A 144,179-nucleotide genomic window follows, 5' to 3' on the forward strand; every position below is an offset into this window, starting at 1 on the left:
CCAGCTAAGCATTTTGCGGTGCGTTTTTAAATCCCTCCCTCCCTCGCCCTCTCCCCCTCTGTCAACCTGTCACCTGTTGGCAGCATGACGCTCAGCCTGGTCATGACCACAAAACACATTGATTGATGTCTTTATTGATGGTGAAATATATGTCGCATACATACCTCTGTTACAAACATCTGATCCTTTATTTATTATTATTTTTTATTACAGATCGTATCGACTGAGAGATGGGCCTACTTTGTTATATTAATTAACTAATAGTTTGCCAAAAATAGGATATATATCATGATTTATTGGGAGAAACCAAGCCAGTATATGTTAATTCAGACATTAAGCACCCCCACAGCCCAAATGGAATGATCCTCTATTGCATAACATATATATATATATATATACTTTTTGCATGATTCAACAGAGATTGGCAGTCGAATCAGACAGATTTGATTGATTGATTGATTGATTGATGTGCTTTATTTAGTTAGACATGAGAACAGTACATGGAAGTACAAATTCACAATACAAGGTCTACTAAACTGGAAGACTCATTAAGCACTGAGCTTGTTTAAGATGAGATCCCCATGCACACAAATCATGATGACATATAAGAGACAGACAGATATACACACTACTATACAGAATGTCATACAATCAGTTTACAGGTTACTGGTATGAAAAATAAAGAATATGTACAAGAGGAAAAAAATGTAATTGCAGTCTCCTGAAGGTGTATCTTTAGGGCAGTTTTGAAAGTGAGTAGGGTTTTACACTCCTTTGACTGCCAATCTCTCAGTCGAATCGTGCACATTTTTTTTTGTTGTTGCATGATTCGACTACAGGCAACATTTGGCCAATCAGATTTGACTATACAAATTCTTAGTTAGGGACAGGCCTAGTATGATGACATGTAGTGCGTTGCTGTTAGGTGCTGACACGCTTATAGTTCATAATGTGATAAAGTCTCTGAGTGAATGCATGGGTGAACCTGCCACTCAAGTGTGTGTGTGTGTGTGTGTGTGTGTGTGTGTGTGTGTGTGTGTGTGTGTGTGTGTGTGTGTGTGTGTGTGTGTGTGTGTGTGTGTGTGTGTGTGTGTGTGTGTGTGTGTGTGTGTGTGTGTGCGTGCGTGCGTGCGTGCGTGCGTGCGTGCGTGCGTGCGTGCGTGCGTGTGTGGCTTGCTGTTGCTCAGACACCTTCCTTCCTTCCATACATGCCGATCTACAAGCTAATAGACCCTTGTAGATTTTTTATTAACCTAAATGATACAGAATCTTACTTCCTGGGTTTTATTATTACAAATTGCCAGCTTTTAGTATTGGGGTGAACCCTGCCAACCTGTGGTGTCCACCTAGGATTGTAGAATTATACACCAAGGTTGATGTATTCATCAAGCTACTGACTACCTACTTTTCAAAGCTTTCAGCACTGTCTCTCTGAATGCAAACCCTGTGGCCTATAAGAGCACACACAACAGAAGTGCTTTAATTAATGATAGTTTCTACCATTCTACCATAGCTCTTTCCACCATGGACACGGATATCTTGGGAACGCCTGGAGGGAATCTCATTACATCTGACACAAATGTAATAGTTTTATCGTAGTTACCCTACTGTACCGTACCGTCTTCAACCTTGTTAGTAAAGTATTCAATCTAATCAATCACTCAGAACAAATGGATGTTTGATATTCTCCATTCTACCGGAGAATAAAAAACGGGCTGTCATCATTACTTTGGACTGATTGGTTGCAGCTGGGCTCAACCAATGTGTGCAGCCTGTTTGCTTGAGTTGTTCGCTAAACATTTAATCTGCAAGCTAGGAAGAATAAGAGATAATTTGTCAAAGAGCCAACATGAAAATACTGTCTTTGTAGGCACATTTGTTTTTTTTGTTTTTTCAAACTAAAACTGACAGCAAGATCCCTGATTGAGTGCAGTTGCATTCTCTTTTGGTTGTGATTCTGTTTCAGCACACAAACGTACACTAAGATTATATCATTTATTATCATTAATGTTTAGTGCATTGGTTCTCAAAGTGGGGTACGGGGACCCCCAGGGGTACTTGAGGCGGTTCCAGGGGGTCCCCAGCTAAATGATCGATAGGAACCAAATGGACCCTTATGGTTCTGTAACTCTGAGAGTGTACAAATGGAACCAAATGGACCCTAACGGGTCCATTTGGTTCCATTTTTACACTCTCAGAGTTAAATTAACATTGATTTTATAATATAAATTCGGGTCCCAGAGGTATAAATGCCATTAAATGGGGATCCGTAGCCCTAATGCATGTCAAACTGGGTGTCCTTGAAATTAAAATGTTTGCGAATCACTGCTAGAAAGCTGTATAAACCTTCTTTTATTGGGGTCCCTGGCATATCTTTTCAAATGGGGGTCCGCGGGCTAATAAGTGTCAATTTGGGGGTCCTTGACATGAAAAAGTTTGAGAACCACTGGTTTAGTGGGTGTCACACTTTTTAACCAGAACTTGTTGTGTTGTCAAATCTCATTTTAATTTCTCTAAGTTCCCTGTGGGGCTACACAAGCCTAGCCTGTCAAACCACTCAAACCATTTATAGACCTATTTTATACTTCCACAGCACTGCAGAAAATAGCCAATTTTACAAGGTTACGACGCATCGCTCCACAACATGTCGTGAGCTTGTAGATATTCTATGTTTCCTGCAATGAAATACTGGAAATAGGGGATACCAAGGTTATATAATGTAGTAAAGATACCTTGGCTTTTATTTAAAAAAAAAGGCCTCAGTCCTGTTACTGGCCACACTTTATTTTTGTGCCTCCCGTCCACTGTTGATTTAGTCGACTAAAACTATGATGAAAAATGTTTGTCGACTATCTTTTTACACTGACGAAAACTAAATCAAAATTTGCTGTCTCAAACATCAACACTGCTCCCGTCCGTCCGAAGCCCCCAGAACCAATGCTCACCAAAAAAGGAGCGCGAGGCACCAAGGGCTCGTGTTTTTCAATCTCCCTCTCACACCCCTCAGGCAGGGCAGGCAGACAGACAGACAGGGGAGCACGGGGAGGGAGGGTCTCTTTGCTGCTTGGCTTTCTGTAGTCAGTCAGTCAGTGGTGGAAAGAGTACTAAAAGTCTTTACTTTAGTAAAAGTACAAATACTGCAATAGAAGATCTACAAGCTCACAACTCGTCGCGATGCGACGCGTTGTGAGCTTGTAGATCGGCTACTTTCAAATAGCCTGGGTATAAAATAGGGCTAAAGTGGTTAATGTGTGTTTCATTATATCATAGTTTATATCTGAAAAGTAACTAATAACTAAAGTTTTCAAGTATATGTAGTGGAATAAAAGTACAATATTTGCCTCTAAGATGTATAGTGGAGTAGAAGTAAAAGTATTGGAAATCGGAAATCCTCAAATAAAGTACGAATACCTCAAAATGGTACTTAAGTAAATGTACTTAGTTACTTTTTTTCCACCACTGCAGTGGGAGGGGGGGTGTGGGGGGTGTGGGAGCCCCTGGGCATGGACGGACGGACGGGATGGATGGATTGGATGAAGGAAGGGATGGATGGCCTAGGACGCTCCCAGCTCATGAGGGTTGTGTTCTGCATGTCTCAGAATAAGCTCCACTAGGGCTCACATTACACTGACAGCTCCCATGCATTGCACTGCGGTGTCAGCTGTCACCTGCTGCTGGAGGGATATGATGATTCTGCTCTTTGGGTGTAAAAGGATCCCCCCCCCTCCCTCATATCGGTACTCCCTCAACCCAACGTCCCCCCCCCCCATTCAACCCACCCCCACCCCCTCTACCGCCCTAATCCCAGTTACAGCTGCAAAAAACGCGCTCTATGGACTCTCTCTCTCTCTCTCTCTCTGTCCCTCTCTCCCCGTGTGGGACTACTGTAAATGACCGTCATAAAACATATTTAAATCCCTTTTGAGGTTTCGGTGGTTGCCCGCCTGCACGGGCCACAGGGGGGGGGGGGGGGGTGGCTTTGTAGGTATGGTACAGCGGGTGTGAACGAACGAACGCCGTCCCGGCCCACCACCACCACCACCTCGTTGTGGGGGCATTGTGGGATGCCGCCCAAAGTCCCACCCTCTCTCTCTTTCTCTTTCGCTCTCTCTTTCTCTTTCGCCCTCTCTTTCTCTCTTTCTCTCTCTCTCTCTCTCTCGCTATGTCTCAGTGATGGTGGTCATCCCAAAGAGCACAAACCTGAGGGGGAGGACACACACACAAAAAAAGTATGAATGGTGAAGAAGAGGAAAGCTTAAGGAGCATGAATCCCATTAGGCCAGGGATCTAGGCCAGGGGAGAGAGAGATGAAGCAAGGACCCCCACTACATATTGTATAAAATTGTGTTTTAGATTCAACTTTTTTTTGTTTATTTGCTCTGCCCTTTTTTTCCCTCTACACCTATACCTCTTTGCCAAAAAATAGCCGATCTACAAGCACACAACGCCTCGCAGTCCCTGGAACAAAATATTTTGATGGGGGTCCGCGGCCAAATACATATAATAATAATTTTGGGGGTCCTTGACATGAAAAAGATTGAGCACCACTGATATAGAAACATGTTTTTCAGAAAACATGTTGGGATTTAGAAGACATTTGTAGAATCGGCTTCAGGTCTTAATGGGTTAAACATAATACATGTGAACATGTAGCAGACATCTATAAAAGAAGGGGAATGAGGAGCGCTAGGCGGGGGGGGGGGGGGGGGGGGTGAGGTAGTGTCTGAATACCTGTGAGTTTTAAGACGTTTGGAGAGAGGGTCTGCGGTCCTGACTGAGAATGAGAGGTCGGAGGTCATTCCACCAGCTTGGTGGGAGCCAGAAGAAGAGTTTAGGACGCTTTGAGCGATGGGCCAGGGTGTCACACTGTAGGGGCAGTGGTTCCCAAATTATTTTGGGGGGTGGGGGGGTCCCCAGATGATTAGCTTAATGTGCAACATTGTTTGCTCTCTCAACAGTAAACAAACCAACACATAGTATGTGTGTTTACAGAGTATCTGCACATTTATGAAGTGACAATTTAATTACCAAATTGGCCACCATTGTGAAATGTTACTTGACGATTACGTTTCATTCACATCATTGCGATTAATGATTTAATTGTGTTTTTGCCATTGAAAAGCCCTTTTTTTCTTGGTGATTATGTATTCGTCTGTCGGGTGAAAACCTCATTATGTCCAAAACAGTTTTTAGGATTCAAATTCAAAAATAGCAAAAGTAGCAGATCGACAAGTAGCCGATCAACTTGCAGATCTGCTGCTGATTATGGAGATATGAGGTTTCGTAATGATTGTGACGGCGCCTACTGGAGGTGGTAAAGGGTAGTGCACTTTGATAGCTCTCGCATGTCTAATTAGATTGACCTTGTAGGGCCAAAAAGATCCTTTGGAACCCATCATCATCATCATCATCATCACCACCGGCCGTGTACTGTAACTGCCTCAGTCGCTGCCAATGAGCTGATATGATATGAGGTTATGGTACAACATGGTCGTTTAAAATATCTCTCCATTTATCTTGCGTAGGTTTCAGTTAGGGGGAGAGGAGGGGGGGGCAGCCTGACACCACTAGTGTCAGCGATGTCCGTGGGGGGTGGGGGGGGGCGGGGGTGTTGGTGGCGGTCGGGGACACACACGCACTCTTGGAACGCGTGCATATGGAATGCCACTGGGGAAACCCGAGTATAACCCCCCCCCCCCACCCCCCCTCCAGCAGTGTCTCTGAATGAGCTACCATATGTCTCTGGTCGGCCAGTGCTGGGAAGTAATTATAGTATTATTACTCAAGTACTGTACTTAAAGCGGCACTATGAAACAATATTTTAATCCATTCAAAATCCATTGTGTGTTTTTGGTCTCCCCTACCTCTCTTCTATCCCAAAAAATACCCCAGTTTGAGCACTTTCACAGCATATCTGGGGTTTTATGTAAATTGGTCTCAAAACAGGCCAAACTTATTTGCCCCCGAAAGTGACGTCACTAGCGGTACAATCAAGCCCCCAGAACCCAGTGCTTGCATTGAAGCGAAATGGACATGCTGGCCATTCGTAGGTACTGCAGCTTAAAACGGATGGGGCCACTGCAAATGTACGAGCAAAAACGGTTTCGACCAATGGGCTTGACTCACGAGCTTGCGCACACGCTTGCGCACAGGGACGCGCACCTCTGTGACGTAAAACGCGTCACTTCTGTGACGCAGAACGTATCACAGTGGCCCCAAATAGGCTACGCCCATCACACTTTACAACCCGGAAGAAGGGGTGAATTCGCTTCATGCGCTGTGTGAGCAACTCAATGCAAGTGGACGGGAGGCGATATCCGGTGCCCTCTCTATTATTTTTAACTCTATGGGTACAATCCCTCCTGTTTTTCAATTCCAACATTAAAAAAAATAATTAAAAAAACATTTTTTTCTGGGCTTTTTTTTTTTTTTTTTTTTTTTACTTTTTCCACACAGAACCAGGAGATAACATGCATACAAACTGGCTCAATAGCGCCACGTGCCAAATCAGGACAATGTGGTATTGCAGGTGAAAGTGCTTTATAAGCCAGAGAGAAGTTAGTTGGAATGAGTATCTGAGGCTTGATTTAGGCTCAAACCTTTTGAAAAACGTTGAGGGACATAAACAATATGATATTAAATGTATATATATTTTTTTAATTCATGGTGTAGATCCTTTAAACAATTGTATTTTGTCTCCCTGCTCTTCTGTTGAGACATGAAGATGGTGTCAAGGGTCATGTCTCACCTAGACACAGGATCTGACACAAATTTTTACCTGATGGTCAAGAGTCAATGTATCCCCTGAGCAAGCAGGCAGGCTCTATTAGCTCAATGGTAAAAAAAATGTTGGGTTCTAATTCACTCCTAAGAGAGTCCAATTTTGAGGTACTTTTACTTTGCTTGAGTACCATATGTTCCGTTTTACTATATAAGTACTTGATGCTTATGCTATGTCTCAGAGGCAAATTGTACTTTCTTACTACGCTGCAATTATTTGAAAACTTTAGTTACAAGTCACTTTGTAGATTTCAATTATTATTACAAAGCATACATTAACCAATTAAACCTATAAGGCTGGGAAGGGAACGCATGTGTCATTTTAATGTTTCTTTGGCTATTCAAAAATAGCAGATATACAAGCTCATAGCGCGGCACCGAGTGCCGCGCTATGAGCTTGTAGATCTGCTATTTTCAGAAAAATCGTGAAAATGTGTGCACATCTTTTGTATACATTTTTAACTCAAATCTTTGCTTCTGGGGGGGCCCTGGAACAAAATTAAAAAAAAAATCAAAAAAATAGCAGATCTACAAGCTCATAGTGCGGCACTCGGTGCCGCGCTATGAGCTTGTATATCTGCTATTTTTATATAGCCAAAGAAATCTTAAAATGACACACATGCGTTCCCAGTCTTAAAGGCTTAAGGAAATTTGAAAATAGCTGGTCTACAAGCTCACGTTGTGTCGCGTTGTGAGCTTGTAGATAGGAAATTTGTATTTTTTTTTTTAAGATTTTGACAAATTTGGAAAATTCATGAAATGGACCATTCTGCATCAGTACTTTTACTTTTGAATACAGGACTTTTATGTAGTATTGCTACTTTTACTTCAGTAAGAAATCGTGGTAGTTCTTCCACCACTGCTGGTCGTTCAAGGGAGTCTCAGATTGTCCCTGCTGGGGCAGCGCCCTCTCCTGGCCAACAGCAGCAACTGCACACACCAGCAGTCAGTCAATTAGGCCTGTCACAATCTGGCTGAACTGAAGACCGACCCGCTGGGCCACAAGTCCCCTCACACAACCACTCCTGTAGGGCTGCAGTACCACATGAACTGCCACATGAGGGCAGCAGATTCAATAGGAGCTGGTCCATTGGTGGCCCTGTCTTTTGAACCCTCCTCATTCTAAAGTGTAAGAACTAGTGAAAATGGCACAAGAAAATCTACAAGCTAAGAAGCGTCGCGTTGTGAACTTGTAGATCTGCTATTTTCACTACTTTCCACACAGCTTAAAGTCAGCAGTTCACCCTGTCTAGTGTCTACTAGTCCTGTGTGGGGATCCATTTATATTCCGTTGGGTATTGTGTTCACTTCAACGTAATAAAGGCAATAATACTCTAATTTTCTTTTGTATTTGTAGAGGCATACAGATATTTTTCCTCAGTGTAAGATGTATTCACCTGCAACACCTCGGCATGAATATCGGAGCGACAAGTTCACAATGCATTTCATCAGCGTGTAGATGGGCTAATCTTTGCTGGAGAGATTTGGTGTAGAGGGAACCTAGAATAGAGCCCTGGAGGACACCATTTGGCTAAGTACAAAGGGTTTAAGTGTTCTCTGGTGAAAGCAGAATGAGTCTTACAATTTAGGCCAAGGGTCTTCAACGTTTTCAGGCCAAGGACCCCCTAGCTGAGAGACGGATGGAGCAGGGACCCCCTCTATATTGCATAAAATTGTGTTTCAGATTATACTTTTTTTGTTTACTTGGCTTGTAGATCTGGTATTTTTGGCTAAAGTTCTACTCAGAAAAGGGATGCTAGGGTTATAAGTGGTTATGGTAAAATAAAAAAATCATATCGCACAAAGATTTGGCAGACCCCCTGTAGTAACTCTGAGGACCCCCTAGGCGTCCCGGACCCCCTGTTGAAGACCCCTGATTTAGGCATTTAGCAGACGTAATTAACAGACTTAATGCAGTCCGATTTACAGCAGTAAGCAAGGAAAACACAAGGTAATACATCAAATGCATTAAAAACGCTAATAATGGCTGTTGTTTTCATCCCTGTCCCACAGTGACCTGGCCCTGAGGAACTGTTACCTGACAGCAGACCTGACTGTCAAAGTGGGAGACTATGGCATCGGACCCTACAGATACAAAGTAAGATATAGAGACTTTGTGCTATTTTTATATTTTGTTTAACTACTTAAAACAACACTTAAACCCTTATTCTGGGGAAAACTTCTGCAGAAAATAGCCGATCTAGATCGATGATGATGATTTCCAACAGGATGTCTGGAAAGCCTATACGTTCTTATACGCTTCAATCCGGGAAAGTGTCTGTGTCATCTTAGATGTTGCTATGTCTATAGCAACATGCAATTTATTTTAACCCATTAAGACCCGAGGCCGATTATACGAATGTCTTCTAAATCCCAACAGTATTCTGAAAAAAACATATGTTTCTATATCAGCGGTGCTCAAACCTTTCCATGTCAAGGACCCCCAAAATGATATGTATTTGGCCGATATGTATATCTCAAAATATGTTGTTCCAGGGACCCCCCAGAAGCAAATATTTGAGTTAAAAAATGTTCGCTTTAAAACAATATATATTCAAAGATTTTCACACATTTTCATAATGTTTCAAAAATAGCAGATTTACAAGCTCGTAGCACGGCAACGAGCTTGTATGTCTGCTATTTTTGAATAGCCAAAAGTGTAAAAAATAATGCTTTTTAGCTCAAATCAAAAAGTGACAGTCTCGGGGTCTAAATGAGTTAAAAGCTGACTTTGGGATAAAAGTGTTTCAAGTTTTTTTTTTGCAAGTCATTCCAGTCTCTGACTGCGGCAGATAGAAACGAGGGGGAGATGAGACCGTGGTGGATGTCATTTCAAACGACGCCTCTTCTCCCTTGAGACTTCACCCGCTATAGTCTTTGGAATCTGTACAGCATATTGTCCTGGAGTCGAGGGGAACGTAACGTAATACAACCTTTCAAATCAAATGACTTAGCAGAAAATAAGACAAATGGTATCCAGTGTGGGGCGGGGAGGGGCACATACAGGTGTTGGACCTTTGAACCCCCCGGCCCACATTTCACTGTAGAATTAAGACCTTACCAACGTGTAATTTGACACGTCATACTGTATACGCCCCAAGGCCAAGTGCACTGCTGTCTGTCTGTCTGCTGCATTCCTCATATTAGTGCTGAGCACGGATTGTGGCCGTGCCAATGTACTGCTCACGCGATATAAGGTCACCAAAGGCTGCTATTTGTGGCACACGTTAGAATATACTGTATGTGTGTGTGTATCTGACAAATGGTGTGTGTGTGTGTGTGTGTGTGTGTGTGTGTGTGTGTGTGTGTGTGTGTGTGTTTGTCTGTGACTTGAGTGTCTTGATATGCATTTTTTAATTTCTTCATGTTGTTCCAATGTTAAAGTGTCAGTCTAATGCCGTGGTTCCCAAACATTTTAGCTCAAGACCCAAAAGAGAAATTAAATGTTTGCCCCCGGGAACCCAAACTAGTTAAAATAGCAGATCTGCTATTTTCACTACTTCTTAATAAAGAAAAAATCTAATTTGGGGATTTATTTTTTCCATTATTTTTATTTTATTCATGACATTCTTTTTGGAAGATGTTTGCATTTGTTTTCAACTCATGAACATGTGTGTTTTTTTTGTTGTTGAAGAAAATGTTTTAAAATTATAATAATTAATGACAAAATCTAGATAACGAAAAAATAAATGGATATTCACAAAATTGCAGATCTACAAACTTGTATATCTGCTATTTTTGAATAGCCAAAGTATAAAATCTGGTTTAAGTGGTTAAAATGATTGTGACGCTATATTAACACATTTTGCTGTTGGGACCCCCCCCCCCCACCAAGGACCCCTGGGGGGTCCCCGTACCCCACTTTGCGAACCACTGCTGTAGTCCGCAAAAGCAGAGCAAACGCCATCCATCACCTGACTGTAATTATTGTCTCTCCTTTACCTGACTTTTAGGAGGATTACGTCATCACAGAGGACGACGTCTCCGCCCCCTTGCGCTGGTTGGCTCCCGAGCTGGTGGGGGAGCGGCACGGGGGCGTGGTCACCCTGGAGCAGACCAAGCCTGCCAACGTGTGGTGAGTAGAGAAGGGGATTCACCTTTACTTTAGAAGAGACGATATCAGTCACCAGAACCAAAGGATGTGTTTTTTTATTAACCCATTCAATCCGGGAATGCATCTGTGTCATTTTAATATTTCTTTGGCTATTCAAAAATAGCTATTTCTAGAATAGCCAAAGAAATCTAAACATGACACAGATGCGTTCCCGGATTGAATGGGTTAAAAACTGTCTGGGGTGAAACGCAAAAGCCAGAGTAGGCGTAATAATGACCCCAAACATATTTGAAAGTGAAATATCCCTTTAAAGTCTGCAAAGCTGCTAACATCTAACGCTAGAGGGGAGGTCAAGCTCATAATGCATCACATCGCGACGCATTATGAGCTTGAGCTTGTAGATCTTCTTTTTTCTGTATTTTTGAAAATCGATGAAATATAATAGTTCGATTAACTGTTGCACCTCTAGTTTGTACAAGAATTTTGGTGGTGAGAGAATTCTGCAGATTAGTTGTTCTCAAACCTTTTCATGTCACGGACCCCCAAATTAATTTGTATTTGGCCGCGGACCCCCATCTGAAAATATGGTGGATCCCCATACAGTATTTGTGTTGTTACAATCTTTCAAAAATACAGAAAAATAAATGAACGTTTGATGCTGACTCATTTTGCTGGGGACCCCCTGGAACCCACTGTAGTACCCCTGTGGGGGGGGGTCTCCGGACCACACTTTGTGAGAAGCACTGCAAGTAGATGGTGACTGTGATTTGTTGTGCCTGTGTTTGCTCCGCAGGGCTCTGGGCGTGACCCTGTGGGAACTGTTTGAGAACGCAGCCCAGCCGTACACCCACCTGTCTGACCGCGAGGTGCTCAACCATGTGATCAGAGAGCAGCAGATCAAGCCCTTCAAACCGCAGCTGGAGCTGCCCTACTCCGACCGATGGTGAGGAGAAAGAACTGCACTACCCAGAATGCACTGCAAATTAAACGTCCGATTGAATTGCATCCCCGAATTTAGAGTGACAAGCGGTTGGAATTTTTAGGCATTACATTTAGTTTGACTCGGTTCCACAGATAGATTTTGTGGAAAATAGACGATCTACAAGCTCACAACGCCTCGTGCGAGGCGTTGTGAGCTTGTAGATCGGCTATTTTCCCAATGTTTGCATCTTTCTAATCTCTCAAGAACAGATTCTGCACTGCGTTGGAATTTGTCCTGAAGGTTCGTCAGAACGTGTACACACTGTGTGGGAGTGGGCGTGCCTTCAGATCAGGAAGCAGGCCGCGCTTTACCCAATCAAATGTAGTGGGCGGGATTCACGTGTCCGTCGATCCTTCCCTACTGGAAACTAACAGAAACTAATTTAACAATAGCGTCCGCGGAGCAGACAAAACCACGGAAAGATATTCACATTTGAACTTACTCTTTCATCATAGAAACAAGTGGGCTTATAACCAAAACCATCCATGTTCTCTGGGAGAAGTGGTGTTAGTGTTCCGTGTAGAAATATTGTTAGTGGGAATGAAAACGTAGTCGCACCACCCGGAAGTGGAGCGGTGAATGACTTAAACCCCGGTTTCCTTGCGCACTTGTGCTATGTCCGCATTGTCCCAGAGTATAACTGAGGAGGAACGAACAGCAGAGGTCGCTGTTTTTCCTTTTCAGTTGTCTCTGGGTTCCGAGATTGGCATCTTTCTTACGTAATTGTTTTTAACGCAGGTACGTTGTTTTAAACGCACGTCCATTGTTTTAAACGCAGGTACGAGGTGCTGCAGTTCTGCTGGCTGTCCGCGGACAAGCGGGCCACGGCCGAGGAGGTCCACCGCCTGCTCACCTACCTGCGCATGCAGGGCCAGAAGGACATCGAGGAGGACTTCGAGCAGCGCTGGGACGCCCTCAAGCCCAACCCGGCCGCCCGCACGACCACCGTCAGCCACTCCTCCTACCCCATCCTGGAGCAGTTCGCCGAGGACGCCCTGAGGCAGGAGATCGACGAGGTTCGATTGAAATTTTTATCAGGCAAAAGAATGTAAAACAACACAGTTACATTTATAATACTTTTGTCTAAAAGGTCCGACCAAAAACGTCCTTGCGGACGCAACCAAACAGTTCAATAATCAACATAAAAATACAGAGAAAAAATATCACTATATACGAAAAAAAAGCATGAAAAATAAAAAAAATATGTATACAAAAAAAGGGGAGGGGGGTCGTCTGTCTACAGGGCAACTGGTACTAGCTCCTCTTTTGGCCTCCTGAAAGATGAGTTTTTAGGGCTGTTTTGAATGGGCCCAGCGCATTTTTTGAGGGATGGGGTTAGACTATTCCATACCTTGGTGGCTGTGCTGTAGAAGGAGAATTTGCCCATGTTTGTTTTATGGGTGGGTGGTACCAGATAGTTGTTTACGCTAGTTTTGTGACTGTGGGTGTCACTAACTTTTTCGAGGTATTTATACAGATACGCGGGTATAGGGGGCATTTCGGGCAAATCTGCATTTACAATTTTGAAGACAGTCCCATTTTTAGTTGTTTAACCCTGTCTTCCACCCAGGTGCTGACCGTCACCGAGACCAGCCGCGGCCTGAGCTTCGAGTACGTGTGGGAGGCGGCCAAGCATGACCACTACGATGGCAGCCACCACCACGGCGGAGGAGGAGGAGGCGGCGGCGGCGGGCGCCCGGGCATGGACACCACGTTGAACTACCACAGCATGTTCTTCCCGGCGTCCAGCGAGGACATCCAGGCCCATTTCCCGGACCCCGCTACCGGCGCGGCCAGGATAGAAACCGGCGGCGGCGGCGGCGGCGTGCCTTCGGGGATGATACCCGGGATCTTGCCCGTGTTCGACGCGCAAAAGCCCGGCGGCGGGAGCGAGTATTACATCCGGCTGGAGGAACAAGGGGAGAGCGTGGCCGGCGGCGGGGCGAACGGTAACAGAAGGCTGCCCGACGTGGACACGTTGTCGGGCAGGCAGGAGTTCGTCGTCCTCCAAGACGTCCGCCTGGACGAGTCGAGCACCGACGCGGACTTCTTCCACCAGAGCATCGACTCCAAGGATTCGTACCTGCCGGACAGCCACGTCTGGTCCTCCCTGGAGAACGACAGTCCCTACCACACCAACATCTTCACCGAGGGCGAGTCCAAGCCGGAGGAGGAGTCTCCCTCCTGGAGAAGAGGATTCATGGAGCTTCCGGAGCGCAACGGAAACCCCTTTCACAAAGGCACCTCCTCCTCCTCCTCCTTAGCCCCTTTGGCCCAGGAGGTCAACACGGATGACATTTTGGGGGATTCTTTTTTAGGGGTACGTCCGGGTGCGCCTCGTCTGCAGGATTATCCGGAGAAGGAGGCGGCGGAGAACGCAGACGCGACGGGGCTTCTGAGTAGCGATAAGTTAACGGGGAACTTTGTGTTCCTCACGGAGCAGAGCCTGATGAAAGAGCACTCTAGTTTATCAGGGAAAAGCCCGAGTCCACAACAGAATTTCCTTTCGCCGGGGATGGCTCACATGCCCGAGGAAAGCTTCAGAATGAGCTCTTGGGACAATCTGGAGTCCTTGAACAGCTTAGGCGCACCGGAATCCCATCTAAAACCCGTAGCAATTAGCACGTCCCCGACACAAGACTCGTTAGACTTGCCAAGTCCCAGTTCGGGGGATTTCTATCAGCCCCTCGTAGAAAACCAAACACTGGTGCCTTCCATCACGGTCGTCACAGAAGACGTCTCGAGCAACCAGCTGCCAGATAAGAATAGTTCTTACGCCGATGACTTTGCGCCGTTGCACTCCTCCGATACGGGGATCGACTCCGCGTTCGACTCGATCTCGGAGAGAACCGAGGTTCCCGTTGTCCTCCTGACCGACGGTCACCCGTCGTCCCCTGTGCTCTCTGAAAGTGCCATGACAGACTCTTTGTGCACGGATGCCAAAATCCCCAGCCTTGAAGACGACCTCGGAGCCTCGCGGGACGGCGTTCTTCCGCCCGTGGGAATCAAGGATGCGGGCGATTTAAAAGTCCCCGCGTCGCCTCCCGACAACGGCCACAGCGAAGGCCTGACGAGCGACGATCTGCTGAGCGACTTCATCGACGACGCGGAGGACGACGACGCGACGATGCGGCTCGAACCCGCTCTGTCCGATCACGAGGAGGAGGAGACCTTCGGGGAGGAGGAGGAGGACGACGACGATGACGGCGAACTTCCTCCCGTCGGGTCTTCCTCTCTGCTGGTCTCGGGGCCGTCCATGGACCAGATCAGCCAGGACAGCCTCCTGGAGGACAGCAACTCCACCACCATGCCCACCGCCGACGACTCGGCCGAGACGCCGGACTCCATGGACTCCCTGGACATCCACAGGCTGGGGGGGGTACAAGCGGGCGACGAGGTGACCACGACCCCCGTAGCTCCTCACAAACTCCAGCCTCCGGGCAAGACAGCGGACAGCGGCTACGAGACGGAGAACCTGGAGTCTCCCGAGTGGAACTCCCAACAACAACCCGCCGGCGTCGCTAGAGACCATTCCCCGGAAGAGAACGGCGTGAGCGTCGCGGAGGAGGAGGAAGCGGAGGAGCCGAAAGAACCCGGCGACGACGACGTCGCCGCGGCGGCGGCGCTGGTTCCGCCGGAAATCGTGATCTCCGAGGTAGAGAGCGGGCTCGTAATCTCTGAGGTGGAAAACGTAGCGGAGAATGTAATGGAGGCTGAATTAGAGAACGTACCGGAGGCTGAGGACGACGAGGAGAACGGTGAAGAAGACCAGCCAGTGGCTCCGGCGGCGGCGGGCGAGGAACCTTTCATGGGCGGAAACTACAGAGACTCTGCGTACTTCTCGGACAACGAGTCCGAACCCGAGAAGAAGCCCGACGAGACGAACGCAAACGCCTCGGGTTCCTTCGAGGGTTCGTGGTCGGGCAACTCGACCGACGAGGTCGTCGGCGGGTCCGGTGGCGGTCCAGCGGTTCAGGTAGCGTCGTCGTCGTCGTCGTCGTCGTCTTCCAGCACTCTGGACGTAGATCTAGATCCCTCGGGCGCCGCTGAGCGGGAACCTCGGATAGCGGCCGAACCTCTGGCTGACGTAGCGGAGACGGACGTTCCTCACAACGGGAGCGTTTTGCCACAGCTGGTTTCGACCGCCGACCACAACGGCGAGAAGGAGCAGCCGGACGCGTGTGACGAAGAAGCAGACAAACTGGACTTCTACCCAGACTTCAGGTAGGGATGTAACTACTGACTATTAACTGGTGTTTACTATTAACCACAATTTAAAACCTTACTGATAATTAACTGTAGAGGCTCAGTATAATCGGGGGGGGGGGGGGGACAAAAGAAAACTAATCTACTCTGGTCAACAAGAGATGTAGAACTGAAAATACTATTTTGTAATAGAGTTAAAGACTCTGTTAGTCCTGCAGCCTACACAATGTTTAAAGGTGTAGCTTTCATTCACCTCCAAAGAGATTTACTTTTAGTTTATTTTTGAGCCGTGTAGCCGCTCCTATAAGTGGGTTTGGAAAGTATTGGGACTAGGGTTGTCCGATATTGGCTTTTTTACCGCTAACCGATATACCGATATTGTCCAACTCTTAATTACCGATACCGATATCAACCGATACCGATATATGCGGGGATTATTGTGATTAGGGTAAGCTCAAATTTCATATCACACACACCATATACAGTAAGAACTCCTGTAACTTATTTATAAAGCGGAAAAAAAAACAAAAAAAAAACGATACCGATATTTTCCCCGATATCAATTTTTATGCTAATATCGGCCGATAATATCGGGAGGCCGATAATATCGGACATCCCTAATTGGGACCCATCCATGAAAACTTGTCTTTCGCTGTACTGTGATTGGCTGATTGGTATTCAGACAATACTGTGATTGGCTAGCGAGACGCATGACGAAATTAATAAACTATAAATATCACCACTCACTTAAAAATTACCTTTTTTTTTTGACGTGACCACTGTTGTTTTTAAATAGCACCGCTCACTTCACACTGGGTGTGATTTTTTTGTTTGTTTATTTTATGTATTATTTGGCTCCCACATTATTTGGCTAGCACTGTATTATTTGTGTTCTCAAAGGCAGCAAAAAAAATCCAACAAATAAATAAAATTTAAAACCTCTAATTTACAAATAGTCTATGTCGGGTGGAAACCTAATAATGCCCAAAATTGTTACTTTTCAGGATTCAAATTCAAAAATAGTAAAAGTAGCAGATCTACAAGCTCGAAACGCGCCGCTTCGAGCCGCGTTTCGAGCTTGCGGATCTGCAACTTTTGATGCTTTTTGTGTGACGCTGTAGCATGATCTAGCACAAAAAAAAAAACACAAAAAGTTAAAATATGGAGAGGTGAAGAGGTTTCTGCCCGGCGACAGCAACAAAATGCTCATGTGATGTTATACGAGCGTAATGCATTTACACGTAATAACCGTGAAACTGTGATAAATCCATAACGGTCCCATCCTCTAAACTAGGCATGTCACATTTATTACATAATAGTCTAATCGCAATTATTTGAGATAATCGCACTTATTTCTTGCATAATCGTCATAATCGTTTCCATGTTGAAAGATTTTCACACATTTTCAAATATTAAAAAAAGCAGTAATACCAGATCGTCACTTTGTCACATGTTGTAAGCTTGTAGATCAGCTATTTCTGCTTTTTTTTTTTACATGTTTAATTATAATAAATATGTCAATAATTTATTTGCATATTTCAGTTATTTGTCATATCTACCATGTGCAATTTTTGATTACAAAGCCTAAAAGGCTCAACACATTCACTGCCAGGTATTAATTAGTTAATTCATCCGGTAATTCATTTCCGGTTCTATCGTTCTCTCGCGGTCGAGGCATCGTTCATAGGTTGGCGAAGAAGAGCGCCCTCTAGTGTTAATCGATAAAAACATTGATTTTTTCGTGACACAGCCCTACCTCCAACTCCAGGTCCTACTCGGAGCAGTCAGAGCCTGGCGCACCATCGTCATCATCTTCAGAGGACATCGTGGTGGAAACGACCTCCTCACCTCCTCCAGCACCTCCTCCTCCACCTCCTCCTACTACCTCAGCAGCACAGCTAACGTCGCCGGCAGAGAGCGGCGTCGGCAACACGCTTCACGCCAAGCTAACCAGGACCTACGCTAACAGCAGCGACGGGCCCAAGATCAAGGAGCCCGACGTGGAAGGACGCTACCTGGGGAGGCGGGACGCAGCCTCCTCATCCTCCGGCCTGGACGCACAGGTATAGGCCTGTCCACGATCACTATATAATTGCCTAATTGCAATTATTTGAGTTACTGTAATCGCAATTATTTTTGCTGTTGAAAAATGTTCATACATTTTCAAGTATTTTCCAAAAATAGCAGAAATGGCAAAGCCACAAGCTTGTAGATCAGCTAGTTCTGTTATTTATTTTTACATTTTAGTATAAAAAGTATAACATTTTAGATCTGGAACACCTATACGTTGTTATACCTTTCAAGCCGGGAACACCTCTGTGTGTAGTTGTTGCTATTTACAGTATATAGCAACATTAAGTAGAAAAAAAGAAGAAAACGTTTTTCAGAAAACTTGAAGGAGTAGTTCACCCCAACTTACTTCCTTATTTTTTTTACTTACCGGTACTTATTCTCTATCCATTACACCCCATAAAGCATTGAATTCATGGAGGTTCTTTAGTTTTTGTCGCATTCCTAAGCCAATAATTTGATGACCGGCGGTCTCTCCGGTAGGAGGAAGAGTCTCCTTTGAGAATCCTACCGGATACATTAGCATCTTTCCGCCGGTAATCAAATTATTGGCTTAGGAATGAGACAAAAAAAAAAAAGATCTTCATCAATTCAATGCTTCATGGGGTGTGTAATGGATAGAAAACAAGTAATGTTTTGGCTGAACTACTCCTTTAAGACTCCGGTCTCAGGTCTTTGTATACTTAAGTTATGTGTCACTAGACCATACCCGGTCGACGCATCCGTGGGGGGATATGCGCACATGATCTGGCAACCCGGGAGGCGACATTGTTTGACACATAAACGCTAATAAGAAGCTGAGATTTGATGAAATTGAAAAACGGCCTTCACAGTTAAGTTCAGATGGTGATGGTCAATGGCTGTGTGCAAAATCAGAGCAATTGCTCCAGCCACTGAGGAGAACCGGGTAGTGACACCACTACAGACAAACCGACAGACAGACAGAGGTTACTAGAATTATAGTAGGATATCTGAGCACCATTTTTCATTATGAAGCCTTAAAAGTCAAACAGAAATGACATTTCTATTCATGTGTTCCAATGTTCCAGGACAGTTGATCCTGGATTGGATTATATTATGAGCGTTTTTTTAATCACGATAAACATTAATAACGATTATCGTCCCATCCCTTACGCGACACACTACAGCCCTACGGACAGGAGGACGGCATGGACGCGGACGAAGAGGACGAGAACAGCGACGACTCAGACGACGACATGCGTCACTACCGCGTCCACAGCTCCAGCTCGGAGAGCGAGGACGACGACACCGTCCACCCCGTGCCCCTCATCGTGTCCGACGACACGGCCGCCAGGAACCTGAAGAGCCTGCTGAAGACCCCCCCCACCAACGCCGGCCTGCTGGACGTCACCGAGGAGACCCCCGCTGCTCTGTCGTCGTCGTCGTCCCCTCCAGCGGCGGGATGCAACGACAGCAACGCTGCTGCTGCCGTGGACAACAACTCTAGGAGAGCTGTGTCCTTCTTTGATGATGTCACCGTCTACCTGTTTGACCAGGTACAAACAACTGTATTTTTTTTAAGCCATCGACTAAAACTATGATGTAAAATGTTCGTCGACTACCTTTTTTCACTGACGAAAACTAGATAAAAAAAAAAAAAAACTAAGCTGTGATGACTAAATATATTGACAATTTTTTCAACAAATTAAAACTAGACTAAAATGTTAGTGAGGGACGAATTTTATGTTTGGTTGTGCTCGGGTGTTGCGCTCTGAAAATAGCAGATCTACAAGCTCACAACGCGTCGCAGCGCGACTTGTTGTGAGCTTGTAGATCGGCTATTTTCAGCATGCAACCAAGTGTAAAATCAGCCATTACGACGCCATCAAGGCACCGCCAACATACATTTTAGTCGACTAAATCAACTGCAGATTTAGTCGACTATGATCTTCATTACATTTTCACATCACACGCCATTTGCACTCCTGTAACTTTCACCAGCAAAAAGGCAAAACAAAAAGGAAAGCCAGTAAAGCCGAGCTAACTTGGCGACATGTTGTGATGATTTTCAGGAGACCCCCACCAAGGAGCTGGGAGAAGAGCACAGCAGCGCCTCCAACAGCCAGGTGTCAGAGTTCAGCCCCGTGCCCACTGCCGGCTACCTGAGCAGGTTCCACAACTCTGAGAGCTCCACCGACGAAGAAGGTAGTTACCTCTACGCATAATGTATCTGCAGCCCCACCAGCCTAACGTGGCTGTACTAGAGACACATTAGACCATTATTTGACATTTTTGATGACATACTGTATGTATCAAAAACACCACTGTGTCCTGATTTTAAAACGTTTAATTCTTTTTTCAAAAATGAAAGAAAAAAATAATAAAGTTCAACCTATTTGTATTTTATATATATTTGTTTTGCTATATATTGAAGTTAATATATTATACTTAATTGAAATGTATTTGTATTTTTACTAGGGATGTCAACATTAGTGCATTAACTTGGTTTGATTAATTTGTGAAATGACTGCATTATAAAAAATGGTTTCATCTATTTTAACCGACTTCTCATATCAGGTACGGTTCTTCAAGCAGGTGAGTTTGTTTGTGACAGAGCCACTCCGTTTCTGATTCCATTCCCACAACAACGTATATTAAAAGAATGGGCATGTTTGGGGCACAATTATAAATACTGAGCTGCGATGAATCTGATTAAAAGCTGTAATCTTTTGACAGCCTTAATTTTCATTTAATTGTTTGCTTTTATAAGTCAAATGTTTTCAAATAGAACCTGTTAATCAAATCTAATCTCGGGGCGGCGCCGATAACCAAGTGGTACCACATAGGCTCTGATGAGAGTGACAGCGAGTCCCCGGTTCGATTCCCGGGCCGGGCGGACCTTTGCTGCATGTCATCACTCCCCGACTCTCTCTCTCCCTGCTCACTGTCTCTGTTTCTCAAATTCATTTTAAGATTTTGCACGTTTCTTTACAAAAACGGTCAAGATGTCAGTAATCGGTGGTCTAGGACTCTCCAAAACCAAGCAACCTATTTTAAAAGGAGGAGACGCCGATGTAATTTTCTCTATCCTGCAATTCCAGCCGGCAGATTAGTCACACTGGGTGGCAGAATCACACCGAAAGTTCAGGGAAATAACTTTGGGGAATATGAGAGCCGGCTGGACAGCTTATGAACAAACACTATTTCTGAGCGATTGAGACCTTTATATAATACTCTGCTCAGGAAAATAAAAGAAGACGTATCACACATTGTTTTCTGCTGTGTTGCTTTTCGATGTGTACACCATATCATTTTATAGAGGTGTCTAAAGAGCACAAAGTGTGTTTCTGAAAGGCCAAAGTATCGCGAGACTATCCCTCATTTCCTGTCTGGCAGCCCAAATCTCGCGATACCTCCGAGACAGAAACAATACCTGCCGCTGTTTAGATGCCTCAACAAAATGCTGTGCTCTGCACATCGAAAAGCAAGTGATTTGAAAAAAAAACAACCTGTGATATGTCTTCTTTCATATTCCTGAACCGATTTATATGACAAAAGGTCGTAATCGGTTTGCCACCCATGAGTGTCATGGCACAATCCCAGGCGTCCAGCACGACTTTTTCCTTTCAAAAGGTTCCTTGTCCAAAATCGGGATCGGACCAAAAACAATCCGTCTTGGGCGTTCAGGTCTTCTAGTCTGTAGTGTGTTTTTTTTCTCATCGGACATCATTGCTTTTGAAACCCCTCCCACAGGCGGCGGTTTCGAGTGGGACGACGACTTCTCCTCGCCCGACCCCTCCTTCCTGTCCAAGGCCGCCGACCTGCCGGCGGGGTCCAAGGGGGTCATGATGGGGTCATTGTCGTCGCCCGCCTCCTCGCGCTTCTTCTCCCCTCCCCCCTCCTCCTCCTCCGCTAGCGGCGGCGGCGGCCGCGTCCCGGAGCCCAGCTGGTCCAGCGCCTCCTCCAACTACTCCCGGTTCTCCATCTCTCCTGCCAACCTCGCCTCCTTCTCCATGACTCACCTCACTGACTCTGACATCGAACAAGGTGGTAAGTGGAGGAGACGCTTCGCACGCCGATTTAAGGTCACTTTATTATTTTTGGGTGTGAATTTATTTTGGGGAGGGGGGTTTGATTTCCATTCTTTGGGTCACGATTCGATTCAAAATCGATTCGCGATACAGTGTTGATTTCGTCGACTAAAACTATGACGAAAAATGTTGGTTCGACTACCTTTTTTTCACTGACTAAAACTAAATAAAAACTAAGCTTTGATGACTAAGACTAAATATATTGACAGTTTCAACATACAAACAAACATACAAACAAACACATATACAACAAATAAAAACTCAACTAAAATGTTAGGGAGGGACTAGTGGAGTAGAGATCCAGCAGAGCTAAAAAGTCAAGTGATTTTAAACGTCAGTCACTCTGTATACTTGCACCTAAATAACAAAAGGCTTAAAATGTCTGTGTTGCTCCAGCGTTGATCTCTTCTGCATCTGTTGTCCCTGCCCCCTGTGACGCACCGGACTGGCCGTTTAAGGCTGAGGCGCAACCGGTAGAATCCCTTTGTTCTCAAGTAATTTTATGTTTGGGTGCGCTCGGGTGTTGCACTCTGAAAATAGCAGATCTACAAGCTCGCAACGCGTCGCGCTGCGACGCGTTGTGAGCTTGCAGATCTGCTATTTTCAGCATGCTACCAAGTGTAAAATCAGCCATTACGACGCCATCAAGGCAGAGTCCTGCAACGGGCGGGGTACCCGCGGATACCCGACGGGTACCCGCGTTTGACGTGTGAAAACGGGTGAAAAATATACTTTTATAAGTCCACGGGGACGGGCGGTTCTGAACTAAACGCGCGTGGGTAACATTTTATTGTGAAAATCAGAGAGCACTGTTTCCGCCCAAACAACGTCACTTGTGTAGCTTAACACAGCACAACGGCATGGAGCCATAGCATGGAGCACGCCGGTCCGTTATCTTAACTCACAAAAACACATTGAACATCCTGTTAAACCTTCAAATTAAAACCATCTGACAATGTCAACGACGACACATGCTTACTGCGTATGTGCGCGCGCGGCTAAAGCTCGCTCCTCCGTCTTCACTTGATTTCTGAACGAACCTGACCACTGAATGTAGCACTATTGTTGAAGGTTGCCATCTTTTTCAACACGTTTCAACACACTTTTAAATCGAGTGACTGTCTGTAGGCTATTTACATTTTACTTATTTGACGGGCGGTTCTGGTTCGTATTTTGAAATAATCACGGGTAAACGGGCGGACAACGGATCTGATTATTGACGGGCGGGGCGGGCACGGGATCTCAAAATTGGACCCGTGCAGGACTCTGCATCAAGGCACCGCCAAAACACAATATAGTCTACTAAATCAACTGTAGATTTAGTCGGCTATAATCTTATGATAAACACTAAAACATTTCAGATGACTAAAATGTGACTAAAACTGAATAAAAATTTGCTGTCCAAATCAACACTGGATGTACGGCATTCGTTCTAACCGTCTTGTTTCTTTCTCCTGTGTCTACTTTCAGGAAGCAGCGAGGACGGAGAGAAGGACTAAGTCCCTTAATTCAATAAATAAACCAATAGAGGAAACTGTTTCTCTATTTAACGGACACACACCCCTCCTCCCCCCCCCCCCCCCCCCCGCGCTGCGCTGGCACTTTTTTTATCAGGACGTGGTGTGGTGGTGGGAGAGAGCTGTGAACAAAAAGGCAGAATATGACACGATGACGGTCATTATGGATGCTTCTTCCTCTCAGGCACAACTGCTGTTTTCTTTTCACTCGCGGAAGCAAGCGGCCGTGAGGTCGAAGATTCTCCCCTCCTCCTCCTCCTCCTCCTCCTCAAAAACTCCTCATTCTGGAGTGGTTTTCCAACCCAGTGCAATTCTACAGGAGGAACGACTTCAAAAACGGACCCTGGCTTCTTAACCCATTAAAACCTGAGGCCGCTTCTAAACATTTTTTAAATCCCAACAGTTTTTCGGAAAAAAATATTTAAAAAAAACATTTTCACGATTTTTCAAAAATAGCAGATCTACAAGCTCATAGCGCGGCACTCGGTGCCGCGCTATGAGCTTGTAGATCTGCTATTTTTGAACAGCCAAAGAAATCTAAAGTGACACAGATGCGTTCCAGGTCTGAATGGGTTAAGATTCGCTTTAACCACTAAAAAACCCTTCATACTTATATGCTATACAGTGGTGGGAAAAAGTACTCGATTGCTTTACTTAAGTAAAAAAGTATCAGTACTGCAATGTAGAAATGCTCCGTTAAGTAAAAAGTCCCGGAATTCAAAATGTACTTGAGTGAAAGTACAAAAGTATTGGCATCAAAATGTACTTCAAAGTACCAAACGTAAAAGTACTCGTTGTGCAGAATGTCCCATTTCAAGTTTTCAAATGTATACAGACCTTTTGAAAATAGCAGATCTACAAGCTCACAATACGTCGCATTGTGAGCTTGTAGATCGGCTATTTTCAAATGGCCGAAATGTATGCAGAGCTGAAGTGGTCAATGTATGTTTTGTAATACTAATCAAAATCTACAAAGTAACTAGTAACTAAAGTTTTCAAATAAATGTAGTGGAGTAAAAGTACAATAGTTGGATCCGAGATGTAGTGGAGTAGAAGTAGAAGTATTGGAAATTGGAAACTCACTCACGTAAAGTACAAATACCTCAAAATTGTACTTAAGCCCAGTACTTAAGTAAATGTACTTAGTTACTTGCCACTACTGTATACTATATAGTTGACCGCTAGTCTCGAGACAGGCTGACACACAATTTCCACCACACCATATTTCTTATTTTCAGCGCTGAAAATGAGAAAGAAAAACTACAGTGAATGACCCCCCTCTCTCCATTTCTGTTTCATCTTTGCAGTCGTTGCAAATGTCGTTCTACTGTAAATCAAATTAGTCAAAAAGAAGCATAATGTACGTGTAGTTTGCTGCTTGGCAGAAATGGAAATTAAAAGTATATATATTTTAGAGGTATTTTGAAATAATATTTTCGTGAACAGAAATGAAACAAACGATGACATCATCTTTCTGCGCCGCTTGCTTTTTAGCATTCGAAAAGATTGCTGGGATTGTCGTCTGGCCTGAGAGACTAGTCGACCGGGGTTCCCCCAGGGCTGTATACTAGATCCTCTAGTATTTCCCTCTACTCACAAAAAAAATGATCGCTTTTTTTTGGCGGAAACATTTCCTGCCAGATGTTCTTCAGACGCTAGGGGTTCACGTGGTTAAACGTTCATGGAAACTCATTCCGAGTGTCAGGCTGCTTTTTAATCCTTTTCTTCTTTTTATTTTGTGGTTATTGATCAATGCACTCCTTCCTCTCCTCATCACCAAAACAGATTTAAAGAGAAAAGAAGCTAAGAGAACCCTGGGAACTGGGGACAGAAGTTTAAAAACAGCGGAGCCTCGTTAGTGGGGTGTCCGCAGCCAAATAGGAACGATAAGCTCTTTGAATTCAGCCGACCTTAAAAAAAAAAAAAAACATCTCCTCAGATTCAAGGTCGTAACACTAAAACTCTCTGCATTGTTGTCGTTTCTTTTTTGTTTTGCTCCTCCTTTGTGACATTGTGTGATTTTATTACAGTTGTTGCCTTTTTTTTTTTGTTCTTTTTTTTTGATCGTTGATTTGTTCTTTGATTTACCTCCTCGTTAAGGTTGTAAAATTCACGATCTCCTCGTCGGAGAGAAGCTTTGGGTTATAAAGTTTGTACGTTTGAAACCAGACGGGTAATGGTGTCTTTAAAGGAAGCGCCCGGGGATCGGACAAGTCCATCACTGGATAATTAGGAAGCATCCTGTTTTATGGAGATAACAAACAAATCCTTTATGTTTCTATGTAAACAGTTAAGAAAGTGGTGTTGTGTTTCGAGACACATCTCTTAAGGGTGCCACAGTCCAATGAATGGATTTCATCCGTTAATAAAGCCGTTATAAATAATATGCGATTTTAATAAAATGATCGATCTTTCCGGAATAGTTGAAAATAGCCGGACTACAAACTCACAAGGCGCTGGAATGCGGCTGTTTTGTGAACGTGTAGATTTCGTAATTGTTTTGCTGTTTCATTTGAATGTTTTTTTGCGTTGATTCGTTCGATATATGAAATGTTTTTCAAAAAATTTACCCCAAAGAAAACTGTTATTATTTGGTTAATTGGAAAAGTAATCATCAATGGAATAATGAGCTTAAGAAGATGATGGAATGTTGAAGCTCTCTACTGTTGGTGATTGGAGACACACCCTAACCTAGAGGACATTCAGAGGAAAACACCCCTTCAAGCATAGCTTTTAACCCATTCAGTCCAGGAACGCATCTGTGTCATTTTAGATTTTTAGTCATAACCATTATTTTATATTTTGAGCTAAAAAAATTAGCAGATCTATAAGCTCGTAGCTGCTATAAAACATATTAATTTTGGGTGGTCCTTGGACATGAAAAGGTTTGAGAACCACTGATATGGAAACTGATATAGTTCTGTAGACATTTGTAGAATCCCCAGAAGCAAAGATTTGAGTTACAAATGTTTGCTTAAAAAAAAAAAAAAATCCAAAATTTTCCAAAAAAATAGCAGATCTACAAGCTCATAGCCCGGCACTCGGTGCCGCACTATGAGCTTGTATATCTGCTATTTTTTAATAGCCTAAGAAATCTTAAAATGGCACAGTTGTGTTCCCGGTGTTAACACATTGATTGCCAAGATCGCATTGATGCGTTCTTTCAAATGCATCACTTGATGGCCAAGATCGCATTGATGCGTTCTTTCATTTTTGGGGGGAAAATTCCACAAGAGGCGACCTACAGTAACACAGCTTTGGAATGATCGGTCGTCACTCAGAGAAGTAGAATGTGGATGTGACGTCCTTCCAAAAAAAAAACGGGAAGCCACCCGCTCCCTGTTTTTGGATTTTCATAAAAACAGCTGTAACTCAGTTTCTTTCTTTTTTTTGCATTGAAAACCACTAGTTTTCAGCGTAAGCCGAAGAAGCCTCAAAATAGCAGATCGCGGTTTGAAACGTTGTCGTTCCCATGGATACACACAGATCCCTCCGCTAACCCCCACGGGGGGGGACTATTTTGTTTGTGTTTTTTTTGGGACACAATGTCCCACGTTCCACAGCGTTTCAAATATCATCGGATTGAGGTGATTAATTATACGCTGGCAAGGGGATAGAAAACTATGTTTAATATCTTGGCAATCAATGTGTTCAATGGGTTAATCGGCATCTGATATAGGGGTGCGTTCGGATATATATATAGAGCACGGAGCGCACTGGCCAACACAAACTTAACACGTTGAGTGCGCTCCCGGTTGCGCATTTCCCCCGAACGCACCCTATATGACGCAGTTCTGTCTCTCATCGTCGTCAGCACACAGGTGCGTGTTCTACTGTAAAACTTCCCCCCGCTGCACCTCCATCATCAACCACTAGGGGGCGGGGCACGTCATTATTACAGGCTAAATGAATTCCCCCAGATTTTCCAAAATGGTGGGATAATTGCAGATCTACAAGCTGACAACGCTAGTTTAAGGACGTATATGGAAGTTGACACTAAGTGTTGCAACGGTTAGTCAAACTAATAGCTTATTTAAAAATATATATATACATTTTAATTAAAATTGATTGATCATTTTATTGTAATTGCGACGTTTTGTGAAAAAACAAGTGCAGTTTGACCACAAGCCCTGTGACCCGGGTTGCCAGATCTGCTTATTATAATTTCCCCGCAAGATTTTATTTGAAAACAGCCGATCTACAAGCTCACAAGGCGTCGCGATGCGACGCCTTGTGAGCTTGTAGATCTGCTATTTTCAAATAGCTGATGTATTATGTTAAAGTTGCTCATGTTGGCCCATAGTCGCTTCTTTTGGGCTGGTTTTCCTAAACCTGGTTGCTTGTTTCTCTCACAGAATCTGGCAACACTGCGTGTGACGTCATTTGTGATGGGTGTTGGGGGGGGGGGGGGGGGGGGGGGCGGGGAAAAGATCACCGTGTTGTGAGCTTGTAGATCGGCTGGTATATATAGGGCTCAAATTGTTAATAAGTGAGATTGTGTTTTAAAGAGGGTGAAAGGTGTTCAGAATGTATAAATGAATTGAACTGTTTTTGTAAAACAGATGTGCAATGAATGAACTCTCATGAAATGAATTGGTTTAAACTGTGAGTTTTTTCAGATAAACCGGTGAATATGGCGGCGTTTTTTTTTTGTTTTTTTAATCCTTGGGCAAAGTGCAGGGACTCTGGAACACTCTAAACCAGAGGTTCTCAACCCGTGGGTCGGGACCTCCCAGCGGGGTCCCCACATGATTTTAGGGGGGTCCCCAGATGACAGTGAAGTGAAAAAAAGAAAGAAAGTTTAAGCAAAAAGAAAAGAAAAAATACCATTACTGCATCAAAAGTAATCGATAAACTATACTGTAAAAACCGGTCAAACATTGGCCAAATTGTCAAATAATATAAGAAAGGAAACATTTTGAGAATCGCTGAATAGCTTGTAGATCGGCCATTTTTTTCGAGTCAAACTAAATGTTATGCCTCAACTCCTACAATTCCAAGTGCTTATCAGGGGGGTCCCCAGTTCAGATATGATTATTTTGGGGGGGGGTCCCCAGTTCAGATATGATTATTTGGGGGGGGGTCCCCAGTTCAGATATGATTATTTTGGTGCGGGGTCCCCAGTTCGGATATGATTATTTTGGGTGGTCCCCAGTTCAAATATGATTATTTTGGGGGGGACGCCCAGTTCAAATACTGTATGACTTATTTTGATTTTGTTTCGGCCTAAATCAGTGGAACTAACGTATTATATTGAAAATTCCTAGTTATCGGCATCGCAATGAAAACTCACTTAACAAGATTTTAAAGAAAAAAATACCGTGATTGTATTTTTATTATCATTAAAATCTCAGTGTTTTTGACAATTATTTGGGAGCCCACTTGCAATATCCTCACGGCCCACAGGTTGAGAACCACTGCTCTCTAAAACAAAACATTTTGCTCAGCTACTGTTATTATCATGTCTGTCTCTCTCTCTCTCTCTCTCTCTCTCTCTCTCTCTCTCTCTCTCTCTCTCTCTCTCTCTCTCTCTCTCTCTCTCTCTCTCTCTCTCTCTCTCTCTCTCTCTCTCTCTCTCTCTCTCACTATCGGAGTTCTCTGTTTGCCTTTTTCTTTATTTCGTTCTTTTTTTTTGGTTTACTGTGTCAAACCAATTTGACTCCCGGGAGATTTTCCTGCAATGGCGATTAATTGTACCATTGTTATAATGTTGCTGTCGGGCAGAAACCTTGAAGCTCCGTATTTCAACTGTTTTTAACCCATTAAGACCTGAGGCGATTCTTTAAAAAAATCTAAATCCTAACAGTTTTCGGAAAAAATAGCAGATCTACGAGCTCATAGCGCGGCACTCGGTGCCGCGCTATGAGCTCGTATATCTGCTATTTTTGAATAGCCTAAAGAAATCTAAAGTGACACAGATGCGTTCCAGGTCTTAATGGGTTTAAAGTTTCACCGTGAATTAAAACGCTCTACTTTGTCGTACACAAGAGTATCGTGGGAAAAGTAGCGCTTCCCGAAATGTACAAAAATCTGTTGGTCTCATGAATATTGAACCAGTGAAAAGTATTAACGAGCGCTTATATGACTACAAAATAACTACATTTGGAACGCAGATTTTCTTCTTTGATCTCCGTTTTCTGAAAAGTAACCGTTTTGGACGAACAAGGTTTCCACCCGACCGCGACGTTAACTTAATTGTACAGTGTGTGTGTGTGTGTGTGTGTATGTGTGTGTGTGTGTGTGTGTGGGGGGGGGGGGATTTGTGTATCATTTATGATGATTAATTAATGTATAAAAAACACGACTCAAATGGTAACATCAGGATCTAGCAGATGGACTTTTTTTCAGTGTCTTTTTGTTTATGTACAGAAATCAAAATACAGTTCTTCCAAACTGGCGGGCGTATGATATGATACACAAACAATGTATTTGTATTAGCTCTCCTGTTAATCTTATATCCTTCAAAGGAGTCGGCGATCAACAGTGGTGGATACCAAGTACTCAATCATCCCCAGTACTCTGGTCAAAAAGTATATCATACTCAAAGTATATATTCTTGGTCGAATATTACTTCGACCACCATCAAGTGAAGGTTTCTCTTGTCAAATTTGTACTTGAGTTACGTGTGCTGAAGTACTTGATTTAAATAAAAGCAAAAATACTTAAAAGTATTCCAAAGTACAAAAAAAACAAAAGAAGACTTGAGTATTTAAAGTACAGAGTACATTTTCCGGCTATTATCACTATTTTTTTAAAATATGGTTTTAAGTGGTAAATTCATGTATTTACCACCGTAATGCTGGTATTTCTCTCTTAGGATTAAGAACCACTATGTTATACCTTTGGCTATTCAATAAATAGCAGATCTACAAGCTCGTCGATCTGATATTTTTTGAAAAATCCTAAACATTTTTTGCAAATCTTTAAAATATTTATCTGCGTAAACAAAGGAAAGCAAAGTACAGGTACTCACAAAAGCATTGTACCGTCAGTACTCGACTAAATGTATTTGGTTGCTGTCCACCACTGTTGATCGGCTATTCTTCACCTGTAGTGGATCCATACAGTACGCACTGTATCTTAGAAAAGGTTAGGTAATTGATTTATTGATTAATTAACCCATTAAGACCTGAGGCGATTCTTAAAAATGTTTTCTAAATCCTAACAGTTTTTTGAAAAAAAATCAAAAAAAAAAAGTTTTCAAGATTTTTCAAAAATAGCAGATCTACAAGCGCATAGCGCGGCACTCGGTGCCACGCTATGCGCTTGTATATCTGCTATTTTTGAATAGCCAAAGAAATCTAAAGTGACACAGATGCGTTCCAGGTCTTAGTGGATTAATTGATTTATTGATTAATTAATTAAAGGATCACCTCGGTTTAAAAAAAAAAAAAGACAACAACCAGCAGCCTGTGCTTCAGTTAAACTTGAATTTTATTTAAGGAAATCTTTGTTTTATTCAACGACAGTATACATTATTATCTTTATTTTTATTTTTATTTTGCTTAATCTTGCACATTTGAAAAGTGTAACTTAATGTTGAACTGTACTGATGTATATAAATGTTAATTTTTTTCGTCTGTAAATGGGAAATTTATGTCGTTTTAGTTGAATAGGTATGAGGTTTCATTTTTTGTAATTTAAAGTTGAGTTGATTTAAAAAAAAGGAAAAAAAAGAGCAACATATCATGGTCATTCGCATAAGAACGGTTAAATTAAGACACAGCAGATGTGAAAATTGCATTCTGTCCTTTAAACTTGTAGATTTTAAAGAATTGTAATATTTTTACTTCATACTGATGATCATGCTTAGTGTAATTGAATGAAAATGTTTATAATTACACTGTTTAATATGGAAATAAATGCAAATTTACTTCTAATTGTGGTTTGTACATCCTTATTTGTTAGGGTAAGGTTTTCTATGGGAGCTGTAGGGAGACTGAACTGGTGAGTGCTTCTAACTTTGAGTATTACACGGTCAATGGTGGAAGAAGTAGTACTTTTCATTATCTGCCAAAAACGTTTATAAACGTTTTTGAGAATTTAGCTATTGCCTGCCGGCAAAAAAAAACAAATTACAAAAAACTATCTAAGATTATTATTTTTTGGGGGTGTTTTTCCGTTTTTCCGTTCGTCTTTTTTCTAAGTACTAGCTTAGAAAACACTGGCAGAGGCTACAGACTGTTTTAGAGAAACTCTGGCAGTCTAAGAGTTAACATTGGAGCGGCCGACCGGAAGAATTTTTGACACAGATCGACATCCGGCCTCTCCTTCTCAGAGACTCCTTGGATGATCCCAAAGTGTCGTTAGAGCGCTGACCTGCGAGGCGTTGTGAGCTTGTAGATCGGCTATTTTTGGCAAAGAGGTAAAGGTATAGAGGGGGAAAAAAGAGCAGACCAAGTAAACAAAAAAAGTATAATCTGAAACACAATTTTATGCAATATAGAGGGTGTCCCTGCTTCATCCGTCTCTCAGCTAGGGGGTCCTTGGCCTGAAAACGTTGAAGACCCTTGCTCTAAATGGTCAATAATCATGATACGATTGTGAATCATGAACTTTCCATGGAAAAAAAAAACAAGTTGTCAACAATGCTCTGAACCCGTGACATCAGGAAGCGTTATTAATGACTTGATGAATGAAGGGATCATTGTAAACAATGATCATTTTGTTTATGGTAAGCTTTACTTATTTAATTATGTATTCATTCATTCATTCATTTCATGGTGTTTTCTTTTGGTTCCTGTTGTCATGGCTGCCAGTTCCCACCTGATGTTGTGTGGGAGTCCCGACTGCTGCAGACGATACTGAATAACTGCTAGCTTGCATATCATCTTCAGACTAGGACTTAAGTCTAAGATCTGTAAGATGGGCTGTGCATGGTCTCTGTATCCTCCAAAGAGTATGATACGATCTCCTACCATGCAACAGCACTCACCAGAACTCCAATCATGGCCTTTCCCCTTGAGCTCAACCTTCTGCCAAGAGAAGGTGTTGGAATTTAACTTCCACAGATCATTGTACTGCCATGCTGCCTCTGTCACGCTGCGGACGTAACCACCAAATATGTACAGCTCTCCATTGTACGCAAAAGCTGAATGATCACAACGTCCTTCTGGAAGAAGCTTTGCAGAAGATGTGTTCATCCAACAGTTGGTCTCTGTGTCAAACACACTGATGTTGTTGTAGTATTTCCCCTGTCACCCGTAGCCCCCAAATACAAACATCTTTGTCCCGATGATGGTGGCAGAGTGAAGTTCTGAAGCAGGTGGCCGGGTGCCTCTGGTGTTAATTAAAGACCAGACCATTACACAGGTGTCCAACTTGTAGATGTTATTAGTTAATCCAGTCAGCTTGTTGTATCCTCCATACACGTACATGACCTTCGCCAAGACGCAGGCTGAGTGGCCGACCCTCGTTGCAGGAACAAACCCAGAAATCTTGGGCTTTAACCATCTGTGGGTGTTGACATCAAATGCATAAAGAACATTGTCCCAGAAGTCCCCTGTGACGGTAGTCGTGGAATCTCCGGCATAACGTATTATCTTACAATTCACTACACCCCCCCAGATGTAGATGATAGATTCTACCAGCACAGCTGTGTGGCCAAAGCGCACGGAGGGAACCTCAAGCGGACGTCTTCCTCCTCCTATAGGTGTCACTGGGGGAAACTTCATCCAGCGTAAAGTCACTGTGTTGAACACGCTCACATCAATCTGATCCATGGTGTAGGACTTGTTATAGTATCGTCCGAAGTAGTACACCTTGTCCCCTGCCGGTTCAGCAGCACAAGAAGGTGGCTCAAGGCCTCTTTTCGGACTCACAGGACCTCTTTTCATTGGCAACGTCCAGCACAACATTCTCTCTCTGTCTCCCTCTCACTCTCTCTGTCTCTGTCTCTGTGTCTCCGAGCTCCTCGCTGTATTCGTATATGTCTCTCTCAGCCACTCTTCATATACCTCCCAATTCTCTAGATCCCTGTTCCTGGATGTGTGCATGTTCTTATATAAGTTGACCAGAGCTCTATTCTGATGTCACACACAACACAAACCATTGTGGAACAACACCTATTCACGCAGGCGTTAATATCTACATGCATGTATTAGAGAATCATAGCATATTTGTTTGTCAGTGTGTCCTGGACATACTTTTGCATCAACACTGGTAGTTAAAAAGTTACCATTCAAGTTCAATGGAAGCCAGCGATATGAAGATGCAAAGCGACACCCGCCATTTGTAGCTGCTACAAAATCTACAAAGCTACCATTAAAAAGAGTTGATTTCTTAATAACGAGACAAAATGAATCAAGTCCGCAATTAACCTTACAGCTGTGACCAATTAAAGCCATGCCTGGTGCATTGCAAAGCTGCGGTAAAAAGTTAAACTTCTCACTAGCAAGCCGCGTGTGTGTGTGTGTGTGTGTGTGTGTGTGTGTGTGTGTGTGTGTGTGTGTGTGTCTGTGTGTCTGTGTGTCTCGTGTGTGTGTGTGTGTGTGTGTCTGTCTGTCTCTCTGTCTCTGTAAGAGTTAAAGTGAAAAGACATCAATCACCTCAAAACACCTCTGATGTGTGCATATTTATTGATTTTATTTTTGCCGTGACTGACTATTGTCATGGCGGACCCCTGAACAGTGTTTGTGCCACGTTTAATGCAGATTTGATTTGATTATTGGATCCCCATGAGCTTACAGTGCTGTTTTAACAGCTACTCTTCCTGGGGCCAGATTGAAGCAACAGTGCCCCTTGTGGCCCCAGAGGGCCCATAACGTGGCCCCTTGATGTGATTGTCCTCAAGGCAGGCCCCTGAACAATGTTTGTGCCTAGTTTGGAGTAACGGTGCACCTCGCCAATTCCGTAAATTTGTGACGTAACGTCCCTAAGGCAATTTTAAACCATTAAGAACGGGAATGCATTTGTGTAGTTTGCAGAACGTCTTTAGACTAGCACTTAAAGGTAGGATAAGTGATTTTCTTTGGTTAAAATAAGTGTTAAATAGCTCTATACTCTGATAGTACTCATTGCTATAGTGTTTGTTCAGTAACAGGATTCTCCATGTCTCTCCAGCTCTTTATTAACTCATTCACTGCCAGGAATTAATTCATTCATTCATCCGTCTACCATCCCCTTGCCAGGGAAAACGGCGATTTTACTGAACCTTTCAAAAATCATGGGATATTCTCCGTGACCTCCTTCCTCACGGAGATCAGCTCATTAAACGCACGGGGGTCAGGTAGAATCGGGAGGAAAAAATTGGCCTGCCGCGATCCTCCGTTCCAGAGCTATATGGCCGCTTGAATGTGGCTTTTTTTGTTTTTTAAAACAGCAGAAAAATGTGGGCTTTAACCATCTGTGATTTCTGGGTAAACTCTTCTTCAGTGGTGCTTTGATCATTCACAAGGAATTCATACTGTATTCTCTTACAATTCAGTAACTGGCAAAAATGTCTTAAAAACTCTAAATGGTCAATAATCATGATACGATTGTGAATCATGATCCTGCCTGGAAAAAAAATAAAGTTGTCAACAGTGCTCTGAACCTGTGACACCAGTACCGTTATTAATGACTTGATGAATGAAGGGATCATTGTAAACAATGATCATTTTGTTTATGGTAAGCTTTATTTATTTAATTATTTATTCCTTAATTTCATGGTGCTTTCTTTTGGTTCCTGTTGTCATGGCTGCCAGTTCCCACCTGATGTTGTGTGGGAGTCCCGACTGCTGCAGACGATACTGAATAACTGCTAGCTTGCATATCATCTTAAGACTAGGACTTAAGTCTAAGATCTGTAAGATGGGCTGTGCATGGTCTCTGTATCCTTCAAAGAGTATGATACGATCTCCTACCATGCAACAGCACTCACCAGAACTCCAATCATGGCCTTTCCCCTTGAGCTCAACCTTCTGACAAGAGAAGGTGTTGGAATTTAATTTCCACAGATCATTGTACTGCCATACTGCCTCTCTCATGCTGCGGACGTAACCACCAAATATGTACGGCTCTCCATTGTACGCAAAAGCTGAATGATCCAGACGTCCTTCTGGAAGAAGCTTTGCAGAAGATGTGTTCATCCCACAGTTGGTGTCTGTGTCAAACACACTGATGTTGTTGCAGTATTTCCCTTGTCCATAGCCCCCAAATACAAACATCTTTGTCCCGATGATGGTGGCAGAGTGACGCTCTGAAGCAGGTGGCCGGGTGCCTCTGGTGTTAATTAAAGACCAGACCATTACACAGGTGTCCAACTTGTAGATGTTATTAGTTAATTCAGTCAGCTTGTTGTATCCTCCATACACGTACATGACCTTCGCCAAGACACAGGCTGAGTGGCCGGCCCTCGTTGCAGGAACAAACCCAGAAATCTTGGGCATTAACCATCTGTGGGTGTCAACATCAAATGCATAAAGAACGTTGTCCCAATAGTCCCCTGTGATGGCAGTCAAGGGATCTCCGGATGATCCCACATAATCTATGCTCTTACAATTCACTATACCCCCCCAGATGTAGATGATAGATTCTATCAGCACAGCTGTGTGGCCAAAGCGCACGGAGGGAACCTCAAGAGGACGTCTTCCTCCTCTTCTAGGTGTCACTGGGGGAAACTTCATCCAGCGTAAAGTCACTGTGTTGAAGACGCTCACATCAATCTGATCCATGGTGTAGGATTTGTTGTTATAGTATCCTCCGAAGTAGTACACCTTGTCCCCTGCCGGTTCAGCAGCACAAGAAGGTGGCTCAAGAAGGCCTGTTTTCGGACGCACAGGACCTCTTTTCATTGGCAACGTCCAGCACAACATTCTCTCTCTGTCTCCCTCTCACTCTCTCTGTCTCTGTCTCTGTCTCTGTGTCTCCGAGCTCCTCGCTGTATTCGTATATGTCTCTCTCAGCCACTCTTCATATACCTCCCAATAGATGTCTAGGTCCCTGTTCCTGGATGTGTGCATCTTCTTATATAAGTTGACCAGAGCTATATTCTGATGTCACACACAACACAAACCATTGTGGAACAGCACCTATTCACGCAGGCGTTAATATCTACATGTATGTATTAGAGAATCATAGCATATTTGTTTGTCAGTGTGTCCTGGACATACTTTTGCATCAACACTGGTAGTTACAAAGTTACCATTCAAGTTCAATGGAAGCCAACGATATGAAGATGCAAAGCAACACCCGCCATTTGTAGCTGCTACAAAATCTACAAAGCTACCATTAAAAAGAGTTGATTTCTTAATAACGAGACAAAATGAATCAAGTCCGCAATTAACCTTACAGCTGTGACCAATTAAAGCCATGCCTGGCGCATTGCAAAGCTGCGGTAAAAAGTTTAACTTCTCACTAGCAAGCCGTGTGTGTGTCTCTCGTGTGTGTGTGTGTGTGTGTGTGTGTGTGTGTGTGTGTGTGTGTGTGTGTGTGTGTGTGTGTGTCTGTCTGTCTCTGTCTCTGTAAGAGTTAAAGTGATAGTTTTATTGATACCATTTTGTACAGCATGACTTTGGCTGACAACTTTGAAAAATATATTATTCATATTATTGTCTCCGCCAGGAGACTATGTTTTCGTTCTCGTCCTTCCGTGTGTCCACCAAGCTAACATTGGTCAAGCTTCACGTGACACGTGACAATATGTTGAAAGGGTGTGCTTTGATTGGCTAGCGAGACGCATGATGAAATAGAAACCTATAAATAGGTGTGTCACTTCAAAAGATCATTTATATCTTTTGAAGTGAGGTAAGACAGGATTAATCAGGAACAGTACTGGCGGAGACCTGTGCTCCGAGGAGCACATTTTCTAGTTATATATTAAATGATATTGTGCATACATAGCTGAATAGGATGGGATAGGGTGGGTGTACGCTACTGCATCAGTCATAATGGTGGTACTTGGAGGGCCACATATTGTCTGAGGTGGTACTTGGGTTAAGGGTTTAGGCCGTAACACTTGCCCTAGCCTTGACGACCTTGCAAGCTTACGTAAAGGCGAACATTTGCCGCGCTATTCTGCTGTTTTTGAATCGCCAAAGTATAACATAATGGTTTATTTAAGTGGTTACACAATATGTGTTCCCGGTTTTAGTGGATTAAAGACCCTATGACGTCAAGATTATTGTTTCTTGTTTCTTTCTATCACGTTTTTATTGTGTCTCACTTGTCATATATACAGGATCTACCCCTTTTGTCTAATTAATTTTGGTAGTTGTCATGCTATTTCACGTTAACCCCCCTTTTTTGACGATGCACTTGAGGTGTACATTTTAATTTGGGGTCAAATTCCCGTCCCCATTCATATAAACTGTGAAAAGACACCAATCACCTCAAAACACCTCTGATGTGTGCATATTTATTGGTTTTCTTTTTGCCATTACTGACTATTGTCATGGCGGACCCCTGAACAGTGTTTGTGCCACGTTTAATGCAGATTTGATTTGATTGTTGGATCCCCATGAGCTTACAGTGCTGTTTTAGCAGCTACTCTTCCTGGGGCCAGATTGAAGCAACAGTGCCCCTTGTGGCCCCAGAGGGCCCATACCGTGGCCCCTTGATGTGATTGTCCTCAAGGCCGGCCCCTGAACAATGTTTGTGCCTAGTTTGGAGTAACGGTGCACCTCGTTGTTTGTTCAGTAACAGGATTCTCCATGTCTCTCCAGCTCTTTATTAACTCATTCACTGCCAGGAATGAATTCATTCATTCATCCGTCTACCATCCCCTTGCCAGCGATTTTACTGAACCTTTCAAAAACCGTGGAATATTCTCCGTGACCTCCTTCCTCACGGAGATCAGCTCATTAAACGCACGGGGGTCAGGTAGAATCGGGAGAAAAAAATGGGCTGGCCGCGATCCTCCGTTCCAGAGCTATATGGCCGCTTGAATGTGTCTTTTTTTTTGGGGGGGGGGGAACATTTGGGCATTAGCCATCTGTGATTTCTGGGTGTACTCTTCTTCGGTGGTGCTTGGATCATTCGCAAGGAATTCATACTGTATTCTCTTACAATTCAGTAACTGGCGAAAACGTCTTAAAAACTCTAAATGGTCAATAATCATGATACGATTGTGAATCATGATCCTGCCTGAAAAAAAAAGAAAGTTGTCAACTAGAACCTGTGACACCAGTACCGTTATTAATGACTTGATGAATGAAGGGATCATTGTAAACAATGATCATTTTGTTTATGGTAAGCTTTATTTATTTAATTATTTATTCTTTCATTTCATGGTGTTTTCTTTTGGTTCCTGTTGTCATGGCTGCCAGTTCCCACCTGATCTCGTGTGGTAGTCCCGACTGCTGCAGACCATACTGAATAACTGCTAGCTTGCATATCATCTTAAGACTAGGACTTAAGTCTAAGATCTGTAAGATGGGCTGTGCATTGTCTCTGTATCCTCCAAAGAGTATGATACGATCTCCTACCATGCAACAGCACTCACCAGAACTCCAATCCTGGCCTTTCCCCTTGGGCTCAACCTTCTGCCAAGAGAAGGTGTTGGAATTTAATTTCCACAGATCATTGTACTGCCATACTGCCTCTCTCATGCTGAGGACGGAACCACCAAATATGTACAGCTCTCCATTGTACGCAAAAGCTGAATGACTCAGACGTCCTTCTGGAAGAAGCTGTGCAGAAGATGTGTTCATCCAACAGTTGGTCTCTGTGTCATACACACTGATGTTGTTGTAGTATTCCGCCTCTTCCCCAAAGCCCCCAAATACAAACATCTTTGTCCCGATGATGGTGGCAGAGTGAAGTTCTGAAGCAGGTGGCCGGGTGCCTCTGGTGTTAATTAAAGACCAGACCATTGCACAGGTGTCCAACTTGTAGATGTTATTAGTTAATCCAGTCGGCTTGTTGTATCCTCCATACACGTACATGACCTTTGCCAAGACACAGGCTGAGTGGCCGGCCCTCGTTGCAGGAACAAACCCAGAAATCTTTGGCATTAACCATCTGTGGGTGTCGACATCAAATGCATAAAGAACGTTGTCCCAGAAGTCCCCTGTGACGGTAGTCGTGGAATCTCCGGCATAGCGTATTCTCTTACAATTCACTAGACCCCCCCAGATGTAGATGATAGATTCTACCAGCACAGCTGTGTGGCCAAAGCGCACGGAGGGAACCTCAAGAGGACGTCTTCCTCCTCCTATAGGTGTCACTGGGGGAAACGTCATCCAGCGTAAATTCACTGTGTTGAAGACGCTCACATCAATCTGATCCATGGTGTAGGATTTGTTGTTATAGTATCCTCCGAAGTAGTACACCTTGTCCCCTGCCGGTTCAGCAGCACAAGAAAGTGGCTCAAGGCCTCTTTTCGGACGCACAGGACCTCTTTTCATGGGCAACGTCCAGCACAACATTCTCTCTCTGTCTCCCTCTCACTCTCTCTGTCTCTGTCTCTGTCTCTGTCTCTGTGTCTCCGAGCTCCTCGCTGTATTCGTATATGTCTCTCCCAGCCACTCTTCATATACCTCCCAATAGATGTCTAGATCCCTGTTCCTGGATGTGTGCATCTTCTTATATAAGTTGACCAGAGCTCTATTCTGATGTCACACATAACACAAACCATTGTGGAACAACACCTATTCACGCAGGCGTTAATATCTACATGCATTTATTAGAGAATCATAGCATATTTGTTTGTCAGTGTGTCCTGGACATACTTTTGCATCAACACTGGTAGTTACAAAGTTACCATTCAATTTCAATGGAAGCCAGCGATATGAAGATGCAAAGCGACACCCGGCATTTGTAGCTGCTACAAAATCTACAAAGCTACCATTAAAAAGAGTTGATTTCTTAATAACGAGACAAAATGAATCAAGTCCGCAATTAACCTTACAGCTGTGACCAATTAAAGCCATGCCTGGCGCATTGCAAAGCTGCGGTAAAAAGTTAAACTTCTCACTAGCAAGCCGTGTGTGTGTGTGTGTGTGTGTGTGTGTGTGTGTGTGTGTGTGTGTGTGTGTGTGTGTGTGTGTGTGTGTCTGTCTCTCTGTCTCTGTAAGAGTTAAAGTGATAGTTTTATTGATACCATTTTGTACAGCATGACTTTGGCTGACAACTTTGAAAAATATCTTATTCATATTATTGTCTCCGCCAGGAGACTATGTTTTCGTTCTCGTCCTTCCGTGTGTCCACCAAGCTAACATTGGTCAAGCTTCACTTGACACGTGACAATATGTTGAAAGGGTGTGCTTTGATTGGCTAGCGAGACGCATGACGAAATAGAGCCCTATAAATAGGTGTGTCACTTCAAAAGATCATTTATATCTTTTGAAGTGAGGTAAGACAGGATTAATCAGGAACAGTACTGGCGGAGACCTGTGCTCCGAGGAGCACATTTTCTAGTTATATATTAAATGATATTGTGCATACATAGCTGAATAGGATGGGATAGGGTGGGTGTACGCTACTGCATCAGTCATAATGGTGGTACTTGGAGGGCCACATATTGTCTGAGGTGGTACTTGGGTTAAGGGTTTAGGCCGTAACACTTGCCCTAGCCTTGACGACCTTGCAAGCTTACGTAAAGGCGAACATTTGGCGCGCTATTCTGCTGTTTTTGAATCGCCAAAGTATAACATAATGGTTTATTTAAGTGGTTACACAATATGTGTTCCCGGTTTTAGTGGATTAAAGACCCTATGACGTCAAGATTATTATTTCTTGTTTCTTTCTATCACGTTTTTATTGTGTCTCACTTGTCATATATACAGGATCTACCCCTTTTGTCTAATTAATTTTGGTAGTTGTCATGCTATTTCACGTTAACCCCCCTTTTTTGACGATGCACTTGAGGTGTACATTTTAATTTGGGGTCAAATTCCCGTCCCCATTCATATAAACTGTGAAAAGACACCAATCACCTCAAAACACCTCTGATGTGTGCATATTTATTGGTTTTCTTTTTGCCATTACTGACTATTGTCATGGCGGACCCCTGAACAGTGTTTGTGCCACGTTTAATGCAGATTTGATTTGATTGTTGGATCCCCATGAGCTTACAGTGCTGTTTTAGCAGCTACTCTTCCTGGGGCCAGATTGAAGCAACAGTGCCCCTTGTGGCCCCAGAGGGCCCATACCGTGGCCCCTTGATGTGATTGTCCTCAAGGCCGGCCCCTGAACAATGTTTGTGCCTAGTTTGGAGTAACGGTGCACCTCGTTGTTTGTTCAGTAACAGGATTCTCCATGTCTCTCCAGCTCTTTATTAACTCATTCACTGCCAGGAATGAATTCATTCATTCATCCGTCTACCATCCCCTTGCCAGCGATTTTACTGAACCTTTCAAAAACCGTGGAATATTCTCCGTGACCTCCTTCCTCACGGAGATCAGCTCATTAAACGCACGGGGGTCAGGTAGAATCGGGAGAAAAAAATGGGCTGGCCGCGATCTTCCGTTCCAGAGCTACCGTATATGGCCGCTTGAATGTGTCTTTTTTTTTGGGGGGGGGGAACATTTGGGCATTAGCCATCTGTGATTTCTGGGTGTACTCTTCTTCGGTGGTGCTTGGATCATTCGCAAGGAATTCATACTGTATTCTCTTACAATTCAGTAACTGGCGAAAACGTCTTAAAAACTCTAAATGGTCAATAATCATGATACGATTGTGAATCATGATCCTGCCTGAAAAAAAAAGAAAGTTGTCAACTAGAACCTGTGACACCAGTACCGTTATTAATGACTTGATGAATGAAGGGATCATTGTAAACAATGATCATTTTGTTTATGGTAAGCTTTATTTATTTAATTATTTATTCTTTCATTTCATGGTGTTTTCTTTTGGTTCCTGTTGTCATGGCTGCCAGTTCCCACCTGATCTCGTGTGGTAGTCCCGACTGCTGCAGACCATACTGAATAACTGCTAGCTTGCATATCATCTTAAGACTAGGACTTAAGTCTAAGATCTGTAAGATGGGCTGTGCATGGTCTCTGTATCCTCCAAAGAGTATGATACGATCTCCTACCATGCAACAGCACTCACCAGAACTCCAATCATGGCCTTTCCCCTTGAGCTCAACCTTCTGGCAAGAGAAGGTGTTGGAATTTAATTTCCACAGATCATTGTACTGCCATACTGCCTCTCTCATGCTGCGGACGTAACCACCAAATATGTACAGCTCTCCATTGTACGCAAAAGCTGAATGATCCAGACGTCCTTCTGGAAGAAGCTTTGCAGAAGATGTGTTCATCCAACAGTTGGTGTCTGTGTCAAACACACTGATGTTGTTGTAGTATTTCCCTTGTCCAAAGCCCCCAAATACAAACATCTTTGTCCCGATGATGGTGGCAGAGTGACGTTCTGAAGCAGGTGGCCGGGTGCCTCTGGTGTTAATTAAAGACCAGACCATTACACAGGTGTCCAACTTGTAGATGTTATTAGTTAATCCAGTTAGCTTGTTGTATCCTCCATACACGTACATGACCTTCGCCAAGACGCAGGCTGAGTGGCCGGCCCTCGTTGCAGGAACAAACCCAGAAATCTTGGGCATTAACCATCTGTGGGTGTCAACATCAAATGCATAAAGAACATTGTCCCAATAGTCCCCTGTGATGGCAGTCAAGGGATCTCCGGATGATCCCACATAATCTATGCTCTTACAATTCACTATACCCCCCCAGATGTAGATGATAGATTCTACCAGCACAGCTGTGTGGCCAAAGCGCACGGAGGGACCTCAAGCGGACGTCTTCCTCCTCTTCTAGGTGTCACTGGGGGAAACTTCATCCAGCGTAAAGTCACTGTGTTGAAGACGCTCACATCAATCTGATCCATGGTGTAGGATTTGTTGTTATAGTATCCTCCGAAGTAGTACACCTTGTCCCCTGCCGGTTCAGCAGCACAAGAAGGTGGCTCAAGAAGGCCTGTTTTCGGACGCACAGGACCTCTTTTCATTGGCAACGTCCAGCACAACATTCTCTCTCTGTCTCCCTCTCACTCTCTCTGTCTCTGTCTCTGTGTCTCCGAGCTCCTCGCTGTATTCGTATATGTCTCTCTCAGCCACTCTTCATATACCTCCCAATAGATGTCTAGATCCCTGTTCCTGGATGTGTGCATCTTCTTATATAAGTTGACCAGAGCTCTATTCTGATGTCACACACAACACAAACCATTGTGGAACAACACCTATTCACGCAGGCGTTAATATCTACATGTATGTATTATAGAATCATAGCATATTTGTTTGTCAGTGTGTCCTGGACATACTTTTGCATCAACACTGGTAGTTACAAAGTTACCATTCAAGTTCAATGGAAGCCAACGATATGAAGATGCAAAGCAACACCCGGCATTTGTAGCTGCTACAAAATCTACAAAGCTACCATTAAAAAGAGTTGATTTCTTAATAACGAGACAAAATGAATCAAGTCCGCAATTAACCTTACAGCTGTGACCAATTAAAGCCATGCCTGGCGCATTGCAAAGCTGCGGTAAAAAGTTTAACTTCTCACTAGCAAGCCGTGTGTGTGTGTGTGTGTGTGTGTGTGTGTGTGTGTGTGTGTGTGTGTGTGTCTGTCTGTCTGTCTCTCTGTCTCTGTAAGAGTTAAAGTGATAGTTTTATTGACACCATTTTGTACAGCATGACTTTGGCTGACAACTTTGAAAAATATCTTATTCATATTATTGTCTCCGCCAGGAGACTATGTTTTCGTTCTCGTCCTTCCGTGTGTCCACCAAGCTAACATTGGTCAAGCTTCACGTGACACGTGACAATATGTTGAAAGGGTGTGCTTTGATTGGCTAGCGAGACGCATGATGAAATAGAAACCTATAAATAGGTGTGTCACTTCAAAAGATCATTTATATCTTTTGAAGTGATGTAAGACAGGATTAATCAGGAACAGTACTGGCGGAGACCTGTGCTCCGAGGAGCACATTTTCTAGTTATATATTAAATGATACTGTGCATACATAGCTGAATAGGATGGGATAGGGTGGGTGTACGCTACTGCATCAGTCATAATGGTGGTACTTGGAGGGCCACATATTGTCTGAGGTGGTACTTGGGTTAAGGGTTTAGGCTGTAACACTTGCCCTAGCCTTGACGACCTTGCAAGCTTACGTAAAGGCGAACATTTCCCGCGCTATTCTGCTGTTTTTGAATCGCCAAAGTATAACATAATGGTTTATTTAAGTGGTTACACAATATGTGTTCCCGGTTTTAGTGGATTAAAGACCCTATGACGTCAAGATTATTGTTTCTTGTTAATTTCTATCACGTTTTTATTGTGTCTCACTTGTCATATATACAGGAACTACCCCTTTTGTCTAATTAATTTTGGTAGTTGTCATGCTATTTCACGTGAACCCCCCTTTTTTGACGATGCACTTGAGGTGTACATTTTAATTTGGGGTCAAATTCCCGTCCCCATTCATATAAACTGTGAAAAGACATCAATCACCTCAAAACACCTCTGATGTGTGCATATTTATTGGTTTTCTTTTTGCCATTACTGACTATTGTCATGGCGGACCCCTGAACAGTGTTTGTGCCACGTTTAATGCAGATTTGATTTGATTGTTGGATCCCCATGAGCTTACAGTGCTGTTTTAGCAGCTACTCTTCCTGGGGCCAGATTGAAGCAACAGTGCCCCTTGTGGCCCCAGAGGGCCCATAACGTGGCCCCTTGATGTGATTGTCCTCAAGGCCGGCCCCTGAACAATGTTTGTGCCTAGTTTGGAGTAACGGTGCACCTCGTTGTTTGTTCAGTAACAGGATTCTCCATGTCTCTCCAGCTCTTTATTAACTCATTCACTGCCAGGAATGAATTCATTCATTCATCCGTCTACCATCCCCTTGCCAGCGATTTTACTGAACCTTTCAAAAACCGTGGAATATTCTCCGTGACCTCCTTCCTCACGGAGATCAGCTCATTAAACGCACGGGGGTCAGGTAGAATCGGGAGAAAAAAATGGGCTGGCCGCGATCCTCCGTTCCAGAGCTACCGTATATGGCCGCTTGAATGTGTCTTTTTTTTGGGGGGGGGGGGAACATTTGGGCATTAGCCATCTGTGATTTCTGGGTGTACTCTTCTTCGGTGGTGCTTGGATCATTCGCAAGGAATTCATACTGTATTCTCTTACAATTCAGTAACTGGCGAAAACGTCTTATAAACTCTAAATGGTCAATAATCATGATACGATTGTGAATCATGATCCTGCCTGAAAAAAAAAGAAAGTTGTCAACTAGAACCTGTGACACCAGTACCGTTATTAATGACTTGATGAATGAAGGGATCATTGTAAACAATGATCATTTTGTTTATGGTAATCTTTATTTATTTAATTATTTATTCTTTCATTTCATGGTGTTTTCTTTTGGTTCCTGTTGTCATGGCTGCCAGTTCCCACCTGATCTCGTGTGGTAGTCCCGACTGCTGCAGACCATACTGAATAACTGCTAGCTTGCATATCATCTTAAGACTAGGACTTAAGTCTAAGATCTGTAAGATGGGCTGTGCATTGTCTCTGTATCCTCCAAAGAGTATGATACGATCTCCTACCATGCAACAGCACTCACCAGAACTCCAATCCTGGCCTTTCCCCTTGGGCTCAACCTTCTGCCAAGAGAAGGTGTTGGAATTTAATTTCCACAGATCATTGTACTGCCATACTGCCTCTCTCATGCTGAGGACGGAACCACCAAATATGTACAGCTCTCCATTGTACGCAAAAGCTGAATGACTCAGACGTCCTTCTGGAAGAAGCTGTGCAGAAGATGTGTTCATCCAACAGTTGGTCTCTGTGTCATACACACTGATGTTGTTGTAGTATTCCGCCTCTTCCCCAAAGCCCCCAAATACAAACATCTTTGTCCCGATGATGGTGGCAGAGTGAAGTTCTGAAGCAGGTGGCTGGGTGCCTCTGGTGTTAATTAAAGACCAGACCATTGCACAGGTGTCCAACTTGTAGATGTTATTAGTTAATCCAGTCGGCTTGTTGTATCCTCCATACACGTACATGACCTTTGCCAAGACACAGGCTGAGTGGCCGGCCCTCGTTGCAGGAACAAACCCAGAAATCTTGGGCATTAACCATCTGTGGGTGTCAACATCAAATGCATAAAGAACGTTGTCCCAGAAGTCCCCTGTGACGGTAGTCGTGGAATCTCCGGCATAACGTATTCTCTTACAATTCACTAGACCCCCCCAGATGTAGATGATAGATTCTACCAGCACAGCTGTGTGGCCAAAGCGCACGGAGGGAACCTCAAGAGGACGTCTTCCTCCTCTTCGAGGTGTCACTGGGGGAAACGTCATCCAGCGTAAAGTCACTGTGTTGAACACGCTCACATCAATCTGATCCATGGTGTAGGATTTGTTGTTATAGTATCCTCCGAAGTAGTACACCTTGTCCCCTGCCGGTTCAGCAGCACAAGAAGGTGGCTCAAGAAGGCCTCTTTTCGGACGCACAGGACCTCTTTTCATGGGCAACGTCCAGCACAACATTCTCTCTCTGTCTCCCTCCCACTCTCTCTGTCTCTGTCTCTGTCTCTGTGTCTCCGAGCTCCTCGCTGTATTCGTATATGTCTCTCTCAGCCACTCTTCATATACCTCCCAATAGATGTCTAGATCCCTGTTCCTGGATGTGTGCATCTTCTTATATAAGTTGACCAGAGCTCTATTCTGATGTCACACACAACACAAACCATTGTGGAACAACACCTATTCACGCAGGCGTTAATATCTACATGCATTTATTAGAGAATCATAGCATATTTGTTTGTCAGTGTGTCCTGGACATACTTTTGCATCAACACTGGTAGTTACAAAGTTACCATTCAATTTCAATGGAAGCCAGCGATATGAAGATGCAAAGCGACACCCGCCATTTGTAGCTGCTACAAAATCTACAAAGCTACCATTAAAAAGAGTTGATTTCTTAATAACGAGACAAAATGAATCAAGTCCGCAATTAACCTTACAGCTGTGACCAATTAAAGCCATGCCTGGCGCATTGCAAAGCTGCGGTAAAAAGTTAAACTTCTCACTAGCAAGCCGTGTGTGTGTGTGTGTGTGTGTCTCGTGTGTGTGTGTGTGTGTGTGTGTGTCTGTCTGTCTCTCTGTCTCTGTAAGAGTTAAAGTGATAGTTTTATTGATACCATTTTGTACAGCATGACTTTGGCTGACAACTTTGAAAAATATCTTATTCATATTATTGTCTCCGCCAGGAGACTATGTTTTCGTTCTCGTCCTTCCGTGTGTCCACCAAGCTAACATTGGTCAAGCTTCACGTGACACGTGACAATATGTTGAAAGGGTGTGCTTTGATTGGCTAGCGAGACGCATGACGAAATAGAGACCTATAAATAGGTGTGTCACTTCAAAAGATCATTTATATCTTTTGAAGTGAGGTAAGACAGGATTAATCAGGAACAGTACTGGCGGAGACCTGTGCTCCGAGGAGCACATTTTCTAGTTATATATTAAATGATACTGTGCATACATAGCTGAATAGGATGGGATAGGGTGGGTGTACGCTACTGCATCAGTCATAATGGTGGTACTTGGAGGGCCACATATTGTCTGAGGTGGTACTTGGGTTAAGGGTTTAGGCCGTAACACTTGCCCTAGCCTTGACGACCTTGCAAGCTTACGTAAAGGCGAACATTTGCCGCGCTATTCTGCTGTTTTTGAATCGCCAAAGTATAACATAATGGTTTATTTAAGTGGTTACACAATATGTGTTCCCGGTTTTAGTGGATTAAAGACCCTATGACGTCAAGATTATTGTTTCTTGTTTCTTTCTATCACGTTTTTATTGTGTCTCACTTGTCATATATACAGGAACTACCCCTTTTGTCTAATTAATTTTGGTAGTTGTCATGCTATTTCATGTTAACCCCCCTTTTTTGACGATGCACTTGAGGTGTACATTTTAATTTGGGGTCAAATTCCCGTCCCCATTCATATAAACTGTGAAAAGACATCAATCACCTCAAAACACCTCTGATGTGTGCATATTTATTGGTTTTCTTTTTGCCATTACTGACTATTGTCATGGCGGACCCCTGAACAGTGTTTGTGCCACGTTTAATGCAGATTTGATTTGATTGTTGGATCCCCATGAGCTTACAGTGCTGTTTTAGCAGCTACTCTTCCTGGGGCCAGATTGAAGCAACAGTGCCCCTTGTGGCCCCAGAGGGCCCATAACGTGGCCCCTTGATGTGATTGTCCTCAAGGCCGGCCCCTGAACAATGTTTGTGCCTAGTTTGGAGTAACGGTGCACCTCGTTGTTTGTTCAGTAACAGGATTCTCCATGTCTCTCCAGCTCTTTATTAACTCATTCACTGCCAGGAATGAATTCATTCATTCATCCGTCTACCATCCCCTTGCCAGCGATTTTACTGAACCTTTCAAAAACCGTGGAATATTCTCCGTGACCTCCTTCCTCACGGAGATCAGCTCATTAAACGCACGGAGGTCAGGTAGAATCGGGAGAAAAAAATGGGATGGCCGCGATCCTCCGTTCCAGAGCTATATGGCCGCTTGAATGTGTCTTTTTTGGGGGGGGGGGGGGACATTTGGGCATTAGCCATCTGTGATTTCTGGGTAAACTCTTCTTCGGTGGTGCTTGGATCATTCGCAAGGAATTCATACTGTATTCTCTTACAATTCAGTAACTGGCGAAAACGTCTTAAAAACTCTAAATGGTCAATAATCATGATACGATTGTGAATCATGATCCTGCCTGAAAAAAAAAGAAAGTTGTCAACTAGAACCTGTGACACCAGTACCGTTATTAATGACTTGATGAATGAAGGGATCATTGTAAACAATGATCATTTTGTTTATGGTAAGCTTTATTTATTTAATTATTTATTCTTTCATTTCATGGTGTTTTCTTTTGGTTCCTGTTGTCATGGCTGCCAGTTCCCACCTGATCTCGTGTGGTAGTCCCGACTGCTGCAGACCATACTGAATAACTGCTAGCTTGCATATCATCTTAAGACTAGGACTTAAGTCTAAGATCTGTAAGATGGGCTGTGCATTGTCTCTGTATCCTCCAAAGAGTATGATACGATCTCCTACCATGCAACAGCACTCACCAGAACTCCAATCCTGGCCTTTCCCCTTGGGCTCAATCTTCTGCCAAGAGAAGGTGTTGGAATTTAATTTCCACAGATCATTGTACTGCCATACTGCCACTCTCATGCTGAGGATGGCACCACCAAATATGTACAGCTCTCCATTGTACGCAAAAGCTGAATGACTACAACGTCCTTCTGGAAGAAGCTGTGCAGAAGATGTGTTCATCCAACAGTTGGTCTCTGTGTCATACACACTGATGTTGTTGTAGTATTCCGCCTCTTCCCCAAAGCCCCCAAATACAAACATCTTTGTCCCGATGATGGTGGCAGAGTGAAGCTCTGAAGCAGGTGGCCGGGTGCCTCTGGTGTTAATTAAGGCCCAGACCATTGCACAGGTGTCCAACTTGTAGATGTTATTAGTTAATCCAGTCGGCTTGTTGTATCCTCCATACACGTACATGACCTTTGCCAAGACACAGGCTGAGTGGCCGACCCTCGTTGCAGGAACTAACCCAGAAATCTTGGGCTTTAACCATCTGTGGGTGTCAACATCAAATGCATAAAGAACGTTGTCCCAGTAGTCCCCTGTGACGGTAGTCGTGGAATCTCCGGCATAACGTATTCTCTTACAATTCACTACACCCCCCCAGATGTAGATGATAGATTCTACCAGCACAGCTGTGTGGCCAAAGCGCACGGAGGGAACCTCAAGAGGACGTCTTCCTCCTCCTATAGGTGTCACTGGGGGAAACTTCATCCAGCGTAAAGTCACTGTGTTGAACACACTCACATCAATCTGATCCATGGTGTAGGATTTGTTGTTATAGTATCCTCCGAAGTAGTACACCTTGTCCCCTGCCGGTTCAGCAGCACAAGAAGGTGGCTCAAGGCCTCTTTTCGGATGCACAGGACCTCTTTTCATGGGCAACGTCCAGCACAACATTCTCTCTCTGTCTCCCTCTCACTCTCTCTGTCTCTGTCTCTGTGTCTCCGAGCTCCTCGCTGTATTCGTATATGTCTCTCTCAGCCACTCTTCATATACCTCCCAATTGTCTAGATCCCTGTTCCTGGATGTGTGCATGTTCTTATATAAGTTGACCAGAGCTCTATTCTGATGTCACACACAACACAAACCATTGTGGAACAACACCTATTCACGCAGGCGTTAATATCTACATGTATGTATTAGAGAATCATAGCATATTTGTTTGTCAGTGTGTCCTGGACATACTTTTGCATCAACACTGGTAGTTACAAAGTTACCATTCAAGTTAAATGGAAGCCAGCGATATGAAGATGCAAAGCGACACCCGCCATTTGTAGCTGCTACAATATCTACAAAGCTACCATTAAAAAGAGTTGATTTCTTAATAACGAGACAAAATGAATCAAGTCTGCAATTAACCTTACAGCTGTGACCAATTAAAGCCATGCCTGGCGCATTGCAAAGCTGCGGTAAAAAGTTAAACTTCTCACTAGCAAGCCGTGTGTGTGTGTGTTTGTGTGTGTGTGTGTGTGTGTGTGTGTGTGTGTGTGTGTGTGTGTGTGTGTGTGTGTGTCTCGTGTGTGTGTCTGTCTCTCTGTCTCTGTAAGAGTTAAAGTGAAAAGACATCAATCACCTCAAAACACCTCTGATGTGTGCATATTTATTGATTTTATTTTTGCCGTGACTGACTATTGTCATGGCGGACCCCTGAACAGTGTTTGTGCCACGTTTAATGCAGATTTGATTTGATTATTGGATCCCCATGAGCTTACAGTGCTGTTTTAGCAGCTACTCTTCCTGTGGCCAGATTGAAGCAACAGTGCCCCTTGTGGCCCCAGAGGGCCCATAACGTGGCCCCTTGATGTGATTGTCCTCAAGGCAGGCCCCTGAACAATGTTTGTGCCTAGTTTGGAGTAACGGTGCACCTCGCCAATTCCGTGAATTTGTGACGTAACGTCCCCAAGGCAATTTTAAACCATTAAGAACGGGAATGCATTTGTGTAGTTTGCAGAACGTCTTTAGACTAGCACTTAAAGGTAGGATAAGTGATTTTCTTTGGTTAAAATAAGTGTTAAATAGCTCTATACTCTGATAGTACTCATTGCTATAGTGTTTGTTCAGTAACAGGATTCTCCATGTCTCTACAGCTCTTTATTAACTCATTCACTGCCAGGAATTAATTCATTAATTCATCCGTCTACCATCCCCTTGCCAGCGAAAACGGCGATTTTACTGAACCTTTCAAAAACCATGGAATATTCTCTGTGACCTCCTTCCTCACGGAGATCAGCTCATTAAACGCACGGGGGCCAGGTAGAATCGGGAGGAAAAAATGGGCCGGCCGCGATCCTCCGTTCCAGAGCTATATGGCCGCTTCAATGTGGCTTTTTTGTTTTTTAAAACAGCAGAAAAATGTGGGTTTTAACCATCTGTGATTTCTGGGTGTACTCTTCTTCAGTGGTGCTTTGATCATTCACAAGGAATTCATACTGTATTCTCTTACAATTCAGTAACTGGCAAAAATGTCTTAAAAACTCTAAATGGTCAATAATCATGATACGATTGTGATCCTGCCTGAAAAAAAAAATCACACCCTGTGTGAAGGTAGCGGCGCCTTTGAATACATTATGTCATCGATATGTGTTTATAATGTGTTTATAGCCATGTGTCACGTGAAGCTTGACCAATCACTTTGTTGACGGGTCTGACCAATCAGAGCGTTGACGGGTCTGACCAATCAGAGCGTTGACGGGTCTGACCAATCAGAACGTTGACGGTGAACACGGACAAAGTCAGGTATAGAGCAGGATCCGCTGCGCCGCTAAAAACTTACCTAGAAGGAGACTTTAGCCAAATGAATAATAAAATGAAATTACTAAATATTTCTAGATATTACTCATTGTTTATTTAGTCATTGTTTATATAGACATCTAATTCTATATTCATGACATCATAGTGATGTCATGAATAGTCCCCTTGCCTGACCAATCAGAACGTTGACGGACCTGACCAATCAGAACCTCGACGGGCCTGACCAATCAGAACGTTGACGGACCTGACCAATCAGAACCTCGACGGGCCTGACCAATCAGAAATTTGACGGACCTGACCAATCAGAACCTTGGCGGGCCTGACCAATCAGAACGTTGACAGACCTGACCAATCAGAACGTTGACGGAAAAGGTATAGAGCAGGACCAGCGCCGCTAAAAAATAAAGTTGTCAACAATGCTCTGAACCTGTGACACCAGTAGCGTTATTAATATCTTGATGAATGAAGGGATCATTTTGATCATGATCAATGATCATTTTGTTCATGGTAAGCTTTATTTATTTAATTATTTATTCATTCATTTCATGGTGTTTTCTTTTGGTTCCTGTTGTCATGGCTGCCAGTTCCCACCTGATGTTGTGTGGTAGTCCCGACTGCTGCAGACCATACTGAATAACTGCTAGCTTGCATATCATCTTAAGACTAGGACTTAAGTCTAAGATCTCTAAAACGGGCTGTCTATGGTCTGTGTATCCTCCAAAGAGTATGATACGATCTCCTACCATGCAAGAGCACATACCAGAAGTCCAATTCTGGCCTTTCCCCTTGGGCTCAACCTTCTGCCAAGAGAAGGTCTTGGAATTTAACTTCCACAGATCATTGTACTGCCATACTGCCACGCTGAGGACGTAACCACCAAATATGTACAGCTCTCCATTGTACGCAAAAGCTGAATGACCCAGACGTCCTTCTGTAAGAAGCTGTGCAGAAGATGTGTTCATCCAACAGTTGTTCTCTGTGTCAAACACTCTGATGTTGTTGTAGTCTTTCCCCTGTCTCCCAATTCCAAAGCCCCCAAATACAAACATCTCTGTCCCGATGATGGTGGCAGAGTGAAGTTCTGAAGCAGGTGGCCGGGTGCCTCTTGTGTTAATTAAAGACCAGACCATTACACAGGTGTCCAACTTGTAGATGTTATTAGTTAATCCAGTCAGCTTGTTGTATCCTCCATACACGTACATGACCTTCGCCAAGACACAGGCTGAGTGGCCGACCCTCGTTGCAGGAACAAACCCAGAAATCTTGGGCATTAACCATCTGTGGGTGTCGACGTCAAATGCATAAAGAACGTTGTCCCAATAGTCCCCTTTGATGGCAGTCGAGGGATCTCCGGATGATCCGACATAATCTATGCTCTTACAATTCACTATACCCCCCCAGATATAGATGATAGATTCTACCAGCACAGCTGTGTGGCCCCAGCGCCTTGAGGGAACCTCAAGAGGACGTCTTCCTCCACTTATAGGTGTCACTGGGGGAAACTTCATCCAGCATAAAGTTACTGTGTTGAAGACGCTCACATCAATCTGATCCATGGTGTAGGATTTGTTTTTATAGTGTCCTCCGAAGTAGTACACCTTGTCCCCCGCTGCAGCACAAGGAAGTTGCTCGAGAAGGATTTTTTTCTGACGCACAGGACCTCTTTTCATGGGCCACGTCTAGTACAACATTCTCTCTCTGTCTCCCTCTCACTCTCTCTGTCTCTGTGTCTCCTCGCTGTATTTGTATATGTCTCTCTCAGCCACTCTTCATATACCTCCCAATAGATGTCTAGATCCCTGTTCCTGGATGTGTGCATCTTTTTATATAAGTTGACCAGAGCTCTATTCTGATGTCACATATAACACAAACCATTGTGGAACAACACCTATTCACGCAGGCGTTAATATCTACATACATTTATTAGAGAATCATAGCATATTTGTTTGTCAGTGTGTCCTGGACATACTTTTACATCAACACTGGTAGTTACAAAGTTACCATTCAATTTCAATGGAAGCTATAGCGATATGGAGATGCAAAGCGACTCCCGGCATTTGTAGCTGCTACAAGATCTACAAAGCTACCATTAAAGGAGGAGTTCACCCAAAAAATGACTTATTTTCTATCAATTGCACACCCCATGAAGCCTTGAATTCATGGATTCATTTTTTTGTTTTTGTGGCATTCCTAAGCCAATAATTTGATGACAGGGTGTTTCCGCTAGGAGACACAAAGAATCTACTTTGTGTCTCCTACCGGATACACATGTGTGTGTGTGTGCGCGCACGCGTGTGTATGTCTCTCTGTGTCTCTGTAAGAGTTAAAGTGACAGTTTTATTGTTACCATTTTGTACAGCATGACTTTGGCTGACAACTGTGAAAAATATATTATTCTTATTATATTATTATATTATACTGTGCATAGCTGAATAGGATGGGATAGGGTGTGGGTGTACGCTACTGCATTTTAACATCAGTCATAATGCTGGTACTTGGAGGGCCACATATTGTCTGAGGTGGCACTTGATGTAAAAATGTTGAGAGCCACTGGGTTAAGCAGTGGCGTGCACAGACATTTTGAGGGGCAGGTGCTCAAGTAAATTATACTTTTTTTTTGTTTACTTGGTCTGCTCTTTTTTCCCTCTACACCTATACTTCTTTGCCAAAAATAGCCGATCTACAAGCCCACAACGTCTCGCAGCGCGAGGCGTTGTGGGCTTGTAGATCTGCTATTCTTGGCTAAAGTTCTCCTCAGAAAAGGGATGCTAGGTTTCGAGTGGTTATGGTAAAAAGAAAAATCATATCACATAAAGATTTGGCGGACCCCCTGTAGTATCTCTGAGGACCCCCTGTTGAAGACCCCTGCTGTAAACTGGAAAGAAAAAAAATCATTTTTTTTTTCAAAAGGGCACTTCTGGTTAAGAGGGCAAAGGGCAGGTGCTCTAGCACCACCTAGAGTCTATCTGTGCACGTCCCTGGGGTTAAGGGTAGCACTTGCCCTAGCCTTGACGACCTTGCAAGCTTACGCAAAGGCTAACATTTTATTTAGGTAGCATGTTATGTAGACCAGCCTGGTTCATTTGTAGACCTGGCATCCTATTTTATAGCTTCAATGTACAGATTATGTATTTTTAGATATTATACAGAGGATCGGTTCTTGGTTTACCTATGGTCCTAGATGACTATTTCTATGCATTTGATGTATTACCTCGTATCACTGTAAGCAGAGGTGTAAGTACGATTTTGAGGTATTTTTACTTTACCAGAGTATTTCCAATTTTCAGTACTTTTACTTCTACTCCACTCCATCTCAGAGGCAAATATTATTTTACTCCACTACAATTATTTGAAAACTTTAGTTACTAGTTACTTTGTAGATTATTATTATTAATATACATTGACCACTTCAGCCCAATTTAAACTGTGGCTATATGAGAATACTTTTACAAGTACATTTTGATTACCCAGACTTTTACTTGTAACAAAGTATTTCTACAGTGCAGTATTGATACTTTTACTTAAAGTAATACTAGGTCACTTTTTCAATAAAACTAAATTTAATTTTTATATCTTTTGTGAGTGGCAAATGTTTCACAACACCCACTCCATGAATTTCACCCCCGAAATTAATTTATATATTTTCTATTGAACGCTGTCAGGGGCGCCTTTCCCGTGAAAATGACGTCATCTGGCCGGAAAACGGAAGCGGAAATTCACCGGTTTCCTGTTTGGCCAGGAACTACCGCGCTAATAACAAAAAGGAAACTCACGCTGTTTTTAAGAGATTGTATGGTTTGAAGATCGAAAAAAACAACAGAAAAAGAAAACACAGCTCACGGTAACTAAAGCTCCACTGGCTAAGAGAAACGACCCACAGATCGTATAAAACAATTAAAAGAACGCTTTTTGAAACGCTTCCGTCTTCCGGTGAAAACAAATGGAATTCTGGGTAACAGAGGAATAAACAAACGGCCTGCAGTGACGGTAATGGCCAGCAGAGGCTGCTAAAAATCGTTATTTGTGGACCTGCACGATATAACTTTAAGTAAAACGTTTGAGTACGTTTTCCACCACTGACTGTAAGTTGCTCTGGATAAAGAGCGTCTGCTTAAATGCCTAAATTGTTAAGGCAAAGGAAAGTGAACAGACTGTAACCGTTGGTTCAGAGTTTTATTTCACAGTTCAGTGTCCTCATCAGGAGGACGTCAAATGATGGAAACATTCAACTCTGCTGTACAGTTTCCACACTCTGCAGATCAACACGTTAATACTGAGAGGAGAAAAAAACACTTCATATTGCAGGAGGAAACAATAGAATATTAGGTATTATCTGCTGAATAATAATATCCTGGGAATCAAAAATGTTTTCAGGTTATTCCAATGCTGTCATTTGTAATATAAAAGTAGTATTCCTTTTTTTAAATGGTGTGGAAAAAGACTAAATATCGCCGGTCCCTTTGCTGGAAGTCCGTTCTGGAGACGCGTACATTAGTTATTATAAAGTAATAAAACATAAGCTGAAAGAAAAATGCCTCATTTAAAAACACGTAACAGGCCAAAACATTATGGAGAAACAAAACATAACGCAAATAAATGAACGAACACATAAATACGTTCAAAATAAACCACATGCAAATGGAGGTCAATCAGGCAAATTAAATGAGACGGAAGCAAATAAAGCCAAAAAAAAACAAAACAAAAAAAATACGCTACTATAATTAAAACCATGTGAGCTAATTGATCAGCTAATCAGATGCATGTGGGCTAATTGATCAGCCAATCAGACAGATGTGAGCTAAATGATCAGCCAGTGAGACAGATGTGGGCAAAATATCAGCCAATGAGAGAGCATGTGGGCTAAATGACCAGCCAATGAGAGAGAGCATGTGATGACAGTAGGTAAACCGGACTGGTGTCCAACTAGCCTCTATCATACGGTGGGCGTCATTAGGGGAAAATAGCTGATCTATAAGCTCACAACTACAGTTGTTTCGATACCAATATCGGTATCGGAAAAGCTGCCGATACTGCCTAAAATGCTGGTATCGGTGTCAGCGAGTATCTATGCCATTCCAATACTACATAATTTATCACATTTACAGTAATATTTTGAATGTTTCAGTTGATGTTGCGCGACTATCTTATACTCTTACTGTACTATTTACATTACTAACTTGTAGCTGCACAATTATTATGGAATTTTGATTTATTCCTATAGATCCGTGGTTCTCAAACTATTTAATTTCCAGGACCGCCATAACTCTGAGAGTGTACACATGGAACCCCCTCAAGGAACCCAGATGGTCCCTGGACCCAGTGTTGATTTTGACAGCAAGTTTTGATTTAGTTTTAGTCATAGTCTTTTGAATAAAATTCCATTTAGTTTGAGTCTAGTTTTAGTCGACTAAATATCATAAGATTATAGTCGACTAAATCTGCAGTTGATTTAGTCGACTAAAATGTATGTTGGTGGTGCTTTGATGGCGTCGTAATGGCAGATTTTACACTTGGTTGCATGCTGAAAATAGCAGATCTACAAGTTCACAATGCGCCGCAGCGCGACGCGTTGTGAACTTGTAGATCTGCTATTTTCAGAGCGCAACACCCGAGCGCAACCAAGCATAAAATGACTCGTCTTTTAGTTCTACTGGATCTCTTCTCCACTCATCCCTCCCTAACATTTTAGTCAAGTTTTTATTTGTTGACGAAATTGTCAATATATTTAGTCTTAGTCATCATAGCTTCGTTTTTATTTAGTTTTCGTCAGTGAAAAAAAGGTAGTCGACCAACATTTTTCGTCATAGTTTTAGTTGGGGTCATCCCTATGTTCCCCGGGTTCTATGTTCCCCCACTAAGGTTAGGTTTAGGTTAGGTCCTATGTTCCCCGCTCTCCCTAGGAAAGCGGGGAACATAGGACCCGGGGAACATACCTGGACCCTACTTTGACCCCACCACTGTCCCAGATTATTTTTAAATGACGCACTGATATCGGGTCGGTACTCGGTGTCGACCGATGCGCAGTTATGGGTATCTGAATCGGTATCGGGAAGGAGAAACTGGTATCCGTACACATCCCTACTCACAACAACGTGTCGCATCACGACGCATTGTGAGCTTGTAGATCGGCTATTTTCAGTGAGCGACACCGTCTCACGACAAAGTATAATGAATATAATTAATTATTAATTCATTATGATCTTGATATTATAAAATCTATGTGCTGTGTTTTAGATATGTACAAGTAATATATGGTCATGTATATATGCATTTTTGTCAATAAAAACATCAATCAATTAACCAATCAATCAATCCATCTCATGGATCACCCGATGAGAGCAAACGTGCTTCAAGTTTATTTATTTTTGTTGTTGACCAAATCGCACCAAACGCCATCTGCAGGCTGCAATGCTCCCGTTAGCCCTGTCTTTAAGTAAATCAATTCAAATCAAATCAAATCATTGCTGCATGTTTTATCGGGGGGGAGGAGGGGGGGGGGGGGACAAACACAACTGTAATCTATGGAGCCATCTATGGAGCACAAACCTGCCAAAACAGAATACAGAATGACATGAAGTTTGGGGAGGGTCTGGTCTGAGGAGATATAGACCAATGATTCCTTTTAATTTTATTTCAAGGACCCCCAGGTTTGATATCGTCTCTGTCGGGTGGAAACCTCATAGTAAGGCAGGGTTGCCATATCTGCTTATTATAATTTCCCCGAAAGATTTTATTTGAAAATAGCCCATCTACGAGCTCACAACGCGTCGCGATGCGACGCGTTGTGAGCTTGTAGATCTGCTATTTTCAAATAGCTGATGTACATGTTAAAGTACTTAGTCGCTTCTTTTGGGCTGGTTTTCCTAGACCTGGTTGCTTGTTTCTCTCACAGAATCTGGCAACACTGATAGCACGTCCAAAACTGTTACTTTTCAAGATTCAAATTTTAAAAGTAGCAAAAGTAGCAGATCTACAAGCTCAAAACGCGTCGCTTTGCTTGCAGCTTTTGTGTGATGCTGTAGTATGATCAAGTAGAGCGTTCATTCATGGGAAAAAACCCAGAAAAAGTTAGAATACGGAGATAAGAGGGTTCTGCCCGACAGCAATGATATGCATTAGTCCATAGACCCCCATTTCCTACCATTGTTTTAATCTGTTGGACCTCAATCAAAACAGTAAAATCCATGTGTACACTCTCTGAGTTACAGGCCTATAAGTGTCCATTTGGTTCCTAATAACTATCAGTCATTTAGCTGGGGACCGCCTGGGAGCCCCCACCCCCCCAAGGACAGCCTGGGGGTCCCCGGGGACCGCACGTTGAGAACCAGTGGTGTAGACAGTGTGGAGCCAGGCACGAGGAGGGCTGCCTGGAAGTTGGGTTGTGCATGCATGGGCGTCAAAGCCACGCCCCCCAACCCCACCTGGCACCAAAGCCACGCCCCCCCCCCCCCCCCCCCCCCCCCCCCCTGGGCGGGGTCACACAACACCCACGGCGGTCCCGTTCGCTTGTGCCTCGGTCGGCCTGGGGGGGCGGGGACTGGCGGCGGGGGCGGAGCCAGGAGGCGGGAACGGAGGGCGGTCTATGGAGTTCCCCCGCACGCTGATGTGCTCCCACCCGCCCTGTGTAAACAAACAAACAAACAAACAAACAAACAAACAAACAAATACGTAATCAGTTCATTGTCAATAATGGGTGAACAGTCAGAATTAAAAGCTCCCAGATAATATACTGTATATAAATATATATCTTCAAGACCTGCTGAAAACCCCCAAAACAACAAAAATTGTGTTTTACACTTTTAGCTCATATCTGTGGTCAGAATGTGTCAAACTTAAAAGTAATGCGTGATTACATCAGCAGGTACTACTGACCAGTTTCACCCAATAATGTGCCGTTTTAACGCTTTCACTGCCAGATTAAATACACAAATGAATCGCCCACTGACAGCGATTTTTGGTTTTCCTTAACTTTTCAACTGGTCACAGAATATTTATATCCAATATGATCGATCCCCCGACGGTTGCTAAACACGGAGTGTTTCACTGAGGTTTCACTGTGCTTCCGCGAGGGGAAAAAAGTCATCACGACCCCCCCGTTCACTTGTTACAGGCCGTTGAATATAGCATGTCTCGTCAAAAATGCAGGGAAAAAATAATTTAAAAAAGATAAAGCCGTTTCCCCCAAATACGCTAAGCAGGAAGTTAAGTGGTCGGATGGGTGGGCCGCAAATGCTTTCGAGATTTTCACGCGTAGACCCTGATCCGGGAAAGGTTGATATTTGAGAACCATTGCTTCATGTGAAAGAGCTGTGATGATGTCACACTCACCCCGAGGCCGTAGTCCCAGGATTGGCCCTTGGGTTGCATAGGCCCCACCCCCAGCCTGTGACAGACAGCTCCTGGCGTCTCAGAGGGGTAACCCGGAACGGTGTCAGCTATGGTCCATACCTGCAACACATGACAGCACCGGGCCAATCAGAATGAGCCATACCTCCAACCGGTGGTGGAAAGTACTTACTTACTCAAGTACTGTACAATTTTGTTCTCCACTACATCTCAGAGGCAAATATTGTACTTTTACTCCACTACGATTATTTGAAAACTTTAGTTACTTTGTAGATTTTAATTATTTTTAAAGACTTACATTAACCCCTATTTAAACCCTATTTAACCCATTGAGACCTGGAACTGTCTCATTTTTAGATTTGAGCTAAAAAGCATTATTTTACACTTGCCGCGCTACGAGCTTGTAGATCTGCTATTTCTGAAAAATGTGTGCAAATCTTTGAATATATATATATTTCTAAAGCGAACATTTTTAACTCAAATCTTTGCTTCTGGGGGGTCCCTGGAACAAAATATTTTGATGGGGGTCCACGGCCAAATACATATAATTTTGGGGGTCCTTGACATGAAAAAGATTGAGCACCACTGATATAGAAACAAACTTTTTTAGAAAACTGTTGAGATTTAGGAGACATGTAGAATCGGCTTCAGGTCTCAATGGGTTAAACTTTGGCTATTTGAATGCAATGCGACGTGTTGTGAGCGTTTTTGGTGACAAGACAACAGACCTGGTCCAGGGCTCCCACGGAGACCTTGGTGACGTTGTTGGAGATCAGCTCCCACGCTGAACCCTGGGGGTAGCTGGGGGTCAGACCCTGCCTGTACCACAGGTTGCCTACAGGGGGAGACAGAGAGGGAGGGAGGGTATGTGCACTTCATTAAAGACTGTACAGAAACATGTATGGCGATATGCTCCAATTGATTGGCTGCACCTAAATGCAGAGCACAGCCATTAGGGGCGTCACCATTACACATTTAAGTTGATGATGATTGTCTCCGCCAGGAGACTATGTTTTCGTGACACGTGACAATATGTTGAAAGGGTGTGCTTTGATTGGCTAGCGAGACGCATGATGAAATAGAGCGCTATAAATAGGTGTGTCACTTCAAAAGATCATTTATATCTTTTGAAGTGAAGACAGGATTAATCAGGAAGAGTACTGGCGGAGACCTGTGCTCCGAGGAGCATATTTTCTAGTTTAATTGTGTTTTTGGCATTGGAACATATGCATGTACATTTTAATTTCTGTTTGCCTTTTAGGCTTTGTGATTAAAAAAAGCTGCACAGGGCAGCTATGACAAATAACTGAAATATACAAAGACATTATTGACATATTTAATACATGATTTTATACATGTAAAAATAGCAGAAATAGCAGATTTCACAAAATGAACCAACGCGTCACAAAATGACGCGTTGTATGTAGGCTTGTAGATCTGCTATTTCTTCTTTTTTTTTTTATATATTTCAAAATCGGTGGTACAGCGGCCGCTTGGGAATCGTAAAGTTACCGGTTCGATCCCCAGCTCCACCTCGGTTAGTGTCCTTTGAGCAAGACACTCAACCGCTTAAACACTTGGCCCTCTACACACCGAATATATCTGCCGATAATAGCCACCCTACAAGCTCACAACGTGCCGTGTTGTGAGCTTGTAGATCTGCTATTTTCGTTGGAATGTTCACCCCAGAATAGGGACGCTATAGCGTTCACGTTGACCCCTAACACAGTGGTTCTCAAAGTGGGGTCCGGGGACCCCCAGGGGTCGTTGAGGGGGCTTCCAGGGGGTCCCCAACTAAAAATTGTCTAAAATGTTTTACACCTGTAAACCTGTGATGTGACAATAACGTTGATTCTGACCCTTACAGGTCTGTAACTTTGAGAGTGTGCAAATGGACCCTTACGGGCACAATATCAGAGTTAGATCAACACTGAGGATTTTACAGTGTAGATTGGAGTGCCAATCATAAAAAAAATGAAGTATCAAATGGGGGTCCGTGCCCATGGCCTAATGCATATCAAACTGGGTGTCCTTGACATTAAAAAGGTTGAGAATCACTGTTAGGGCTGTCACGATTACACATTTAAGTTGACGATAATTGTCACTCAAATAATTGCGATGCTAACGATTTTAATTGTGTTTTTGGCCATTGAACATTGGAACATATGAAGCCTTTTAGGCTTCGTAATAAAAAATTGCACAGGCAGATATGAGAAATAACTGAAATATAAAAAGACATTATTGACATATTTCATAATTTTATACATGTACAAATAGCAGAAATAGCTGATCTACAAGCTAGGCCTAATTAGACCCTCCAGAAAAACGCGGATTTGCAAGCAAATATGCGGGGTTTTTGCAATTGTATGCGGTGAAATTGCGGGAAGTTGCAAAATATATGCAGGAAGTTGCAAAATATGCGACAATATGCGAAATATTTAAATATGCGAAAAATGAATGAAAAGTTACGAAATATGCGATGCGAAGCGCATATTATGCAATGCGATAATGAACAAGAGTTTTAATACTCACCGTTCTCATCCACAGCGAACACGGAGGTCCTTCCCACAGAGAGCTGTCTGAGCGTCTGCTTGGCCGGAGAGGGGATGTGGTACCAGCATTCACCTATAATACAATACAACACAGCATGGAGGACAACAGAGAAGCACATTAGATCCTGCACTGCACTACATTCATTGTTATCCTACTCTAGATGCTTACACGTAAGGTTACACGTAATGACATCATCACGCAACGATGACTTCACGACCATGTCCTTTAAAATGATAGTCAAATAAATAAACCCCCATTCATCGACGTGTAAACACCTGTAGCCTGACTGAAAAACCCCACCTGAAGAATAGCTACCAACACGGCTGAACATACTATCTGCTGTGTGGCGTGAGGAATTCACAGAGCCTGTCCCTAGTAATTCATTTTCCATAATATTCGAGAGATCCACAGTTATCGCTTTTCTCGATTGGAAAACCCAACACCTCGGCTTTGCCGATTGGCCAAACTTTCTGTGACGTTTGTGCAGCTGAACCTACGTACAGTATATGAGTGGTAGTGTGCACAATAGCACTCGTCAAGGATTTGACTGATAACTTTTAGTCGGTTGTTGTGCTTTTGTGGGAAATGATTCGCTGGACCGTGCGTCTGAAAGCAAGAGCGTGTGAAACTGCTGTGACAGTCGGACAGAAGCTGTACTATTTTATAGACATGTGTCATGAGGTTCATGTATTCAACACAGTGTCCTTGCGCTGGATGAAGTCTTCCCCAGTGACAGGAGAATGTCACCTTGAGGGTCCCTCCATGCGATTGGGTTCCTCTGTGCTCATAGAAGATATCGTGTACATCTGGGGCGGGTATAAGTATACAACAAACTGTTGGCAGGTATGCAACCTGCTCTATGCCTTTGATGTCGACACCCACAGATGGTTCAAGCCCCAGGTCTATGGGTCTGTTCCAGAGGCGAGGTGCCTCCACTCAGCCTGTGTCTTGGGGAAGGTCATGTACATCTATGGAGGATGCCCCAGTCTGACTGCGCACCTTAATGACACGCACCTTAATGACACGCACCTTAATGACATCTACGCATTGGACACCAACACAATGGTCTGGTCTTTAATTAACGCCAGAGGAACTCTGCCATCTCCTTCATGCCGTCACTCTGCCACCATCATGGGGACAAAGATGTTTGTATTGGGGGCTTTGGGAGACGGGGAATACTACAACAACATCAGTGTGTTTGACACAGAGGCCAACTGTTGGATGAACACATCTTCTGCACAGCTTCTTCCAGAAGGACGTTGTGGTCATTCAGCTTTTGCGTACAATGGAGAGCTGTACATATTTGGTGGCTCCAAATGGAACCAAAGATTCAATGATGTGTGGAAATTCAATCCAGAGACCTTCTGGAAGAAAGTTGAGGCCAAGGGAAAAGGCCTGTGTCCAACGTTTAGTTTGTGCTGTTGCATGGTGGGAGATCGTGTCATCCTCCTTGGAGGAAGCAACGCAAAGGTGGGAGGGGTATCTCCCATTGGCCTGCATATCTTAGACTTAAGTCCTAGTCTGAAGACCTTATGCAAGCTGGCAGTTATTCAGTACGGTCTGGAGCAGTCTGAACTCACACATGACGTCAGGTGGGAACTGGAGGCGATGACTAACAACAGCGACTGAAGAAACCACCCACTTTAATTAACATACACACCACTTCACCTCTTAACCCATTCCGGGCGGGAATCCCCTTTTGTAACTATACCTTTCAGGACGGTTCCTGTTACTATATACAGTATATAGCAACATACATTTTTTGTAATTTTTGAATAGATATTTGAAGTTTTTCAGAAAACTTAGGTCAGGATTTATAAGGTGTTTTTAGAACCTCGGCCTCAGGTCTAAATGGGTTAAACAAACACAGACAAGGAGTGGTCTAATAACAATGGGGAAGTGTTTCAAATCAATCTGACTGCCATTCACCACCACATCCCTGCAAGGCCTGGTTTTGGGGAGACATAGTAACCTGTTTGGTTTTGGGGGGACAGATACTAACCTGTAGGGTTTTTGGGGGGACAGATACTAACCTGTATGGTTTTTGGGGGGACAGATACTAACCTGCAGTTTTTTTGGGGGGGACAGATACAGTACGTACCTGCAGGGTTTTGGGGGGACACGGACCCTCTGTAGAACACAGCTCCGTCCCGGGCGATGGCCCACACCTGGTTGGCACCGCCGATGGAAATGGACTTGAAGGGCTGGTCTGTGCCCACGTGGAGCCAGGAGGTACCCTGTGACATCACACACACACACACACACACACACACACACACACACACACACACACACACACACACACACACACACACACACACACACACACACACACACACACCAACATTAAAGGTGGGGTAAGTGATATTACGTATTATTTTGTAACAAAAAAATACACATATTATCTTACTACTATAATTGACAAAAGCGCCAAAAGTTCGTCCGGGATTCGCAAGCACAGGTTATGCTATGGCAACCTCATACAGGAAGTCTGACCTCTTTATCACATGACTGAGGTTGGGAGGTTGGGACTAGAGGTTAGGGTCGCAAGGCAAAGCGGGGAGGGAGGAGAGGAGAGGAGAGGCCAGAGGGGTCGCATGACGTGTGTGCAGAGTGACTAGGCCAGTGCTGCCTGGACCAACCTCGGATCTAGGCTGACATAATAATTGCCTAATTTAAAAACACAGTACGACAGTAAAATAAAAAAAGAGAACAAATTCTGCATAAGGTGAGATGACCAGGTGGTTGACAGACAGAGATGACATAAAGTGAGATGACCAGGTGGTTGACAGACAGAGATGACATAAAGTGAGATGACCAGGTGGTTGACAGACAGAGATGACATAAGGTGAGATGACCAGGTGGTTGACATACAGAGATGACATAAGGTGAGATGACCAGGTGGTTGACAGACAGAGATGACATAAGGTGAGATGACCAGGTGGTTGACAGACAGAGATGACATGGTTTCCTCACCGCAGGGTGTTGGGGTTGGACCCCCAGTCGACACAGCACGTCCCCCTTGTCGCTGAGCGCCCAGACGGGCACGTGCTCCGCCCGGCTCTGGGCCAGACACGGCATCACAGAGATGTCACTCAGACGGATGGGCGGGACATGCTGCCACGGACCAATCACAGTGATCTTGCACTTCCTGTAAACAGAGGTACAACAACGGTGACGTCAGTCACATGTTTTAACCCATTCAAACCGGGAACGCATTGCACGTGTAATTTTAGATTTTTTTGGGCTATTCAAAAATAGTAGATCTGCAGGCTCATAGCGCGGCACCGAGTGCCATGCTATGAGCTTGTAGATCTGCTATTTTTGAATAATCTTAAACTTGTGCAAATTTTATGATGTCTAAAAACTCAAACCGCGTGTGTGCGTGTGCGTGTGCATACATTGACGTGCACGTACCTAGCCCATCTCCTGCGTCTGACAAAGTCCTTCATGGTCTTGTGGCCGTGGAAAGTCCTACGGAAAAAAAAAACCCACACCAGACCAGACCCATTAAAGTCTCATATGGCTCTCTGTCGCCCCGGGGTCCCCCAGAGGTCTATACTAGGCCCCCCTCCTTTTCTCCCCTCTACACAAAATCTCCCGCGCCCGAGAATAGCGGATCTACAAGCTCACAGCGTGGTGTCGCGTGAGCTTGTAGATCAGCAATTTTTTCCCCGAATGTTCGCCCTCTAATTTATACTGAAAATAGAAGAGTTGCAGTACGTACACGGGGAAGTCAGCTGCATACTGCCAGCCCTCGCTGTCTGTGCCTCCGGGCAACTTGCAGTCTATGCTCCACTCTGACACCTGCAGGACACGGGAGCACACTGCAGTCAAATGACGGATCACAATGTAATATCGATGCTGTCGTCGGGCAGAAACCTCTTATCTCTATATTTTAACTTTTTGTGTTTTTTCGTAAATTGACGGCCTATACTCGATCATACTACAGCGCCGCCACAAAAGTAGCAGATCTACAAGCTCTACGAAGCTTGTAGATCTGCTACGTTTGAATTAGAATCTTGAAAAGTAACAGTTTTGGACGTATGAGGTTTCCAACCGACAGCAACGATGTCATTCTATACGTCTATTATGCAGTGTTGCCAGATTCTGTGAGAGAAACAAGCAACCAGGTCTAGGAAAACCAGCCCAAAGAAGCGACTATGGGCCACATGAGCACTTTAACGTATACATCAGATATTTGAAAATAGCCGATCTACAAGCTCACGACGCGTCGTGAGCTTGTAGATCGGCTATTTTTCAAATGAAATATTGTGGGGAAATTATAGTAAGCAGATCTGGCAACCCTGATTAGATTATACGTGTGTGTGTGTGTGTGTGTGTGTGTGTGTGTGTGTGTGTGTGTGTGTGTGTGTGTGTGTGTGTGTGTGTGTGTGTGTGTGTGTGTGTGTGTGTGTGTGTGTGTGTGTGTGTGTGTGTGTGTGTGTACCTACCCAGGCCCACAGAGGGGAGGGAGTGTGTGTGTTGCTTTTCGTACACTCGTTGAAGCCACTCTCATCGCTCCACATGGGGCGGTCGGTGGGGAGACCCCTGGGAGGGAGAGAGAGAGAGCGAGAGAGCTTGTACATCTGCTATTTTTGTGTCATTTTGGGAAATGAAATACACACATCTTCTCTTCTGGGGGTCCCTGGCACGTAACCTTTTGAGAAAAGGTTTGAGAATTTCTGATCTAGAAGGCATTTTGTAGAATTGGCCTCAGGTCTTAAAGGGATAGTTCACCCCCAAAATGACTTTTTTTCTATCTATTAGTCAAACCCATGGAGACTTGAATTCATGGATATTCTTTTGTTTTTTCTGTCGCTTTCCTAAGACAATAATTTGATGACTGGCAGCGGTTCCGGTAGGAGACACAAAGAGTCTCCTTTTTGTTTTCTACCGGAACCGCTGCCTACTGGTCTGCTGGTCATCAAATTATTGGCTTAGGAATGAATGGGACAAAAACGAAAAAATATTCATGAATTCTCCATGGGGTGACTGATAGATATAAAAATAAAAAAAATTGGTGAACTATGCCTTCAATGGGTTAAAAGACCTGAGGCGATTCTTTAAAAAAATCTAAATCCTAACAGTTTTTGAAAAAAAAAAAAGTTTCAAGATTTTTCAAAAATAGCAGATCTACAAGCTCGTAGCGCGGCACTCGGTGCCGTGCTATGAGCTTGTATATCTGCTATTTTTGAATAGCCAAATAAATCTTAAAGTGACACAGATGCGTTCCAGTTCTTTTAAAGTGAAATGAGGTAAGAAAAAAGAAAAAAAAGAAAGAAAGAAAACCAAACTGAGTCCATTTTTCCACCACTATCAGCGGTTTTGCAGTAATACCTCCCACTCTCATCAGACTCTGCTCAGCTGACTGCTGTCATTGGCTGTAAAAGTGCTTCATCTACAGCAGACTGTTCAATTTGACAATTCAGGCGTTTAGCTTTAGCAGACATTCTCATCCTGAGAGACTCACAGAGTGCAAGATCAGAGTAAATGTCCTGAAGCCTATAATCCAGTGGATCCCAAACTGGGGGTCGGGACACAAATTATTTTGTACGGGTCCCCAGATGATTAGCTTAATGTGCAACATTGTTTTCTCACTCAACAGTAAACAAACCGTATAAGTGTAAATAGGGTATCTGCACATTTCTAAAGTTACGATTTAAAGGTAGGGTAAGTGATTTTCTTTGGTTATAATAAGTGTTAAATAGCTCTATATTATGATAGTACTCATTGCTATAGAGTGTTTGTTCAGTAAAATGAGTCTCCTTGTCTCTCCAGCTCTTTATTAAACAGAAAATGCATTTTCGTTTCAGTTTCAGTTTCATTTCCAATTGTATCCAATCAGGATAGAGAACTCAATCAGGATATAGATTAAACAAGTGAAATTGGAAGTGATGACACTAAGAAATTAGCAGGAAAAATTGGAACTGGAACACATATAAAAATGAAGCTTAAAAATGGGTACTTTCTCCTGATTGGCTGAGATTTTGACACCTACCGGAAAATGTATTTTCTGTTTATTAAAGAGCTGGAGAGACGGGGAGACTCCTGTTACTGAACAAACACTCTATAGCAATGATTACTATCAGAATATAGTGCTTTAACCTTTTAACAAAATACTTTTTGTTTTAACCAAAACATATCACTTACCCTACCTTTAACGACTTTTAAGACCTTTTTATTACCAAATTGTCAAATATTACATAAAATAAAAGGGCAAGCGTTGTGAAAATAGCCGATCTACAAGCTCACAACGCCTCGCAGTATTCTGATAGTAATAATTGCAGTATAGAATAGTTTGTTCAGTAACAGGGGTCTCCCTGTCTCACCAGCTCTGTAGTAAACCAATTGTTCTTTTTTTCTTCGGGTAGGTCACCAATGTCATCCACTCAGGAGAGAGCACCCAATGACCAGCTTCCATTTCATCGTTTTCCAATTCAAATATTGTCGGCACATTTTTTTGTTTGTTCCTTCCATCACTTCCAATTTCACTTGTTTATCCTGCATGTATCCTGTATGAGTTCTTCTTCCTGATTGGACACATTTGGTATCCCCGACTGAAAATGTATTGTCCGTTTACTAAAGGGCTGAACAAGACGGGGAGACCCCTGTTTCTGAACAAACACTATATAGAGTGCACCTCCAAAACCCCTAGGGGTCGCCTACACACACTAACAGCTGCACCTTCTGTCGTACAAACGACTCCCCCCTCAGCTTTCTTGTGTCCTGAAGGCTGCACCCCATGACTGACAGCCTTCTGACTGTCTGTGTGTCAGTCTGTCTGTCTGTGCCCCATTTAATGCCCATATATGGAGGTTCTTGAGGAGTGCAGGGAATGGGTGTGAGTGTGTCTCGCGTATCTCTAGCCTGATTGTCAGACTGAAGCTGCGTGGAGCTTCAGTCTGACATTGGCTGCAGTGTAGGCGATTACACGGGGGAGGGGATTAGAATTTCCCTAAACCAATCAATCACAAGAGATCCACGGATCCGCCTACATCTGACGTCACCGCACAATCTTGTTTTTGCAGATATTCACTGATTGGCTTGTCGTTAGACCCACCCCCACCTCCGACTCTCATTGGACGGTACTTTTTATACCGAACAAATCCTAGGATCACATTTCAACACCAGACCAAGAGAGGCAGTTCACTCAGAGAGTGTGCAGGGTCTATGGACTGGAACCAGGCTAGCGTATCTGGGGAACCGCACAATCAACTAAAATATGGGGTTATTATGGGGATGCCAGACGTTATCAACAACTGCTGACGTTATGTTGATGACATCATCAAGGGATTAGCCATCCCATATAAAGGATGCCGTTTGACAAGATAGTGTTATTAAGTATACGTGTTTACAAGTACACTTCACTCCAGGACGACATAGAGAGATATTCGCACTCATATTATTCATAGCTCGAGTTTGGGCCGGTTCAAGAACCGAAGGACTCACAGACGATTATTGAAGGTTACCGAAACCGCCCTCGTCCGAGGATTACCCAGTGCTTACCTGTTGACTTATAAGGTATGAAGGGGAGGGAAGCACAGGCTGAACTGAAGCAAAGAATACAGCAGAGGAATATACGAGAGCAACAGCAGCATCTAGCGCAGCAACGGATACGTTCCATCAATTCACACCGAGAAAAGCCACTGTCATGGGGTAGCGAAGAGAACGGCGGAGAGTCGCACGGACCGAGGGAGATATTCTCTGACAAAATAGCAGCCGCACTGCGCGAGCAGGAAGAACGAAAGAGGGACAAAGTCTCCGTCTCTGACAAAAAAGCAGCCGCACAGCGCGAGCAAGAACGAAAGGGGGAGATCTTCTCTGACAAAATAGGAGCCGCACTGCGCGAGCAACAAGGACGAAAGAGGGACATAGTCTCTGATAAACCAGCAGCCGTACAGCACGAGCAAGAAGGCCAAAGCAAGGACATAGTCTCTGACAAAATAGCAGCCACACTGCGCGAGCACCAAGGACGAAAGAGGGACATAGTCTCCGTCTCTGACAAAAAGGGAGAGATATTCTCTGACAAAATAGTAGCTGCACTGCGGGAGCAAGAAGAACGAAAGAGGGACATAGTCTCTGACAAAATAGTAGCCGCACAGCAGGAGCAAGAAGAACAAAAGGGGGAGATATTCTCTGACAAAATAGTAGCTGCACTGCGGGAGCAAAAAGACCGAAGGAAGGACATAGTCTCTGACAAAATAGTAGCCGCACTACGGGAGCAACAAGACCAAAAGAGGGACATAGCCTCTGACAAAATAGCAGCCGCACAGCAGGAGCAAGAAGAACGAAAGAGGGACATAGTCTCTGAAGAAGAACGAAAGAGGGACATAGTACCTGACAAAATATCAGCCGCACAGCAGGAGCAAGATGAACAGAAGAGGAACGTTATCTTTGACAAAATGGCAGCCGAACAGCGGGACCAAGACCGAAGGAGAAGCCTGAAGGAGGAAGACGTAGAGATGTTTGCCGTGCTTGCGTGTGACAACGAAATCGCCGAGATAGACGTCAAGAAGCCGACACTGATGAAGTCGCTCAAAGAGCTCAGGGAGATGAGGACACAGGCACAACAACGGGCCGGCACGAGCCTCTGCGACGACGACTCCTTCACTCAGATGGCAGAACAACGTGCGAGGGATTACTGGAAACAGAAGACCGAGCAGCTGGATTACGCGACGACGCTAAGAGAACGCGAGCATGAAAACGAGAGAAGCGGCTTTGCACTGCAGAGAGCGGCAGCTAGGGAAGGGATCAACTCCCCATTGATCCCGGAGCCGGCCCCAATGCCTAGACCACTAGGCGTTGGGGACAGAATGCTTTATCGGCGCATAGAAGACAGACTCAGAGAAGCAGCTGGACTAGAAGGAGGAAGAGGAAGAGGAGGAGGAGGAGGAGGAGGAGGAGGAGGAGGAGGAGACGGATATGAAGACGAAAAAGAGGAAGAGGAAGAGGTTGAGGAAGAAGTGGAAGAAGAATGCTATTAACGTCTTCAGGTATGTTAGACAATGGGTCAATGCAAGAGGCCTGGCCCCATCAATAGCCCTGTACCTTATTGTGCATTACTTTTGTGATATTAATGTAATTATTATCAATACAATCTTTGTGTTTTTCCAATTATTTGGGGGCCCACTTGAACTATCCTCATAATAATAGCTCAGATTTATATAGCACTTATCTAAGTACCCAAAATCGCTTTACATAAAGAAACGGAAGGACCAACTTTAATAAGAAAGAAAGAAAGAAATTAAAATGATAAAAGGTTAAGCATGGGTTAGGGAGACATCTTAACTAGACCTTAGCTGGGAGAAGCTATCCTGAAGAGTGGGTTTTGAGTGAGGTTTCATGGCCCACATGTTGGTTAATCGCTATAAGAGACCCTTTGTGTTTATTTGTGTTCACATTGTTAAGACAGCAATAAGTATGTGGTTTAACAATAACAGTCCAGATGACAATCGTGCACAATTAGCTGAATGGGTAAAGAGGCAGGCCGCCTGGGAAACGGAAGGTTCCAGGGTTTATACCCGCCCCGGCAATGTGTCGAGGTGCCCCTGAGCAAAGGGACTTAACCCCTAACTGCCCCTGCGCTCAAGTCTGACCGCTGGGGCAGCAATCAGCTGGGTGAAGATGAAAACCTTCCTCTGTGGGAGCAAAGAGGTCTAAGTATATTATTATTATTATTGTTATTGTTATTGTTATTGTTATTATATATCGTTAATCTGGGTCGTTATTAATAACCCTGCCCAATACTCACCTGTCTCAGCCCCATTTTGCATTTTCACTAGTTTTTATTTTTATTTAGTTTTCACTTTTTGTTTCCAATTTCTGCTTAGTTTATTTTTTGTGAAGGGTTAGTTTTAGTTGAGTTTTTTAGTTTTGGTGTTAGTTTGAGTCTTTTACAGGTTAGTTGGGGCAACTTATGTTGCTATATGAGTGGTTCTTAAACTTTTCTCATGTCAATGACCTCCCAAAATGATATGTATTTGGCCGCGGACCTCCATCTCAAAATAGTTTTGTTCCAGGCAATCCAGGGACCTCCCAGAGGCAAAGATTTGAGTTACAAATGTTCGCTTTAAAAATATATACTGTATAGCTCATCGCGTGGCACCAAGTGCCGCGCTATGAGCTTGTATATCTGCTTTTTCTGAATAGCCAGAGAAATCTAAAATTACGTTCAATGCGTTCCCTGATTGAATGGGTTAAGTAAAGCGCTCTTACTTGTCTGTATATCCAGTCATGGGGTTCCATCTCTGGTTCTCAAATATTTGAACACTCCTCACGTCCGTCTGTGTCTGCGGTGCATCTCCTGAAACAAACACCAAACGAGAACACTAAACGCTGTGAGCGTATAGCCATGTGTAGAAGTGCAGCAGACGGTAACGTGTTGAACCGCATGCTCAAGCAATTACACAACATAAGCAAGCAACAAGCAAGGAAATTGACCACTTACAGGGATTCTTTTCATTTTTAAATTGGGTCATTTTATCGTCTACTCAGGCTTTTGTGAGACCCCCAGACGGTTTTTAATTTTCTTGATTCAGTATTCAGATATTTGATATTCATTTTATCGGACACTTCCTATACAAACCCATTATAAGTTCAAACTCCATTTTTAACATGTTAGATTCATCAAAAACACCCATCCTTGGTTCTGGTGACTCACCCTGCCCTCCTAATGCATGAGGGGGCCGTGTTTTTTCGATATTATTTAAGTGAATGAAAAAAGTAATTGAAAAAACACAGTCTCCTCACGTATTAGAAGGACGGGTGTTTCCGATTAGAATAATATCATGGTTAAAATAGTTTGAAGTTACAATGGGTTTGTATAGGAAGGGGGCGTGTCTGATAAAATGTATATCTAAATACTGAATCAACAACTTAAAAAAAACTTTCAAACATTATTTAAGAGACACAGACCTACCTTACTGAGAAAACATATTAAACAGTTATTAAAAACAGTTATTAGTTATTAAAGGAATTATGCATCGACCATAAGAAAAAGGCCCTGAAGATGCAGAGACTAGATGAGATGACTGGAGATATTAGGGCAGTGGTTCTCAAAGTGGGGTACGGGGACCCCAGGGGGTCCTTGAGGGAGTTCCAGGGGGTCCCCAGCTAAATGAGAGATAGTTAGGAACCAAATGGACCCTTATGGGTCTGTAACTCAGAGAGTGTACAAATATACCAAATGGACCCTAACAGGTCCATTTGGTTCCATTTGTACACTCTCAGAGTTAAATTAACCTTGATTTTACAACATAAATTGGGGTCCCAGAGATCGAAATTAAATGGGGGTCCGTACCCTAATGCATGTCAAACTGGAGGTCCTTGAAATTAAAAGGGTTGAAAATCACTGGCAGAGTTGTAAAAACCTCTCTTATGGGGGTCCTTGGCATAATATCTTTTCAAATGGGGTCTGCGGGCTAATGTGTCAATTTGGGGGTTCTTGACATGAAAAGGTTTGAGAACCACTGGAATAGGGAGAGAAACAGACTAAGGGCAGGTACACACTGCAAGACCTTAAAGTGGTCGGGGGGTCATCTGATCGTTAAGCATAACACACTGCAGGAGTTTATTTCTTGAAATCGGCTGTCATAATATCGTTGTGGTCTTCACAACACGATTGATCCCCGACAAGGGCTGACACACTGTAGGATAGTTCACTAGGATGCTATCTCCAGAGTCAGACCCAATACATACATTTGTGTTTATTCCAATTCATTTTAATCGACGTATCCCGTGATATGCCTCTCTCCCTCTCCCTCTCCCCCGGGCCCTCTCTCTCTCCCCCCTCTCTCGCTCTCTCTCTCGCTCGCTCATCAAGAGCGCAGAAGCGGTCAGTGCCATGTCTGCTTATTATAAGCGACTTTGGGATTGTTTTTCTGTAAAGTTGCTTGAAAGTGTAGTTTTTTTTTTGGCCTTGTTTTCTAATGTTGTTTGAACCAGTTGTTCGCAAACATTTTCATGGCAAGGACCCCCAAATTAATAATAATAATAAATTTTCCACAGAGCGCAGACCTCCCCCTTCTGAAAACATGTTGTGCCATAGACCCCCATTCAAGATCTGTGTGGATTTTGTAAATATCCCCCCCCCCCCCCCCCAAATGTCTTCTTTAAAAATAGCCTATCTACAACGTGAGCTTGTCGATCGTCTATTTTCAAGTATGTATTTGTATATAGGCTTAAAGTGCTCATAGTCGCTCTTGTTGGGCTTGTTTTCACAAACCTGGTTGCTTATTTCTCTCGCAAAATCTGGCAACACAGACAACGACACACACACACACACACACACACACACACACACACACACACACACACACACACAGAGAGAGAGAGAGCTCTCGCTCTCGCTCTGTCTCTGTCTCTCTCTCTCTCTCTCTCTCTCTCTCTGTGTCTCTCTCTCTCTCTCTCTCTCTCTCTCTCTCTCTGTACAATTCCTCTAAAATAAGCAGCCCACCAGGCTCGCTCACTTTATCATTTTGTTTTATAATGTTAACTTATTACAGGACTGGACGGTAATATTGCGGTAGGGACTGTTTGTTGTGGTCAGGTCCAGCGACGCTCCCCATAGCCACTGTGGCTGTAATGTGCTCTCATTGGCTGTAGCGTGCATCTCCAGGCAAGGTGCTCGCAGCCCCGTTCATAGTGTATGATATTGTCTGTTGTCTTGTCCCAGACAGAGATGAATATCTAACAATTTAGATATCTGAAAACGGTCGGAAAGCCGTCGCAGAGCGGAGAATCGCGGCCACATCGGGTCGCAGAGCCTTTCACACACCCAGAGCATTATCTCGCCGATCAAAGGCCGATCTGCGTCAGGTCGGGAGGTTTTGTCGGCGAGCGCCAAAAAATGTCGGCGACAGCAATATCGGACCTAATGTCTTGCAGTGTGTACCTGCCCTATGTCAAGGGGGGGGGTAATGTGTTTACCCGGGGTGGGCTGCTGCCCGCTGTGCCCGCTGTAGACCCATGCCGTGCCGTCCCACCCGATGCCCCACGCCAGCCCCAGACTGTTGGACTCTACCCAGCGCAGGTGGCCCGGGACCTGGCGCCAGAACCTGCAGCATAGCACCACAACACAACACAACACAACACCACAGAGCGGAAAGCACCCAGCGTTAGCAGCTTAGCACACATTTAGCACAAGACCACCAAAAACATATACTGTATAGTAACAACAGAGTTAGCATATTAGCAACACAAACATGGCCGACTTAACATTGCCGACATTTTCAACAGTAGGCTGAATAGTTCTTGCACGTTAGAGCAATTAGTGGTTAGTGATTTGCAGTGGTGTAAAGTAACTAAATACATTTACTCAAGTACTGTACTTAAGTACAATTTTGAGGTACTTTCACTTTACTGGAGTATTTCCAATTGTCTATACTTTTACTTCTACTCCACTACATCTCAGAGGCAGATATTGCACTTTTACTCCACTACAATTATGAGTTTGGAACCCCCTCCCCCCCAAGGACCCCACTTTGGGCAGCACTGATCTACAGTATACAGCACTGGTAGGTATATGGGTCTCACATGAGGTCACAGTGCAGGGTGTTGGTGGGGCTCTCCAGCGAGTAGGAGGGCTCGTGGACCATGATGTCTCCTTTAGAGGTGGTGGCCCACAGGGCCTGGGTGGAGGGCGGCCCCCGGATCCCCCTGCTCTCGCAGCAACACTCGCACAACAGCGACACCTAGAGGACGGAACGAGGACAACGGATATTATGCTGCTCTCACAGCAACACTCGCGCAACAGCGACACCTAGAGGACGGAACCAGTGGTGTAAAATAAGTATATTTACTCAAGTACTGTACTTAAACGATACCCAGTCTTTTATTAATTACTGTATAAAAGATACCCAGTCATGTATTAATTATTGTATATAAATGGTACCCAGTCATGTATTAATTATTGTATATAAATGGTAACCAGTCATTTATTATTTTTTGTATATAAATGGTACCCAGTCATTCATGTCCTTCTCAGTGGGAGCGGCCAGGACCAGAGGCCACCTCTGCTTGGTCCTGTTGGCGGTGTACACAGCAAAGGCATAGTGGCAGTCCCTGAGCACCGGGACCAACGCTGTCACCTCGTTTATGAAGACGTGGAGGTACTGAGAGAGAGAGACAGAGACAGAGGGTGTCACTATAGTAACCAAAGAGGGTATAGTCCATTTATTTACACGTATACATTTCTACACCAGTGTTGATTTTGACAGCAAATTTTGATTTAGTTTTAGTCATAGTCTTTTGAAATAAAATTCCATTTATTTTTGTCATATTTTAGTCTAGTTTTAGTTGACTAAATATCATAAGAGTTTAGTCGACTAAATCCACGGTTGATTTAGTCGACTAAAATGTATTTCGGCGGTGCCTTGATGCGGTCGTAGCGGCTGATTTTACACTTGGTTGCATGCTGAAAATAGCAGATCTACTGCGACGCGTTTTGAGCTTGTAGATCTGCTATTTTCAGAGCGCCCGAGTGCAACCAAACATAAAATGAAATGACTTGTCTTTTAGTTCTACTGGATCTCTTCTCCACTAGTCCCTCACTAACATTTAAGTCTAGTTTTTATTTGTTGACGAAATTGTCACTACATTTAGTCTTAGTTTTAGTCATCATAGCTTAGTTTTTGTTTAGTTTTCGTCAGTGAAAAAAGGCAGTCGAATAACATTTTTCGTCATAGTTTTAGTCGACGAAATCAACACTGTTCTACACCATTCAGACATTTCTATCACAGGACACACAGTTAGATACATAGAACCATACAGTACATAGTGCACAACAGACTGGACGTGGAACAGCACCTTAAGGAACATTGTACCTTGATGCTGATGTTCAAATAACATGTACACACAACCTGCATATGATGCCAACATCCTAAATATTCACGTATATGAGGTCTGACGTCAAAACCACGCCCCCTGGGTCATGACGATTTGTTTACATTAAAAGAAAAAATATATATTATATATATAATAAGAACCAAAAATAAAAGAGAAAAAAAAATGTATGGGGCCGGCACTCTGTCAGGGAGGTGGCTCTTTATCCTTTATGATATTTAATGATATTTAATACAATCTGTGATGGGAGAACATTTGTTCTGCGGCGGAACCAGGAAGTGTCGTTGGAGAACTACAGCCAATCACTGTCGTCACTGAAGCGTCAAGCGTGTCACACTCCGACTCCGTCAACAACATTCCTGAGATTCCGTGGATTTTGTGCAGTTTTTGCATAGTTATGTCTCCAGTGGTGTAAAGTAACTAAGTACATTTACTCAAGCACTGTACATAAGTAAAGTTTTGAGGTATTTTGACTTTACTGGAGTATTTTTTATACTTTTTACTTACTCCACTACATCTCAGAGACAAATATTGTACTTTTTACTCCACTACAATTATTTGAAATCTGTAGTTACTTTGTAGATTTGAATTATTATTACAAACATACATTAACCACTTCAGCCCTATAAATAAATCAGCTATTTGAAAATAGCTGATTTACAAGCTCACAACGTGTCGCGTTGCGATACATATTCTCTTCTGGGGGTCCCTGGCACAAAACATTTTCAGCAGGGATCCGTGGCCAAATACATATCAATTTGGGGGTCCTTGACATGAAAATGTATGAGAATCACTGCAGTAAGCTGCCTGGGATTGGATTGGAACCAGGGTGAGCTGTACGATTTATGAGCTATGCACTCATTATAAAAAAATAGAAAAACTCTTTTTTCACCCACTGTAATCCGGGGTGCTGCTCTCCCTCTGCCAGCCTGGGGAGAGCCCCGAACTGAGCTCAAGCTTCCTTCAATGCATGAGGAGTGAGCCGGCCGCTTCTCATCACTCGACAGGGGGAGTTTCCCCGGTAGGACGTATCACGTGGAAGGAACACGTTATACCAACCAGTTCCTTTCCCCTCCATCTGGTGCCCCGGCTGACCAGGGGGAGGCAGTATAGAGACCAGGATTACTGCATGTTTTTTGTGAGGGGTACCTACCCTAGGGGACAAGGGGAGAACATGCAAACTCCACACAGAAAGGCCCTTTCGCCAACCCCACCTAGGGTATGGGCACTGATGACGCGGAGGAGAGAACGCGCCCACAGCGTCCCCGGCGGGAATCGAACCCAGGACCTTCTAGCTGTGAGGCGACAGCGCTACCCATAGATATAGAAACCTAGATACCTCATTGGCCTCTGCAGTTCGTTGGAGCGACCTGTATCGCGACCACCATTTTAGAGAAGTGACTACTGGCCAATCACAGCGCGTTGACTACTGGCCAATCACAGCGCGTCTAATTGACTAGTTTCTGCGCGGCTGTCTCTTAAAGGGTTAAGGGCTGGGTTACAAAATGACCCGCCCCCACCTGCCTCTGATTGGCCTACCGAACGCCCCCTTCTGTGACGCACGCGGAAACTTCCCGCTTGCCCCGCGGAAGCTGGTGCGCGCCCGAGATACAGACGCCTCAGAGCCGGAGGAGGCGTCTACCTTTATATGTCTATGGCGCTACCGACTGTTGTTAGTCATCGCTGCCAGTTCCCACCTGACGTTATGTGTGAGTTCTGACTGCTCCAGACCGTACTGATTGACCGCTAGCTTGCATAACGTCTTCAGATTCGGACTCAAGTCTAAGATGTACAGGTCACTGGCGGGTAGTTCGTCTCCTCCAAGGAGGATGACACGATCTCCCACTATGCAACAGCACACCTCGTACTTCATTGAACCCAAGCTTTTCCCCTTGGCCTCAACCTTCTTCCAGGAGGAGGCCTCTGGATTGAATTTCCACACATCATTGACCATCTGTTTCAGGTAGTGGCCACTAGGTATGTACAGCTCTCCATCGTAGGCAAAGGCTAAATGACGCCTGCGTTCTTCTAGAAGGCGCGGTGCAGAAGGCGTGCTCAGCCAGCAGTTGGTCTCTGTATCAAACACTCTGATGCTGTTGTAGCAGCCCTTTTCCCAGCCCCCAAATACAAACATCTTTGTCCCGATGACGGTGGCAGAGTGATAGACCGAGGTTAGAGTGCCTCCGGCGTTAATTAAAGACCAGACCATCGCGTTGGTGTCCAACGTGTACATTTCATTAAGGTGCACTGTCAGCTGGTTGGTTCCTCCATAGATGTACATTACCTTCCCCAAGACACAGGCTGAGTGGAGGCACCTCACCTCTGGAACAGTCCCAGAAACCTGGGGCTTGAACCATCTGTGGGTGTCAACGTCAAATGCATAAAGATCTCTGTAGTACTGTCCACTCCACCAGCCCCCAAAGATGTATATGGCACCTTCTATCAGCACAGCTGTGTGGTACCGGCGGATGGAGGGAACCTCAGTGGGACGTTCCCCTCTTCCAGCTGTCACTGGGGGCAACTTCAGCCAGGTCAAAGACACTGAGTTGAATACGTTCATGACAATCTGATCACAGTCATCCTCGTAGCGGTCCCCACCGATGAAGTAAACTTTGTGTCCCACCGTGGCGGAAGCAGTGAAACCTTTTGGTCCTCCTTTCAGACGCACGATCCACCTCAACATTTCACATGCAAAGAGAAGGGGCAACAAAGTTGGACGTCTCAAAGTCTTGATCCGTAAAAGAACATGGTTGCACGCTACTACCTTTATACAGAGGCCTTCAAAGTACTGACATCACGTTGATGACATCAGTCAGGCGGCCATAGTTGAATGGTTAGAGAGCGGGAGGCCCCGGTTGGTAACATGCAATACGATGTGATGCTGATTATGTGGAGAGGGGGGAGGGGGGGGGGGAGACCACATGTGTAATGGGAGTCGTTAAGTTATTTCTAAGCCTGGGAATTGTAGTCAATTTGTAGATAGCCTTTTCTTTTCTTACTCTTTGGTTAAATTAGTAATTTTTCACCGTCAGTTCATAACCATTATTAATAAAAGGGCCAAACTAGGCGCTGGGGTGGCGCAGTGGTAAAGTCCCTGCCCACCACCACGGAGGTTGTGGGTTCGAATCCGCCGTGGTGCATCCGGCTTTGTCGAGCATCTACACGAGCACAATTGGCCCGTGTTCGGGGGAGGGAAGCCGGGCGGGGAGGGTGATAATGGTCATTAGACGTACTCCTACGGGCTGGGGCGGCACCTGTCAGCGGGGAGTGTTGGGCGGGAGGAGTAGGGCAAAGGCTCTACGTCCTCATGGTGGGGACTTCTCACTGGCAGTTGTGTCAGTAGGATACGAAAGCAGTGACAACTGGCATAACGACTAAATTGGGCAGAAAAAGGGGTAAAAAATCTTGGCTAATCTAAATTTAGAAGAAAAATGAAGGGCCAGGATTCACAAGACACAGGCTGAGTGGCCGGCCCTCGTTGCAGGAACAAACCCAGACATTTTGGGCTTTAACCATCAGTGGATGTCGACATCAAATGCATAAAGAACGTTGTTCTTTATTCATCGACTACATGTAGTCGAATTCGTCGTATTGGGTGTAGTAGAATAGATGAACCTACCCTCTTTTCGTCATATTGAGTGTAGTAGATGAACCTACCCTCTTTTCGTCGTATTTGGTGTAGTAGATGAACCTACCTTCTTTTCGTCGTATTGGGTGTAGTAGATGAACCTACCTTCTTTTCGTCGTATTGGGTGTAGTAGAATAGATGAACCTACCCTCTTTTCGTCGTATTGGGTGTAGTAGATGAACCTACCTTCTTTTCGTCGTATTGGGTGTAGTAGATGAAGAGGATGCTGTCCTTCCTCCCCTCGCAGCTGGTGGACTGCTCCAGGGCCACGCCCACATCCACCCAGCGCCGGGGGCTCCAGTCCCGCCACCAGCGTAGCGCCCCCTGGCGGACCCAGACAGACTGCAGGGGAGACACACACAAGAGGAGGAGGAGCAGGTTAGACTGACAGAGAGGAGGAGGAGGAGGAAATGGGGGGAAAAGGAGATCCTTGCTGTCGGGTGGAAAAACCTCATTATGTCCAAAAACTGTTACTTTTCAGGATTCAAATTCAAAAGTATAGAAGTGGCAGATCTACAAGCTAAAAAGGAGTCGTTTCGCGCCACGTTTCGAGTTTGCGGATCTGATGCTTTCGAGTGACGCTGTAGTGTGATCAAGTAGGGCATTAAGTTACGAAAAAAACTAAGGTAAAATGTTTTTTTTCTTTAATTTATACTTCCATCACACGATCCTGTCGCTTGCCAATCTGGGAACCCATCGCCAAATAAAAAGGAAAAACAGCGCCCTCTGCTGTTTTTAGCGGCGGATATTAGCCCTCTATACCTGGCTTTTGCGTCAACGTTCTGATTGGTCAGGCTCGCCAAGGTTCTGATTGGTCAGGCTCGCCAAGGTTCTGATTGGTCAGGTCCGTCAACATTCTGATTGGTCAGGCTCGCCAAGGTTCTGATTGGTCAGGTCCGTCAACGTTCTGATTGGTCAGGTCCGTCAACGACAGCTATGACAGATCAGTTTTTGCCACTTACCTGCATTTGGTGATTCGCTTCCAATGGCACTATTTAGTGCCACTGGAAGCCTTGAAATAAATTTACAGAGATTTAATATTGTTTCTCTAGTAGAAACACATATCTATGACAAAATATATCAAAGGCGCCGCTACCTTCACACAGGTGTGATTTTTATTTACTCTTTCACTTGGCTCTGGGCCGAGCTTAATGGAGCACCCGTGCGCAAGGATACCGGGGTTTTGGTCTGCCCTCAGCGCTCCACTTCCGGTGGTGCGCTTATGTTTTCATTCCCACTAACAATATTTCTACACGGAACACTAACACCACTTCTCCCAGAGAACATGGATCGTTTTGGTTATAAGCCCACTTGTTTCTATGATGAAAGAGTAAGTTCAAATGTGAATATCTTTCAGTGGTTTTGTCTGCTCCAAGGACGCTATTGTTAAATGAATTTCGGTTTGTTTTCAGTGGGAAGGGAGCGCAGAGACAGTAAATCCCGCCCACTACATTTGATTGGGTAAAGCGCGGCCTGCTTCCTGATCTGATGGCACGCCCACTTGTAAGCTAACGCGCACGCGTTCTGAACGGGGCTCTCGACAGATTCAGTAGCGTAGCTCTGAATCTGTTCTTGAGAGATTAGTTGCTTGCTGACAACAGTGTGTTCACACTCATTTTCCAGTTGGAAACCATGTGACATTTTCATCGGGCGATAATTGTGAATGTAAATGATCCGACAGACAGACAGACAGACAGACAGACAGACAGACAGACAGACAGACAGACAGACAGACAGACAGACAGACAGACAGTCTTACGCTGCTCTTCTCCAGCGGTTTATTTGCGATCTCCTCCTGGTCCCTGTTCACCTCCTGCTGCTGCTGCTGCTGTTGGCTCCACTGAACTGGAGTCAGTGACAAGGAACTGGTCATGTGACCTGACGGACAGAGAGATAGACCAATCACATGCGTCCCACACCGAGTGCCGCACTATGAGCTTGTAGATCTGCTATTTTTGAAAAATCTCACAAATCTTTGAATATATCTATATTTTTTAAAGCAATTTTTTTTTACTCAAATCTTTACTTCTGGGGGGTCCGTGGAACAAAGATATTTTGAGATGGGGGTCCGCAGCCAAATACATATCAGTTTGGGGGGTCCTTGACATGAAAAAGTTTGAGAACCACTGATATCATAGCAACATAAGTGTTTCAGAAAACTGTTTTAAACTGATTTAGAAGACATTTGTAGAATCCCCCAAAAGCAAAGACTTGAGTTACAAATGTTTGCTTTAAAAATATATATATTCAAAGATTTGCACATATATTTTCAAGAATTTTCAAAAATAGCAGATCTACAAGCTCGTATCGCCGCACTCGAGCTTGTAGATCTGACATTTTTGAATAGTCTAAGAAATAAAAAAGAACGACACAGATTCTTTCCCAGAGTAAATGCGTTAAATGGATAGTTCACCCCCAAAAATGTTTTTTTTTCCTATCGATTAGTCACCCCATGGAGACTTGAATTAATGGGGTTGTGTAGCATTTCTAAGCCAATAATTTGATGACCGGCAGCGGTTCCGGTAGGAGCCACAAAGAGTCTCCTTTGTGTCTCCTACCGGAACCGCTGCCTACCGGTCCGCTGGTCATCAAATTATTGGCTTAGGAATGCAACACAAACAAAAAAATCTCCTTGGCCCACGCATGGGGTATTTTCTTGGGGGGTTAACTATCCCTTGAAGTGTTGTTGGGCTTTCTGCTTTGCAGTGCTTCTCTCTCTCTCTCTCTCTCTCTCTCTCTCTCTCTCTCTCTCTCTCTCTCTCTCTCTCTCTCCACATGACCCGCTTTAATTACTTTAGTCTATATTAGTAGCTTAATGACTAGTATTAAAAATCTTTTTAATACTAAAAATGTAATTCTAAAAATGTCCAATGTATTTGTATTTAAGTTCATAAAGTTAAAATAAGTATAACAAAATGCATTTGAAATTAAATGAAAATGTTATTTTTCAGGATTCCAATTGAAAAAGAGAAACAAAGAAAATCTGAATTCCAATTCAAAAATAGCAAAAATAGCCAATCTACAAGCTCAAAACGTGTCGCAGCGCGGCGCGTTTTGTGTGACATAGAATGGCCCGACAATATATGTGCGATGTGGCCCTCTGGGGTGAGTGTGGAAATATAAGGGCCCTCTCCATCATCAAAGTTGCTCTGATATATATCAGTCCCCTGATATATATACGGTACCTGAGGGACTGAGCCAGCTGATCTGTGAGTTGGCGTCTATGTCACAGCTTCCTCCAGAGATCCAGGCCCACACGGGGGCGTCCTCCTCTCCCACGCCGGGATGAGAGGAGGGGAGCAGGGCCGCTGCCCCACCGCCGCCGCCGCCTCTGATGTCATCACCGCCGCCGCGCTGCGCCGCCTGCTGGGCGAGATCCACGGTGCTCCACGGGACGTCCGGTCCGGCCCCTGCCGCCGCCTCCTCCTCCGGAGAAGAAGGCAGCAACCCCCCCACCGGGAGCAGGGGGGCGGCATCTAGATGATGATTGAAATGATTTATTAGGATAAAACACTTGAGATGTAGCATCTCGTTTTTGAAGAGGGGTCCTGGGCACATGATACAATGTAGTACAGTGGTGGAAAAGTACTAAATGTTTTACTTAAAGGAGGAGTTCACCCAAAAAATGACTTATTTTCTATCAATTACACACCCCATTAAGCCTTGATTTCATGGATTTATTTTTGTTTTTGTGGCATTCCTAAGACAATAATTTGATGACCGTGTGTATTTCCGGTAGGAGACACAAATAATCGAATTTGTGTCTCCTACCGGATACATTAGCCGGTAGGAGACGGGAATCAAATTATTAGCTTAGGAATGCCACAAAAACAAAAAAGAATCCATGGATTCAAGGCTTCATAGGGTGTGCAATTGATAGAAAATAAGTCATTTTTTGGTGAACTCCTCCTTTAAGTAAAAGTAGCAATACTGCAATGTAGAAGTACTCCGTTACAAGTAAACGTCCGGAATTCAAAATTTTACTTAAGTAAAAGTACAAAAGTGTTGGTATCAAAATGTACTTAAAGTACCAAAAGTAAAAGTACTAAAATGTTTGAAAATGGCAGATCTACAAGCTCACAATGCGTCGCATCGCGACGCATTGTGAGCGTGTAGATCGGCTATTTTCAAATAGCCTATGTATAAAATAGGGCTGAAGTGGTTAGTGTATGTTGTATAATGTAATAATTTATATCTGCAAAGTAACTAGTAACTAAAGTTTTCAAATAATTGTAGTGGAGTAAAAGTACAATATTTGCCTCTGAGATGTAGTGGAGTAGAAGTAAAGGTACTGGAAGTACAGTACTTGAGTACATGTACTTAGTTACTTTCCAACGTCGGATATTGCGGATACTTAAAAATGAATACATGTTTAAAAAAAAATTGTAACCTAGATCTATCTCCTCCCCCTGGAGGAGGGGGGCATCATCCGGGGCGGGCGGGGCATCCCGAGGGAGGCCCGCCGCCGACGACGAGGTCTTCTCGCGGTCGGACACCAGGCTGGTGATGAAGCTGTCGCTGGTGGGGATGAACGTTTTGGGGGGTTCCGATTGGACGGACGAAGGGGGGGGCGAGGCCACTTGAGGGGAAGGGGGAGGTGGTGGGGGGGAGGGGGTACCGGTGGTGGTGGTGGGTGTGGCCCCTAGCAGGACAGCGGAGGGGTCCGCGGAGGAGGGGTCCTCCAGGACAGCGGGGGGCGATGTGGAGTTGTTTGTTGGTGAGTCGGGAGGGCCCAGATCGGTGGAGTCTGAGTCGGTGCAGCTCAGAACCGAGCCTTGGAAGGCTTCTGTGAGCCCGCCGCCAAACTCACTGTCATCCCTGTAACACACACACACACACACACACACACACACACACACACACACACACACACACACACACACACACACACACACACACACATTTTTACCATGTATTTATGTCCACATTTAGGACACACATATTATAGGTGCAGTAGGGTTACATTGACAAAATCATGGCATACGTTTTCATGATACAATAGGCATGTCACTCAGTACTCTTGAGTCTATGGGTATAAGTAACAGCTTCTCCATATGGCTGCCAGCCTTTTTGCCTCTTTTTTGGGCATCCTAAGCCCTCTAACAACTAGCTGGCTCCAATCCCTAGAGTTGTGATGACTCACCTGGGCGGAGCTATCTCCTGCAGCCTGTAAACCCAGTGGGCGGAGACAGGGATCCAGCCACTCCCACTGGGTTCTAATGTGGTCACGCCCATTCTGAAGTACAGCCCACGGTCCTCACCTACACCCCACACCTAACGCACACGCGCACACACACACACGCACACACAGACAGACAGACAGACACAGAATGAACACAGGTATGTAAGGTACAAATTGGAAATTGACAGATATTAGATTATTATTACAAAGTAAGTCCCATTTTCATGTCCCATATGCAGTATAACGTCAAATCACCCTACTGTTGGGTGGCGAAACGTAAAAGGCGATAGTTGTTAGGGGCCGATGTTTAGGGGCTATTAACCTATTCAATCTCTGTCATTTTAGATGTCTTTGGCTATTCAAAAATAGCAGATATACAAGCTCATTGCCGCGCTATGAGCTTGTAGATCTGCAATTTTTTTTAAATCGTGAAAATGTGTGCAAATCTTTGAATAGATATTTTTCAAAGCGAACATTTGTAAAATATATTTTTTCAGGGACCTCGAGTTAAAGATTTGAGTTAAAAAAAATGTGTTTCCAAAAATAAATGTATTACATTTTTGCACAAATGTTCAAGATTTTTCAAAAATAGCAGATCTACAAGCTCGTAGCGGGGCACTCAGTGTACAGTACTTGAGTAAATGTACTTTAGTTACTTTACACCACTGCTACTTAGGGAGTCTTCCGTATAGTGTGTCAGTATAAGGACTAACCCGTCTGCATGGGGTTTATTATAAGGCAGGAACGCTCAGCTCTGCTCGCGTTACAAGGAAGATCGAGGTGGTGGGGGGGGGGGGGCAAGGAGGAGGGTATCTATGGGGGGTGGGATCGGAGGGTTTTGCAGTGCATGCAAAAGTCCATACTGTTTGAGACACAGTCAGCACCGGGGATTGGAGCCAAGACTTTCCACCCCACCTCACCTAACCCCGGCCCACTATCCACCCCACCTCACCTAACCCCGGCCCTGACCTGATGCAGCCCTGAGCAGCCCCGGCCTGACCTGGAGCGTAGCCTCGTTCCCATATGCAGCCTTTTCTGATCTCAGAGCAGAAAAGCCTGGTAGAGAGCTATGGCGGAACGTGTCTAATAGACTTCCATTGTATGTACAGTGATTCCCCGGGAAGCTGCCTGTTTCGAGCCATCACAACACTGGCTTCATGCAGTCAGGGGATGTCAATTTAAAGTGATAGTTCACCCCCCAAAATGTTTTTTTTTCTATCGATTAGTCACCCCATGGAGGCGTGAATTCACTATTCCCTTGAACCTCTTTCGATTTGGTTATTTGTTCACATGTTATTTAGATAATTGTTTTTCTTGACCACAGATGCACAGAATGTCAATTCAATAGCATGTTGTTGTTTAGTCACATGCTATAGGTTCATTGTTTACCCGGTATCCTATAGTTTCAAATGTAGCCTACAGAATGTTATTTAGATAGCATGTTGCTTAGACAGATGCTAGGTTAATTGTTTACCTGGTGTGATTGTTTACCATTGTTTATCAACTAGAGTTCATGTTTACTCTATTCTGATCTCCCCACTTGTAAGTCACTCTGGATAAATGCGTCTACAAAACTGCATAGACTGTGAACTGCATTTCCCATGATGCTCCAGTCCTGGTTTATATACCTGGTCGTTGAGTCCCACGTCAACCATCATCATCTCCCCTCCGATGCTGATCCACCCGGAACCACACGGGTTGTGAGAGTTCACACCACGCCTGAACCACACCTGGACACGCGCGGTGAGTACACGCACACACACACACACACACGCACACGCACACGCACACGCACACGCACACGCACACACACACGCACGCACACGCACACACATACACAGTGTCAGCCTAAACTATCACTCATGGCTGCACCTACCAAATTATTTTCCAAAATTAATTAACCCATTAAGACCAGGAACGCATCTCTGTCATTTTAGATTTCTTTGGTCTGCTATTCAAAAATAGCAGGTCTACGAGCTCATAGAGCTCGTAGATCTGCTAATTTTGATTTTTTTTAAAACATGTGTGCAAATCTTTTGATATATATATTTTTAAAAGCGAACATTTGTAACTCAAATCTTTGCTTCTGGGGAGGTCCCAAAATATTTTACAAATGTTTGCATTAAAAAATACGTGTTCAAAGATTTTTCACAATTTAAAAAAAATAGCAGATCTACAAGCTCATAGCGCGGCACTCGGTGAGCTTGTATATCTGCTATTTTTGAATAGCCAAATAAATCTAAAATGACACAGATGCGTCCCCGGTCTTACTTGATTAAGCTTGTATTTTATATACAATATTTGTGAGCAGTGAAAATGAAAGCATTGCTATGTTGATTTAATTTGGTTTTGATATTCATTGTGAATTTACAGTACGTGAAAATGAAGGAGAACCTGTGTACATTCGGGGGAATGTAAAGTAGTACAACATGAATGTGGAAAGCAGCGTTATGGTCTTTGTCACGAAAACTCAATGAATAATCATGATAAATAATCATCGGGATCTCAATATGGATCGAAAACAACCGTGATGATCATTTTGGCCATAATAATGATGCAGCTCGGACTCACCTTGAAGTCCTTGGTGACGACCCAGACCACACTGACCCCCACGGACACATGCAGCGCCTCCACCTCCTTCACTGGAGAAGACACCTCCGCCCACGATGTACCTGATGACGCAGTCGTGAAAATGTGTATGTACCGGATACATTAGCTGTTTTCCTGCCGCTAATCAAATTATTGGCTTAGGAATGCGACAAAAACAAATCCATAAATTCAATGCTTCATGGGGTGTGCAATTGATAGAAAATAAGTCATTTTTTGGGTGAACTATTCCTAAACGGACATGTCCGTCTTTTAAAATACACCCGTTTACCGCCAAAGACGGACATGTCCGTCATTTCATTTTTTTTCTTCTTTTTTCTCCACACAGAACCAGAGATATTGCGATCCAAAGATTTCCTGCTCCATTCACTCCCTGGTTAACTTATTACTTTAAAATCCTGTATCTCGGCTCCTGTGTACTTTTTTTTTACCATGTATTTTTTGGTGAAACATGCTATTTTCAACTGGCTGCAATTATGGAACGGATTACCGCAATCACATTTTTTTCCCCACGATTCTACGAGACTCCTGTGTGTGTAATGAGGGGATTACCGTGAGGACGGTGAGTTAAAAAAAACTTAAAAAATGTTGGCACTGGGTGGGAATGAAAAAAAAAAACCTCTGGCAGGGAATGTGTTGTTTTACCTGTAGGACTGTCCAGGCTGAGTCCGGTGCGGACCAGCATGTTGCCGTCCCACAGCAGAGCCCACATCAGGTCCCCGGGTCCAGCAGAGATCTGGCCCACCTCCCTGGGGACCTCCACCTCCTCCCAGCTGCTCCCCTCTGGAACCCGCGGGTGGATGCCCTCCCTAAAATACACCTATAGATAGATAGATAGATAGATAGATAGATAGATAGATAGCAGTAAACCAGTAGTTCTCAACCTGTGGGTAATTATTTAATACATTGAGAAAATGCATTAAAAAAGGCCATTACTGCATCAAAAGTAATCAACAAACTAGTATAAATACTGGTCAAACATCGGCCAAATTGACAAATAATATAAGAAAGAAGCAAAACATGTGAAAATAGCTGATCTACACGTGAACTTGTACATCGGCAACTTATCTGTGGTACCGACTATCGAGTCAAACTTAACTGCTACAATTCCCAGTTCAAATATGATTATTTTGTGGGGTCCCCAGTTCAAATATGATTCCGCAGTTCAAATATGATGAAAAAATGTTGGGAGGGGGGGTCGATGGGGTCTGTAAAAGCCTAGCCTCGGAAACCCATGGCTTTTATTTTGTTGCAGTAAAAGCCAGGCATACAGAGCAGAGTACATAGACAGAAGCAGAACAGGTTCCACAGAATGATATCAGGTAAAATACATGGGGTTGTGCTGCCCTCCTGTGGTGAATATGTGAAGTGAATCAGATGCTGGACTGCAGGCTGCTGTGTTGTCTACTTGTCATCCATATTATTATGGGACATTAAATGACACTGCAGTTGTTTGCTCTGGTAAATGATAATAATAATAATAATAATGGTCAAAGATAAGCACTCTGCAGATGGCACCGTATAGCTGTGTGCTAAAACACATGAGCTTGAAACATAATGGCTACAACATGAAATATGTATGTATGACATCTAACCTCACCACTCACTACGAGTACTGTGAATAAGCTAAGTGGTCAGGGTATAATGTGACCACACATGCTATTAGGTTGTTACTATTTAGGTTCAGTGATATTGTATATCTTTGTGTGAAAACAACGTCTGTACTCCATTGGATCCTCAAACAGTCGGTCAAACCACCTGACTCCAATTTCCGTTTGTTTCCCGTCTTACTTTGTCATTCTAATCAATGATAGACAAAACAACTATCTCCAGTTCTCCACATTAATGGTCAAAAACCTCCTTAAACTCCAGTTTGAGCTGGATTTGGGTAAAGTGATGATAATATGAGGACACATTCAAGTATCTGACTGTGTGTGTTTGTGTTTGTGTGCGTGTGCGTGTGCGTGTGCGTGTGCGTGTGCGTGTGCGTGCGTGCGTGCGTGCGTGCGTGTGTGTGTGTGTGTGCGTACCTGTCCTTGCTGGGACACAGCCCACAGGTAGGGGTATCTGCCAGACTGGTCGCTCATCTCCCAGCCTCCACAGCTGATGTCACACAGGGGGAGGGGGGCTTTCTTAGGGTGGTCCAGGGGGATCTGGGTGGGTGGGGTAATGGGTTAATTAATATACAGCCACCCAACATATACATTAAACAGAAGGGAATGGACTGCATTTCTATTGCATCTTTTATCCAACGCATGTTACAATGTGCATTGCACCCATTTACACACACATGTATTTGTATCAGCTTCAATGTTAGTGTTCTAGTTTCAATATATATATTTTTTGTATTTTGTTCCGATTTCACTTGTATATCCTGCATCCTGTATGAGTTGTCTCTCCTGATTGGATCAAATGGGTATCCTGACCTGAAAATGTATTTTCTGTTCACAAAAGCAGCTCTTTACCGAGAGGCGGAGAGACAAACACTCAAAACAATGGTTACTATCAGAACATAGAGCTATTTAACACTTATTTTACCCAAAAGAATATTACTCGCAGCACCTTTTAAGTGGTTAATTTAACTATGAAAGTCCATTTTTACTCTCCCAGAGTTAAATTGACACTGGGGGGGGGTATAGACACAGCAGTGATTGAAGGCCACAGCATCTCATCACACCGTGTCCTTGTCCTGTAGGATGTGTAACCTCTTTCATTGATTCCTGCCTGACCTTGGCCCGTGTGCCTTGTGCTGTGTATTATAGACCTGTCACAATTATTACTTATCATCTAATCACAATTATTCACGATAATCGCAATTATTTAAGATAATCATCATAATCGTGCAAATTTTGATTACGAAACCAAAGAAAAAAGCTAAAAGGCAAACATAAAATACATTTTAATGAATATGTTCAACGCCAAATAGACAATTAAATCGTTAAATGCAATTATTTGTATGACAATTAGTCGTCACCTAAAACAAAAAGTCATGACAGCCCTAGCTGTGCATCTCCAGTATCTGACCATTCACCCATTCACACACACACACACACACACACACACACACACACACACACACACACACACACACACACACACACATAAACACGCACACATTCACTCATATGCCTGACCTTGGCCCATGTGCCTTGTGCCGTGTATCTCCTGTATCGGATCCATCGCCTGCGACGAACACACGACTTCCACGTCTTCTCCAGGGAGAAGCTGGCTGGGAAATCCACCGCGTACTCCCACCCCTAGAGAGAGAGCGAGAGAGAGAGAGCGAGAGAGAGAGAGAGAGAGAGAGGCCAAGTTAGTATTTAGGCATTTAGTAGACTTAGATGTGTGAGATCAAAATAAGCAGAGTTAACATGAACTCAATAAAGTCAATAAACAACAAGGTAAATAGTCACATAAGTACAGCGCAGATAGAACACTGTAGTTCCTCAAAGAAACTAGGATACCAGGTAAAAAAACATCAAACCTAGCATCTGTCTAAACAACATGCTATCTAAATAACAACCTGTACATTTGTGGTCGAGACAAACTAATCTAAATAACAAAAACATGACACCAACTGAGCAAGATACCATGTGTCTGCATAGTAAACTACTGTAGAATCAAGAACCATACAAGGAGAGTGAAGACCACCGTGACACTGTGTGTCATTGATGTCAGAGAGAGACAGACCACCACCGAAACCGTGTTATTAGAGACCACCACCACATAAGAGAGAGACAGAGACCACGTGACAGCAGAAACCTCCAAATGTCCAAAACTGTCACCTTTCAGGATTCAAATTCAAAAGTATCAAAAGCAGCAGATCTACAAGCGCCGGCACCGGCTTTCGAACTTGTGGATCTGCTACTTTTGATACTTTTGTGTGACGCTGTAGTTATGATCAAGTAGGGCGTTAATTTAGGGAAAAGAATGGAGATACAGTAAGAGGTTTCTTAGCAACGAAATGGAAGTGAGGGGGAGGCGGGATATCTGCTGTAGTTTTTTTTTTTTTTTAATCTTTCCATTTTCAGCACTTATAAGGCAGTGACTCTCAAAGTGGGGTCCCCAAACCACTGCCTTATAAGGAGCATTAGTGAGGACCAATTCTATAGACGATACGGTTGAACATAGGTGAAGTGCAGATTTTGCTGTGTGTGTGTGTGTGCGTGCGTGCGTGCGTGCGTGCGTGTGTACGTACGTGCGTGACTGTGTGCGTGCGTGCATGCGTGACTGTGTGTCCGTGTGCGTCTGTGTGCGCGCGTGCACACGTGTGTGTGTGTGTGTGTGTGCGTGTGCGTGTGCGTGTGCGCGTGCGCGTGCGCGTGCGCGTGTGCGTGTGCGTGTGCATGCGTGTGTGTGTGTGTGTGTGTGTGTGTGTGTGTGTGTGTGTGTGTAACACGGTTCTTACCCCTGTCTGGCTGGGGTCTCCACAGGTGTGGTCTACGTACCAGTCTCCCTCCCACTCCCAGCTGAGCGAGGGCAGCTTGAAGCTGGACAGAGGCTGGGCGCTCATGCCGGTCACGTCGCTCCACGGCCAGCGGTCGGTGGGCAGCAGCACGTCTGTGAAGCCCTCCACCGGGTTCCATCTCTATGAGGACACGATGCAGGGGAACATGGATGGACACACATCAGGGATGGATCAGGGTTATCTTTTTTTAGGTCCCCCACCATCACCACCACGACCCCATGTCCAGGACAGGTAGTCCAGGCTGCCCACCCGACTCGAACACGCACTACTCAAGTTATAAGGCATGTGTGACGTGTGAAAGCGCCGGTAGACATTTTATCATGTTATAGGATTTACAGTCAACACAACTGTGATGCCCCATATTATAGTCTGGGTGGTTGTGGGTGTACATGCCTTGCATTAACTCTTGCCCTATAGACCATATTCACACGGCGGCCATATTGCCATTAAGTCAAAGTTGCCGCAGCAACACAATGTTAAATTCCAAAATGGCCGGCGTGTGAATATGGACTATAGGGGAGCAGGGTGGGGCTGATTGCTCATTGGAGAGCACCTGGGCCCGGTGCCTCCAGGAGGCTATAAATCCCTGCCCTGGCCAGTCTCTGGGAGAAGCCTGAGAAGAGCAGACCCGTCACCAGCTCCAACCCCCATTCTCCATGCTATCGTCATTATTATGTTCTTACTTTCCATCCACACATCTCGCACCACACCATGCTCCACACATCTATATCTACACTACTGATTCACTGACTCCACACCTAATATGATCCTTACCATGTTCTGTTCTATTTTTTTTTTAAAGTCGTTTTAGTCGTTCTAGGCAGGCATGGCTTATGGGACAGAAGTCGTTTTAGTCGTTCTAGGCAGTGAATGAGTTAAAATACAAAAAAACTAAACCATAATTGCATTGTAAAGGTGTTTGTTGTGCTATAGGATTGATGTCTGTTTCAGTCTCACCTGGTTCTCGTAGGTCTCCTCTCGGTAGCGTATGGGGGTCTCGCTGGGCAGCAGGTTCAGGTAGATGCGGTGGTCGCAGCCCACGCCCCAGCTCCGCCCCTTCCCCGCCGTCACGCGCTTCAGCTCCAGCAGCAGGTCGTCGGTGCGCTGCCAGCGCCCGCTGGCGGTGGACAGGCTGTACACCCGCCCGTACACATCCACCGCCCACAGCAACGTGATGGGCATGATGCCGGCTGCTGGCACGCCTAGACAGACAGACAGACAGTAGGCTAATGATCAGTGGTGGGAAAAAAATAACTCACATTTTTTGACTTAAGTAAGTATCAATACTGCAGTGTAGAAGTACTCTGCTAAGTAAAAGTCCGGAATTCAAAATTCACTTGAGTAAAAGTACAAATGTATAGGTATCAAAATGTACTTAAAGTAACAAAAGTAGAAAGTACTCATTATGCAGAATGTTCCATTTCACAAGTTTTCAAATGTATACAATGTATACAAATCTTTTGAAAATAGCAGATCAACATTTTCGATATTTTTTCAAAACATTTAAAAAATAGCAGATGTACAAGGCACCAAGTGACACGCTGTGAGCATGAAGATCTGCTATTTTTAAATGGCCAAAGTATAAATGGATAAAGAGGTTGAAATGATTGGGGACCCCCTGGAACCCCCCCAAGGATCGCTGGGGGTCCCCGGACCCCACTTTGGAAGTGAGATTCACCATTCTAGTGAATGAGGCAGCCTAGAGGGCGGGAAAAAGAGTACACCTTCCATATGTCACTGATCACATGACCCATCAACTATCCAATTCTGGGCAACACAGAAGGATCTTTTTTCTTATTTCCACACAGCAGTTCTAAGGTACATACATAAATGACAGTTCAATGTTGAAAATGAGCGAAATTCCACTTTAAGTAAAAGTATCAATACTGCAATGTAGAAATGCTCTGTTACAAGTAAAAGTCAGGAATTAAAAATGTACTTGTGTATAAGTATTGGCATCAAAATGTACTTAAAGTACCAAAAGTAGAAAGTACTCATTATGCAGAATGTCCCATTTCACAAGTTTTCAAATGTTTAAAAATGTTTTGAAAATAGCAGATCTACAAGCTCACAATGCGTCGCATCGATTGTAGATCTGCTATTTTCAAATGGCCGAAAATAATATAGGGCTAAACTGGCTAATACAAATCGACAAAGTAGTAACTGAAGTGTTCAAATAATTGTATTTAATTGTAGTGGAGTAAAAAGTATAATATTTGCCTCTGAGATACAGTGGAGTAGAAGTAAAAGTACTGAAATTGGAAACTTGAAAATACTTCAGAATTGTACTTGAGTACAGTACTTGAGTATATGTACTTACTTAGTTACTTTATACCACTGAGTCTAGTGACAGTGACAGACAGATCATCATCCAGCCTGCTTCTAATCCGCTGTGGCCTAAAGTCTACCCAGGCTAGCTGTCTCACATCCACACGGCCATATTACCGTCCTGTCCTAGCCCTGAACCTGGCGTTTGCACTTTCCCTATTTACGACCCATACATCTACATAAATGTTAAAATTTCAAATATAAAGTGCTAACCCCATGGCCACCGATGTTGTAATTATGTACGGGGCCTCATAAGTACCCGTATATTCTGTATTGTTCAATAAAAAAATATTTTAATCTGATTGGTGGCCATTTTCTCCGCATTTTCTCCATATACTTTCAACCACGTGACCCTATCGGTTGTGATGTGTACTGCACTCTGACACACTATGAGAAAATGGCCACCGATCAAATTTAAATGATTTTTATTGAAGAATACGGACGATACGGACACTTCTAAGGCACCGTACATAATTGTAACATTTGTGGACATGAGTTAATTACTTTACATTTGAAATATGAACGTTTATGTAGATGTACGGGCCGTAAATGGAAAAAATGCAAACACCAGATTGAAGTTCATCCATGACGGTCGTGACAGACGACCCACGTCCTGTCCCATAGTAGGGCTCGGTTGTATGATGATGAATAATTCGGTGACAGGCAAATGCATGGACACTATTTAGAAGACTAAATATAATATATACGTCTAGACTGCATATGGTCTAGAGACTCTAGAGTCTAGACAGTCTCTGGAGGGAGGCTGCAGGCTGCAGCCAGCTCTAGCAGCATACTGTAGCACTACTATACTCGGGTTTCAAAATATTTCCACAGTCTGCAAAGTTCCACGATGAGTTCTGGTCGTTAATTGTTTAATTGACCACATCCATTCAGGTGTACACGGCCAGGGAGCCATTATGATCGTTATATAATAACAACAAAGTAACATTATACCTGAATATTTGCTGCTATCCGATCCTAGTAGGGCAGTCAGTGGAATATCATGACATCAGGTGATACCTTCTCTTCATCTCCATTCCAGCCTGCATGGCCACCATGCACGCGCGCGCGCGCGCGCACACACACACACACACACACACACACACACACACACACACACACACACACACACACACACACACACACACACACACACACACACACACACACACACACACACACACACACACACACACACACACACAGAGAGAGAGATATCCAATGTCAACACACAATACATGATATTAAATGATCACTACAAACTCTATATATTAAACACGTAGCGTCGCGGCTGAGTGAGGATTGTCCCGCAGACACACAGACAGTAAAGTCTATAATCTGTTTACTAGTCCTGTCCATATGGGAGGGATAGAAGCCATCTAAATGCATTTTACACACAAGTTATAATAAACGCCATTAAAACGAGTCTCTATACTTACGAAATAACGGCCGTTTATGACGCACCGGAACGTGCGCGTGAAACGTCGTCATTTGTAAACATTCCTTGAGGTATTTTTCTTTAATTCTCTTTAGAATAAAGCAGAGAGCTGATACGCTGCTCCGTCCCGACACACACACAACAGGAAATGGAACGAGCCGAGGAGTCTGATTGGTCGAGACTCTGGCAGGTGGTTGTGGATCCGCCGCTCTGATTGGCGGAGCGGTGGGGCTGGTTTGCAGGCAGGCAGACGCACAGGCACGCGCGCGCGCGCGCACACACACACACACACACACACACACACACACACACACACACACACACACACACACACACACACACACGCACGCACGCACGCACGCGCGAGCAGACTGAAGTGCACGTTTCAATAATTGATTACAGCCTCAGTCAGATGAATTATTGAAGACTATAAAAGGTTGGTTTCACCTGTTACACTTTAAGATAAGATGAGATATTTAAGATAAAACTTTATTTTAGCACCATGGGGTAAGTTCAAAGTCAGGAAGCGTGAAACAGGCTATTATAGCCTATCAAGATTCAAGATTTTTTCAATGTTTTCAAAAACAGCAGATGTACAAGTGATGCGCTGTGAGCTTGTAGATCTGCCATTTTTGAATAGCCAACATTTAAATGGATATGTATTTGGCTGGGCTGCGCACCCCCATCTCAAAAATATTTTACGCCTGGGATTTTTCAAGAATAGCAGATCTGCAAGCTCATAGCGCGGCACTCGGTGCCGCGCTATGAGCTTGTAGATCTGCTTTTAGATCGGCTATTTTCCTATTTCTGAACATTTTTGCCTGTGACTTGCACACAATTGGGAAGCAAGCTTCAGTACAGAAGACAAATGTAGAAATCTGTACTAAATCTTCTCTTATGGGTTTCCCCAAATAGTTTTTACATGGGGGGTCCACAGCCTTTTGATGTATTTGATGCTATGGTTTAAAAGAAAGACGCATGACAAATGCTTCTCGGAAAGAAAAAAACGTCAAAAGATAAGCTGCAGAAACACACTGCCTTCTTGCTGTTATTAGGTGTTTTTTCCACTGTTGTGTTTTGGTAGACCCAAAAACATCAAGGTCTATGAGAGGGAAGTATGTTTCTACTCTAAAGATCACCAGACTACTCTAGTGGCTTCTGGTTTAGAGGGAAATGATGCAGGGTAAAACATTTATTAATTGAACACAGGCCAAAGTTACAAACTATGCCTTTAAACAATTAAGTGACCGTGCTATTCTGCAACATTTTCTAAAAGCCAGGATTCTTTTTTTTTTAAATAAAAAAAAACATGATTGCTTAATAATAATATGTGTGGATCCTTTGACAACATTTCTTTTTTCAGAACCACTGCTTTTATTTTGACGGCACTGTCCCTTTAAGAAGCCCGGTGGGTGACGGTACTGTCCCTTTAAGACGCTCGTGTCTTGCTTCCTGTGCGCAGCGCAGAGAGGCGTTCCGGCAGCAGCAACATCACATGATTCCTCTCTTGTGACACAATGTATCCGAAAGGAACAGAAACACTTCCATATCTGAAGGGATGACACAAAGACGAGCTTTATCCACCAGAAGAGAGAGAGTGAGGACATGAATTAAACATTGACCAGTCCTTCCTCTAGTTGTGTTGTGTCTGGTGGAGGAGGAGAAGGAGGTGAAGAAGGAGGAGGTGGAGGAGGAGGAGGGGAGACAAAAGTTGTCGCATGGAGGACAGACAGAGACAGAACAACAGAGGGACGAAGTTTCATTTTGGCGCAGCGTGTTTGCTTTGATCTTTGGTCGCTCTCCGGCTGGGCGGGTGGCCTTTTGAAACTAAGTATCCAAACAGAGAGAGAAACAAAGTATCCACAAACTAAGTATCCATTTCCTCTGTGTTGTTGTGGGTGGAGGGGATTCCCCCCCCCTCTTCTTTCTTTATACTATAGTTGTTCAAGGTAAAGTGTAACAACGCAACACGTCCAGGAAGCAGCAGTAGTGTGACACGATGGTGGACAGTAAGCCTCTTCTCCAGGACAGACCCCCAGCCTACCACACGGTCCCCGGGACCTATGACTACGGCGGCGGCGGGGGACCCCCGGGGTCCCAGGCGTCCCTGGTGGGACCCCAGCAGGGCAACTACGGAGCCATCCCCCCCGCTGCGGGCTTCCAGCCGCCCCCACCGCCCTACCAGTACCCCCCCACCGCCGGCCCAGGTAAGACACACACACACACACACACACACACACACACACACACACACACACACACACACACACACACGACAAGGTAGTCTACTACTACTCTCTGCTGGATCCCACGGCCCAGTGGGACAGAGGCGCTATGATTGGCTACTTGCTTGGTTGTCATACCAACCATTGTTTTGCTTATTATAATGTAAAAATGATATATTTATGTGTATATTTATTTTATTAACAAAAATAAGCAATATTGTTTTATATCCATATATTTTGAGTTAATGTATCCTTATCCTATCTATATTTATACCTTAAACCAACCAGGTAAAAAAACAAAAACATTTTAGAAAGTTCAGAAACCCATCTACCAGTGACATCATCGATGGGGAATCCAAGCTAATAGAAACTGCAGGCTTTGTATTCCTGGAAAGTTGCAATGCAATAATAGATCCCATTGTTCTCGCCTTAATACAAATCTGAATAAAAAAATTGTAATCTTTTTGGGGGAAAAAATCCTGCCTAACGATGATGTCACTGGTAGACGGGTTTCTGGACTGTCCACAGCCCTCCTATGAGACACAGACCAAGTAGATTTTTTTAAAATCATTTTATCATGAGCATTAGTGAGGACCTATTACATGAAGATATGTTGAAAAGTGGTGAAGTCGTCCTTTAATACAGGCTACTTCTTTCATTGTTGATGTTCTGTCACGTTTGCTATACAGTTAGCCCATGGGACTCCCTCTTTCACTGGTGTGTCGCCCAGGTTGTGCCTAAACCCTAACCTTTAACTTCACAAACACTATGCCTAACCCTAACCTTAACCCTACCTAACCTCACATAAACTATGCCTAATCCTAACCTCACAGAAACTCTGCCTAATCCTAACCCTAACCTCACAAACACTATGCCTAATCCTAACCTTAACCCTAACCTCACAGAAGCTATGCCTAATCCTAACCTTAACCCTAACCTCACAGAAGCTATGCCTAATCCTAACCTTAACCCTAACCTCACAGAAGCTATGCCTAATCCTAACCTCACAAACACTATGCCTGCCCTAAACCTAACCTCAAAACCACGTTGACCTGGGCGAAACACCGGGAAAAAGAGTGTCCCGTTCGCCTATGTTGCCAGTCAGCAGTTGCCAGACAACCAAGTTTTAGCCAATCACAGCGTGACTATCCCCCCGAGGAATGGGATATTATTGAGCAGCAGCCAGTCAGTCAGTCCATTACCTAACAAACTGCTGCTGGTGCAAAGCAGTAACTGTTGTAACAGAACTTTTATTTTAAGCTCTTTGAACTGTAGCTGACATTTTGCAGCCGCCAGGTCTGCAGCTCTGGGTCCTGTCCAGTGTTGCCAGATTTTGTGAGAGAACAGAGAGAACAGAGAGAGGTCTATGAAAAACAAGGCCAAAATAAGCGACTACTAGGGCATGTGTACACTACAGTCAAACTTTATTGTCTAATGTTGTCTTGGTGCCATGGACCACCATCTGAAAATATTTTGTGCCAGACAAGTGACCTGGACCCCATACAAGATTTGTGTTGTAAAATGTAAAAACAAAATCCAGATTTGTAATTTTTTCCCCCAAGATTTTTCAAAAATCACAGATCTACAAGCCTTCAACTTCCAATATTTACAAGCGACTTTACAGGAAAACAACAAGCCCAAAGTCGCTTATAATAAGCAGACTTGGCAACACTGACTGTGTCCATCAGCACGTTCCAATAAACCCCCTCAGTGTTTAATTCATTTAACTGTGAACCAAAGTTATTTCCCACCAAAATAACTTTGGTTCTAGAACTGGTTCCGTTCTACATACTTGGAAACCTTGGTGCTTTCATAGAACCGGCCACCAACCGGCTTGCGTGTCCTCCAGTTTTAAGCAGAACCATTGTATTTTGGGGAGGCATAGCTGAATGGTTACAGAGCCGGTCTGGGGAGCAGGAGTCCCCAGTTGGTTCGATTCCAGGCCTGGCCACTAGCAATGTGTATATGACCGGTTGAACTGTCTATTTTACAGGGGAAATAAGAAATTCAATCGTCAGTGGCAGTTACAGTTGAATTTTTCTTTCCTTCTTTTTAAATGATGATTTCTTTTTGCTTGCTTTTGCCATTGTTTATATCACATCCGCATCTTCCAACCTGTAGAATAGTGACACGCCCACTTTGGTTCCCACTTCAGGGCAAGAAAAATCAAGTATTTTTTGGGGGGATCTGGTGTTTGTTTACCACATTGCCCTCTTCTTGCTTTGTTTGTTTTCAACGTGTGCTTGCCCCAAACACATCCCTGTCTACCAAAACAAACGGTGAAAAGTCTTCACTGTTTGTTTTTTTCGGTAGACAGACAGGGATGTTTTTTGGGCTACCGAAAAACAAACGGTGAAAACAACAAAATACAGCCAAGAGGGCAATGTGTGTCCAGCTTGGAAAGTCTTATTAACCCATTAAGACCTGAGGCGATTCTTAAAAATGTCTAAATCCTAACCTAATCAAGATTTTTGAATAGCCAAAGAAATCTAAAGTGACACAGATGAGTTTCTGCCCGACAGCAACGATAATGTTTCCTCCCTCCCTCCTAGCTCCTCAGTGATGCCTCCTATTCCTCACTCCTAGCTCCTATAGGCAGTGGTGTAAAGCAACCAAGTAGATGTACTCAAGTACTGTACTTAAGTACAAGTTTGAGGTATTTTTACTTTACTTGAGTATTTCCAATTTTCAGTACTTTTACTTCTACTCCACTACATCTCAGAGACAAATATTGTACTTTTACTCCACTACAATTATTTGAAAACTTTAGTTACTTTGCAATTATCAATTATTATATTATAAAACGTACATTAACCACTTTAGCCCTATTTTATACATAGGCTATTTGAACATTTTCAAACATTTTAGTACTTTAACTTTTGGTACTTCAAGTACATTTTGATAAGTATATAAGAGACTTGGCATGGTCGGTCAAAACGGTGGACACTGAGCAGACTCGTACTTCCGGTTGACGTGAGGATAGAGGAGTCGGGGAGGACACAACGGGGCAGGATGGGGACATTGTGGTTTGTTTCATTTGCATCAGACAGAATGTTGGCAGCAGACATGATGAAGCCACAATGCTGCTCGCTGTTGACACCACTTCCGCTTGGACTTCATGCTCGCAAAAAAAAAAAGAAGAGCTCATTGTTGCTTGTTTGTAGAAGGAACAATAACATCTGAGCTTTATTGGTGCTTTTAGCTTTTCCCAAGAAAGTGTAATTTTGAAGATAAACCAGTTCTTTAAAGTGGTTCTCTAAAGTGGGGTCCGGGGACCCCCAGGGGTCCCTTGGGAGGGTTCAAGGGGGTCCCCAGATACTTTTTTTAGTACATTTTTAAACCCTTTATCCATGTTCTATATGTTGGCTATTTAAAAATAGCAGATATACTGCGAGCTTGTAGATCTGCTATTTTTGAGCATTTTTGAAAGAAAAAAAAGTGTTTAAAAAAAGGTTAATAATTTTGACAAATTTTATTGACACATTTCTTTTAACACAAATCTTCTCTTCTGGAGGTCCCTGGCACCAAAACATTTTCAGATGGGGGGGGGGGTCCGCGGCCAAATACATTATCAATTTGGGGGTCCTTGACGAATGAAAAAGTTTGAGGACCACTGCTTTAGGCTGCCTGGTGCCAGGATTTCACTCAACGTCATAAAACAACAGGTGTTAAATTATGAAGTTTGTATCAACTGAACGATCAGAATCGATCAGCCAAAGAGAAGTGGAATAAGGAAGCTGTTTAACCTCAACATAACCTCCATAAAGCATTATTTCATAACCGTAATCTTCTGATGACAAGTCATCGTTGACAGTGAATGGTGTCATTCTCAGGTTTAGGCCTACTGTTGAGAAACCTACTGTATCACTGCCTGATGTAATGTTATTGACCAGGACAATGGCTTTATCATTGGGTTTTAACCCATTACGACCGGGAACGCATCTGTGTGTCATTTTTAGATGTCTTTGGCTATTCAAAAATAGCAGATATACAAGCTCATAGCGCGGCACCGAGTGCCGCGCTATGAGCTTGTAAATCTGCTATTTTTGAAAACAATTGAAAATTTGTGGCAAAATCTTGGATTATATATTTTTTAAAGCGAACATTTGTAAAATATTTTGTTCCAGGAACCCCCAGAAGCAAAGATTAGATTTACAAATGTCCGCAAAAAAAGAAAGAAAAAAAAATCAAATATTTGCACAACTTTTCATGATTTTTCAAAAATAGCAGATCTGCTATTTTTGAATAGCCCAACGAAATCTAAAAATGACGTTCCCGGTCTTAAAGGGTTAAAATGCCACTATTTACAGTATAACTCCACTATCACATATACAGGGCCACTTTACCCATCTTCACCCTTATCTTCATAAAATCGGTCCTCATTATTGCGTTTTATAAGGTGGCACCATTTCTGTCTACTCACTCTGTGTCTCATCAGAGGGCTGTGTGGACAGACAGTGCAGAAACCTGCATACCAATGACATCATCATCGATGGGGGATTCCAAGCTAATAGAAACTACAACCTTTTCTCTTCCTGTAAAGTTGGCACTATGCTGAAATAGAAGCCACGGTTGTTGCATCAATGCAAATTACATTTTGAAATCTTGTTTGAAATGACCGCCGATGTCATCAGTTTGCACATTTTGTAACCATCCACACAGTCAAACCTCTGACACTCAGAGCGTGTAGACAGAAATGACACCGTCCTAATAGTGCAGTGGTTCTCAAACTTTTTCAGGTCAAGTACCCCTAAATGAATGCGGATTTGGCCGTGGACCCCCATCTGAAAAGATTTTCAGATGTGGTGTTAAAAATGTAAAAAAAATATTCAAACATTTTCAAAGAATATCAAGATTTATTTTTAAATAGCTGATGTATGTAGGGCCCAGGGGGTCCCTGGACCCCACTTTGGAAACCCCTGCATTAGACCACAGACCACCATAACTCTGAGAGTGTACAAATGGAACCAAATGGACCCTTACGGGTCCATTTGGTTCCGTTTGTACACTCTCAGAGTTACAGCAACATAAGGGTCCATTTGGTTACTAACTATCCAACATTTATCTGGGTACCCCCTGGAACTCGCTCAAGGACCCCTGGGGGTCCCCGGACCCCACTTTGAGAACCATGGCTATAGTGCAGTGGTTTGCGTTCCCCAAATTATTTTGTGGGGTCCTCCCCAGATGATCAGCTTAACCTTGTTTTCTCACTCAACAGTAAACAAAGTCATACAGTATATACATACAGGGTATCTGCACATTTCTAAAGTTTAAATGTAATGACTTTTAGTACCTTCTTTATGAACAAATTGTCAAATATTACTTAAGAAAAGAGCGAGGCAAATATTGTGAAAATAGCCGAACTACAAGCTTACACGAGGCATTGTGAGCTTGTAGATCGGCTATTTTTCACAATATGTATCTGTGGAACCGGGTCAAACTAAATGTAATGCCTACAATTCCAGGTGCTTGTCAGGGTGGGGGGTCCCTGTTCAAATATGATTGTTTTGGCGGGTCGCGGCCTGAAGAGGTTGGTAACCCGTGGGAACTTATACCATTGGGGTGGTTATATTTTGCGACATTTACTGTAGATCGTGTCAAAAGGTCATGTCTCACCTAGACACAGGATCTGACATGAATTTTAACATGATGGTCAAGATTCAATTCATCCCCCGAGCAAGCAGGCTGGCTCTATTGGCTCAATGGTAAAGATTCAGCACTTGCTCTGGAAATCGTGTTCAAATCCGGGGTAGAAGAGGAAAGTTACACATAGTGCAGCTTTAAAGTGAACAAGTAATCGATAGAATAATCGGCAAAGAAAACCTAAACGTTGTCGATAGTTGTAGCCCTACAATACCATACCGTATCCTAACGTTCATTATGTTGTCTTCCACACATCCAGGGTACCCCACCCAGGCCATATCCCAGCAGCCCTACACCCCCCACCAACAGACCTACACCATCATACAGCCCTCTGTGGTGGTGGTAGGGGGCTGTCCCGCATGCAGGTGAGAACACGCACACGCACACACACACACACACGCACACGCGCACACACACACGTTTGTATTACTATGCATGTGAGAACGTGAACATTTTTTGATGACGTTTTTATGAATGCTATTTTTTTTTTTTTTTTTGTTTTTAACCGTAAGTCTAAAGCCGAAAAATAGCAGATCTTTAAGCTCACAAGCTTAAAGCACAGTTATTATTATTAAAGATCAGTTATTTTCCGGTGGCATGACACTGGCACGCAACTAAGTAACTATAAATCATGTTTAACTGTTTTATTCCAACCCCATGAATCCTAACCTCTAAATGACTAATCATGATCCTAACCCCAACCTGAATCTTTTTCTAATTGTAAACGTATCTTCAAAAATCAGTTTTTACACTGATTTCACAATTTCATTGCGAGGACCATTTTTCTGTTTCTGAAATTCTATACTATACTACTATGCAACACACACACACACACACACACACACACACACACACACACACACACACACACACACACACACACACACACACACTGCCAACACAATCACTTCCAATTTCACTTCCAGGTTTCAGTTCTCGACACGTCACATCATGATAAAGGTCATTTGATTAGCATGTGATTTACTACGTCTCTCTCATGATCACTGTGTGACTTATAGAGGCTCATATCTACCGTGTATGGACACACATGCACTGTGTATACGCACTGTGTGTGTAGGCCTGTCCACAATTATTACATAATGCAAAGCTCATAGCACGCGCTACAGGCTTGTAGGTCTGCTATTTTTGAATAGCCCAAAGTATAAAATAATCATAGCAAAATAAATCTAAAATGACACAGTATGCGTTCTTGGATTGTATGGGATAAAGTCAGAGTGTCAGTTCAATCCATGGTTTAAAGGAATGAGGGTTTTCCATGCTGTTGGTCTTGAGTCAACGTCCTGTGTGTCACATGACCTCACTCTAAACATGTGACTGGACTTAGGCTGAGGGGGGGGGGGGAGAGGTCAGCACAGGTCAAGGTTCACTGTCAGGCAAACTCTGCACGTCTCATGCAGTTTAGGCCTGTCAAGATTATTACATAATGGCCTGATCACAGTTAGTTTTGCATGGTCGTTGCCATTCTTCTGAACAATAACTGCTGGATGCAATTGACAGAATTTGTCATATTTCCATCATTATTTCCACATCATTGTCCACGCGCACTTTTAAACACGTTGATCCTGCCTTGAGATAGGACTCTGATTGATTGAATGATTTACTACTAGTCAGAAATGTAAACAGAACAGGGCTACAGTGAGACATTTTATTTAGGCTAAAATGATGACACAAAAAAGGTCCTGGGGACTTGTTTCCATTGTGGTCCTATGTATTCAATTAATCAACATAGCATAGAATGTTAATACGTGTCATCAACAAATGCAAACACAAAAAGTCTAATCGCCGGGTTGTAAAAGCAAGTCTATAAAAGTGTGTTTTGAGAAGTGATTTAAAAGACAACTGTGTCTGTCTGTCTGTCTGTCGGGTCGGGCAGAATTTGAGAACTCTAAAAGGTACTCAAATTTGTCAAAAAGAGCCGATCTACAAGCTCACAATGCATCGCGATTTGTGACACGTTGTGAGCTTGTAGATCGGGCATTTTTCAGTAGCCACAGTGTAAAACAGGGCTCAAGTGGTTAATGTATGTTTTGTATCAATTCATCTAATTCTGCAAAGTAACTAAAGCTGTGGAATAATTGCAGCAGAGTAAAAAGTCAAATATGTGCCTCTGAGATGTATGTGTGAAATATAAAGTAGTGAAACATTTTAATAATACTCAAGTAAAGTAAAAAAAAAAGGGGTCTTCAACAGGGGGTTCGGGACCCCGCCTAGGGGGTCCTCAGAGTTACTATACTCTTTTTTTTACCTTAACCACTTGAACCCTAATATCCCTTTTCTGAGGAGAGCCAAAAATAGCAGATCTACAAGATTGTAGATCGGCTATTCTTGGCAAAGAGGCGTAGAGGGGAAAAAAGAGCAGACCAAGTGAACAAAAAAAGTTTAATCTGAAACACAATTTCATACAATATAGAGGAGGGGGTCCCTGGTTCATCTCTCTCTCTCAACTAGGGGGTCCTTGGCCTGAAAACGTTGAAGACCCCTGCTCTAAATTGTACTTGAGTACAGTACTTGAGTAAATGTACTTAACTCTTTCAGGACTTTCCAGGACTGCAAATAAGCCATGTGGTGCAACTTGCAAATCGTTGTTGGTCAGAGACCTGTTATCTCCATGTTTTAACTTTTTAACTTTTTTTGGGGAAATTAATATCCTACTTCATCATACTACAGTGTCACTCACAAGTAACACAAATAGCAGATCTACAAGCTCACAACGCGACATGTGTTGAGCTTGTAGATCGGCTAGTTTTGCTACTTTTGAATGTGAATGGTGGAAAGTAAACAGTTTTTTGGACATTATGTATGAGGTTTTCACCCCGACTGCGCCGAAATCCCTCCCACATGACAAAGTACACACACACACACACACACACACACACACACACACACACACACAACCGATTGAGGAACTGCAGGACTGTACTGCAGTAACCGTACGTGTGTTTCTATGCAGAAAATCCCCAGCGTTCGGCGACTGAAAGCAGCCGTAATCATAAGGTCTTAATGTTTAGGCTGATTAGTCATAAGATATTTCATTGAAACCCCCAGGTTTAACCCATTAAGACCTGGAACGATTCTTAATTTTTTTTTCTAAGACCTGGAACGATTCTTAAAAATGTTTTCTAAATCCTAACAGTTTTTTTTTTTAAATAAAAAAATTAATAAAATCAAGATTTTTCAAAAGTCTACAAACTTATAGATATACAAATCTCATAGCGCGGCACTCGGTGCCGCGCTATGAGATTTGTATATCTGCTATTTTTGAATAGCCAAAGAAATCTTAAGTGACACAGATGCGTTCCAGGTCTTAATTGTTTAAGTGACTGCCATGTTACAACTAATAGGCTTAGCTTTATTTACTGTTATTCATAAGCACCTCCAGACCGCTCATTTTCAACCATTTTTACTTCTCACCAAATCAAGAAATATATTAAAAAATATATATACACGTGTAATATGTATGTTTTTACTTCACAAAAAAAGTCTACTGTTAATTACTTCCTGTCAAACTAAAACATAGGGCCCTATCTTGTGCCTTACTCCTTATGCCTAAACTCTTAAGGCATTTTTTACTATTTTGAAAAACATTTAAAAAATAGTTCAAATAGCCCATCTACGGCTATTTTCACTATTTTGCGCGGTGAGCAAGATAGGGCCCTAGTCCTTCACACTATGTTACTTTTCAGCCATTGCTCGCACACCCCCGGTGGTGCAGCCTCTCGACTGTAGTAGAAATATAAAATACACTTTCGCTACTCACCAAATTCTCTCATTCACTGTTGTGATTCTATAATGCTAGACCAGGAGTCTCCAATGTTTTTCAGGCCAATAAGGACCCCTTAGCTGAGAGAGAGATGAGGCAGGGAGTGGGACCTCCACTACATATTGTATATAATGATGCTGCAGAATAAACTTTTTTACATACATTTCATGGATAGCTTCATAGACTTGTGTGACAGCACTATCATCAAGTGTGTAAATAACTACATAGTGTTTGTTTACACATGATCTATTAATATGTTGGATTTTGGAGTTGGATTAATATGTCAATACTTTTGCTTTGTACTTGGTCTGCTCTTTTTCCCCCCTACACCAAGTCTTCGCTGACAATCTACAAGCTCACAACGCGTCGCAGCAACGTGTTGTGAGCTTGTAGATCGGCCATTTTTAGCGAATGTTCCTCTCAATAGGGATGCTAGGGTAGGGTTCAAGTGGCTAATGTATTTTTTTTAATAAAAGGTCTTATTACAAAGATTTGGCGGCCCCCCCTGGACTAACTTTGAGGACCCATGTACTAGACACCACGTTTCATTGAAATGAATGGGTGGCCATGCTTGGATGCTAGATGTAGACACTAGAGGGCAGCCTTTACAAGTGAAAATGTTCAAACATTATCAAAAGTTTTCAAAAATAGACACAAAGTGACATATCGTGAGCTTGTAGATCGGCTATTTTTGCCATGCGACACCCCCCATTGTAAGACAAAGTAAAAACTACTGCTTAAGTGTTTTTTTTTAACTCAGTATGATAGTTATTCTGTTTGATAGTTGTTTTTATAATTGTATTGTCCTTTAACCTGGTCTATGTGCAGTATGTGTTTTTATTGGTTTTATGGTTCTTGCTATGTTTGATTGTACAGTACTCTGGTCAGCTGTTGCTGTTTTTAAATGTGCTTCACAAATAGATTTGGATCTAGGTTTGTTTATGTATTTTTTTTGTGAGTGGTTATAATTCAGCCTTTCACGCCGGTCAGCATGTTGCAGTCATAAGACCAGGCTCACATCTTACGATGACTCTGCATTCATGTGTGGCTGCACCCGGATCAGTTCCATGGCTGTTTTGAAGGATAATTGATGAGTCAGCATTCATGTGTGGCTGCACTCATTCAGATCAGCTTCATGGCCTTTTGGAGGATAATTGCTTAATTTTCTTCATCACATGTTGTCCTTCCATTCCCTTAAAGTGTATTTTAAAGTGTTCCTTGTTGCTTGCTTACACCAGTGGTTCTCCACATTTTCTGGATCAGGGCCCACTTGAAAATCCCATAAGCGTTTGAGGCCCAACCATAAAGGATAAGGATAATTCCTTTTAACAGGTCGTTCATGAAAGCCCTTGCGGTCTTGTTTCCAATGAGAACCTGTGAGCAATTAGGGGTTAAGAGTCTTGCTCAGGGACAAATTTCATTTCATCGACACATATGCTGGCGTGGCCTGGAATCGAACCTGGGGCAACCAGGGCCTCTGGCTCCCTAGGCGGGCTCACTAACCACTCAGCTATAGCCACCATCTGGACCACCCATAAGATTTTCAGAGCATATCTATTTTAACGACCAATTAATCGCGTTCCGGTGCTCTTAGACAGGGACTATACAGTATATCGTCGCCGTCGGTTGAAAACTTGTATGTCCAAAACCGTTCTTTTTGATATTTTTTAAAACATTTTACAATTGTGAAAATGGCCTCCAAATAGCCGATCTACAAGCACACAACGCCTCGCATTGTGAGCTTGTAGATCGGCTAGTTTCACTACTTTTGTGGTGAAAATAGCGCGGCACCGAGTGCAGCGCTATGAACTTCTGCCATTTAAAATTTGTTTTTGAACATTTGTGCAAATATTTGAATATATATATTTTTAAAGGGAAACATTTTGAGTCAAATGGGGGTCCTAAGACCTGGAACGCATCTGTGTCACTTCTTGATTTGAGCCATTATTTTACTTTTTGGCTATTCAAAAATCGTGAAAATGTGTGCAAATCTTTTTAAATATATTGTTTTAAAGCGAACATTTTTAACTCTATTCTTTGCTTCTGGGGGGTCCCTGGAACAAAAGATTTTGAGATGGGGGGCCGACGGCCAAATACATATAATTTCAGGGGTCCTTGACATGGAAAGGTTTGAGCACCACTGATATAGAAACATACCTTTTTTTTTTTCAGAATACTCTTAGGATTTAGAAGACATTTTGCAGAATCGGCCTCAGGTCTTAAAGGGTTAAAAACACAACTAAAACATTCCCCTACCCTTTTCCCTCCCACTTTGTCTCCCTCTCTCTCTCTGTGTGTGTGTGTGTGTGTGTGTGTGTGTGTGTGTGTGTGTGTGTGTGTGTGTGTGTGTGTGTGTGTGTGTGTGTGTGTGTGTGTGTGTGTGTGTGTGTGTGTGTGTGTGTGTGTGTGTGTGTGTGTGTGTGTGTGTGTGTGCGTGCGTGCGTGTGCCTGCGGTGCGTGTTTGTGCGTATTCCAGGGTGGGCGTTTTGGAAGATGACTTCACCTGCCTGGGCATCATGTGTGCCATCTTCTTCTTCCCGCTGGGCATCCTCTTCTGCTTTGCACTGCGCCAGAGGAGGTGCCCCAACTGTGGCGCCACCTTCGGCTAGGAGGACCAAACTGCAGCCAGCGCTAGACTGACTGACTCACTTCTACAAGCAGACATATTTTACACACGCGCACACACACACACACACACACACACACACACACACACACACACACACACACACACACACACACACACACACACACACACACACACACACACACACACACACACACACACACGCACGCACACGCGCACACAAACACAGACACACACACACACGCGCACGCACACGCTTTATTTTTTCTTTTGTTATTTTTTTCTTAACCATTGCACACAGATTGTTGCCATTTATATATTGTACAGCATTGGTTCTCAACATTGGTACCGGGGACCCCAGGGGGTCCTTGAGGAGGTTCTAGGCGGTCCCAACAGAGATGAAACTCATTTTAAACTGCGGTCCTTGAAATGAAAAAAAAAGGTTTGAGAATAACTGTTGTACAGCACATGATCAAGGAGATGATGCCGAGAATTATAAGCCAACCATGAATATTCACGTGTACGTTTTTGTCAGTTATAATTATTAGTCATAATTACGCCGGGGGAGGCTAGACGACGCCTTTTACTGTCCTGTAGGTCTGGGCCATAATATGACTATAATTCAATATCACCATTATTCACACTTTTGCCTCGAGGGTGATAAAATGAACGATTAGTTAAAACATTTTTACAACGAAGCGTTGAAGTGGTTATGAAAGTATTCGATTTTTTGGTGTCGATTCATTGATAAAGAAGGAAAAAAAAGAATTCTCCCCCCTGCCCCGCACAGACCTAGTTAGCAAAGCCTGTAATCATGAGAAACTGAGAAATAATCTGCAATTCCATTTTTCTCCCCCCCCCCCCCCCCCCCCCCCTTTTTTCATACGTAGCTTGGTTAATCCGCTGGCTCTCAACGTCGCGTTCCAGGGGTCCTCGAGGGGGTTCCAGGGGGTCCCCCAGCGAAATTAGTTAATACGGCATCTAAACCACTTCAACTCCTATATGTATATACAACATGCAAGCTCGCAGCGCGTTGTGAGCTTGTAGATGGCCTATTTTCAACGGAAATGGCTAATTGTTGAATAGTTTTGAAACCTTTTAACGATGCACATCTTGTATGGGGTCCCTGGCACGAAATATTTTCAGATTGTGGGGGGGGGGGTTTGAGAACCACTGTGTTAATCCACATACCGGAGCACATTCCTTTGTGTTTTGTGACGTCATGGTGAACCGAGACACAGACGTTGTGCCTCGAGGATTGAATCATTTTCTTTGTCATTTTTTTCGCCATACAGTTGAGATTTTTGCATAGACTTTTCTGTTACGTCTCATATCTTTAGTTTAGTTTTTTTTTTGCCGTCAGTTATGTGCGGTGTACGTCATATAGGCACCGCGCCGTTTCACGCAGATCACGCGTGAAAACCGACTTTGTCAAAGCGAAAAGTCGGTTTAGCAAAGCCCTCGTTTTTGATGACTCTTCTCTCTGTGGCGTGGAAACGACGCAGGCTAGCCGACGGAAAGATTCGTGGAAGAATCCCTCGTTTTGTCCTCCTCGGACGGACTGACTGACTGTCCCGGCTGAAAAGAAAGACTTTTGTGGGACAAATCAATGTGTCTGCTTTTGATAAATGATTTCAATGATTTCCTGGGGCCATATTTGCACTGACCGTTTTTTTTTCTTCTCCTTTTTTTTGTATGATTCTTGCAATTCTTTTGCGCTTTTCTTCCAGGGCTTACCTCAGGTATACACGGACTGAAATGCCCTGGCCTCGACGGACTTCAAAAGGCATGATGGAATCTAAAGCTGTATTTTTGACTTCTTGCTGCCATGTGCTCGCTCGTACATTTAAAGGAGCACTTAAACTTTTTTTCTTTTAACCTGAAATATCTTTGTATAATTGGCGGTGATGTGCCATCTCATACAATGACAACATCTATAGGGATCCTAAGCTAATAGAAACTACAGCCTTTCTCCTCCTGGAAAGATAGCATGCTGAAATATAGAAGCCATTGTTCTTGCGTTAGTACGAAATAAAGAACAAAGGTTTGAAATCTTATATGATCAAACCTGCCTACCGATGATGTCACTGGTAGGCAGGTTTCTGAACTGTCCACACAGTCCTCCTCTGAGACACAGAGTGAGTGGACAGGAATGGTGCCATCTTATAATGAGCATTAGTGAGCACCAGTTATATGAAGATAAGGTTGAAAATGTGTTAAGTGCTCCTTTAACCACTTGAACCCTAGTGGCCATTTTCTCGGGGGGAGGGGGGGGGATTCGTGTAGAGGGAAAACAGGAGGAGGCTCTAGTATAGAGCCCTGGGCGGACCCCGGTCAATGAAGCATATTGTTGTTGTCGGGCAGAAACCTTGCATCTTTATATTTCAACAGTTTTTTTGTTTTCGGAAATTACTGCGCTACTTCATTGTTCAAGACTGTCGCGCAGAAGTAGCGAAAATAGCCGATCTGCGAGCTCACAGTGAGCTTGTAGATCTGCTATTTCCGCTATTTCAGGAAAAACTAAATCTATATCAATGAAAAGCATTAACAAGAGCTTGCGACTAATTAATAACTACATTTGGATCCATTGGAAGTCGAAATGCAAGGTTTCTGCCCGACCACGACGATGCAGGGTTTCAGTGGTTAAAACGAAGCATGTAAGAGATAAATAAGTCACGCAAGTAACGATGTATAAATCTCTGGTCGACATTTACCCGGAATTCTATGCCCTATATAGGACAACTCGTGCTTAATTTATGTGCCAACGGGTAGGGCTGTCACGATTATGAAATGTTATGTGACGATTAATTTGTCGCTCAAATAATTGCGATTAACGATTTTATTCAGTTTCCGTCGTTAAAAAAAAACACTTTTCTGTTAGCTTTTACGCTTTGGAAAACGGCAGATATGACAAATAACTTGCATCATTTAATAACTTTATACTTTAAAAACATGAATAGTGATATGTTTGAAAATCATTGCGATTATCTCAAATAATTGTGATCAGGCGATTATGTAATAATTGTGACAGGCCTACCAGCGTGGGGAAACAGCCCATCTACGAGCTCACAACGCCTTCGCTTGTAGATCGGCTAATTGCGTCTCGTGATTCTGTCGTATGATGGAAATATAAACGCTTAATTTGTACTCTGTCGTATGGCGTTTCGCTTCTCGTTGAAGATAGCATATCTGTGAGCTCTCGACACGTCCTCGAAGCGTTGTCGAGCTTGTAGATCGACCATTTCCGGCTATAAATCGGGCTTACCCCCCATTCCTCCTGAACCGCAGACAATCAATCGTTGAATGTCTATATGTGTCTCTGTGTATGTGTCTTTACATCTTCTATCATAGCAGGATGTATTGCTTCTGTAAGGGTGTATTATTTTAAATCTGTTCTTTTGCTTTGAAAACACACTACCGCACGCTGTTATGATTGAGGTTCTTACTTTTTATATGAGAGAAATTATTGTAAATAAAAAGAAGCGCTTATTATAACCTTACCTGTGGCTGTTTGTTCGTCTCGTGTCGTTTGCATGAGTACTTGAGCGAGACACTCTTTGAATTACAATCTCCACCAGGCTGAAAGGGAGCACTTATAGAACAGAAACAGAGTAAAACACCAGCTGATAGGCTGATCCATGGCACTGAATTCATCTGTATCAAACAGTGGTGGTAAAAGTGCTCACATGTTTTACTTAAGTGAAAGTATCAATACTGCAATGTAGTCTGTTACAAGTAAAAATCCAGAATTAAAAATGTACTTGAGTAAAAGTACTAAAGTATTGGTAATATAATGTACTTAAAGTACCAAAAGTAGAAAGTAGTCATTATGCACAAGTTTTCAAATGTATACAAATCTTTTGAAAATAGTAGATCTACATACAAGCTCACGATATGTCGCATCGAGATGCATTGTGAGCTTGTAGATCAGCTATTTTCAAATGGCCAAAATATATATAGGGCTGAAGTGGTTAATGTATGTTTTGTAATAATCAAAATCTACAAAGTAACTATTAACTAAAGTTTTCAAATAATTGTAGTGGAGTAAAAAGTATAATATTTGCCTCTGAGATGTTGTGGAGTAGAAGTAAAAGTATTGCAAATTGGAAATAATCCAGTAAAGTAAAAGTACCACAAAATTGTACTGTGTAAATGTACTTAGTTACTTTCCACCACTGGTATCAAACTCTGTCCTGACTCTCAGGGGCATGTTTACCTGTGCCAAAGAGATTCCAGAACAAGAGACGAAAGTCCTTAATGTTTTTGAATCACCACTAGATGGCGCAGTGGTAGCTCTGCTGCCGTCTTCTTGTAGCATATCACAGTCAGAACACTTCTTTTCCAGTGAGCTGCACATAACTGGAAAGGCTCTGTTCTAAATTAACAAAAAAAATAAAAAATAAAATAGGGTGTGAGCAACGTTTTCGGGGTACATGCTCACTTACCCGTTTTCCAAGGCTGGCTTGATCAAGTACTAGACAGTGGAAACCACCTGCTACATATCATATACTGCTAAACAGATCAATAGAAGCATAGAATTGTCAATAAATGTAATAACAAAAATAATTACTCAATCATTTAGTATTAATAATACATTTATATTCCTGTTTCTCTTTCTTATGACTATTTTGTAACTCCAAAAAGTTGAAGTTGTGAAGAATTCCTTTACACATGTGATGTGAAAATAAACCTGTTATGATTCATTTGTTCAAAAAGTTGATTTTCTGTAAATCAAACTCAATGAAAGTATCTCAGACTGTAGTCTGCCTGTCAGTTGGCAGGTAAGACTAGTCTGTGGCTTTAATACAGCATTGATTGTCTCACATGTACATTTATATTGATGCAGTCACTTAGTCCTTTGTAACAGTTTGTCATTGTTGTCAAGTCAAATATAATTAGAAAGCACATATAATGCTGTACAGAGCTGGATCAGTAGCTACACATACAGAAACCATCATCAATGTGGACATTATGCCATTTATTTCTATTTAGTTAATTATTTGTATGCAATTATGACATGATGAGTTTCAAGATTTTTTTTTTTCATGAATTTAAATCTGAATGGATGTTAAGCTACTGTAAGACGCACGTGCACGCGCACACAAGCCACACGTGCACATACTGACATTCTGAATTAATGTTAATGTAACACCTCATACACGCACATAAACATGTGTGGTCGCTTTCGCGCATACATGCATGCAAACACAATACATGCACCCTGAAATTCTGAATGAATATGTTACTAATTTCTGCTTTGATCCATTCGTACATTTAAAATAAATAAATTAGTAAATAATTATAGTAGTATGCATATTTATAATACTTTTTCGTTGTCCAACACAGACCAGTCCTGTCGAAGAATTAAATATATGATAGTAGAACAGAATAAAAACAAGTTTTTTTTGTACAGCATGACTTTTTAATGTTTTTTTAAGCAAACGGACATCACTCACCCATTTCGGATACTCTCACTGAATGAGATTATCACGTTTAATCAGACTATTCATTGGTCTAAGTAGGTGAGATACTAACCTACCCACGTTTAATCAGACTATTGATTGGTCTATTACGTTATTTACCTGAGGTTGGTATGGCCCAGAAGAGGCCATGTTTTTTTATTTTGGCTTTGGGGGGGTCATACAACTTTCATTTATTGAATTTTGTATTTTAAAAATGCTTAGTTTTTTTGTTTTTCATATTGTTATACTCCCCTATCTATAGACCCCTTAACAGACCACGTCACACTGATGAGAACCAGTATGCGTGCAACCAGTATGCGCGCAATGAAACCCATTCTATTATCAGGTCTCGCTAGGACGCGCCTCACTAGCCAACACACAAGAGGGGGTTGGGGTGTGCTGAAACCAGCGCACCCCAAAACAACAGGTTGGGAATTGATTGCCTGAAAAAACAATCACCTGTGCATCCAGTCTCAATGTTGGTAAACAAATAATTGGTCTATATCGCGTTTAATAACCCTGTATGGTGACTTGACATGGTATCTCCCACTTCTGTTTTACGTTCCAGACCCTTCCAGACGCAGTTAAAAAGAGAGACAGTGTTGCCAGATTGGCCAAGTCTTTAAGTAATTGGGCTGGAAAATGTTGCACTGGGCGGGCACATTCGCTTGCATTTAAAAAAGATATATATCTGGCGTGCGGTGTTTCCCCCACGTAGCACGCAGCAGCTGCAGCACGTTGGCAGCGGATGATTCAAAATGAGTAGGCTACCTATGCGGAAATATCTCAGCCGTGCCCAAAGCAGCTAGTAGAACAGCAGAGAAAAAAAACACTAAATAGGCTATAGCTAAACTACTGAAAATGTCTTTCAACAAACGGATGCTAGGCCTACTGCCAGTAGGCTACCAAGACTTTCTTTACAGACGTGTGTCTAGACAGAGGAGCAAAGATGCTCACGGAACACAGCTGCCTGCAAAGCTCACACAAGTTGACACAACAAGTTTCCTCATCAAATGTAGGCTAAATATGAGAGCTGCTCATATCATACCACTGAAAGAACGACAGCTCATGCCTTTTCCAATGTTGACATTGCTTTCAGAATGTATCTCTGCCCTGTATCAGTAGAGGGGAAAGATCATTTTGCAAACTGGAAATTATCATAAATAGACTGGGGACTGTATCGATTCATGACAACAGACTGAACCATGTTTGTCCATTGAATCACACGTTGGTTGGATTCCAATTGGACGTTTCCGACCTTAAAAGGACTTCGCCTTAAAAGAAAGCACTATTAAATCATATTGGTAAGTCAAACGTGCAGCGCTTTTAATAGCGTTCATTTATATATGCCCTGTATGCTGTGTTTGGCCTTCATGAGGCAGCGCCGACTGCAGTTAGTGCTTTCTGAGAGAATGTGACAGCTGATTGTGTGTGTGTGTGTGTGTGTGTGTGTGTGTGTGTGTGTGTGTGTGTGTGTGTGTGTGTGTGTGTGGTGCAGAGGGCTTATAATGATATAGCACTTTCCCTGTGATGACGGCTCTAATAATAATAGACTGATTGCAAATTATATACATTTTGATAATGTCTAATAAACAATGTAGTTGTCTATCGATGCATGCGCTCATTACGCACACACCGCAGTCTGCTGACTGCTGGTGTTTGAGACACGCACGGCACGCACAGTCACACTGCGTTATTGTGTTTGCCAGATGTGTCGCATTTTGGTTTGTCTGACACGCTACTCTTTCTTTGCACTCTGTGGTTAGTTAGCCTCTATTTTGTCTACTTTGGTTATTTGATGCTTTCATGCAGATATGAAGCTTTGTATGCAGTGTTTTCTGTTGCATTATGGAAACTGACTTTATATGAGAGAGAGAGAGAGAGAGAGAGAGAGAGAGAGAGAGAGAGAGAGAGAGAGAGAGAGAGAGAGAGAGAGACTCACGCCCTACTCTGTGTTTTTGACAGCTTGATTGTAAACGAGTAGCCTAGTAGTTAATATGAAAAATAGAACAGAGTTGCTCAATTTTTCTGTCGTTTAGGGTGTTTTTGTAACCCCAAGAGGACACATATGGAACCAAATGGACCCTTACGTGAAATAGGGCGCTAAATAGGGCCTATAAGGGCCTAACGTCAGAAAATGTTCATTTAATGTTCTCCTCCTATACTGTTGGTTGTGAATATTAAAATTGTTTATTTGGGGGTGGGGGGGGGGGGTCATGCATTTCCCCCCAGTCACTCAGGGGGGTCACAGAAAAATATTTGGAGGCCTGGGGTGGTCAAGGGAAAAAAAATACGAAATTACATCTGGACCACCCCCCCTGGTACCTAAATAACGTCCAGTCCCTAACTGGAAAGGCTCTGTTCTAAATTAATACAAATGTGGCTTGATCACCCAACTAAGTGCTAGACAGTGGAAACCACCATTGCTTCAGGTGGGTGTTTTTTTGTGTGCCATAACCCCCCAACTTTACTGTCTGGAAACAGCAGGGAACAACACTGCTCCACCACCCTAACTGTACATCGATGAGTTTTGGCTTCAGTGCCTCCCTAGGCTGGACTTGAACCTGTGGCCTTGCTTGCAGAGACGGGAATTGAACCTGTGGCTCTGGTCGCCGTGTGGCCATATTTGCCAAAGACCACAGAGGTGTCCACCACCTATGTGAATGTGAATTATGTGAATTAAAATGTGAATATCTTTCCGTGGTTTTGTCTGCTCCAAGGACGCTATTGTTAAATGAGTGTCGGTTTGTTTCGAGTGGGGAAGGTTCAGCGGACACGTAAATCCCGCCCACTACATTTGATTGGGTAAAGTGCGGCCTGCTTCCTGATCTGAAGGCACGCCCACTTGTAGGCCAGTGCGTACGCGATATGACGAACCCCCCCCCGACAGATTCAAACGCAGAGCAGAATCTGTTCTTGAGAGATTAGCTTGGGTCAGGCTGTTATCAATGAACTTCCTCTGACCAATTTAGAGGCAGTTTCCTTTGTTTCCTGTCTTGGCTCTAAAAGCCTGTCTTATTCATGAATACAAGAAGACTCACCCCAAGACGAACTCACCCCAACTGAAAAAGGAAAACTCACCCCGGGGGTAGGAACACTCACCCCGGGGGGTGGGTAAACTCACCCCAGGACCTCAGAAAACTCACCCCGGAACACTCACCCCGGGGGTAGGAAAACTCACCCCAGAAAAACTCAATGGTGTAAAGTACAGTGAGTTTTTGTTTTGTGGGTGGGTTTAACTTTTCCCCTCTACACCAAGTCTGTATGTTTAAAAAAGGCACATCTACCGGCTTGTGAGCTTTCCTTTTTCACAGAATGCTTTCATAATGTTATACTGTTATCATTTATACCAGCAAAGTAGTAGGTAACTAAATATCCTAGGTAAAAATAGGGAAAAGTGTTTAATGCATGTTTTACAATTTCTAAAAACTAAAGTTCTCAAACAATGCATGTGTGCAATGCAATGTTCTATAATGTTATCATTTATACCAGCAAAGTAGTAGGTAACTAAATGTCCTAGGTAAAAATAGGGAAAAGTGTTTAATGCATGTTTTACAATAGTGAAATGTATATCTAATAGTAACTAAAGTTCAATAATGCTTACAATAGTGAAATGTATATCTAATAGTAACTAAAGTTCAATAATGCTTACCAAAAGCTTTTCTCACAAATGTGTTCACACAGAAAACAAAACATTATACCTGTGTTTTACCTTCACTGGAGTTTTTCTTCATTTTTCGTTTGCATTATACACATTGGAATGTTCACTTTTCTGATGAAATCTACCTTGTATTTAAAGCACTTTAATTAGCTAAATGTAATTTAACAACATCATTTGACATTGGAATGTTCACTTCTCTGGGTTCCTACCTGGCCATACACGCACTGAAATTTGTTTGATGGGGGGCACAGGAGTGAAGGGGAGGAGGGGGGTTGACCACTTAACACTAATATCCCATTCCACTTAATTCATTGTTTGATATCTAATAGGTGGATGGGGCAAGGTGACCATGCTATTTGCTATTTGCATTCCTTGTTCACTTTTCTGATGAAATCTACCTTGTATTTAAAGCACTTTAATTAGCTAAATGTAATTGAACAACATAATTTGGTAATTCTATACCTTCAAAGAAAGAATTTAATCCAGATATGGATTAAACATCATTATGAAAGCATTCTGTGAAAATGGAAAGCTCACATTATGAAAGCATTCTGTGAAAATGGAAAGCTCACAAGCCGGTAGATCTACCTTTTTTTAAACCATTTTTTAAAGTTAAAAAACATTGGGGTGAGTTTTCCACAAAGTTGGGGTGAGTCTTCCGGGGTGAGTTTTCTCAGGTCCTGGGGTGAGTGTTCCTACCCCCGAAAATCTTGGGGGTGAGTTTTCCTACCTCTGGGGTGAGTCTTCTGGGGTGAGTTTTCCTACCTCTGGGGTGAGTTGGTTTTGGGGTGAGTCTTCTTGATACCTTATTCATAGGGTTCCTGTGGGCTTGGGAAAGGTATGATTTCGGGGAGCTGATATCACTCTGAGCGTAAACAGCTTGTTGTCACTGACGGCTTGAAAACGTGTCAAATTTGTTTAAAAGTACAACACGTTAGTTGTTGATAAATAGGATTTCGAAAACAGACTGATCAGTGCTAAGCAATATGATTATACTAGAGTTTCGGGGGGCTACGCCCCCCTCAACCCCAGCCGCGCACGGGGCCCAGGCGTGTGTATATAGGGGGACCCAAATCGCCGGAGTGAAACTGTGGAAAAGTTTTTTTGAAAAAGGAAAAAATTTGAAGAAATAATATTTCTTATGTTTCAGGGGGTCCACAGGGGGTCGGCGGACCCCCTGATGGTCCACTGACCCCCTGTGGAGTGTTGGGACGCGCGGGGACACCCCTGGAACATTGCGGACCATTTCGGTGTTTTTTTTTTTTTCATGAAGGTGGTTGCTTGTTTCTGGCGCAGGCTGTGCAAACCTGGCAACCCAGCGCATGCTGCCGCACGTTTAAGTGGCGTAGCGTCATGAGGGTCAGTGGGGCCGTGGCTCGGTCAGTGAAGACCCTGTAGTGCGGATGATATGTGGCATAGAGGGGCAGATTGTAAATCCACAGAGGAAACATCCGTGGGCTACCATTGGTTCAGCGATGTGTGCGGTCGCCCTGCAGCCCCTCCTCCTCCACCAATGTGCAGTATTGAGAGCCCTGACGTCACAACAATTGGAGCGATGGGCACTGCACTGTGGTTGGTTAGGGTACACCTAGGGCCCAGGTAGAACCCAGTTAAAGCCTGCATGGGCAAACCCAGTTAGGACCCGCCTTGGTCCCACATAAACATGGCTAGTTGGGGCCCACCTAAGGGCCAGGTAGAAGCTACTTATAGCCTGCATGGGCATCGCAGTTGGGACTGAAGTGGATGCCGCTGACATTGCTGACATGGGGTCCATATGGTTTAGCCCACCTTGAAACCATATGGGAACTACGCTGGCATGCTGGCTGTAATGCAAACGCTGCATCATACCTGCAGTGTGTAGTTTGATGTTGTGTGTGTAGCAGATATACCTGCAGTGTGTAGATCAATGTCCATAGGAAAGTCAATGCCCAGCAGTGTTTTTTTTCCCCAGCAGAGTTTCTAGTGTCTCTGTGTCTCTCTGGAAGAGGTTGCACATGAACTCTGCAGCCGCACTGAGGCGCTCCAACACAAACACTCTGACATTAAGCTGCTTCACACAACAAACATCAGCACCACGCTGCTGTTTGTCCAAAAGACACAATATCTGCTCTCCCACCGACGTCATGTGTTCATTTATCGACAGCCGTACAGACTCCTTTTGACACATTTTACGTAGTTTATCCAGCTCTCACTGACTCTCCACATCGGGCTGTTATTTTGCTGCGATCAAGTCAACGATGTGAGAGATTAGCTATCACAGACGGACGGACAGGGGGTGAAACATAGTCTTGCGCCATGCCTTTCGGCCTGGCGGAGACAATAAAAAACCGAAAGTAAAGGAAATGGCCATTTCTGCAACAGAAGTAGTCAATAAACTATGCTATGAAAACATGGGCCACATTGGCAAAGAATGTAAGAAAGAGGCAATCATGTAGAAAATAGCCGATCTCCAAGCTTACAAAGCCTCTGAACGTGAGGCGTTTCGAGCTTGTAGATCGGCTATTTTCACAATATTTACTTGTGGAACGGAGTCAAACAGAATGGGGGGGTCCCAGATCAAGTACGTGTATTTGGGGGGGGGGGGGGGGGGGGCGGCGTGAAAGGGTTGATAAACACTGCTGTAATCGGAGCGAAATTATCTGAAATTACTACATGACCATAATGCAGGCTAACATGCGTTGCACGGGGCGGTCCTGCCATTACGTTAGTTACTGTAGTTGCTGTGGAGCTACATAGTTCTCCAGAAGACACACACAAACATACACCATCTACAATGGACGAACTCAGCAGCAATATAGACATTCAGAGCAGCTCAGGAAGGAGGTAGCCAACGGCCTGGAAAACATCGATAAAACCCTGCTTCCTGGCAAGCTGAAACTCTGGTGCATGCAGTACGGACTACTTCCTCGTCTCCTGTGGCCACTAACACTCTATGAAGTCCCGCTCTCAAAGGTGGAAAAGCTGGAGAGACTGGTCAACTCATATGTAAGGAAGTGGCTCGGCCTTCCCAGGTGCCTCAGCAGCATTGGGCTCTACGGAAAAGGGATGTTACACCTACCCATTTCCAGTCTGGCAGAGGAGTACAAGTGCGCCAAAGTGAGACTGGAGATGATGCTCCTGGATTCGAACGATCCATTTGTAGCCCAAGCTGCCCCCATCCTGGCCACTGGAAGGAAGTGGACCCCATTGGTTGCAACTGAGCAGGCAAAGGCAGCACTCAGACACAGGGACATCGTGGGCCGAGTACAAGAGGGGAGGAGTGGTCTCGGCCTTGGGGCCAGTACACCGGCCTGGAGCAAGGCCAACCCATCTCAGAGACGCAAGCTGGTGGTCCAGGAGGTACGTCAGGAAGAGGAAGCAGGAAGGCGCGCAAAGGCTGTTGCGCAGGCAAAGCAAGGGCAGTGGATGGCATGGGAAGGAGTGGAGAAGAGGAAGATCTCCTGGAAAGATCTGTGGGAGATGGAGGCATTCAGGGCGAGCTTCACCATCAGGGCTGCCTACGACGTCCTACCTTCTCCTGCCAACCTAAGCCAGTGGTATGGCGAAGACCCCACGTGCCCCCTATGTCCAAGTCCAGCAACACTGAAGCACATCTTAGTGGGATGCAAGACCAGCCTCACCCAAGGTCGTTACACCTGGCGGCACAACCAGGTGCTAAAGTGTCTTGCAGCAGTGCTGGAAAGTCGCCGGACAAGCGTGAACTCCCTTCCTCCCCCGTCATCCCGTTGGCAGCCAACACCATTTGTTCGGGAGGGCAAGGGTAAAGCAAGCAGCACCACCGCAAAACCAGACACTGGGCAGCTTGGCAGAGCACGGGACTGGAAGATGCTGGCAGACCTGGACACAAAACTCTGCTTCCCAGCTGAGATCGCATCCACCAACCTGCGGCCAGACCTGGTTCTGTGGTCAGCCTCGCTCAAGCTCGTTTTCATCATCGAACTCACTGTGCCCTGGGAGGGTGCAGTGGAGGAGGCCTACGAGCGGAAGATGCTGAGGTACGCCGATCTCGCAGCAGATGCTCAACAACAAGGCTGGAAAGCGAAGGTCTGCCCAGTGGAAGTAGGTTGCAGAGGGTTCGTAGCTACCTCAACATCTAGGCTACTCAGGGAGATGGGAGTACGAGGGAAGGCCCACCGGCAGGCGGTCAAGGACCTCTCCAGGGCTGCTGAAAAGGGGAGTCAGTGGCTGTGGATAAGGAAAAAGGACCCCACATGGGCCTTCAGATGAGTCGGTGACATCTAGTAGGGAGTGAACCTGGGACGCTGGGATTCACTGCTAAACCCTCTGGAGGTGTCGTGGGCTTGAAAGCGAAACATCCAAGAAGGAGGGCCTGCCCACCTGATGACCCAAACGGTGTCACCGCTCATCTGAAAACCCACAGTGTCTCATCGGTGCTTCGATTACCAACATCAATCCTACACAACAGGTATGCGGTCAGGCGCAAGCTTGGCTCAGGGAGGAGGACGCCCCTGCCATGCAGAGTCCACTGCACTTTGGATTATAACATCATTCCTGTGTTTCATGAAACTGATCATCTGGCGAACCAGTGACTGCTGTGAAAGCGCAGCTGGCGACAAGGGGAAGACCTTGCGACGGCATGGAGAGACAGCTGGCAGGAGGGAATAGACCCCAACGGGGCCGCCATGGGCTAGCTACCCGTGGCGGCGGGGTTCAGCACGAGTAGTGTATGAGTCCCACCCAAAATTGGCTACGAAAAGTTCTAAGAAGAAAACACCCCTTGAGCCTGCGAGAGCGGGGGCGGAAGATGGCTCGTCGGCAGACAACCCGGTAACGAACACAGGAACGGAAAAGACTACGAGATTGATGACCAGTATAACGAACACAGGAACGGAAAAGACCACGAGATTGAAGACCAGTATACCCGAGGCTTCGACAGCTAAAGCAGGACACACGCTCCAGAACTGCATATGTGGCTGGACAAAGGTTACCTCCACCCATGGCCTGAAGATACACCAGGGCAAGAAAGGGTGCCTAAAGAAGGGTCAACAGGGAAGTCGCATCGACAGCTACTTTTTGAGAAGCAGGTCGAGTCAGTCGACTGAAGTTCAGCAGCAGGACACACACCACAGTCTGCAGGACATCAACACCCCTGCCCCAGAGGAGGAGGAGGAAGGCACAGGAGAACAACCTGAATCCAATACATCACGACCACCGGCAGAGGAGAAGATCCAGGGGCGAAGGCCATTAGTAAAGTGGCCAAAGTCCTGCGACAAGACGCTGTGGAAGGAGGTTAACACTGATCTCTGCAACATCCTAGAAGGGATCAAAGGGACCACCATGAAGAAGTTGGAGAGAATGGGCAACCTAATCTATGCCTATGGAGCGGAGCGGTTTGGAGTGGCCGAAAGCAAACAATCTACTCCGTCAATTCCCACCAAGTCCAGAAGGCAGACAGAAATAGACCGACTTGTCAAGGAGAGAAGGCAGCTGAAGAAGCAATGGAGGAAGGCCACAGAGGAGGAGAAGGAAGGAATAAACGTGCTGCAGGAAGAGATTCAGAGCAGGCTTGCAACACTGAGGAGGGCTGAAAACCTCCTGAAGAAGCGCAGAAGGAAGGAGCATACAAGAACACGCTTCTACAAAGATCCTTTCAAATTTGTGAAGAGTCTCTTCACAAAAGAGAAGAGCGGAAGTCTCTCAGTGTCAAAGGCCACTCTGGAAGAACATCTGAAAAAGTCCTGCACAGATGACCGACACCAGGAAGAGGTTTCACTCCCATCTGACATGCCACCAGTTAATCCACCAGAGCACGAACTAGATATTAGTCCACCCAGATGGAGCGAAGTAGACAAAACCGTGCACAGAGCAAGGGCCGCATCAGCTCCAGGTCCCAACGGAGTTCCATACAGGCTCTACAAAAATGCACCGGATGTCCTGCGATTCCTCTGGAAGCTGATGAAAGTCGTGTGGCAGAAGAAGGAGATACCAACATCCTGGCGGAGAGCCGGAGGGATCCTGATCCCCAAGGAAAAGGACTCCTCAGAAATCGGCCAGTTCCGCCAGATCAGCCTTCTAAATGTCGAGGGAAAAATCTTCTTCAGTGTGGTCGCGCACAGACTGGCAGGATACCTACAGAGAAACAACCTGATTGACACGTCAATCCAGAAAGCAGGTATCTCAGGCTTCTCAGGGTGTGTGGAACACGCCAGTGTGATCTGGCATCAGATCCAGGTCGCCAAGAGGGAGAAAACAGACCTCCACGTGGTGTTCCTGGATCTCGCCAACGCTTTTGGCTCAGTTCCTCACAACCTCCTGTGGACAGCCTTCAACTACTTCAGGGTTCCACCAGCTCTCACATCACTTGTCAAGGCCTACTTCCAGGATGTCCAGCTCTGTGTGACAACAACAGAGTTTACCACATCATGGCAGCATCTGGAAGTGGGAATCATGGCCGGCTGCACCATCTCCCCACTAGCCTTCACCCTGGCCATGGAGGTCATCATCAGGGCCTCTCGATGGGTGGTTGGAGGACAGCGAATAAAACCTGGGCTGAGGCTGCCGCCAATTAGAGCCTACATGGACGACCTCACAACACTCACCATGACCAAGGCTTGCACTGTACGGCTACTGGGAAAGCTCCAGGAAAACATTGAGCTGGCTCGCATGAAGATCAAGCCGTCCAAGTCCAGAAGCATCTCCATTGTCAAGGGGAAGCTGGTAGACCACCGCTTCCACATTGGCGAGGAACCCATTCCAACGGTCACCGAGAAGCCTGTGAAAAGCCTAGGTCGCTGGTATGACGCCTCCCTCAAAGACAAAGAGCAAGTAGAGCAGCTCAGGAAGGAGGTAGCCAACGGCCTGGAAAACATCGATAAAACCCTGCTTCCTGGCAAGCTGAAACTCTGGTGCATGCAGTACGGACTACTTCCTCGTCTCCTGTGGCCACTAACACTCTATGAAGTCCCGCTCTCAAAGGTGGAAAAGCTGGAGAGACTGGTCAACTCATATGTAAGGAAGTGGCTCGGCCTTCCCAGGTGCCTCAGCAGCATTGGGCTCTACGGAAAAGGGATGTTACACCTACCCATTTCCAGTCTGGCAGAGGAGTACAAGTGCGCCAAAGTGAGACTGGAGATGATGCTCCTGGATTCGAACGATCCATTTGTAGCCCAAGCTGCCCCCATCCTGGCCACTGGAAGGAAGTGGACCCCATTGGTTGCAACTGAGCAGGCAAAGGCAGCACTCAGACACAGGGACATCGTGGGCCGAGTACAAGAGGGGAGGAGTGGTCTCGGCCTTGGGGCCAGTACACCGGCCTGGAGCAAGGCCAACCCATCTCAGAGACGCAAGCTGGTGGTCCAGGAGGTACGTCAGGAAGAGGAAGCAGGAAGGCGCGCAAAGGCTGTTGCGCAGGCAAAGCAAGGGCAGTGGATGGCATGGGAAGGAGTGGAGAAGAGGAAGATCTCCTGGAAAGATCTGTGGGAGATGGAGGCATTCAGGGCGAGCTTCACCATCAGGGCTGCCTACGACGTCCTACCTTCTCCTGCCAACCTAAGCCAGTGGTATGGCGAAGACCCCACGTGCCCCCTATGTCCAAGTCCAGCAACACTGAAGCACATCTTAGTGGGATGCAAGACCAGCCTCACCCAAGGTCGTTACACCTGGCGGCACAACCAGGTGCTAAAGTGTCTTGCAGCAGTGCTGGAAAGTCGCCGGACAAGCGTGAACTCCCTTCCTCCCCCGTCATCCCGTTGGCAGCCAACACCATTTGTTCGGGAGGGCAAGGGTAAAGCAAGCAGCACCACCGCAAAACCAGACACTGGGCAGCTTGGCAGAGCACGGGACTGGAAGATGCTGGCAGACCTGGACACAAAACTCTGCTTCCCAGCTGAGATCGCATCCACCAACCTGCGGCCAGACCTGGTTCTGTGGTCAGCCTCGCTCAAGCTCGTTTTCATCATCGAACTCACTGTGCCCTGGGAGGGTGCAGTGGAGGAGGCCTACGAGCGGAAGATGCTGAGGTACGCCGATCTCGCAGCAGATGCTCAACAACAAGGCTGGAAAGCGAAGGTCTGCCCAGTGGAAGTAGGTTGCAGAGGGTTCGTAGCTACCTCAACATCTAGGCTACTCAGGGAGATGGGAGTACGAGGGAAGGCCCACCGGCAGGCGGTCAAGGACCTCTCCAGGGCTGCTGAAAAGGGGAGTCAGTGGCTGTGGATAAGGAAAAAGGACCCCACATGGGCCTTCAGATGAGTCGGTGACATCTAGTAGGGAGTGAACCTGGGACGCTGGGATTCACTGCTAAACCCTCTGGAGGTGTCGTGGGCTTGAAAGCGAAACATCCAAGAAGGAGGGCCTGCCCACCTGATGACCCAAACGGTGTCACCGCTCATCTGAAAACCCACAGTGTCTCATCGGTGCTTCGATTACCAACATCAATCCTACACAACAGGTATGCGGTCAGGCGCAAGCTTGGCTCAGGGAGGAGGACGCCCCTGCCATGCAGAGTCCACTGCACTTTGGATTATAACATCATTCCTGTGTTTCATGAAACTTCACCACACGAACGTGCATTGTTGACAAAGTGATTGCACAGCCGCTGCAGGCATGACAACCAGGTTAGCGTTAGCGACATGGCAGCTATCACAGCGCCCTGTCCGTCGTGCTGCAACTGCCTGTGATGGCTACAGCAGTAACAGCAAGCTGTCTGCGATGCCATTGTCTGGAGACTGCTCTTAGCGTGACACGACCAATGAGAGTGAGCGCTGTAGTTGTTGCTAAGATACGGTGGCGTCTCTGCCCCATAGCTTGTAGATCTCTCACACATGATTGGCGTAGGCTGCGTTGCCAGGTCTGACTTTGTGTCTAAGCAATGGTCGGCTGATTTTTGCGCGCCTTTGGGCTCGTTTGCATTGTGCGCACGGCAGCGCTTGTTTAGCGTACGTCAGCGCGACGTGGCAACGGACGTGGCAACGTGAAAGGTGATTGGCTGGTGAAAAGAAACACCCGACGTTACACCAGAAATGGTGCCTGGAGAAAATGGTGACCCAAAAAAAAGTTTGGAAAAAAAGGGAAAAAACCCGCGTGCTGTTGTGGTGATGAGGTCGTGCGCACGGTAAACGGTACGAAGCTGCCTCCCCTTCCGTTTTGTCCGACATTTGGTGAGTAGAATTAATTATGTTGCGCGGTGGAAAAGGTGTATTGAGCAGTGAGATGTCCCCTACGCGAGGCGTAAATTCAGCGCGGCCGGCGTGGCGAGTCAGTTGGCGACATGTGGTCTGGCGGTGCGTTGTTTAGTCGATAACAGAGCTGTGGGGTGTGGACACCGAGGGTGCGGAAGTTGGTCGCCATTTATATAGTTAGATAATTTCACTTCATCTATACTACTACAATTTGAAAACAGCCGATCTACAAAATGGCAAACTGTGCGCTGGTAGATCTGCCATTCATGACCAGTTTGACAACTGTTGAAAAAAACCTTAAGTGCATTAACTGTACATTAACTTGGATTAACTGCAAGTATGTGTTGACAGTTGACACCAACCCATTTGTTCCTTTACTCAAGTAATACAAGCCGTATACTGTAGTGTACGTATACTGTAGTGTACCTATATCGCATATTCTATCTATAATATGGTATTACTATTTCACTTAACTACAACAATCATACACATACACTCATACAGCATACACACACACAGCTGCTTTAGACTCACGCATAGTTTACCAGAACCTGTGGTATAGAATTTAGCTGTCTACCACCGTGAAGAAAAAAAAAGAGAAAATAAATAAAGGGAATATAGATAAACGCTTTTTATACTCTATTTTCCCAAGACTATTTTATTGTCACTATTCTACTGATATCTTTATTGTATGTATATATCCAGGACTTTACCAAGTAGTTTTTATTTGCACATAAAAGTTGAAAAATGATATGTACCCATATTGTGCAGGAGAAGTTTAGAAGCCTAGAGGCTTATAGATAATTTCCCCTTTTTGTAAAATCAGACATATAAAACTGTGAGCCAAGAGAGGCACCACCGAGCGAGCTAAAGCGAGTGAATTGCCTTGCCAAACGTTGCGAAGTCCGCTTGAGCCGACTCCTCGCTGTCCAAGTTATGTACCGATAGGCACAGAATCGTAAATCATGTTTTGGGGTGAGTGTTTGCCCCAACTTTCATCAACCCTCAGAATAACGACAAAACACCTACTGAGCTTGTCGGTAGGTCAGTAGGCTATCTCACCTACTTGGACCAATCAATAGACTGTTGGTTATTCAACTTAGAAGTTCAGGTGGGTGTTTTTTTGTGTGCCATAACCCCCCAACTGTACTGTCTGGAAACAGCAGGGAGCAACACTGCTCCACCACCCTAACTGTACATCGATGAGTTTTGCCTGACTTGAACTGGCTGGACTTGAACCTGTGGCCTTGCTTGCAGAGACGGGAATTGAACCTGTGGCCCTTGTCGCCGTGTGGCCATATTTGCCAAAGACCACAGAGGTGTCCACCACCTATCCGCTGCCCTACGGCACCTCCACACATGTACACATGTTTCTTCATGTGCTTTTAAGTGTAGGTTCTGGATGTTAGTGTTCAAAACATGCTTCACAGTAAAGAAGCAGGAGGATTTGAACCCATGACCTTTGAATTATGTAGACAGTGTCTTATCTCAGTGACCTACCATGCTGCCTGCTCAAAATCAGTTTTCTTCCTGTTTTAACTAACAACAAACAACGATACAAACAAAATATACATCAAGATATGCAGTTATTTGAGTCTTTATATACAGGAATATGGTTGTTATGGAGTAGTTTTGAACACAATGGAAACAGGCTTCTGGCTTTTTTCCCCTGAGTAACAAGTAACAAGTTCAATAGCACTTTCTAAATTTAGAGTCTAAATTATCCTATATGGTCTTGGGTTCAAATCCAACAAATAGCTGTGTACATTTATGTACATAAATCTACATTTAGAAGAATCTTGACATTTCTTTGACAATTTCTTAATACTTTTGAAAGTTGTAAACACTTTTCTTATGGGGCCTTATGAGTATGTATGTTACTGTTTTTTAAAACCACTACATTTATAGGAAGGGGGAAAACAATACATTATGAATTTCAAATTCTACTTAAGCCCTATTTCAAATGTAATGAACCTAGTAGATCTAATATGTGAAAATAGCTTATCTACAAGCTCACAACTCATCACATTTAGATGTGCTGTGAGCTTATAGATAAGCTATTATTAGTTTTTTCTGGCAAGTGGTTTGAAATGAGATTCTAATCAGATTTCTGAACACTCGTACACTGAAGCTTGATTCATACTTTGTCATCATACATCGGCGTCACTCTTTTCTTTGGTTAAATATTTATCTAAAAACAATCATCCACAGACAAAATGAACCATTTTCACTTCTAATATAATGGTAATATCATGCATTGTCAAAAATGAGAGACAGTGATGCTTTAAAAAAGTATTTTATTATATGATATTATTATTCCTCATTCTGCTAGGGAACCCCTCAGCTGAAACCCCTTCACTGTTACAGAGAACAACTGCCTTAGAATATCTGATGATGGATCGGCCATAAATGAATGGTTAGAGAGCCCGCCTGGGAAGCCATAAGTCCCAGGTTCGATCCCAGGTGTCAAAGTGTCCCTGAGCAGGACACTTAAAATCCTCCACAAGAAGCTGCCCTCGTATAGAGCCCTCTGCTCCTTGGAAAGTCAGCTTGGGTCAGGCTGTTATCAATGAACTTCCTCTGACCAATTTAGAGGGAGTTTCCTTTGTTTACTGTCTTGGCTCAAAAAGCCTGTCTGATTCTCCTGTGGGCTTGAGAAATGTCTGATTTCAGGGTGCTGATAACACTCTGAGCGTAAACAGCGTGGCTACTCCACTACAATGATTTGAAAACTTTAGTAACTAGTTACTGTGTAGGTTTTGATTATTATTTTTGCCTATTTGAAAATAGCAGATCTACAAGCTCACAACGCGTCACAATGCGACGCGTTGTGAGCTTGTGAATATGCTATTTTCAAAAGCTTTTTATACATTTTATGCATTTGAAAACTAGTAACATATGTGAGAGAGCCGTGTGCGTCTCAGACAGTGGTGGAAAAAGTACTCAAATACTGCAAAAAGTAAAAATATCAATACTGCAATGTAGAAACACTCTGTTACAAGTAAAAGTCTGGTAATGAAAATATACTTGAGTAAAAGTGCAAAAGTATCGGCATCAAAATATACTTAAAGTATACAAAAGTAAAAGTACTCATTATGCAGAATGTCCCATTTCACAAGTTTTCAAATGCATAAAATGTATAAAAAGCTTTTGAAAATAGCAGATTCACAAGCTCACAACGCGTCGCATTGTGACGCGTTGTGAGCTTGTAGATCTGCTATTTTCAAATAGGCAAAAATAATAATCAAAACCTACACAGTAACTAGTAACTAAAGTTTTCAAATCATTGTAGTGGAGTAAAAAGTACAATATTTGCCTCTGAGATGTTGTTGAGTAGAAGTAAAAGTACTGCATATTGGAAATGCTCCAGCAAGGTGAAAATACCTCAAAAGTGTATTTAAGTACAGTAATTGAGTACATGTACTTGGTTACTTTACACCACTAGTCAGAAGGGGCGTTGCCAAGTCACGTTACTAGGTACTTTCCCACTCCGGTGGGAATTGGGAAAGGACCGTTTGTTTGTTATTGTATGTTCTGCTGGTTCCATTATCGTTCCTCACTTCTGGAGAAATTGTGTGGTTGTTTAGCAATGCAGCCAAAGTGAAAAGGAAAATAACAACATGTTCTCACTATAGGGCATGGCAGCGGGCCATTTTGTGGTGCCACCCATTAATGCTTTGTCTATATACTAGAGGGTCGGGGCGCTGCGCGCCCCTCCCCCCTAGCCGCTGCGCGGTGCTTTGTGTTTGTTGGTCTCTATAATATATAAAGCCATAATAGGAGATGTTCCCAATGGAGCTATGCCCAAATATGGAGTGTGTTGTCTGACCTCACTTGGGTCTCGTTGGGCGGTTATATAAAGCCATAATAGGAGATGTTCCCAATGGAGCTATGCCCAAATATGGAGTGTGTTGTCTGACCTCACTTGGGTCTCGTTGGGCGGTGGTCGGAACAACATGGCCGACTGTAATGTTGTGAGTTTGTGTTGGCCGCAATTAATTATGCTGCGAGGGGGCAGATGTGTGCTGAGCAGTATGAAGTGGCCTACAGTTGTGGCGTGTCTTGTTAGTGACATTGATATGTTGTTTTTGTGTTTAGTCCCACACAGTGGCAGTTTTTTTGGGGGGGGGTTTTGGGTTTAGAAATGTATAGATATATAGATAGATAGATAGATAGACAAAGCAGCTGATATCACTCTGAGTGTAAACGGCTTGTTGTCACTGACGGCTTGAAAACGTGTCAAATTTGTTAAAAAGTACTACACGTTAGTTGCTGATAAATAGGATTTCATATTTAATTTTTTATCATTTGTATGTTTGAGGTGTTATTAAATAATTTTCTCCTCATTAAAGATACAGTTCAGATAGTTCATTATCTTATTTGAGTTTTCCATAGCTGTAACCTTGCATGTGTCAGCATGACCGTAAATTGAAACTGTGTTTATCAACTTACTAAAATATAATATCCAGGTGCCTGTGCCAGGTGCCTGGTACAGATAGATATGGTCAGAGCACAGGCTCTTTTCTCTTTAAGGATGTACCAAGCCCCTCAAGGGGAGTGACTTACTGACTGTATGTAAACTGTTGCTTTACTCTGTAGGTCTCACAATGCATATGCATATGTATTCTCTTCTCATATTTGGTTCCAATAACAGTAACTTTAACTGAGTATTTCAGACTCAAGATTTTCCTAGCTATCAGTTGTAGTCATAGGTTGTAAACTATTATTAGAACGCAATGAGGGACTTTACTTGTATGCTGTTTGTGATCCTCCTGAATGCCAAAACTACCATGGTAAGATATTCTGCTGTCTGTCCTCCATCAAGTATGCTCCATCAATAATATATTATTATTAATATTATTATCATCATTACCACAGTCTATTGATGCTTTTAAAAGGGGACTAAAAACCTTTCTTTTTAATAAGGCATTTGCCTAGATGGACTCAGTTATACCATATGTTTTTTATTTATAAGTTTTTCCTATACTATACTATATACTATTTTGTTTTTGTTTTAATATGTAGAACTTTGAGATTTGGTACAAATATAACGTGTGTTACAAAAAAAACTAGAAACAAGACAATTATTATTATTATTATTATTATTATTATTATTATTGTTATTATCATTATTATGTGGGTCGCAGTTGGGGTTTGAATGTTAGGGAGTAGGCTAATCCGGTAGATTAGACTATACTTCCTGGAAAGTTTCAGAACAACTCATTATTTTATTCCTATATTCCCTGGATTTCTTTAAAGGCACTAGCCTACACTTACTTTATGGATGTTTAATGTGTGGGGGACCCCAGCTCCAGTCGGTTTAGCATGTCCAGTTAGGATACTGTTATATAAACATTCTAAAATTATTCTGGAGCAATCTTAATTTCAAAACGTCTTCACTTGTCTTTAGTTTACACTCCATAAGACATAATATGTCTGGAGTGTAACTTATTAGGTTATTGCTTTTATGAATATGAAATCCAAATATACCTGAATCCCAATATGTCTCTCCACAATCCAATTTACATCTTTACCTTTCTACACAAATCTATTTTCCTGTGAATCTATTCAACTGCGTTGATTATGATAGGAGTAGGTTATCAGATTTATTAAGACACATTTTTATTGAGTCAACTCTATACCCACATTTACCAGATCCCTTTTTCTTTCTCTGGAGGTATCTTTATAAAATGGGAATAGAACAGCTCCCACTGTAAAACTGGCATATACAGTAGACAATGGAATGGGGGGAATTTGTTTTATCACATTTGATAACTCCACTTTCAGTAAAAAAAAAAAAACAATACTACTACACATGAATTCATAGTTTAATGAAATGAACAGCAGTGTAATAGTCAACCTGCATAACTATTCATTTAACATTTTTGGCACCTGATGCAGTTTCAAAACAACTCATACACAGGGAATAAACGTGAACGGGCCTTTCCCACCGGATCCTAGTAACATATGTGAGAGAGCCGTGTGCGTCTCAGACAGTGGTGGAAAAAGTACTCAAATACTGCAAAAAGTAAAAATATCAATACTGCAATGTAGAAACACTCTGTTACAAGTAAAAGTCTGGTAATGAAAATATACTTGAGTAAAAGTGCAAAAGTATCGGCATCAAAATATACTTAAAGTATACAAAAGTAAAAGTACTCATTATGCAGAATGTCCCATTTCACAAGTTTTCAAATGCATAAAATGTATAAAAAGCTTTTGAAAATAGCAGATTCACAAGCTCACAACGCGTCGCATTGTGACGCGTTGTGAGCTTGTAGATCTGCTATTTTCAAATAGGCAAAAATAATAATCAAAACCTACACAGTAACTAGTAACTAAAGTTTTCAAATCATTGTAGTGGAGTAAAAAGTACAATATTTGCCTCTGAGATGTTGTTGAGTAGAAGTAAAAGTACTGCATATTGGAAATGCTCCAGCAAGGTGAAAATACCTCAAAAGTGTATTTAAGTACAGTAATTGAGTACATGTACTTGGTTACTTTACACCACTAGTCAGAAGGGGCGTTGCCAAGTCACGTTACTAGGTACTTTCCCACTCCGGTGGGAATTGGGAAAGGACCGTTTGTTTGTTATTGTATGTTCTGCTGGTTCCATTATCGTTCCTCACTTCTGGAGAAATTGTGTGGTTGTTTAGCAATGCAGCCAAAGTGAAAAGGAAAATAACAACATGTTCTCACTATAGGGCATGGCAGCGGGCCATTTTGTGGTGCCACCCATTAATGCTTTGTCTATATACTAGAGGGTCGGGGCGCTGCGCGCCCCTCCCCCCTAGCCGCTGCGCGGTGCTTTGTGTTTGTTGGTCTCTATAATATATAAAGCCATAATAGGAGATGTTCCCAATGGAGCTATGCCCAAATATGGAGTGTGTTGTCTGACCTCACTTGGGTCTCGTTGGGCGGTTATATAAAGCCATAATAGGAGATGTTCCCAATGGAGCTATGCCCAAATATGGAGTGTGTTGTCTGACCTCACTTGGGTCTCGTTGGGCGGTGGTCGGAACAACATGGCCGACTGTAATGTTGTGAGTTTGTGTTGGCCGCAATTAATTATGCTGCGAGGGGGCAGATGTGTGCTGAGCAGTATGAAGTGGCCTACAGTTGTGGCGTGTCTTGTTAGTGACATTGATATGTTGTTTTTGTGTTTAGTCCCACACAGTGGCAGTTTTTTTGGGGGGGGGTTTTGGGTTTAGAAATGTATAGATATATAGATAGATAGATAGATAGACAAAGCAGCTGATATCACTCTGAGTGTAAACGGCTTGTTGTCACTGACGGCTTGAAAACGTGTCAAATTTGTTAAAAAGTACTACACGTTAGTTGCTGATAAATAGGATTTCATATTTAATTTTTTATCATTTGTATGTTTGAGGTGTTATTAAATAATTTTCTCCTCATTAAAGATACAGTTCAGATAGTTCATTATCTTATTTGAGTTTTCCATAGCTGTAACCTTGCATGTGTCAGCATGACCGTAAATTGAAACTGTGTTTATCAACTTACTAAAATATAATATCCAGGTGCCTGTGCCAGGTGCCTGGTACAGATAGATATGGTCAGAGCACAGGCTCTTTTCTCTTTAAGGATGTACCAAGCCCCTCAAGGGGAGTGACTTACTGACTGTATGTAAACTGTTGCTTTACTCTGTAGGTCTCACAATGCATATGCATATGTATTCTCTTCTCATATTTGGTTCCAATAACAGTAACTTTAACTGAGTATTTCAGACTCAAGATTTTCCTAGCTATCAGTTGTAGTCATAGGTTGTAAACTATTATTAGAACGCAATGAGGGACTTTACTTGTATGCTGTTTGTGATCCTCCTGAATGCCAAAACTACCATGGTAAGATATTCTGCTGTCTGTCCTCCATCAAGTATGCTCCATCAATAATATATTATTATTATTATTATTATCATCATTACCACAGTCTATTGATGCTTTTAAAAGGGGACTAAAAACCTTTCTTTTTAATAAGGCATTTGCCTAGATGGACTCAGTTATACCATATGTTTTTTATTTATAAGTTTTTCCTATACTATACTATATACTATTTTGTTTTTGTTTTAATATGTAGAACTTTGAGATTTGGTACAAATATAACGTGTGTTACAAAAAAAACTAGAAACAAGACAATTATTATTATTATTATTATTATTATTATTATTATTGTTATTATCATTATTATGTGGGTCGCAGTTGGGGTTTGAATGTTAGGGAGTAGGCTAATCCGGTAGATTAGACTATACTTCCTGGAAAGTTTCAGAACAACTCATTATTTTATTCCTATATTCCCTGGATTTCTTTAAAGGCACTAGCCTACACTTACTTTATGGATGTTTAATGTGTGGGGGACCCCAGCTCCAGTCGGTTTAGCATGTCCAGTTAGGATACTGTTATATAAACATTCTAAAATTATTCTGGAGCAATCTTAATTTCAAAACGTCTTCACTTGTCTTTAGTTTACACTCCATAAGACATAATATGTCTGGAGTGTAACTTATTAGGTTATTGCTTTTATGAATATGAAATCCAAATATACCTGAATCCCAATATGTCTCTCCACAATCCAATTTACATCTTTACCTTTCTACACAAATCTATTTTCCTGTGAATCTATTCAACTGCGTTGATTATGATAGGAGTAGGTTATCAGATTTATTAAGACACATTTTTATTGAGTCAACTCTATACCCACATTTACCAGATCCCTTTTTCTTTCTCTGGAGGTATCTTTATAAAATGGGAATAGAACAGCTCCCACTGTAAAACTGGCATATACAGTAGACAATGGAATGGGGGGAATTTGTTTTATCACATTTGATAACTCCACTTTCAGTAAAAAAAAAAAAACAATACTACTACACATGAATTCATAGTTTAATGAAATGAACAGCAGTGTAATAGTCAACCTGCATAACTATTCATTTAACATTTTTGGCACCTGATGCAGTTTCAAAACAACTCATACACAGGGAATAAACGTGAACGGGCCTTTCCCACCGGATCCTAGTAACATATGTGAGAGAGCCGTGTGCGTCTCAGACAGTGGTGGAAAAAGTACTCAAATACTGCAAAAAGTAAAAATATCAATACTGCAATGTAGAAACACTCTGTTACAAGTAAAAGTCTGGTAATGAAAATATACTTGAGTAAAAGTGCAAAAGTATCGGCATCAAAATATACTTAAAGTATACAAAAGTAAAAGTACTCATTATGCAGAATGTCCCATTTCACAAGTTTTCAAATGCATAAAATGTATAAAAAGCTTTTGAAAATAGCAGATTCACAAGCTCACAACGCGTCGCATTGTGACGCGTTGTGAGCTTGTAGATCTGCTATTTTCAAATAGGCAAAAATAATAATCAAAACCTACACAGTAACTAGTAACTAAAGTTTTCAAATCATTGTAGTGGAGTAAAAAGTACAATATTTGCCTCTGAGATGTTGTTGAGTAGAAGTAAAAGTACTGCATATTGGAAATGCTCCAGCAAGGTGAAAATACCTCAAAAGTGTATTTAAGTACAGTAATTGAGTACATGTACTTGGTTACTTTACACCACTAGTCAGAAGGGGCGTTGCCAAGTCACGTTACTAGGTACTTTCCCACTCCGGTGGGAATTGGGAAAGGACCGTTTGTTTGTTATTGTATGTTCTGCTGGTTCCATTATCGTTCCTCACTTCTGGAGAAATTGTGTGGTTGTTTAGCAATGCAGCCAAAGTGAAAAGGAAAATAACAACATGTTCTCACTATAGGGCATGGCAGCGGGCCATTTTGTGGTGCCACCCATTAATGCTTTGTCTATATACTAGAGGGTCGGGGCGCTGCGCGCCCCTCCCCCCTAGCCGCTGCGCGGTGCTTTGTGTTTGTTGGTCTCTATAATATATAAAGCCATAATAGGAGATGTTCCCAATGGAGCTATGCCCAAATATGGAGTGTGTTGTCTGACCTCACTTGGGTCTCGTTGGGCGGTTATATAAAGCCATAATAGGAGATGTTCCCAATGGAGCTATGCCCAAATATGGAGTGTGTTGTCTGACCTCACTTGGGTCTCGTTGGGCGGTGGTCGGAACAACATGGCCGACTGTAATGTTGTGAGTTTGTGTTGGCCGCAATTAATTATGCTGCGAGGGGGCAGATGTGTGCTGAGCAGTATGAAGTGGCCTACAGTTGTGGCGTGTCTTGTTAGTGACATTGATATGTTGTTTTTGTGTTTAGTCCCACACAGTGGCAGTTTTTTTTGGGGGGGGTTTTGGGTTTAGAAATGTATAGATATATAGATAGATAGACAAAGCAGCTGATATCACTCTGAGTGTAAACGGCTTGTTGTCACTGACGGCTTGAAAACGTGTCAAATTTGTTAAAAAGTACTACACGTTAGTTGCTGATAAATAGGATTTCATATTTAATTTTTTATCATTTGTATGTTTGAGGTGTTATTAAATAATTTTCTCCTCATTAAAGATACAGTTCAGATAGTTCATTATCTTATTTGAGTTTTCCATAGCTGTAACCTTGCATGTGTCAGCATGACCGTAAATTGAAACTGTGTTTATCAACTTACTAAAATATAATATCCAGGTGCCTGTGCCAGGTGCCTGGTACAGATAGATATGGTCAGAGCACAGGCTCTTTTCTCTTTAAGGATGTACCAAGCCCCTCAAGGGGAGTGACTTACTGACTGTATGTAAACTGTTGCTTTACTCTGTAGGTCTCACAATGCATATGCATATGTATTCTCTTCTCATATTTGGTTCCAATAACAGTAACTTTAACTGAGTATTTCAGACTCAAGATTTTCCTAGCTATCAGTTGTAGTCATAGGTTGTAAACTATTATTAGAACGCAATGAGGGACTTTACTTGTATGCTGTTTGTGATCCTCCTGAATGCCAAAACTACCATGGTAAGATATTCTGCTGTCTGTCCTCCATCAAGTATGCTCCATCAATAATATATTATTATTATTATTATTATTATTATTATCATCATTACCACAGTCTATTGATGCTTTTAAAAGGGGACTAAAAACCTTTCTTTTTAATAAGGCATTTGCCTAGATGGACTCAGTTATACCATATGTTTTTTATTTATAAGTTTTTCCTATACTATACTATATACTATTTTGTTTTTGTTTTAATATGTAGAACTTTGAGATTTGGTACAAATATAACGTGTGTTACAAAAAAAACTAGAAACAAGACAATTATTATTATTATTATTATTATTATTATTATTATTGTTATTATCATTATTATGTGGGTCGCAGTTGGGGTTTGAATGTTAGGGAGTAGGCTAATCCGGTAGATTAGACTATACTTCCTGGAAAGTTTCAGAACAACTCATTATTTTATTCCTATATTCCCTGGATTTCTTTAAAGGCACTAGCCTACACTTACTTTATGGATGTTTAATGTGTGGGGGACCCCAGCTCCAGTCGGTTTAGCATGTCCAGTTAGGATACTGTTATATAAACATTCTAAAATTATTCTGGAGCAATCTTAATTTCAAAACGTCTTCACTTGTCTTTAGTTTACACTCCATAAGACATAATATGTCTGGAGTGTAACTTATTAGGTTATTGCTTTTATGAATATGAAATCCAAATATACCTGAATCCCAATATGTCTCTCCACAATCCAATTTACATCTTTACCTTTCTACACAAATCTATTTTCCTGTGAATCTATTCAACTGCGTTGATTATGATAGGAGTAGGTTATCAGATTTATTAAGACACATTTTTATTGAGTCAACTCTATACCCACATTTACCAGATCCCTTTTTCTTTCTCTGGAGGTATCTTTATAAAATGGGAATAGAACAGCTCCCACTGTAAAACTGGCATATACAGTAGACAATGGAATGGGGGGAATTTGTTTTATCACATTTGATAACTCCACTTTCAGTAAAAAAAAAAAACAATACTACTACACATGAATTCATAGTTTAATGAAATGAACAGCAGTGTAATAGTCAACCTGCATAACTATTCATTTAACATTTTTGGCACCTGATGCAGTTTCAAAACAACTCATACACAGGGAATAAACGTGAACGGGCCTTTCCCACCGGATCCTAGTAACATATGTGAGAGAGCCGTGTGCGTCTCAGACAGTGGTGGAAAAAGTACTCAAATACTGCAAAAAGTGAAAAATATCAATACTGCAATGTAGAAACACTCTGTTACAAGTAAAAGTCTGGTAATGAAAATATACTTGAGTAAAAGTGCAAAAGTATCGGCATCAAAATATACTTAAAGTATACAAAAGTAAAAGTACTCATTATGCAGAATGTCCCATTTCACAAGTTTTCAAATGCATAAAATGTATAAAAAGCTTTTGAAAATAGCAGATTCACAAGCTCACAACGCGTCGCATTGTGACGCGTTGTGAGCTTGTAGATCTGCTATTTTCAAATAGGCAAAAATAATAATCAAAACCTACACAGTAACTAGTAACTAAAGTTTTCAAATCATTGTAGTGGAGTAAAAAGTACAATATTTGCCTCTGAGATGTTGTTGGGTAGAAGTAAAAGTACTGCATATTGGAAATGCTCCAGCAAGGTGAAAATACCTCAAAAGTGTATTTAAGTACAGTAATTGAGTACATGTACTTGGTTACTTTACACCACTAGTCAGAAGGGGCGTTGCCAAGTCACGTTACTAGGTACTTTCCCACTCCGGTGGGAATTGGGAAAGGACCGTTTGTTTGTTATTGTATGTTCTGCTGGTTCCTGTTTAATATTATCGTTATTCGTTCCTCACTTCTGGAGAAATGGTGTGGTTGTTTAGCAATGCAGCCAAAATGAAAAGGAAAATAACAACATGTTCTCACTATAGGGCATGGCAGCGGGCCATTTTGTGGTGCCACCCATTCATTTTCCCATAGAGATTTCTGAAAATATTTGTATATACATTATTTTAAGCCTGGAAGCAAGCCATCCAGGCTTGTGGTGAATCATGACCATAACATTTGACCAGGGCCGCATTGAGACTTCAATTAATTTCACGCACATGCGTGATGAAATCTTTCGGGTCTAATTCGGTCTAATTCGGTTCTATTTGACCAATATAAATCACATTTTTTTCTTTAAATACACAAAAATTAAATACACAATTCTCACAGGGCCCTGCAGGCTGCGCGCCGTGGAACACAAGTTCCACTAAGTTCCACGGTTAATGCGGCCCTGCATTTGACCACCAACATTTGATTCCGTATCCAAAAATATTTGAAAACTGCAAAAAAAAAAGGGTATATTAAAATGTAATTCAAGTTATTCTGCCCGTTTTTTGATCCCTAACTAGGCCCTGGACATGAGCAGTAGAGGACTATTATGAAATAGTCAAGTATGTACATGATACGTTAAAAAAACAAGGGTATAGGCTATAATGATATGATAACTTACAGTAGCCTATACATAGCAAAGGCTGTAATTTGCGTACTGTGTGTATGAAAATAAGTTGTTATTGTAACAGCAAAATAATTCAGTGTTTTTAATAACAGCTATGTATGACTGTGCTGTCTACCTTTATGTATGATATACTGCCACCTTGAGGTATGTATATTGTGTGTGGCATGTACCTTAGCTAAATTGGTAATCCTCTACACCTGGTCAGGCTCACCAGGTGAGTTAATTAGGGGATTAGTTAGTGTTTGAATCAGTTCAGTGCAAACCAGCACACAGACCTGCCCACCTGTACGCGTTTTGCGTACAAACTACGCAATTCTAGGTCTCGGTACGCAGATACGAAATTGCCAATGACAACAACGCAATTTCGGGGAATGGGCG

The 144,179-nt window shown here is 43.3% G+C and overlaps 3 protein-coding genes across 6 annotated transcripts in view; 2 read left to right on the forward strand and 1 right to left on the reverse strand.

The window, feature by feature from the left end:
- The window catches only part of lmtk2 (lemur tyrosine kinase 2), an 88,942-nt gene extending 64,856 nt beyond the window's left edge, over nucleotides 1-24,086 (forward strand). For 2 of the 4 annotated variants that reach the window (XM_084073057.1, XM_084073059.1), the window contains exons 8-17: nucleotides 8,794-8,878; nucleotides 10,734-10,855; nucleotides 11,628-11,777; nucleotides 12,595-12,832; nucleotides 13,387-16,040; nucleotides 17,773-18,085; nucleotides 19,241-19,609; nucleotides 20,126-20,258; nucleotides 21,807-22,103; nucleotides 23,615-24,086. In XM_084073057.1, coding sequence (XP_083929183.1) covers nucleotides 8,794-8,878; nucleotides 10,734-10,855; nucleotides 11,628-11,777; nucleotides 12,595-12,832; nucleotides 13,387-16,040; nucleotides 17,773-18,085; nucleotides 19,241-19,609; nucleotides 20,126-20,258; nucleotides 21,807-22,103; nucleotides 23,615-23,643 — 4,390 coding nt within the window. In that variant the 3' untranslated portion in view covers nucleotides 23,644-24,086. The remainder of the gene's footprint in view (nucleotides 1-8,793; nucleotides 8,879-10,733; nucleotides 10,856-11,627; nucleotides 11,778-12,594; nucleotides 12,833-13,386; nucleotides 16,041-17,772; nucleotides 18,086-19,240; nucleotides 19,610-20,125; nucleotides 20,259-21,806; nucleotides 22,104-23,614) is intronic. The other 2 variants (XM_084073058.1, XM_084073060.1) reach the window with 2 other exon arrangements.
- A 35,868-nt stretch (nucleotides 24,087-59,954) lies between these two features.
- Nucleotides 59,955-97,432, reverse strand: LOC311055736 (tectonin beta-propeller repeat-containing protein 1-like; the record flags this gene model as incomplete). The annotated part of the gene is made up of 26 exons (XM_084072004.1): nucleotides 97,389-97,432; nucleotides 95,064-95,308; nucleotides 94,047-94,226; nucleotides 92,773-92,895; nucleotides 91,669-91,791; nucleotides 90,284-90,458; nucleotides 89,603-89,703; nucleotides 88,660-88,761; nucleotides 86,993-87,123; nucleotides 86,240-86,667; nucleotides 85,035-85,325; nucleotides 83,609-83,727; nucleotides 82,036-82,191; nucleotides 77,342-77,491; nucleotides 76,914-77,071; nucleotides 76,308-76,435; nucleotides 73,596-73,683; nucleotides 67,832-67,928; nucleotides 67,105-67,184; nucleotides 66,795-66,851; nucleotides 66,354-66,528; nucleotides 65,479-65,614; nucleotides 63,357-63,449; nucleotides 61,553-61,659; nucleotides 60,807-60,926; nucleotides 59,955-60,098 (listed from the first exon to the last, which is right to left on the reverse strand). The coding sequence occupies exons 2-26, from the start codon at nucleotides 95,286-95,288 to the stop codon at nucleotides 59,955-59,957; spliced, it is 3,687 nt and encodes a 1,228-aa protein (XP_083928130.1). The 5' UTR covers nucleotides 95,289-95,308; nucleotides 97,389-97,432.
- Nucleotides 97,433-99,365: 1,933 nt separating this feature from the next.
- Nucleotides 99,366-115,608, forward strand: bri3 (brain protein I3). The gene is made up of 3 exons (XM_084073062.1): nucleotides 99,366-100,079; nucleotides 106,000-106,105; nucleotides 111,998-115,608. The coding sequence occupies exons 1-3, from the start codon at nucleotides 99,872-99,874 to the stop codon at nucleotides 112,128-112,130; spliced, it is 447 nt and encodes a 148-aa protein (XP_083929188.1). The 5' UTR covers nucleotides 99,366-99,871; the 3' UTR covers nucleotides 112,131-115,608.
- Nucleotides 115,609-144,179: the final 28,571 nt, after the last annotated feature.

This window comes from Gymnoscopelus microlampas (genome assembly GCF_963454915.1).
Source record: "Gymnoscopelus microlampas genome assembly, chromosome: 11".
Taxonomy (NCBI): domain Eukaryota; kingdom Metazoa; phylum Chordata; class Actinopteri; order Myctophiformes; family Myctophidae; genus Gymnoscopelus; species Gymnoscopelus microlampas.

Excerpts from the sequence above, each read along its gene's own strand:
- bri3 (XM_084073062.1), top strand. The coding sequence starts at position 99,872 with ATGGTGGACAGTAAGCCTCTTCTCCAGGACAGACCCCCAGCCTACCAC. Across the intron at positions 100,080-105,999 it reads CCCCCCCACCGCCGGCCCAG|GGTACCCCACCCAGGCCATA; the intron begins GTAAGACACACA and ends CCACACATCCAG. Across the intron at positions 106,106-111,997 it reads GGGGGCTGTCCCGCATGCAG|GGTGGGCGTTTTGGAAGATG; the intron begins GTGAGAACACGC and ends TGCGTATTCCAG.